We start from the raw sequence: 126,621 nt of genomic DNA, 5'->3' as shown, positions 1-126,621 counted from the left end.
ACGACCCAAAATCTTACCGTCCGATAACGTTACTGCCTTGCTTAGGTAAATTACTAGAACGTCTCATCGTACCTCGCCTGCTACCCGGTGGCCCTAAATTCCATAGCCACCAGTTCGGTTTCACCGCCGGGAAATCGACTGTGGACGCGGCGTTAGAAGTAAGAAAAATAGTTAATTTGTCGGAAACTAAATACGTGGTCGCTATTTCATTAGATATTTCCGGGGCCTTCGACCATGCCTGGTGGCCGATGGTGCTATTAAAACTAAAAAATCGAGGGTGTTACTGCAATATTTATTCTATAATACATTCTTACTTTTCTAACGGTCAAACTAAGCTTCGTCTAGGACATTGTACACATGTCAAAGATTTAACGTGCGGCTGGCCCTCAAGGATCGGTAATTTCGCCTAAATTATGGAACATCGGATTCGACGATTTGTTAAGTCTTCCACTTCCACCGCTTTGTATACTAGTTGGTTACGCCGATGACGGGTTTCTTATCGTTCAAGCAAACTCGCGTTCCGAAATTGAGTCTAAAGCCAACAGTAGTCTTAATTTAATATCTGACTGGGGTAAGCGTAATCGTCTGAAATTCGCCGCGCAAAAAACTTACCAAATTCTTTTAAAAGGTTCCCTTATATCTTCCCCTAGCATTAAACTTGACAATATTAACGTTAAACGCAAACAGTCGCTCTGTTATCTTGGTTTTTACTTAGAAAATAAATTTACATTTTTAGAACATATAATTCAAACCGGTGAGAAAGCGAAACGCAACTTTTACTCCTTTACCAAAATATCTACTTCGACATGGGGCCTTTCATTCAAAACCCTAAAATTAATTTACACTGCTACTTACCTTGGTAGCATTTGCTACGGGGCCCCCGTGTGGGCCGACAGAGCAACTATCGGCGCGGCTCGTCGCAAGTTGCTACAAAGCCAACGTCTTGCTCTTATATTCTTGTGCAAAGCTTACAGAACCACAAGCACCGAAGCCTTGCCCGTGTTAGCCGGAGTTTTACCCGTTGACCTTGAGATTCAGCGTCGTGCGACAATGTACTATCATAACAAAAACATTGACAACCCGTTCTTTTTAAGCGCTCGCGATAAAAATAAAATAGCAAGATTGTTTGAACCTTTAGAAAACTCTTTGCAAAGCCTAATCTCCGAATGGCAGACGCGTTGGGACTGTTCCACCAAAGGGCGACATCTTTATAATTTTTTCCCTAATATTCGTGAACGACTATCCAAACATTGGATGGATATTGATCACTGCGTTTCTCAATTCCTGACCGGTCATGGAAATTTTAAGGCCAAACTCTACGGATTTAATCTGGTAGCATCACCCATGTGCGAGTGCTCGACCGAAGGCAACATGTTTGAACAAACAGCTCATCATGTTCTCTGGGAGTGCAGTCTCTGGCAGGACGAAAGAACTACAATGCTAAACAACCTACTCTGCACATCTGGTGTCGCATACTACGGTGATCTCGTGGACAGCGCTAGGAACTTCCGTGCCTTCAAGCGTTTTTGTCACAATTACTATTGGCAACAGTCTAACACAATAAATTAATTTAGCTGTAGCATAGTAGTCACTATTAGTCTGGCGGTAGACAGCCAATCGGTCGCACGTCTGCATTCGTGCTCGTTCGATTACGGTTCTCAAACTTTAGTTATTTTTATTTAATATGCAGTTTATTTGCAAACGTTGTTCAAATGAGTGCATGGATGGCGTCAAATGCTCCGAATGTCAAGGTCAATTCGATTTCCCCTGCGCCGGCATTACCGAAGGTGGTTGGCGAAAACTAGGAGATCGCAAAAATACATGGAGGTGTAGTGGCTGCAAGGCAATGGCAGCTTCCAGCCCTCGCCTTTCGCCTGCCCGCGCCGCTACAAACCCTTTGGACATGGACATCATTATGATGGAGCTTAAGGCCCTAGCGGCACGTATGGACAACAGCCTACCTGCATTGCTTGAAAACGTCAAGGCTATTCAAGTGGAACTTGCCGACCTAAAAACCCTCAAAGCTGAGTGTACTACCCTTAAATCTAGTGTGGAATTCCTCAGCCACGCAGTGGATTCTCTCAGCAGCAAGTTGTCCGACGTGGAAAGCGAAATGGACTCGCTTAAAAAAACAAAAACGGACATATCTGCTCTCCAAGAACGCTGCTCCAAGCTCGAGGATCTTCGCAACGAGTCAGAACAAAAATTGAGGCAGAACAACATTGAAATTAAGGGTGTACCGATGACCAACTCTGAAAACCTTTTTACTATCATCGAGAAGATCGGTAACACAATTGGATGCACTATACCAAAGGAGCAAATAAACTATATCGCGCGCGTGCCAATGCGCAACAACGACAAGAATAAGAACATCATCTGCTCAGTACACAATCGCTACATAAAAAACAACTTCGTGGCCGCAGCAAAAAAAATTGAAAGCAGGCATAAATGCGACTATCTTAGGATTTCAATCGGACACCCATATTTATGTTAACGACCACTTAACTATGGAGAATAAAATTCTTCTAAATAAAACGAAGTCATTGGCTAAACAGAAAGATTTTTTATATGTCTGGGTGTCGGGGTGCAAAATCCTCATCAAAAAGAATGCAACATCACCGACATTCCACATCAAAACGGAAAAGGATCTGCAAAAGTTTATTCGTTAATGTCAATAACCTTTCACTTCTATTTTATTTTATATCGATGGTCAATGTCGCTTATCAACATTATATTTTGTAAAAATTTATACACTTTGAGAACCATTGGACATTGTTTAAACGATTTTCGGTTACGTACTTATTTAAAACTAACTTTGTATCTACCGAGTATTAATTTAAGGCTCCAATCTGCTTGGCCACGCTTTCTCGCTTTGTCTTCTATAGCTACTCAACGTAATAGTTACTATAATAGATCGTATTGCTATTGCTTTAATGCCCACTCTCGCGCAGCTTTGTTGGATCGTGACAGAAATATTTGTTACTACCTACTTTATTTGAATTGCACGTATAATGTTAAAATCATAATTTGTTCTAACACATTTTTACGCAATATGGTACACATTAATCTAATTAACTTTTTATTTAACAATGTCACCGATTAGTGCATATTATCAAAACGTTAGGGGGCTGCGCACGAAAACCTCCTTGTTTTATCGTAATGTTTGTATTAACTCATATGACATAATTTGTTTGACGGAGACTTGGCTTATTGAAGATATTAAGGACTGTGAACTATTCGATGATAGGTACATAGTATTTAGACGTGACAGGGACTACGCTTGTACCAATCAAAGTATGGGAGGTGGTGTTCTTATCGCAGTGCGTCGCGAACTAGCTTGTGATATCCGTTGTGAGTGGTTTTCTAGTGCCGAAGACTTGTGGATCTCGCTATATTTTAATAACAAAAACGAGAACCTTTCGTTTAAAGTTCATGTCTGTGTTGTGTATATTTGCAACCAAAACTATGGTAATTCGCAGTCAGCCCAGCTTTATAACTTTTCGAAAAATCTTTTCGACATTGTTAGTGCGTGTTCCTTAGACAAGTTTCTAGTGCTCGGTGATTTTAATTTACCGAATATTGAGTGGAAGGCTTCGGACGACGGGATTTCTCTTTCACCAGATAATATACAAGGTAATGTACAAAATTATTTATTTGATAACATGGCGATATGCAATTTTTTACAATACAACTCTTTCCTGAATTCGTCTAATAGACTTTTGGACCTAGTTTTCTGCAATAATGTAGTGCAAGTAAATGACTGCACAGACCCCTTGGTACTCGAGGACCCACACCACAGGGCTATTACGTTACAAGTACACTTTGCTGAAGTACCATTTTTGCCTACTAAATCTTACGTTAAATATGTTTATTACTCCGCCGACTTTTCTTCGATAAACGATAGAATTGGCCAAATTGATTGGCGACATGAATTTAATTCGAGGTCATTCGAAGGTGCCGTCTCCTTTTTCTATGACACCATTTATAACTTTCGGGACTCTTACGTACCTACTAAAATTGTAACCCCTGGTCAAAGATATCCTCCTTGGTACAGGAAACCGTTAATAAAAATACTAAAGGAGAAGTTAAAATTTCATAAAAAATTTAAAAAGTACGGAAACATTTCTGACTATAATTCATTTATTTTACTACGACAGCGCGCTAAAGATATCGAACGCGACATGTACAACAATTACATTACGAGTATTGAAGACAACATATTAAAAACTCCAAAGTCCTTTTGGTCGTATGTAAAATCTAAAAAAATAAATAATTAAGGCTCGACCGAGATCTCGGTCTCGGTCTCGGTCTCGGCATTCTCGGCTACAAATCCAACCGAGAAACTTGTCTCGGTTCTCGGCTAATTATAGCCGAGATTCTCGGTCATGACCGAGATTGTAACATTGTTCGGATCGGCATTCAAATTTTACCGCGCGTGGCAACGCGCCGCAGCGCGTAGTCGATTGGTGTAAGTGCGTGAGAGAGCTGAATTGTGATTGGTTGAAGTCCCGGCTGGCGAACTGCGGCAGCATTCAGTCCTTTAATGACCAGGAAGATGATAATGAAATTGGAAATCACGCAGAGACGATGAAGAGCAAGCTACTGGATGCACTTAATCAGCGGTTTTCATTTGTTAAAAGTTGTTTGCCACTAGTTACTGCAACACTGATCGATCCACGGTTTAAAACTAAATATCTAACTGAAAGCGAAGTTAACTCAGCCAAACTTCATATTATCGAGACTCTCACTCTCAATGAAAATGTAGGATCAGATTCTCGTGAGACGACATGGGCATCTTCAACTAACACGTCAAACATGGCTGCAACAAGTCAATCCAACTTATGGGCAGCTCATGATTCGATAGAGTTGGAAGACGAGCCAATGACCAATGACGAATACAGTTCAAGCTCTGTGATCGAAATAGCGCTAGAAAGCTTTCTTAGAGAGCCAAGACTGCAAAGAAATGCTAATATTTTGGAGTATTGGTTTTCGTCGCCTTATAAGGTGCTTAAGCCCGCAGCAAATAATTTTTTATCTGCGCCGCCTACTAGCGTAGCAAGTGAACAACTTTATAGCAAAGCTGGACAATTGTATGACGAGAGACGACATTCTTTGAAGGGCGAAAATGCCGAAAAATTGCTTTTTTTATGTTATAATATAATGTTATTTAACTTTGATTATTAAAACAATTAATTTTGTTAAACAATTAGTAGTGTATTAAAAAGCAAACAGTATAAAAAAAAAATTTCACGCTTTTTCTATTCTCGTTCTCGGCTCTCGGTCTCGGCCGAGATATTATTTTATTCTCGGTCTCGGTCTCGGTCTCGGCCGAGAACGAAAAACCCATCTCGGTCGAGCCTTATAAATAATGCATATCCAGCATTATTTAAATTAGGAGACATAAGTACCAGTGACGGCGAGGATATCTCAAACATGTTTAGCAATTACTTTCACTCAAATTTTCTATCTCGGCCCAGCACTAGTAATTGTTTAAATCACCCACGCTCCTCGATCTCGAATGACACTTCGATATGTGTGTCTGACATCCATACTATTGATGTGCGTGAATCGGAAGTATGTAAACTATTGAAAGGGATTGATTTAAACAAATCTGCGGGACCAGATCACATTCCACCGATCCTAATTCGCAAATGCGCTGAATCCCTGACCCCTCCGCTCACGTTACTCTATAGAAGATCACTCACCGAGGGAGTCGTGCCGTCTATCTGGAAATCGGCCTTCATAACGCCTGTACACAAAAAAGGGCCGAAGGACGTAGTTAGTAATTATAGGCCTGTATCCAAGTTGTGTCTTTTTGCAAAGCTGCTTGAAAGAATAATTTATAATCAGCTGTATCCTATCCTAAGTCCATTTATCACTACGTGTCAGCACGGATTTATGCGTGGGCGGTCCACTGCTACCAATCTCATACTCTGTAGCGACTATTTGTCTGAGTGTATGTCTGAGCGCACGCAGGTCGATATAATCTACACTAATTTTACGAAATGTTTTGACCGTCTGGATCATCACACATTGCTGCGCAAATTGTCTGCGATAGGAATTAGGGGTAACCTCTTTAGATGGTTTTCCTCTTACGTTGACAATAGATGTCAATCTGTTGTTCTTAATGGTTACACTTCTAGGCCTATGTTCATACCATCAGGCGTACCTCAGGGCTCGTTATTGGGACCCTTGTTATTTAATATTTTTATCAACGATATTATCGAATGTTTCAAATATTCAAAGGTACTCCTATTTGCTGACGACTTGAAAATTTTAAGCCAAATCACAACCATTGAAGATGCTATTCGCCTCCAGGAGGATCTTAATAGACTCCTTGACTACTGCCGTCGTAACCAACTAGATCTAAATATCACCAAATGTTACGTATGTAGCTTTACTCGTAAGACCACCCTCATTTACTACGACTACAAAATTACAGATATATCCTTAACTAGAGTTACCAAGATAAAAGACTTGGGCGTTACGTTTGATTCAAAACTTTTATTTGATTGTCATATAGACGATATCATTAAAAAAGCCGCTCAAGCTTTGGGATTCTTAATACGCGTCTCGGCTAATTTCAGACACATTAAAACTCTTAAAATCCTTTACTGTAGTTTTGTGCGCAGCCATCTCGAGTACTGCTCGTCTGTTTGGAACCCAGTTTATGACATATATATTAACCGTATTGAAAACATACAGAAGAAATTTCTTAGATACGTGCAATTCAGATCTGGAACGTACTTGAACAACTATTTCGATCGCTGCAAAAAATTCCATCTACTGCCTTTATCTGCTAGACGGAAAGTATCAGACCTGGCTCTTCTTATTAATTTAGCCAACAGCTCAGCGGATTGCGCTGATCTCACCAGCAAAATCCAGCTTCGCGTTTCAGCAGCCTCGAGAAGAAAGCGTGACCTACTGCATATTCAACACTATAGTACTAATTATCGCCAAAATTCTTATATGATCAGGGCTAGTAGAATGTTTAATGAAATATCTCGAATAATTGATGTGGACCTATTCTTTACCAATGTAACAACTTTTAAGAAAGAATTTAATAATTTCTATTTTAATTGTAACCTGCGCAATTCTATTACTTAATACGTTATTACAATAATTCTTGTTCTGTTTTTCTAATTTTTTTCTAAAATTCTAAATAATTGTGACCATTGTCTATCGCTGCTTTGTTTTTATTAGCATTTTTCTATCTGTGGAAACTTTTAATTGGCCTTCTTGTATTGTATATTTAGATTCTATGTGTATGTTAGCTGTAAGTTTTCCAAAAATCAATAAAATAAAATAAAATAAAATTATTATTAACGTTAAATTCCCGTGGTGCTTCTCCCCTTCAGTTCTTTGACTTTCGGTCACTGCAACTTTGTGCTGTCTCCCGCTTTATATTGGGGAGGGAATCTGGAATTCTTCCTACTCCTCCTATTTTCTTCTGATTAATTTCGTTGCGGGTCCCAAGACAGCTTTAGCATGTCCCTCGGGCTCCCTGAGATCATATCAAAGGGTTTTCGTGGTTGGATGCCGCTGTCGATCCTGGCGACACAGGAGATACAGTGGTGGGAATGTGTGGTGGGCCAAAGCCCGTTAAAAAAAAAAAAAAAAAAAAATTAAAGTGGAAAAAATCGTTAAAGTCCAGTGTCCCCCCCTTCTACCAGCTAAACGGCTTCTTCAGGAAATGTGAAAAAATTCACGGTAGTAGGAAATATCCTGAATTTAAAAGGAAAGCTATCACGGCAGAAGACTTCATATAAGTTATTGAGTAATTATAATAATAATAATATCTATGGACGCTTCACACCACATCAGCTTGGCCCTGTCACCTGTGGTAAGTACCTGAAGGACTTGTGTTATAGGTACAATTATAGTCAATCAACTAAAAAAAGTGTATTCTGAGAAATGTAAAGGCACTTTTCGTTCAAATTCCTTTGAACGTGACTGAGATGATGTTGTTAGTAGTCAGTAGTAGAATACGTTATAAATGGGGATTGTCCATTTTTTTTTAATTTTGTTCATTACAAAAACATTTCGAGGAATAAGGTCAGTGATCGTTTATCTGTATATAAACGAAAAAAATACCCATTAGTTACTTATATTTTTAAACAAATATGTTTAACCTTTGTTTGACCTTCAATGGCGTTAAATTAGCAATAAATTCGACCAACATTACGTTTCGAACTTTTGGTAAGCTTCTCGTATCAGCTTTCACATAATGAGAACTTGTATTTGACGAACCAGCCATTATAAATAAGATTGAAAGGAAATTTAAAACATACTACAGAGGTCAATTGCGGCCGATGATGACGTCAGAGCGAAACTTTAAAAATTTATTGAGAAAAAACTAGCCAACGAATTTCAAAATTATTTAATTTATATTCTTAAAATACCCTATTTTAATGAAAAAAAAAAAAAAAAAAAGTACATGTGATTTTTTTTGGACAATGCCCATTACCAATTAAGAATCCTTACCAGACGCCTAACTATGGGCACTGCAAGCTCAACAAACACCTGAACAAAATGGGTATTTGTAGCATAACGACTTGCAGATTCTGTGAGGAGGAGGATGAAACACCTATTCACCTTCTCCTCGACTGTCCTACTCTACTACAGAACAGGAACAGGCACCTTGGTCGCCACCAATACTCATCCACAGAGGAAATTCGTGGCACCAACATCAAACATATCGTTCAATTTATGAGCAGTATTGGGTTGGGGATGATACTCTAGTGCGAAGGAGTCACAATAGATCCTCATGGATCGCAGTGACGTCAGGGCTACAGCGACTTGCCTTCTTTAATAAAAAAACACGTTATAAATCTTCGATCACTAATATACAAGATACACAGTCCGCGGCAAAAAACGACCTCACTAAAAGAGCACCAAACGCAACATTCTGGTGGACTTTCGATTTAGTAGTGCTCGAACGCTCCGCTGGGAAGCATGTCCCAGTGCTCGTTCAACAATTGTAAAAATCAAATGTTTAAAACACAAAAACAGGATAGAATTTCATATTTCCGGTAAGTATTAATTTTATCCTAATGTATTTCATACAAATTGTATCGTAAATATTGGTATTTTGTTAAGAAATCAACAAAAAACAGTTTTAAAATTAAGTCGTAAATAAATCAACATGAGTTATAAACCATCTCAATTGCGAATACTCATATAGGTTACTAAAGGTATTTATCGTAGTTTATCATGCCCACTTGAAATGTTCGGGTAACACACTGTGTTTCTGTTCCATTTGGTGGTGTCGCTATTAATTATTATTTATTTTATTGAGGAATATTTTTTTTCTAGGTTTCCTCGAGATCCAGTTAGATGTGGAGATTGGATATCAGTTATAGCACGGCAAATATGCGAAGAATTTTTCAAGCCGACTTTAGCGAGCGTTGTATGTTCTAAGCATTTATATTCAATGTATACACGTATATTTTGGTTAATTATAACATTAAACATATTAGAACAACATAATATTACAAGTAAAAAATAATTACTCCACACTTTATACATTAAACTTCGGAAAAAAAATGGACTATTAAAATTATTACAATCAACAAAAAAATGTTGAGCAGTTCGACTCCACTCATACTTTACTTCACCCTGTTCCAGCGGCGAAGTGTGGCCGTAAAATTGAAGTTCTTTTTGGGCACTGTAATAATTTAAACTTTAAATATATACGCGGATGGTTGAATTTAGTTTGAAGCGTGCGTCGTTCGTAAAAATTTATTGCTTTGTAAACACGCATACGTACATTGTTTTATAAAAAGATCTTTAATAACTATGATTAAGGTTGATTTTAGATAAATGTATACTTTTTTAAACTCTATTACTCGGCGACAGATTTTCGAGAGGTTTTCTATGGGACTGTGTATCTTGTATATTATTAGTGATCGAAGTTATAAATACACGTACATTCATTGACCACACAAAAATTATCAAAAACTAGCGGTACTACGGAACCCTATATTGCGCGTGGCCCGATACGAACTTGGCCGATTTGTTTTAAGTATAAAGTAATATAAACTATCATTTTTCATTATATTTCCTGCAGGCCTAGACAAGTGGCAAGCGATAATCGTAAACGCTAACAAAATGTATGCGATTTGACATCTAATCCATACTTCCATACTAATATTATAAATGTGTCTGTCTGTCTGTTACCTCTTCACGCTCGAACCGCTGAACCGATTTTGCTGAAATTTGGCATGGAGATACTTTGAGTCCCGAGAAAGGACATAGGATACTTTTTATCCCGGAAAAATGTACGGTTCTCCCGCGATAATCGAATTTTGGCGCAACGGAGTTGCGGGCGACATCTAGTTAAGACATGACAGTGGTCGACTTCTTCGTGGCGATATGATCCGTGGTAGGATTAACAATTCTTTAATCATCATCATCATCATAATATTAATACGCGAACGAAAAACTTTGTAACCCTTTTTACGAAAAATGGGGAAACGTAGGTGCATGAAATTTTGCACAGTTATAGTTTATATGGTGAAGGAGTGCATCGAACTAATATTATTTTGAAATTATGCTTTTATCATACATTTTTTTACCAAATAAAACATTACACACACTACAACACACACGCATGAGAAATGACAGATTTTTGAGTGACAAGCCTATACATACGAATTATACTCTTTTATTTATGGTTGAAGTCTGTTGACAACAAGTTGACAAATTGAAAATAGATTATATTTTTTTATTGAATCTAAGATACTATTAGACAATGCTTACACGGCCAGTCTGAGATCAGCTGAGTCCCAAAGACAAGTCAACAAGTCAAAGTCAATATTTTTTACAAAATTTAGGTAGTAGTCCTAATGTCGTTGAAACTAAGGTCGAATCTCGACCATTGGGCGATATCTAGTATTTATTAACCGACATCTAAAAAGGAGGAGGTTTCTCAAATCGACCATATATTATGTTTCACAAAATAACAACATTTTACATTGATGTATAGAAACTATGTATCACCAGCTACTTCGGGTGCACCACAAACCGCAGTTTATCAGGCCATTGAAGTTTGCACAAACATGTACGATTTCCTTATTTTCTAAGGAAAATATATCAAAATCATTTAACACAAGCTGTTGTGCCCTGAACTTTGCTAAGCGGGGAGTGGAGCACCACGATCCATGGGGTGTTAGCAGAATAAGGTGGTCAATGGTGCACAGAGTGCGAGTGAGCTGGAACAGGGTTCTGACTTCTGAAGCTGATAGGGTAGAGATTTGAGATGAGCTGCTATTATACGGGTGTAACAAAACTAAGCGATAATACTTCAGGGTGTGTAACTGTGTACTGTGTATATTATGTGTGATGTGTCCCTACACCCTTGTGTGGAGTTCACTGTAAAAGTAGCAGCGCTGAAAGAGAAAATTATTTTTGTGATTTGTGGGCAAATTCCTGAGGCTGGGGCGTATACGAAAGTTAAAAAAAAGTTACTCTTTCAGAGCTGCTACTTTCACAATAAACTTTATACACGAGGCACGTACACTCCCTAAACTCTAAACTATTATCACTTCGTTACACCCTGTATTCTTCACGGTAAGTGGCGGAATCTCATCTTGCAGTACCGGACATTTTTGACAATTGCCAGATACCCTTTAACTTTCTTAGGACCTCTTTCACCACTTCCTGATAAAGTGCCGGATAGGCTATCCACAACTTTTATGACAGATTCTCCATACTCTATCTGTCAAGTTAAGTGGTGGATAGCCTATCCGGCACTTATCAGGAAGTGGTGTAACAGGCCCTTAAAGACTTTAAACTCTGAGGGTGTCTAGCAGTGGAAAGCAACTGACAAAAATGTCCAGCACTGGAAGACGAGATTCCTCCACATACTGCGAACAATATAAGCTATGAAATTGAGCTTCCTGGAAGGTCAAGTAGACCTTGAGAACTGGAATCTGGATACCTCCTAAAGTAACCCGACCGAAATTCCATAGTTGCTGGTCGTTCTTACTCTCTGAGGTCAATACAGGTAAACTTTTAGTTTTCCGAAACTGAGGAATGTGTGGCTCTTGGTCCATACGAAAAAACAGAAAAATTCTCAAAGCGGCCGGTGCGCTTGGAAGCAGTCTCTTCCAGGCAACCAATAGTTTCATAAGCTTGTACAACCATCTAGACCTGTATTTGGTATAACTGATTACAATTACATATTTGAATATGTTTTATTTCAATAATATACAGTTTATACAATCAAATAAAAACAAATTACTCACAAAGGAGCCTCTTCACAATGGTCTATGCTGGCCCACTACAAGCCATCGCCATTGTGTAGACGGGGTAGTAGTGTATGATGGCGGACGATGGCCAGTGTATTGCCAGACAGTAAAGAGACATTGTGTTTTACACCAAGTGATCGTGGTCTACAGTTAAAATTGGCCTGCAGTAGGCCATTGTGGGCCATTGTGTACTGGAGGCTTAATTTATTAAACTTAAACATCGAAGCTATAATCCTTGATGCCCTCGGCGTCCATCTGCTCCTTGACCCAGGGGTGCATGCGGGGGATGTTCACGTACACCCCGGGGATGTCCTGCTCCCCGCACCCCATGCCGTAAGCCACCAGGCCGTATATGGCGTACCTGTGGCCCTCGCCGCATCCCTGAAAACAATCAAATTCTTTATTTAAACACAATTTAAACAAGCGAACAGAAACAAAAAGAAAATAAACGTGTGATACACTTTATAATAATTATGTCTTCTGATGCCGTGCTAAGTAGGTATGTGTAACGTCACAAATACGTTAATAGCAGTCAGACAAAGGGTGAAAATTAAACAAAAAACAATTTCAAATTCAAAAGTGAAGTCAGAAATCAAAATGGGCTATGGTATGAAGCTTCGCAATTGAAGTCGACGCCGCCGGTCACCGTCCACCGACCCATTGTCAAGATTTCGCTGACATAGGATTATTATCAAATACAAATTGCCTAAATATGCAATGGATACCCCAGATTGCCAGTGACATTTTAAAGCAACTCCTTGACTCTTGATTTAGCCTAAAGGGGGGGACAGACGTGCGAGTAAGTACGCGGACTTATGGCTCGACGATCTTAATCGCCTGTGTGTCAGCAAAGAACCGCAAGCCGCAAGCCGCAAGCCGCAAGCCGCGAGCCGCGAGCCGCGAGCCGCGAGCCTGGGGGTATGATAATCCAGTATGAGCGATTCTCGTGTGTCACCGACGCGAGCCGAGTAAATTCGCGAATTTAAAACCCGCGTACTTTAAGTTCGTACGTCTGTCAGGCACTTAACAAAAACGGTCCAGTAGCTTTAAAGAAATAAACTTGGACGTACATGCTTGAACTAGATAAATGATTGGTGCGAGCGCGCGCGCGAGACCAATCATTCATCTAAGGGTAAGTATATGTTAAAAATTGATTTTTTTGCCTACCTTTACGGGACAAACTAGAGGCGATCCGCCGTCACCGACGCACGTGTCCAAGTCCCCCTTGCTGGCGGCGCACGTCAGGGAGTCATGGAGGGTGAAGTCCTCGTTCTCCAGTTCCCTCTGGTATGTCTTCTCGCACTCGCCATCCTCGACCAACTTCAGAGTAACCTGGAAATGTTGGAAGTTAAAGTAAAGTATGAAATTTCAGCTACGGAGTCTACCAAGTCTGGTAATGTAATATGGTATGAAATAAATGAATTATGAATTTAAAAAAAAACAATATCTTTAGGGAATTCTGCAAAGAGCGAGCTACATTTAAGGGTTATACTTGGAGCAAAGTCTTAAGACAGACTATCGTAATATTATTTGTTTGTGTGTGCATCCTCATGGGTTTCGTAATTAAATAAATATCGTAGTCTCGAGAGAGACTGTCACAAATGAGTTTAGGTCGAACTCTTTTGCGATAGTCTCAAGACAGACAACTTAAATGTAACAATAGATGCTCTAACCTTCTTCAGAATAGTGAAGTATTCTTGGTCTCGTTGGGTGTCCCCGCCCCAGCCCATGCTGTAGCACTCCGTGCCCGGGGCCGGCATGTCGGTGCCGAGGCACGCGACGCCTACGTGGGGCGCCAGGGTGAAGGGCTCGCTGAGGAACAACAGCGCTACGTCGTTGTATGAATCCGCTAAAACAGGAATGAAAGCTTCCGTTATACGTAGCTATCAGCTAATAACTTGTTTCCAACGCGGGAATCGAACCCATGACCTCCGAGTCAAGAGCCGCTTTATAACCACTACTTAGACGTTATAGGTACAGTAGAAATGCAGGATCAACGAAATAGGAAAGCAAGGATAAGCAATAAGCATGATACTTAGGGTATAGAATACAGATGCTGGATAATATGACGCTATCATGTGTTCTTTGCTTGGGCTTAGCTTTCTCCTTCTCTTCTGCCCTTGCCCACATTTTTCTAGTTAGTACCAATTTGTGAGTAATAAATAGTTATATATCTATCTATGTGATTGATGTATAAATTGCCGGTCCCAACTTCCAAGACAGTTTTAATAACAATAATAATAATAAACCATTTATTTCAGACTAAGTCCATAATTTGTTAGTAGATACTACAATACTTAAAAAAACTAGGTTAGTAGACATAATAATAAAATTCAATCAAGATTCAATCAATTTAAATATCTGTTTGGTCTGTTTGCGGCACTAGGTACATGCACATGTATACGTACCCAATGGTGCACAATGGGACAATCAAATTTGTCACTAATTTTCCTAAGTTTTAGCATGTCTCTCGGGCAATTCATCGCGATCATGCAATGAAAAATGTATCAAGACTTACATGTATTGTAATCTTTGTGGATAACAATTTTCTTCACAAATCTGTCTTGGTGTGGGAGGTTTTCTTTTTTGTTATCAGTGTCCCATTCGCCGGCTCTGCATTTAATCTGGAATATACAACATGTTGCTTATATTAGGGCCTGATTAACATCGGTAATCGTACGCGCCACATTTTAGAATTCGTTGTATGAATAATGAATGATGTGAAACCTCGCACATTTGTCCGCACCGTACGCGCCGCATTTCGTGTACTATGCGGTGTGAATTTCAGACATCTAACTTAGCCATCGAAACAAGCGAATGCTAACAAGTAACAAGCACTGTTAGAATATAATTTCGCTTGGTTGTCTTTTCAGTACCTATTTACTATTTACCTCTTCTGGTTTCCTGTTTTCGACTTTGTGTGCAGCTGTTATGACTACGGATGGGTGGATGATGCTTCCACCCCCTATGTAATCCGTGTTCACCCATTCGGTCTCGTCAGTCCTGCTAAAAGTTGAATATAATTTCTAATTATACTTTTATGTAAGTACCCTTATAATCTTATGCAAACTTAAGAATCCTATTTTACATCTTTGAAAACACAGAAGTATCAAAAGATTTTCGAGGTAATAAAATTTAATTACGATTTGTGAGTCAAATTACATTAAATAAATAATAAATAAATAAATAAATTTTTTATTAAGTAATCAATTTCGTTAAGTACATTTTTTTACAATGAAAGGGACACAATATGTATTTATGCAAAGTATTCTGATAGGGAAAACATTGGCAGCCGTACTAGTATGAACTGTGTCACAGCTGCCTTTGTTTACAGCACAAGGTATCTCAGTTTGTAGTAAGCACACAAAGAGTTTTACCACATTACAACGTCGCAAAGCGTCGCGTTTTTAAATGACCCCTTTCCAAAGATATAGGAAGCCAACAGCTGACAGGCAGGAAAAATTGAAACGCCCTGCAAGGTTGCAATGTTAACTCACCCTCAGGGACCTATCAGACAGAGAGCGGTCACGCGGTCAAGCGTTCAAGCGGTCTGCAGCTTTGCGTACTCTTGTGTTGTGTTTTGTTATATTATTTAGGGTTCCGTACACAAAGGGTAAAAACGGGACCCTATTACTGAGACTTCAATATCTGTCCGTCTGTCTGTCCGTCTGTCTCCAGGGTGTAACTCAAGAACCGCTATAGCTAGACTTCTGAAATTTTCACAGATTGTGTATTTCAGATTTCTGTAACCGCTAAGTATAACAACAAATACTAAAAAGAAAATAAAGTTAATATTTAAGGGGGGCTCCCATACAATAAACGTTATTTTTTTGGTCTTTTTTACTCGTAACCCGTAATGGCAACATAATATAAACACTTGAAATTTTCACAAAATCCTCAATTATAATTACTTTGATATTAAATAATAAAATTAATATAAAATAAATAATTAAGGGGGCTCCCATACAAAAAACACATTTTTTTCCCTATTTGCGCTCTAACGGTACGGAACCCTTCGTGCGCGAGTCCGACTCGCACTTGGCCGATTATAGTATAGATATACTTAAACACGGGGCGTTCTGACCGAGTCAAAATTCCTCCTGTGTGACTGACCAGTGACCGCTCAAACGCAGAACGCTTGAAGTGCTTGAACGCGCGACCGCTGTCTGATGAAGGAGTGAGCACACTGAGACGGGGCGCAGCGGATTTCCGCTTCCATACAAATTGTATGGAGGCGGATTTTTACGATGAGCCCCGGCACGCTGAGCCCCGGCACGGCCCGTCTCAGTGTGCTCACTCCTTAAGTGATAGGTCCCTCAGCATCTCTAGAAGTTGTTTTTCAGCAGTCACGTTCTTGCCAGCTTTATACACTTACTTGAGTAGAGCCACCATCCAGGGGAAGTCTCCGAAGCCGGCGAAGATGTCCTTATCCTTGCCGTTGTACTTCATGGCACAGTCGCCAGGGTCGCTGATGCCGCAAAACTTCGGCGGCTCATACTTTTCCATTACGTCCCTTCCACAGTGACCTTCGGTGCCTGAAACCAAGAAACAATAAGACCTTTGTATCCATTGTAGATATTTACGCACGCGGCGTTTTACGACTCTGGGCGACCGCCCAGGGCACCGGGAAAAAGGGGCGCTGAAGGCAAACAAAAGGGGTGCCATTTTTTTAAGCACTACCAGCACCCTGGGCGCACAAAAAATCTCGCCCAGGGCGCTGGTAGTGTTAAAACCGGCACTGTATTTACATACTTAGTATTCCCCGCTAGCACCTGTGATCTTCTGTACCCTCTCGAGTGCGAAGCATAGTTACCAATTACCATATTTACCAATAAGGTAAAGGTAATCCTGTCTGCAGTCAGGATGACTAGAGTCAATCTAATTTTGTTTACGGTGTAAGGTATTTTTATGTGAAATTAGAAGAGAATTATAGCCAGAGTATTTCTTTAGGGTGGGTTGCACCAACTAACTTTAGCTATACCTGTAACTTTAACTATAACTACAATGCAAAATGTTAAATCTTTGGTTAAAGTCAAAAATGGATGCCATATTTAACCATAACCTTGAGCTCAACAAGGCTTTAAATGAACGTGGCTGTTTAAAATACCAAAAGGTATTTCTTAAAACTTAAAGGCTGTAAAGCGTTACAAAATATATAATTTATTCATTTTCACAAGTTGCTGTTACAAGCCATTTTCCTAGACTATACTAAATTTCATGAAAATCGTTGGAGCCGATTCCGAGATTCCAATTATATATATATATATATATATATATATATATACAGTGTGTAACAAAAATAAGTGATAATACTTTAGGGTGTGTACGTGTTCCTTGTAGAGAGTTTACTGTGAAAGTAGCAGCGCTGAAAGACGAAAATTTTTTTTCACTTTTGTATGGGCAAGCGCCCGAGCGTCACGAGTTTCCCCATACAAAAGTGAAAAAAAAAATAGTTTTTCAGCGCTGCTACTTTCACAGTGAACTCTCTACAAGGAACACGTACACACCCTAAAGTATTATCACTTATTTTTGTTACACCCTGTATATATATATATATATATATATATATATATATATATATATATATATATATATATATATATATATATATATATATATATATATATATATATATATATATATATATATATATATATATATATATCTTTAAACGAGCAATTCTTGTATATATATATTGTTACGGTACATGGTATACGGACACGTGGTGCGCAAGTACATACTCGAACCTTCTAGAAAGGTCTAATGTTTGTTTACGTGTTTACCCTTTATTTGTTAGCGTGTTTGAATTTAGACCTTATGACTGAGTCCATAAGGTCTAAATTAAATTCAACTTACTGCACTTATCGCAAGGACGGCAGTTTTATTGTGGTACATGCCCGAGCCTCCTAGAAATTTCCCACGGTTGTTTACTTGTTTACGTGAATCGGGAAATTTCTGGAATTCGTCTCGCCATATAAAAAGAGCCGCAGGCAGGCCCGGCAAGTGAGTTCGTTTCGAGCTTTCATCAAGGCGATTTCGGAGTGATCAATAGTGAGTGAACCAGTGAAACCTGCGACTTGGCTACGACCTAGGACAGTGATAGTGCTTAGTGATTGGACCTAGTGATTTGTGTTTGGACTTCTTAGTGCTAAGTGTTGTGACCTAGTGTTTAGTGCAGTGTTAACGAGCAATTATTGTATATATATATATATATATATATATATATATATATATATATATATATATATATATATATATATATATATATATATATATATATATATATACAATAATTGCTCGTTTAAAGATATAAGATTTAGTGATAGCTTCAATATTTACAAATTGTTTTCATCAATCAAAATATAATCCTTCAATTCCTTCAAATCCCTTTTTTTTCACTTGACACTATTGTCAATCTGGACGTCTTTCTGGTTAGCTCTTTTCATGTACTTTTTTCTCAAATTAAACCTCGACTTTTTCCTCTCTTTGACTACATTTGACTATTATGACGTCTTTGACTTGAATTTTATGAATGTTTCTACCATGACTTTTTGAGATATTTAATTTTATAATGTTTTGAATTCTATATTTACTATTACTATTTACTTCCCTTACCACCTTACTTTGGTTTTGTTCTTAGGTTCCTTTACGCTTCTCACTTTTTTTTTACTTTGTATCTCGAACAATAGTTTAAATATTGTTTTAGTGTATTTTTATACCTTCCCTCGCAAGGACCATGTTTAATACTCAAAAGTCCTTTTTGAGTTGACGAAGAAGACCATGACCATACTTTACTTCTCAGAGGTTCGGGACCATGTTAATTTCTTTACTCAGAGGTCCGGGACCATATTAATTCCTTTACTCAGAGGTCCGGGACCATAATATTATTAATTTCTTTAAGGCCTTGCAAGACCATATTAAGTACTCAGAGGCCCTGCATGCGTCCTCGAAGATTTTAAAGATGAAGGACCATGTTACCTTCTCGAAGGTCCTTTTGGATCATGTTCTTCTGGTTGAGTCTCAAAGGCCCGGGACCATATAACATATTTAATTCTCAGAGGTCCGGGACCATATTAATTTCTTCTTCTTGAGTTGACTGTATACATTTTCCATTTACTTTTTTGCTCGAAGGACCATGTTTAAAATACCAAAAGGTATTTCTTAAAACTTAAAGGCTGTAAAGCGTTACAAATATAATTTATTCATTTTCACAAGTTGCTGTTACAAAGCATTTTTCTAGACAACAATATGACACATTTCTATTGACAACAGTTGGCGTTGGAGTATTATTTTTAAATCTAAAGAGGTATCATAATTCGACTGAACAGTGGCGAAAAAAGGAACTAACACTGTCATCATACAAAAACGCCATTTTTGACAGCTCTCTTTACCAGCAGCGCCCCCGCCCCCGTTCATTTCAAGCCTTATCGAACCAGCTGTCATCTGTAAATTCTGTGGTCAAAGTTAAGGTTAAAGTTAAAGTTAGCCTTAACTTTAACTTTAACCACGCCTCGGTGCAAGTTGCAACCCACCCGAAGTATTGCAAAAATATTAACTTCTAAATCATATTATTCAGAATTAGGTACAGTACTTATAGGCTATTTTCCTCATGACACATAATACTTATATAATAATTATGCTAAAATAATAATTGGAAGGAAAGAGGTGTCAAAATATTATATACTTACCTACTTACATTATGTTATAACACGATTTTATAACATAGTTGTATACAGCAAATTATAACTTTGCAATAATCCACATCCATCCACAATAAGCTTTTTTATAACGCGCGACGTTGTCTATAGATATATACAGAATATCCATTGCCTAGTTCGGATCTGAAGTTTTTCGAGAGGTTTTTAATTTTTGTCTATTTTCGTATCCATTCGGCCTGCCCTGCCTGCCCTGCCCCGGGACTGATGCCGAAAACGCTATGTGATAATAGACTATGTTGCCTTGGCTATTTCGTTTTTCAGATCACATAGCAGACATATGGAAAACTAACTAATACATATTTCCGAGTGAAGAAGACACCAATTACATTCCTTTACTTTTCTTTGCTTACTCGATAACTAGTTTCTACACCGAGAACCATTTTAATTTTTTAATGTGGTAAAGCGCTCCACTGCAGATTGGGAATCTCCTATCAGCAGTATGGAGTTAGTCCATAATTGTTGTCACGGTATGTCGGGGGACCGCCAACAGTGTCTTTTGCATTTTGTATCGCCATGTCACTGATTGTCTCGATTCAGTTCGCTGTGAACTGACCCTTAAACTATAATGATAAGTGAAATCAAACATCTACATTAGCGGTCCCCCGACACACCTTGACAACAATTATGGACTAAAATATCACTTTACACTTAGGAATTATTTAAACTTAAAGTCAGTAAAATATGTTATTTCATTACTTTTTAAAGTTGTTTGGCGGGGGTTTTTTTAAATTTCTTAATTTAATTTTATTTCATGCTTTTTAAACTAGTGTTGGTTATAATGCAGAGTAATTCCTATCAACAGGATCATAATATTATATCCCAATGAATCCCATCTAGGAATGTTATTTTTGGATGAGGCCGTCAATATGAGTCCAAACATGAAACCTCCACTTTGGGTTCATATGGAGCTCGGCTTTTATAGAATCCAGGTGATGCTGCAGCAGCAGCATGCAAAAATTTATGGGTTATTTACGTCTTACTAGTTGTCGCAATTAAAATGAGCCCAAACACGAAACCATTGCTCTAAGTTGGTGAGGAGTTGGGTATCCTATTGATTACCAGGTGATGCTGCAGCACCAGGTCAACATTCCATTAATGTGTAAATATTCATAAATGTCACGAACTAGAATGCAATAAATTATAAAGCCCACCAAACTACTGCAAGTTGCTAATCGGCCCTTCACGAACCAGATGAACCGCGATTTTTCAGCACAGAGCAGGCTGATGATGATGAACTATAGCTAAGAACACTCTCAATTAAGTCAGCTTTCAAACAAAAAAAAACTAGATCAAAGTCGGTCCACCCGTTTGGATGCTACGATGCCACAGACAGACAGACAGACAGACCGACAGACACGTCAAACTTATAACACCCCTCTTTTTTGTCGGGGGTTAACTAAATTGTAACGTAACAATTTCTTTAGACCTTTGTACGTTTTTGACTACCAACTATGAGAGAGCAGAGACACATAGTATTTTACTCTAATTTGATATTAACGGCCGTTCCCAATATTTGATCTATCTCTGGTTTTGCCCTACTAGAGATAGGAATAGCTCACAATTGACATAAAATACATGTTTCTAATGTATAATGTGAGCTATTCCTATCTCTAGTAGGGCAAAACCAGAGATAGATCAAATATTGGGAACGGCCGTTAATCGACTTCTGTAGGCAAGGATTTCCAAGTTTCATCTTCTCGTGGGGTAGTTCTTGGTTACCACCAAGAACTACCCCACGAGAAGATGAAACTTGATCATGAAGAACAGTTCGAAAAGTGTTTATTTGTATCTAACAAAAAAATAAACATTATTTAATTTCATTTCTATGCCTCAAGTATCAAAAAGCACAAAACATCGGTTTCGAATTGCTTTTTAAGCTAAAAGCAATAATGATCCCCACAAGGTGTTTAATTTAGTCTTGTCTAAATTACACAGTTACTTCAATCTTTTATCTTATCTTATATCTTTAAACGAACAATTGTTCTTGTATATATGTAACTATATATAATACAAGTGGAATCTCGGAATCGGCTCCAACGATTTTCATGAAATTTAGTATATAGGGGGTTTCGAGGGCGATAAATGGATCTAGCTAGGAATCATTTTTAGAAAATTTCATTTTATTCGTGTTTTATCAAATACCGAGCAAAGCTCGGTCAAAATATAGCTAGTAATAATAATAAGAGCTGTATTCTTACCGTCGGATAGACATCGTGGCTGTTCTCATCCTGGCTTCAGACTGATGTCGACAGTCTGAGCGGGCATGAGGAAACCTATGGATGAACTAATCTTCAGGGCTTTATCCTATGCCCATATATGTATATTCAATAATATTATATTATAATAATTAGTCACTCGACCGCAACATTTTAACCGCCGGGGTGATGCTATGTTATTGGGTTGTTTCTGAGGAAAAATGTAGCCTGAAAATACTCTTAATGTGATCAATTTCATGACTCGGGTCAATTCAGACCGCAACGTGACGAGGCGAGGCGCGACGCGACGCGACCTAAATTTGTATGGATTTGACAGATGTCGTCAGCGTGCGTAAGACGTCTTGCGAATCTGTCAAATCCATACTAATTTAGAAATGCATCTACGCGTCGCGTTGCGGTCTGAATTGACCCTTAAAGTGTGCTGGCAACTGCAAAATTATGAAATAATTCTGCAGTTGCCAATAAAAAATTATCTATGTTAACGTTAACACAAATTAACTAATTATAAGTTAGTTACATAACTTAGTTTAACTTTTATGGGCTTACACGGAGATAAACTTTTATGTAGCTGCTTACTGTTACTTTTTAGAGTTCCGTACCCAAAGGGAAAAACTGGACCCTATTACTGAGACTGCGATGTCTGTCCGTCTGTCTGTCTGTCTGTCTGTCTGTCTATCTGTCTGTCTCGAGGCTGTATCTCAAGAACCGCTATAGCTAGACTTCTGAAATTTTCACAGATTGTGTATTTCTGTTGCCGCTATAACAATAAAATATAAAGACAAAATAAAATTAATATTTAAGGGGGCTCCCATACAAAAAACGTGATTTTTTTGGCATTATTGATAACGAGCACGTAATCAATAACGCCAACATAATATAGGCACTTGGAATATTCACAAAATACTTAATTATATTTGTAGTTTAATAATTATAATAATATTAAAATAAATATTAAAGGGGGACTGCCAGTGCCATGTATGGTAGTTTGGGTGTGAAGAGGTAAAAGGCAGACTCACTTTCGCGTTTAGAATATTAGTAGAATATGGATTGTAGGTAAATGTGGCAGTTGAACATTTTACCATCTTTATTTTTAATCCTTGATATTTCTTCTTCAATGGGGATTGTCCATTTTTTTATTTTATTTTGCTTATTACAAAAACATTTCGAGGAATAAGGTCAGTGATCGTTTTTCTGTATATAAACGAAAAAATGCCCATTAGTTAGCCCAAATATGCTTAACCTTTGTTTGACCTTCAATGGCGTTAAATTAGCAATAAATTCGACCAACACTACGTTTCGAACTTTTGGTAAGCTTCTCGTACTGATACGAGAAGCTTCAAGTTCTCATTATGTGAAAGCTGAATGAATACTTGCATTTGACGAACCAGCCATTATAAATAAAATTGAAAGGAAATTTAAAACATACTGCAGAGGTCAATTGGCCGCCGATGATGACGTCAGAGCGAAACTTTAAAAATTTATTGAGAAAAAACTAGCCAATGAATTTCAAAATTATTTAATTTATATTCTTAAAATACCCTTTTAAAATATAAAAAGTACATGTGATTTTTTTTTGACAATGCCCATTGCGTGAGACGTCATGCGAGTTAGTCAAATCCATACTTGAGAAATGCATCTACGCGTCGCGTTGCGATTATTCCTCTTTAATCGAACCTACTACAAAGGTCATACATAAAAATGGTATTGATCAGTAATGGTTACGGCGGCGTGGGAGGCGGCAGCTGGCGTCACAATTACCCAGGCACACGGATTAATCACCAACTCATTCACACTATTTGGATACAGTCGACTTGGAATCGAAAATTTCAAGTCATCGACTACGTACGCAACGGTACAACGAGGGTTGCGATCATGACGTTTACCTTCAAATTAAACGCAAAAATTGTACCGTATATATTATAAGAGTTACCTTCGTCTCATAGCCTAGTGGGACGGATGCCCGACACGACTGTCGAGTGGCGAGAGGTCAGGCGCAAGATCAACTATTTACATGCCCATCCAAAGCATGGATCGTCTTTCTCGTCAAATAATTGTATGAGCAGCATGCATTGTCCTAACTTCACTTTCAAACAACATTTTCCCAACGCGGGAATCGGTTCCACGATCTCTCCTATTCCACGCTACGTTCCAAAGAGCTGGACCATAGATTCGTTATCCGATGTGAGGTGTGGTTAAGTAGGCACATTTTTAACCAAAACATTAACATTCTACAGTCTACATTAACAGTTTCTTAAAAATTAAAAATAAAAGCGACTCCACTCCACCCCTGTTCCCCGTTACTCGAGCGGTTATTTCGATCAATGTAAGCGGCAATTATAACGCCGTGACCCCGTGCCACCACCACCACCCACATCATCATCACTATCGCCTCGTCATCATCATCAGTCATCACAATCACATCACCACTATGTCTGCATCATCATCGTCATCATCAGTGCCACCATCATCATGCCTTACAGTGCATTGCCTTAGTTTAAGCTACTCTTAATTGCTTTGCTGAATCTTCAAGAGAAAAGTCCTGCCTGCAGTTGAACTGACTAGGTATTAGATAATCTATAATTTATATGGCAGAGAAGAAAGGGTTGTTTGAAAGTAAATATTGGTAAAAGATGGCCGTTTCTTACGACGTTTCTTCAAGCCGGGCTAGTTCCTGAATCGGTGGTAGGCATCATTGTCGACTCGCCGTTCAAAAAGTTTATTGCAACTTGTAAGATACCAGTTTAAAAAAAACATGAATTCTGAATTTAGACTACTGCGTTGCTTGAAAAAGATATTGCTCAATTGGTTTTATGGCTCTTAACTTTATTTTAAATCTTGTTAGATTGACTCCTTCTGATATTTTAAAACAACTTTGCCAAAATTGCTACACAAACCTGATACTTGCAGCTGTACTTAAAACAAAACTAACAATTTTCCTTCTCGCGCAGCTGGGTACAAAAAACTGTATAAATGTAAAATTTAAACTGTAAAAAAATGTCTCTTCCAGTGTTGTCACAGTAAACTCAATATAAGAGATCCCACCCCGATTCCCGAAGAGGTGTCACTTTGTTTGACTGCACCCTGTATTGTCGTAATAATAGGCATAGTTTACTGATTTCATTAAGTTTTCTCACTTTACCGACCACAGGATATTTTAATTCTAGTTTTCAAGCTTATCAAATTAACAAAATATGTTTTTTATTAGCCAACGTCATAATATACTTACGCTACCAATTACGATACTATTTAAATTCCTAAATCAACCTTTAGCAACCGTGCACAAGTCCGTCTTTATGCAATATTATGTGGATTTTTTATTTCATACGGAACCCTCAAGCAGAATATCCAATAATAACGATAATTCCTAGTCAATCGTGGAGGCTCGAGGTAGCTAATGACTCTTCATTAAGTATTAACCGCGCGCTGTTACAGCGTGTGTCATAAGAGGCTGACTGAAAAAGGCGGGGTCGGCCGACCAATAGCGGCCCGCGGCATTACCTAACGGTTACGCCATCGACCAATCACGGGCCGTGGAAAGTTATATAAGTTTTCCTTTTTTTTTCAGTATACGCCCGCGACCGTTTTGAAAACGCCGCGTTGTTGATCGGAGTGTGAAAAGTGATTTTCTTATTTCTCTTTCTTGAGTTTTTTAGTACTCGTTTGCTAAGTCTTGAAATTAACCGAAAATATTTCCAAAACTCTCTTGTTGTGTTTGCTTACTCGATGCAAAAGACGCGATAGAGGTTTTTAGACTTTTGTATGTTTTGAATGCAATTGGAGATTACGTATTTTGAGATCAATATTTTACTCCAGGGCAAAATAGATTATATTAAATAATTTAAATTATTATGTAGATACCTTAAATTATTTAAAAAAAATCATCAAGGTGCGTCCACACGAGTTTCGTAGCGCGCTACGAATTTCTTAGGGGGAAACTGGGATGTTTGATTACAGCTGTTGAAAATTGGACGTGCACAGTGCAAAAATATTAAGAATAATAACATTTTTAATATCCCTACCTAAGGTACATTATAATAATATGATGTATAACGGTCTAGGCGTCGCATTAAAAGGCCATCAATTTATCAACACAATCATGTACAAAACAAATAGTAGAGGAATAATAGAATGAAAGATTACATATTACATATTTTTCCCTCAGTTTCTGCACCATTGGTCAAGAAATTTTGAACTTAGATTGAAAAATACATAATTTACAAAAATAAATTTGAAATTTTGCTTATGAATAAAGAGACAATAAGAGTGTTGTAAGACCACTTCCATGGATCCGACTGTTCTGTACGAGGGTGTGACGTGCGGCGCGCAGCACAGCGGTGCGCTCGCAGCGCTGCGTCTGCTGCGGAGCTACAACCACTTCGTCGTCCCGCCGGGTATGTACGAGGGTGAGACGTGCGGCGCGCAGCACAGCGGTGCGCTCGCAGCGCTGCGTCTGCTGCGGAGCTACAACCACTTCGTCGTCCCGCCGGGTATGTACGAGGGTGAGACGTGCGGCGCGCAGCACAGCGGTGCGCTCGCAGCGCTGCGTCTGCTGCGGAGCTACAACCACTTCGTCGTCCCGCCGGGTATGTACGAGGGTGAGACGTGCGGCGCGCAGCACAGCGGTGCGCTCGCAGCGCTGCGTCTGCTGCGGAGCTACAACCACTTCGTCGTCCCGCCGGGTATGTACGAGGGTGAGACGTGCGGCGCGCAGCACAGCGGTGCGCTCGCAGCGCTGCGTCTGCTGAGGAGCTACAACCACTTCGTCGTCCCGCCGGGTATGTACGAGGGTGTGACGTGCGGCGCGCAGCACAGCGGTGCGCTCGCAGCGCTGCGTCTGCTGCGGAGCTACAACCACTTCGTCGTCCCGCCGGGTATGTACGAGGGTGAGACGTGCGGCGCGCAGCACAGCGGTGCGCTCGCAGCGCTGCGTCTGCTGCGGAGCTACAACCACTTCGTCGTCCCGCCGGGTATGTACGAGGGTGAGACGTGCGGCGCGCAGCACAGCGGTGCGCTCGCAGCGCTGCGTCTGCTGCGGAGCTACAACCACTTCGTCGTCCCGCCGGGTATGTACGAGGGTGTGACGTGCGGCGTGCGGCGCGCAGCACAGCGGTGCGCTCGCAGCGCTGCGTCTGCTGCGGAGCTACAACCACTTCGTCGTCCCGCCGGGTATGTACGAGGGTGAGACGTGCGGCGCGCAGCACAGCGGTGCGCTCGCAGCGCTGCGTCTGCTGCGGAGCTACAACCACTTCGTCGTCCCGCCGGGTATGTACGAGGGTGAGACGTGCGGCGCGCAGCACAGCGGTGCGCTCGCAGCGCTGCGTCTGCTGCGGAGCTACAACCACTTCGTCGTCCCGCCGGGTATGTACGAGGGTGAGACGTGCGGCGCGCAGCACAGCGGTGCGCTCGCAGCGCTGCGTCTGCTGCGGAGCTACAACCACTTCGTCGTCCCGCCGGGTATGTACGAGGGTGTGACGTGCGGCGTGCGGCGCGCAGCACAGCGGTGCGCTCGCAGCGCTGCGTCTGCTGCGGAGCTACAACCACTTAGTCGTCCCGCCGGCAAAACGCCGGCAATCGGCAAAACAAAAAAGCCGATTAACAACAGCGTTATTCAAGCTACCCTCTTTGATTTCCGTTCGATCCGTCATCTGGCCTAGCCGGTCCAGTCGAGAGGAAGAATGCAGGCTCTCCAACATCAAACTTTATAGGAGTTACTGATGATGATTAATGTTGTAAAGTACTGACGGTGCTATAGAAGATTCTTAATTAATAGGTTGGGGAAAAAGTCTTTTAGCATTATAGTATGTATGAATTTGTCATAAAATCTCAAGGGCTATACAAATTGTATCTGGCTGATTTTGGTATAATTAAAAAGTTTTAATTTTAATGATAGGCAAACCTGAAGCGGCACAAATATGAGAACCTCAGCGGAGATCTCATATTTGAACCGTTTGGGGTAGAAACCCTAGGCGCATGGGGTCCGGGGGCACATAAGCTTTTTAGACAGATATCTAAGAAGCTTATTGAAGCCACCCGAGACCCCAGAGCTGGGAGCTACCTGGCACAGCGGATAGCAATTGCTATCCAACGTGACAATGCTGTCAGCCGTATAGTCCTGACCTTGCTTCTTCAGATTTCCACCTGTTTCGGTCGATGCAGAATTCCTTAGGCAGTGTCAGGTTGACATCACAAGAGGACTGCCAAAACCACTTGTCGCAGTTTTTTCATCAGAAGCCCCAAAATTTTTATAACAATGGGATCATATTTCTACCAACAAGATGTCAAAAGTTATACCTATAAACAAAATGGCAATATAGTCAATTATTGTAGAAAAACTTTATAAAAAAATATTTTTAATTTTTATATAAAATGCGAAGAAACTTTTCCCCCAAACAATATACTTATATATTGTATTTAACTAAGGTATCTACTATCAGAGAAGTCGATTCCTAGGCAGATGGCCCCGTGGGCGGAGACCTACATAGTTTGACCTACCGTACGTATTTTATATTCTCGTTTTGCTCGACAGTCGTTAGTTAATTCTACTTGCGGTGCATAGAATAACAAAGAAAGACCGATCTGATGTCCCGGAACGTCTAAATCATTTCATGAACAGCAATAAAATAGTATCAAAAAGCAAGCCAAAGAGGACTTTACCTATGAAAACACCTTCCTGGCTTACTTTTTAAAATGAAATAAAAATGCCACCTCATCCTCAAAAACGATGCGTTAAACAAACTTTACGTAGGCGTAACTATTCTCACCAGCCGGGAAGGGTTGTTTCACGTGTTCAGTTCTCAGGGAAACAATTATATCGGCTAATGCTGATATAATAGCACCTGTAAGTTGTCTGTGGCTCGTTATACTAATGTTTCGTCTTTTGTTTATGGTCATTTAATAGTGGCATTTCGTGATTCTTCTTTATGTACTTTCTATAAGTATATGAAAAGAAGGCCTTCGTTTGGATTCTTTAAAGTACTCAAAAGATAATATTTAACCCATCAACTCCCAAGCGGCACCCGGTTGCCGCATAAAAATTGAATACTATTGTGTCTGCAATTCCCACGATCAAGGTGATCATGCACGTTTCAGCAGAGTGGTTAAAAAGTTGTATTTTATTAGCTCTATGCTTAGTGTGTCGAAGAAGCTTGCGAGTTGTGACTTGCAAGTTTCTCGTTGTTTACTTGTTAGTGTTTGCTGCAAACACTGGAGAGGTTACATTTTTCAATTTCAAAGAATCTGTTTTATTGGCTTCATACTTATCAGAGCCATAAAGTTAATATACCTAGCGGAATAGAGCAACAATCTCGAGCTGTCAAATGAAACCGAAATTGGTTTCATCTGTGTGTAAAAATATGTGTACGTATGTACACTTACACAAGCATGATTGAACATGATTTCTATGAGATTAAATTGTCAACGTGTGGCACGTGCCGACTGGACGTCAAAAAAAGAGTGCTGCTGTCATGTATCACACGTCTCTTTTTACTACGCAATGTTACTGATAGTCACATCCCTCTTGCTCAGCCTTTGTTTCTCTATTCCGCTAGGTATATTTACTTTATGATCAGAGCAGAAGAAACTCAACAATTTTTTATGTACTTACCGGAATTATTTCAGATGAATATATTCGATCACATATTTTAAGCAAATATTGGCTATTAATGTATCGTAATAAGCAAATATTGTCGCGTTAAGTCGGTTTGCCCAAACGTTTAGAGGGTCGCGCGACACGCGGCCGATCACACAACCACACTCATTTATTTATAACGGTACATTCGCCATAAAATAGATTAAAACAGGTAAACAAAACTTCCACGTTTAAAAAAAACTTTGCCCAAGCAATAAATTGTTTAAACTGTTTTTAAAACCAGCTCAGAAAATGAAAAAACTCTACATGGTAGAGTCAGCTTTTATATTGAATTGAATCAAAGAAAATTTAAGGAAATTTTATAAACTGTAGAATTCCGTCCCGTTTTGAGTTGGCGTGGCAGCCCCAAAAAAACTTTGACTAATACATGTATCTTAAACGCAATGCAATTAGTTATTAGACAATGCAATATCGTCTACCGTCGCTCGGGAAATACGATCGACCGAAAAATTTCGAAAACTTTTATGCGCATTATCACTTTGGGAGCACTGTACCTGCTATGGCAAATAAACCCATAGGCCATATATCTAGTTATTTGAGAAAAACGACAACGAAAGTTCTTGCTTCTTTTAAAAAAAATAACGCACTTGTGTTCGTATGTGTACTGAACATGCACCTGGCGTTACGTGTCATTACTGCCCTGACGTGGCCCTCTGATCGGGGCGTCGAGGGCGCAGGGCGCAGGGATTACACCTTGTTATTTGTACATCATTTGACGCACTGATTGCTGTGCAAGTTACTAAGTTACCTGAGCAAACATACAACGATACTAATATTAATCTTACAGTTCAAATAGAATAAATAGCTCCCACACCGGTTTCGGTGACGGTGGCCGGTTTCACTGAAACCAGGCCAGCTAAGCAGGAGTAATTTTATAGTGCCCAAGTGTGTGCGCAGTACACAATAGCACTCTCTATTCCTTTACTCTCATAACCCAGTAGGACGGAAGACCCACACGACCGGCGAGAGATCAGGCGCAGGACCGACTTTTTACATGCCCATCCGACGCATGGATCATCTTACTCGTACTTGTCCAACAATCAGGTGATCAGCCTGCATTGTCCTAACCAAACTTGGAAATAACATGTCTCCAACGCGGGAATCGAACCCACGACCTCAGAGTCAAGAGCCGCGCTCTATACCACTAGATCACGGAGACGTAAGTTATATTATATAGTTCATATAGATGACTTATAGGGATACTGGCGTTCATGAACCATTTTATAGACGAGGCCTGGCCCTAAGGGCCTACACCTACCGAGTAGAGCGGCGAGGCAGTGCTTTCGAAACATTTGACTGGCCGAGAGGACTGTCTGGCCCTCAGAACAGGAAAATAAAGTCTGGCCACTCTACTCGGTGGGTGTAACAAGGCCCTAAGATGCAATGGCCATGTGAGGTCGAACCTTTCTAACCCCCACCGTGCGGCCCGTGCCATCAGATTTCCTATGCCAAAAGGGTTTATGATATATTTTTTTACGAAATAAGGGGGCAAACGAGCAAACGGGTCACCTGATGGAAAGCAACTTCCGTCGCCCATGGACACTCGCAGCATCAGAAGAGCTGTAGGTGCGTTGCCGGCCTTTTAAGAGGGAATAGGTTAATAGGTATGGGGAGGGTAGGGATGGGAAGGGAAGGGAATAGTGGAGGGTAGGGAAGGGAATAGGGTAGGGGATTGGGCCTCCGGTAAACTCACTCACTCGGCGAAACACAGCGCAAGCGCTGTTTCACGCCGGTTTTCTGCGAGCCCGTGGTATTTCTCCGGTATGGTGATATGGTGCCTCTCGGTACCAGACAGACATAAATAATTGATAAGTACTATACGGCAAATACTTGGGGATTTGTCCGAGGACCAGCTCCCAGAAAAAACTGTCACTTTTTTATCGCCAACATAGTTACGTATTTCCTTACAGTAAGTAAAAGCCTTAAAAGGCTTTCTTAAAAGAAAATCAACCTTTTTTTTTAATTAAAACAGATGTTATGTTTGTAGATGGTCGCAGCATGCTGCCGCTGCTGTCAGCGCTGCCGCCGCCGTGTCTCCCGCCCTACTGCCAGCACCTACCAGGATGTACGCCCAGTAAGTAGTTTTAACTGAAAAGCCAAGCCATTTTCTATTAACTATACTATCTGTACTCCAAACTCCAAATGCCAAACTTCCAAACATGAGAAATTTGTACTTTACTGCGCCAGGAGGAGGGTATGACTTTTGAGCAGCTGCTGCAGCCTCAGCGACTTGATGTATTCTATTTTAGCTTGACAGGTTTCGTTATTTAACATTCGTGTTTACTATGATAGTAACATTTTACACAGTACACTGCTAATATAATATCGACGATGCGCTTGCAAACTTCGGAAGAGCAGTTTGTCAATATAGCTCTTGCATAGCGCTTAATAAAATTATATTACGGGCTTTGAGCGCGGCGACCGAATCCAGAAATTCCGTTACAAATATAAACCTAAGCAACCCATTCCGACCGGCACAGCTGTATAAGTTGATAAAAAATGTTATGCGATAGCTTTGCCGCGGCAGTCTCCGCGTGCTACACGAGTATCAACTTTTTAAAGCACCGTTGCCTTCTACTTGATTCGTTTAACATACTTTCATGTTTCCAGCATCACCAACAGTGCCGCTGCCGATAGACAGCGAGGGTCGAAGACGGGGGGAGAAGAGACCGATACCGGCTGAGCTGAAAGACGAGAAGTACTTTGAGAGACGGCGCAGGAACAACCAGGCCGCCAAGAAGTCCAGGGACGCTCGCCGGATGAGAGAAGACCAGGTAGACGTAGGCACAACTAGGGCTTATTCCACCTTACTAGGTTGACGTTCTAATTAGGATCCTAAAAAGAAGACTAATAATTAATTAGAAGCTTCTGATTCCACCAATCAGAAGCCACACTTCTTCCCATTTAGTACGCTAATTAGGATCGTAACTGTCTAAACGCTATTATACTTGACTAAATTTAGTTACTGAATCAATTTAGACGTCTAAATTTAGTAAGGTGGAATAAGCTCTTATGTAGATCAAGCTGCTACGTTTGCTCTTAGACAGACGAGAAGACCAGGTAGACCCAAGTAGACCACTGTTATTTGCTAGCTGTCTAAAATTAAGTTTTCTCTAAGACAGAACAAACGATGAACTGCGGGGCTAAAATGGTCACATTTAGCAATTCCTCTCAATCAATTCAGCAAATGAATTGTCAAAACTGTCAAACTGACAAATGTCAAATTAGTTCGAATTAGTAAATATGAATTGCAAGCAGACTTGCATTTTGCGATTTTTAAAAAAATGAATCTTAACATGATTCATAATATGATTCTTCAAAGCGACCATTTTAGCCCCGCTGAACTTATTGAAAAGTTTGTTTGAAGCACTAATATGCCATATTAAATACTTACTACAGTTTAATTGAACAATTTTATGTTGGTTCTTCTCCTCTACTCTACTTCCTCGATAAATGGATAGTCCATTTATCGAGGAAGGCTTTAGACTTTACTTTTAAAACATCTAATCACGCCGCGACCAGTGGACCGTGCAAATATTCAGAGGAAAATGTGGAAAAAAGGAAGAAAGTGTTTTGAACGCGCTAATCTCACGATAACTACTGGAATGATTTTTTGGTTATTTGGCATAGATGATAGATGTAATTTCCACTTTAATTTTCAGATCGCCTGGCGCGCATGTCTCCTAGAACAGGAGAACGCGTCCCTGCGAGCCCACATCAACGTGTTGAGGCAAGAGGTCATGGCGTTACGTGCGCTGCTGGCCACCAGAGACGAGGCCGCCGTACCCACTTCCACCACCACTGACTAACCACGCAAGACATACAAAGTGTATGGGTTCCTGCGATATAAACTACAGCACAACAAAGATAACAACATATTATAATTGCGAAAGCTTGGGAAAAATGGCGAAAGTGGGTCTGTCCGCCTGTTAGGGGGTGTCCACTGTCCACAAATTAGGTGAGGTGTTTTTTTACCCCCACTTCGTGAGATTTTATTCAACCCCCCTCTCCCCCACCACAAATCTCACGTGAAACTTTTCAAAATGTAGGTTTCTTACGTAAACGTTTGGTTTGACAGTCAGTAGATTTTCTTTCGAACGAATTTGTGAATGATCTTAATCGTTTAACGATTACGCTTAATAAACGTATAACGATAAATCGGACCAAAATAGTACTATTTTGGTGAGAAAAAAATTACGTGAGATTTGCCTAGCCCCCCCCCCCCCCCCCCCCTCGGTACGCCCATGACCTCACGTAACTTGTGGACACCCTCTTACCTCTTTACGCTTATACAGCTAAACAGATTATTATAAAATGTTATAAAGAGATACTTTGAGTCCCGAGAAAGGACATAGGATACTTTTTATCCCGAAAAAGTGTACGGTTTCCACGCGATAATCGAATTCTTGCACAACAGTTTCGGGCATCAACTGATTTCGTATTTAAATTGAATGCTTGAAACTTGCAAGTTATGTAATACTATTAAGTTTTTATAATAATCAGTAAGCTCATCCTCGTAATTTATTCGAAATAATTTAATAATTTAATGATCTGGTGTACTTCCATACGCACAGAAAATCTAATTTAGTCAAGTACCTACCAGCTACCTAGTCAAACAGCTAAGCATTTCATATTTTCTTCAAGTGTACTTGCTAGTTTGTACCATCGAAGAAATTAATTCGTGAACAGATGAACCTACGTCATTTGGTCGGATTATGTCAATAGTCAATTAGTGCTTCGTGCTCGAGACGATACCATTTTAACGATCTGCGTGTAAACACAGTATGCCGAATTTCCGCGGCGGATGAATCGGCTTGATTCCGCCTGCAATGTATTTTAAATTACCACACACACCATGCCGAAATTCCGTCGCGTTATATTGTATGCGTTTGACATTGCTGACGTAATCACTAATCATGCCGAATTTCCGCGGCGGACCGCGGTAATTGGGCATAGTGTGTTTAGACACTAATAATAACTCGTCTGTCAAGCGCCCAAAATGGGCGTCTTACTCTGCTAAGTACTCACATACGGTTTTACTCGATAGTTTTACTCCAAATCGAGCAATAACCACCGTGTGGACCGCAAAAACTGACAGCTCGAAGGCTCGCTTCGAGCCGGCTCGATGGAATTAAATATGTCAAATATGTCCTTCGATTCGGAGTAAAACTATCGAGCAAAACCGTATGTGAGTACTTAGCATTACACTATTCAAAAGTATTTTCGAAAATGGTTTGACAGTTCGTGACAGATGAAAGGATATTATGGTATCGTCTCATAGCACGAAGCTTCGTAACGATAGACGCATGTGCGGCCGCGGCAATACATTTTTAGTCGTGTTATTTTGTCGGCTGGGTTTGACATAACGCGACCAACTTACGTAGGCCCGCCAACTGCCTATGAATCTGCAACTTCTCTGATAGGTAGTACCAATGATATTCTATGATTGGGTAGTACTTTGTACTTATCTATTTGAAATCTATCTATTTGAAACCGTCCAAAATGTTATGATAAACCGTCCACTTGTAGATTAAGGTGATGCACAGTAAATGCAAATTTAAGGCCAACCTTATCTGCTGTGTTTAGGGTGGGTTGCACCAGAGGCGTAGTTATAGTTAAGGTTAAGGTTATAGTCAAATATAGCGTCCATTTAATTTTACTAGGGATTTGACAGTTCATTTGACATTTTGTTATGGTTAAAGTTAAAGTTATAGTTATAAAGTAAGTTGGTGCAACCCACCCTTAGTAGTGTAAAATGACCAAATTAAATACTTACTACAACAGAACCTATATCTTACTGCTCCTTACTGTAATATTAATTAGTTAAAATGATGATTTAAATAATTTAATATTATGTACTAGTTAATACAAACAGTGTCACAGTATAGCAATATGACATATCCCTATACTGTGACAGTGTGTTAGTATAAACTCCGTTATCCTTGAAACCATCAAATGAGCCCGTCAAAATTAATAACTTATTCTATGAGAACAATCATGCTGGGAACTCAAAAAAAATGCCGTCTTCATACCCATACGGATGCCCGGATCGGCAATTTGTAAGAATATGAAGACGGATTTTTTTAACCGACTTCCAAAAAACGAAGAGGTTATATGTTCGGCTGTGGATATTTTTTTTTGTATGTTCAACGATTACGTACTCCGCCGTTTGTGAACCGATTTTCGAAATGTTTGTTTTGTTGTACCTATTAGGTTTCACTCCAATTTGGTCCCATTTTTACAAAAGGGGTGATTAGTTCCCAGCATTGTTGTCATAGAAAAAGTTGTTCATTTTGACGAGCACATTTGATGGTTTCAAGGATAACGGTGTTTACACTAACATCTTGTATAAAATACTACCTTAGTCCTTACCCGTAGGTACTATTCATACTCAATACGTTTACACAGGATTTTCTTAAATTTTTTTCTGTTTTCATATCAGAGCAGCTGATCCTACATTAAGTAACTACATTCGTATTTTCGATTTTATCTGGTGTGGCCTGTGGCCTGTGACTTTTGAGGTACCTAGCTAGTAGCAATATTATGTTAATAATGTAATTATCTATGTTTTAGTTAGTTATGTTATCGATCAAAAAATATTTTTGTTCTAATAAAAATGCAGTTTTATTATTGTCCCTTAATTTTTCATTTTTATCTTTACAAAATTAAATAACATAGACATTGTTGTCTATAAGCTGTTACCTGGAATATTCCTCCAATACACACTGTTAGCAAAAAGTATTATCTAGTATTAGTAACCAAACCTTGAGTAAAGCCCAGGAAAATTTATCTTTTGACCTAGGAATAATTCGCATAGAGCTGAAAATTTGTAGAGACCAAAGAGGATTTATGGAGGAACTATTAGTAGAGACGTTAAATACACCATCGCGCATCGTACTAGTCGTACTAAGGTAGGGTTGCACCAGAGGCGTGGTTAAAGTTAAAGTTATGGTCAAAGTTATGGTTATAGTTAAGCCTAATTTAACTTTAACCTTAACTTTGACCACAGAATTTGACAGAAGATGTTGCCGGTCCGACAATTCTTTATAAGAACGTGGGCCCCGCCTGCTGCTGGTAAAGGAGAACTGTCAAAAATGGCATTTTTGTATGATGACAGCGTTAGTTCCTCTTTTCGCCACGTGCATTTAAAGCCTTGTTGAGCTCTATGGTTATGGTTAAATATGGCGAATGATGGCGTCCATTTTTAACTTTAACCAAAGATTTGACATTTTGCATTGTAGTTAAAGTTACAGTTATAGTTAAAGTCTGGTCTAATGCTATAATCCACCTTTATAATCTTATATCTTTAAACGAGCAATTCTTGTAAATATATAAAATATATACAATTGGAATCTCGGAATCGGCTCCAACGATTTTCATGAAATTTAGTATATAGGGCAGGGGTTCCCAAACTGTGCGCCGCGGCGCCCTGGTGCGCCGTGGAAAGGCAAGAGGGGCGCCGTGAGTCGATCCTCCATTGTTATCCGAAACCACAAATATTATGAAATTAAATTTTATTAATTATGTAAAGCGGGTAGATGATTAAATATTTGTTAATTACTATTTACCTGCTTAACCAAACTATATTTAAATCATTAAAGGTATTAATTTATGTACCTTTTTCTAATAGCTAGGTAAAGTAGGGCGCCGTGACAAAATATTTTACGCAATGATATTGCACTTATAGGTAGATGTTACATTCATATACTATTTTCCAGCTTAAATCTCTTTCGAACAAGTTTCAAATTCAAAATTGCAAACATTGACAAATTTGACAGATAAGTGAAACAAAAGATATGAAAAACGTGAAAAACCATTTACATAAAAGAGACAGTTCTATTTTTAAACGTCGAATCGTATCGCTGTCTCTTTCTTCGCCTGAGCTATGACGATTCGTTTTTTTCCAGATTGTTTGAAAAAATAATTGAAAATGTAAATAATCGAGGTATTTATTGCAATCTAGACATGTGGTAAGAGATTCCATATGTTTAGTTTACTTTCGAGTCATAATTGGTACATTTTCGATACTCGCACGACGTCATTTTCAATTTATTTAGGTAAGACAAGACGTGGCACGTTCGTGACTGCGCTCGATGCAGACTAAACAACAGACGGCCCAATTGAGCCGTATTTGAATTTTCACAACGCGCGCGGTAGTTTTTCTGGAGAGCTTCCTGACGTCAGTATAGGCGAAATTGGATTGGCTCTGAAACAACTTAAAGGAGGAAAGGCTCCGGGGAGGGACGGAATTACGATCGAACTTCTCAGAGCGGGAGGCGAACCCGTCTTGAGAGAGCTTCGTAAAGTCTTTAATTTTGTCCTTCAACGGGGAGTTTCCCCCGAAGAGTGGCTTAAAAGCGAGGTGGTTCTCTTTTTTAAGAAGGGCGATAACACCCTTCTTAAAAATTATAGACCCATCTCGCTTTTGAGTCACATATCGACGGGTGCAAAGTAAAAAAAGTCATCTGCAATTTTGAGTTTTTCGTTTTTTTGTAGAAACTAGCTTAAAATATTATGTTCTACAACATACCAAAAACAAAAATTCAAATATCACCTTATTTTTGGTACTTTTGTCACGTAAAAGAAGACATCTACTCTTGTTTTGTGAAATTGCACGATGTAAATGCGGATAACTACTGCTGGTCGTCTATACGCGGGACGCGCGGGGGTCATGTTATGCGGCATAAGCGGCTATCTGCCATATAGCTTTTTCTACGTTGTGATTGTGATTTAGATGTCTCAATTTACTTTTGCAAATTAGTATTGTTTATTATGTTTATGAGTACCTATTTATGTTAATTCTTATTGTTAGCTATATTAATTGACTTCTAATTTGTTACTGTTATTTTTTACTGTTTTTTCATGTTCAGAAAGTCCAAAACGACTTTTTAAAGAAGTTGAAAGTTTCCAGAACATAAGTGATAGATTTATCGAGCAAAATACTGTGTTGCCCGATGAAATTATTGAACATCTTATAGAAAACCTTGATGTGTCACCGATGAAGACAAATGAATATAAGTTAACTTTGTAAGATAAGTCCCCATGATCTGAATACTCTAGGCCAGTCACACCAGTTCACTCTCAGTCTGAAATATAAAATGATTTTGAAAATTTGTCGATCTCAGCAAATTAACAAATACGCCAACACCCTCAGAATACAGTTCATCACTTCAAGTCCGCCGCGTCCATTATCAGTATTAGATCAAAATATTATATATTCTTTTTTATTAAACAGATACTTTGATCTCATATAATCTATGACCTGCTTGAGTTTATTAATGGCCTGTTTGAGGGCCATCTAGTATATTGTCCCTCTCAAACTTTAAATCTTCTATAGACAACACCATTGATACTTCTTCGGCAGTGGAGGCATCAAGTGAATGTTCTACGCCTTCCTCGTTAAACGGTAGAAAAAGACGTCAGTTAAATATTGACCTAAAGAAAAGGCGATTGAGAAATAAAGACACGTGTATTGATACGAGACGTAAATTACGACAAAATTTAGGTAAACAATTACATCAGTCCAGAAATGGTAAATTGCAACCAGCGTAACATCATATCCCGGCATTTGCAAGTTCTCGCGAAGTTTTTCTATTAACTTATCTTTGACCGGTTTTGGGATCTCTGTGATCACGAGAAGCAATTGAGAAATCGTTGTTTTGTGTTCTGAAGAATCGTATGCACCCCTCCGATGGTGTAAAACGTCCGGCGATGCTTATGATGTTATAATGAACCCATCATGCTTACAAGTGCCAAGTACAAAGACTTAATAAGCCTCTGCCTAAATTATAATAATTTACAACATAGTTCCTGTACTGATAATGATACTGAATAATTTTTAAATTAGTTTAAAATAATTAAAGTATTGACACAGAATTTCATTTTTGTTGTGAGAAAATACGATTTTTACGAAAGTAAATGAATGATTCCTAAGTATATCCATACTAATATTATAAATGGGAAAGTATGTTTATTTATTTATTTGTTTGTTTGTCCTTCCTTCACGCTCTAACGAAGAAACAAATCGTATTGTTTTTTGGCATAAACTTAATTGAAAGGATGAAAAGTAACATAGGCTACTTTTGGTCTTGGAAAAACATCATGTTTCTAAGGGAGCTTACGGGAATATTTGCAATTTACGCGATTTTTAAATTCCACGCGAGCGAAGTCGCGAGCAAAAGCTAGTATTTCATATTTTAACTTCCTTCTAAATCGTGTACCTTGCACCGAATCGACAACGTAGAAAAAGATATCTACGCAATTATGTTCTGAACTTGGTGTGTTTAAGATGTAAAACGTTTAACTACATATTTTAACAATATAACTTACTTTTAATAATAATTTTAATAATATAAAGTGTTACACTTTACGTAGTTACTGATAATCGTACTAGTAATCGGTAAAAATACTTTAATAAATATAATTTTTAATTCCCACGTAGAAACGACCAAGTGGTAGTTAACTCAGTTGTCATATTTTCAAGCGCAATGTAGATGCAGACAACTACAATATCTCGTAAATTAAACATAATTAGAAGAAATTAAATATACATGTGGATTCATTAATAAATAATGAAACAATGATGAAAATTTCAATAAATTTGATCGGAAATTGACAAAATGGGAGCATTTTTTCCTATTATGCGCTCTCCTGAAAAGTTGCTGTTTTGTAGATGACTCTTTTTACTTTGCACCCGTCGATATATAAGTTGTTTTCTAGGATCATTACGAATCGCCTATCCAATAAACTTGACGAATGCCAGCCACCGGAGCAGGCTGGGTTTCGCAGAGGCTTTAGCACCATAGACCATATTCACACCTTAAGGCAAGTTGTACAAAAGTCACATGAGTACAGGCAGCCATTGTGCCTTGCCTTTGTGAACTATGAGAAGGCTTTTGACTCCGTTGAGACCTGGGCTGTTCTGGAAGCCCTGCAACGATGTCAAGTCGATTGGCGTTACGTCGAAAATTAAAAAAAATAAATAAAATAAAAAATATCCACAGCCGAATATATAACCTCCTCGTTTTTTGGAAGTCGGTTAAAAAAAGCTTTATTTTTAAATATTCCTTTCTATTTCTGTTTGAATAATAGCTTTCGAGCTTCTTCGTTCAGTGAGTGAGAGGGCCTCACTCACCGAACCCTACATCCCTCATCCCCTCACCCATCCCCTCACCCCTTAAAGTGGCAACGCATCTCTAGCACCCCTGGTGCTGCAGACGTCGCATAGGCATTATGGTTACCATTTTACATCAGTTAGACCATACTCTTGTTTACCAGCTTAGTTATTTGTATAAAAAACATCATGAATCATCGGGAATCCCTCAAGAGTGAAGGTGGAAAAATGAAGGTAATACGCTAAGAACAAAAGACGACTTACCAGCATCAGCTGAGGCTTTACTAAAAACAATATTTTGTCGCTGCAAACAGAATTAGAAAGGAATACCTACATATTTAAAATAAAGTTTTTTTAAATTTTTACTTATCCTGAGCGTGTAGTTCGAAAACGGATGAATGCATACCAGAAAAACTAATGCTGATCAAACAAAACAATTGATTAACTGACCATGTCCTTAAAAAAAAACTTAAACATCATACAAAACGAGACGACCTTTATAACCGAATCCACACCAAAAATATGGCTCGTACATCGGATATATTATTTGTAAAACTAAAATTTAAATTGTTTATCAAAAATACTAATTTGCACTCTAAATTGGACAATCTTACAACGCAATATCTAAAAACGATATCGAAAGGTGCACCACAATAAAATCAATTTGTATTATCAAAACAAGTCTACAAATTGACAAATCGTGCAACTAAAATATTTTTAAACTAACTCTATTTTCTTTTTGTTTCTTTGTTTTACTCAAAAACATGTTAGTGCCTCCTCATCTAACGCCGCACTCACTCCTTTGCGCTCGCTCTTTACTCTTTAGTGACTACAGATATATCTTGATCTATTTCTGTGTTAGCGACAAAGATTTTTGGTAATTATGATGGTGAAAGATTTCATCATTCCAAAACTATATAATTCATAGTTTCTTGATAAAAATTAAGAAAAATTATCAAAATTCACTACTGTATTGTAATTGTATAGGTTAATAAATTTATTAATGATTCTTAAATAATTAATAGCAATGTTGGCCCAATACGACTTGATTGGGTTAGGTTAGATGGCTAACGGCCGTTCCCAATATTTTATCTATCTCTGGTTTTGCCCTACTAGAGATAGGAATAGCTCACATTAGGCATTAGAGACATATATTTTATGTCAATTCAATGTTAGCTGCGATCGGTTGTATGTCAAACCAGAGATAGATTGAATATTGGGAACGGCCGTAAGGCGGGAGCGTAGCACAGCATAGCTACCGCCTTAGCCATCGTGGTTATTTTTTGTGAACCACCCAGAAGTAGGAGCCCCGCTAAGCGGGGCTCCGTCGACTCATAATTGAAGCCAGTTGTTTTTTCTTTTTTTTTTTCTTTAGTAGCTTGTCAACCCCTAGAGTGCAATTCCTAAGCCGGAGGCTTAATTATTTTGCAATATATCGGTAAGGAACCCTTTGTGCGCGAATCCGACTCGCTCTTTGCCGATTGTTTATTATTATTGTTTATAAACTGAGTTACCATTCATTGTGCCAAAGTTTAGTCCATGTTAAGTTAGCACTTGATGATTTTTATGTGTTCTTAATTATATGAACATAACAGATTAAATTGGGTTTTATTTAGAATAAATGATGTTCCTAAAAGTAATTTAGGTGATGGTTTTCCTTTAAAAAGGTTGTAGTATGTTTGTTGAACTAAGGAATTGTTAGATATACTATTTTAATAATAGTTATTCGTTCAGTAAAACAGGTTCGCAAATTTCTTTAAATAGTATGCTGAATTTAGGGTGCATAATTAGTGTGCAAGTCAGTATTTTTGGTGAAACTTTCAAATATTTTGATCGAGAAAAGGGAATACACAGATATTGATTTAAATACATGCCTAGAAAATCTAGAAGTGTTTATCCTTACACCATCTAGTTAAGATAATAATATGGTTAAGATTGTTATAATTAAAATTAAAAAATATAAATGAAAATCCCTCATGATAGGGAAAATATTATTAAGACACAAGGGCTTTTTCTTTCACTATGTTTCATTTTTAATTTAGATAATTTGTAAAACATATAACTCCCATTATACGGTGTAATAAATATGAAATACCTACAAAATATTCCTCCCTGGATATTTCTATCCTTTTGGCTTCTTCCACCAGTTCCACTTCCACGGTCCACCTACCGTGAACGGTGAACCGTCTACAGCGCTTATTCCACTTGTCCTATTTAGAAGTCCTAGCTAGGATCCTACATAGGAGACTAATTAGTTCGCTTCTTATTCCACTTGTCCTAATTTAGTGACTAAATCAGTTGTCATTTTGGTCAGACGTCTTCTTAATGGCTCCAGTTCTATAAAAGCAACAAAAATTGGACTTCTCATAGGCTTTGCTGTTGGCTCAATGAAAATAAAAATAAATAAAAGGCGAAAAAGATGGTTGAAAGAATTTTTGCTCCACGTAAAATTATGAATTATGAACTTTCTGAACTACTTGGAACCAGCAGACTTAAGAAATTACCTACGAAGGGATTCCAGATCTTATTATATAATATAAATTGACTTTAATACAGATTTAGCAGTTCCCACTACAGATAAAAGGTTGAAACCATCTGGCAACACTGATTTACGGCCGTTCCCAATATTTGATCTATCTCTGGTTTTGCCCTACTAGAGATAGAAATAGCTCACAATAATTGACATAAAATATATGTCTCTAATGTCTAATGTGAGCCTACATATAACTAATCTGTGATGTGAGCTATTCCTATCTCTAGTAGGGCAAAACTAGAGATAGATCAAATATAATTGGGAACGGCCGTTAGTCAGGCAGGAGCCACATTTTTTTCCGATTTAGGATCCTAGCTTTCTAAATGTTATTCCACTTGACTAAATTTTTTAGGATCCTAGCTAGGACTTCCTAAATAGGACAAGTGGAATAAAGCGCTTATTCCACTTATCCTAAGTAGGACGTCCTAGCTAGGATAAGTGGAATAAGCGCTTAAGAGCTCGGGAAGTCTACGGCACGTCGAACCGATATAGTCTGTGGTAATTTTATTATCTGGAAAGTGGAATTTTACTTTTTTTAGTCTGGTAAGAATTCTAGAATATTTCATGGAGTCGAAAAAAATCGCTCTTTCGGAAAGTTGCGTCATCCACATGGTTGTGTCTTGAGTGTATAAAAATTTTATTAACGCGAAGTTCTAGGAGATATTCAAACAAAATGTTGTCCGCAACGCGGGTGTTAAGCCGAAAGGCTCTAGAGTGCTCCGGAATCGGATCTGATGTGTATACTCAAAGAAATTTTTCCACAATCCTCAGAAGTGTAAGTACCAAATTTATAACAAAATCATGTTAAATCTTTCTTTACTGTAATAAAACTTAGATGAATATTATTTTAAAAGCCTGTTTCTTTGATTTTCTTTCACACTCTGTCGTATCTAAATATAAAATTCTAGAATAAAAGAGATCTTCATCACATGGTCTATTCTGACTTTTCTTCAACAATTTCAGACTGCGGCACCGACAGTACCTATTTATCAAAAAAATGGACTGCAATATAGAAATAAGTGAGTAAATTAGCATATTTTATGAATTTTAAAAATATAACCTAAAAACTGACCTTTGGAGTATTTTATGACTGCAATCGGTTTTTGTTTTTAGGTTACTTTTCCTTTATCTGAAGAAAAGTTTCATTTTTCAATGGAAAACATATCTCTTTATCATTATAATATAGGATAGTCACTAAACTAACATATTTGATAATTGTTCTTATTTCACTGTTATTTTAGTTTTCTTTGCTAATAATAAATGTTTATAATTATGACCATTACGCAGCTAAATATGCGGAAATATAATTGCTTTGCATAAATTTTATCATTTTTTTTATACCAAAATATTACACAACAATTCTTCCTATTTCATGAAACGAACTAGGTACTTATGTAAATAAAAGTAGCATTCAATAGCATAACAGCCAATATTTACTTAATTTATTTAAACTATTCAAATGTTAAATATTTTCGTATGAAAAATGGATTTTGGTATTACGTATGTATGAGAATTTCGATGGTACCCGGCCTCTTAAGTCTTAACACATAAAATTTTGTAAAAAAATAATTTAACATTAATATTATGGTTTTAGATCTGATGGAGTCCGTGGAGCCGTTATTGGTATTGATTTGGGCACAACCAACTCCTGTGTGGCTGTCATGGAGGGAAAGACACCTAAAGTCAGTATTTTTAGTCATGAAAACATTAAATCTAGATCCATAAACTTATCTAGAGAAATGGATAATATGAAATAATGCCAAATTGTTGTAATGCAAATCTTAGTTTATATTGTGAAATAGTCAATGTTGCTATTTCCTTATACTAGTGACATAAACTTAATATTTGTATTGTATCAGATATTCTAATTTTATAGTAGAATATCTAAAATAATTTTATTATGGGTGTATGATTGTGCCAGATATATCTTCAGTTTCCTGAATTCAGATAGATATTCAATTATTTTTAGGTTGTTGAAAACAGTGAAGGTGCAAGAACCACGCCATCTCACGTGGCATTCACCAAGGAGGGTGAGCGACTCGTGGGTATGCCGGCAAAGCGACAGGCTGTTACCAACAGTGGAAACACATTCTATGCCACCAAACGATTGATTGGACGCAGATTTGAAGACCCTGAAGTTCAGAAGGATATGAAGAACCTGTCATACAAAGTTGTGAAGGCATCCAATGGTGATGCTTGGGTGCAAGGTTAGCTATAAAATATTATGGTGATTAAGATAGAAATGCCCAACAGTAACATTGTCACAGACTGTTTTTTTTTTTCGAAAATGAACATAACATGCCCATAAACTTTAAAGTATTCCTTTGTGGCAAATATGCAGCGTCGATCTGCGCACGCGTCTTTACGCGTCCGCATTTGCAGCGCTGCCAGAGCAACTCATGGCACCAGCTGGCCTTGGTGAATACCACTGGTCCTCCTAGATACCATGATACATTTTTATACATTTACCAGGGCTTCCCAAACTTATTTGTACTGTGACGCCTTTGGGACTTAGCTATTTCTTTACGACGCCCCTCAACCCAGCCTCCAAAAATACTTTCCAATTTTAGAACCAGCCTACATAGGTTATCATATAAACACTATTTGGATATTTATATTTTTGTTAGGAAATAATGACCAAATCAAAACTTAAGCATAAAAATTAAAATACCTAGATATGAAAGATAAAAAACCCAGCAAGGCTGGCGAATGTGAAGGCATGCGCTTGCTTTTCTGAGCATAGCTTCTGAAACCGGGGATTTAGACTGCCCGGGAATCCCGGGATGTATGATTGACATAATGCGCGCGGCGCTCACTAGATTTGGTTGACATACGACGCACAGTTTGGGAAGCCCTGAGCTATACAACATAATAATGATAATGTTATATTGTATCATAAAACCAATGAGACTAACAGTGTTGTAATGTTGTATTTCTTATTAGGAAGTGATGGCAAAGTGTACTCACCGAGTCAAATTGGTGCCTTTGTTCTGATGAAGATGAAGGAAACAGCTGAGGCTTACCTTAACACGAGTATCAAGAATGCAGTAGTCACCGTGCCGGCTTACTTCAACGACTCACAGAGACAGGCTACAAAAGACGCAGGTAACTTTTATTTTGGTGTTATGATATTGTCAGTGAAAATTGCAAAATCTATTAAAAGAAAAAAATCAAGATGGTTGATGGCTCCCTATGATGAGTAGTGGCCTAAGCCTAATTAGTCAATGTCTTAAAGGATCACTACCTCTTTAACTTGAATATAGTAAATAGAGTAACTTGTACAGCAGCGTCGATCTGCGCGCGCGTATATACGCGTCCGCATTTGCAGCACTGCCAGAGCAACTCATGGCACCAGCGGGCCTTGGTCACTACCACTGGTCCTCCTAGATACCATGATACATGTTTATATTTTTAAAAACTTTCTTTGATATAAGAAACCAAAAATACTGAGTATAATAATTATGTATTTGTTAATAAAGTTCATGATTTATTTTACAAACAATTTTGTATAGAAAGTAACAAAGTAGCAAATTTTCAGGTCAGATTGCTGGTTTGAACGTGCTCCGAGTCATCAATGAGCCGACTGCTGCTGCCCTCGCCTACGGCATGGACAAGACTGATGACAAGATGTAAGTATTACTAGACTAGGGTGACATGCTTAGTCTAGTATCACTTTGGTCCGACCCAGACTTGCGCCAGTCCGTGAGTCAACGTCATTCAGACAAAAATGATGGACTGAACAAGTGCCAGACTGATCTTATAATCCTAGGCTCAGAATTATTAATCTCTTTTCCGAATACAGTGTACTAGTTAAACTTATAATAAGTACATAATATTATTTTTCTAATACTACAAGTAGGCGCTATACCGGAAAGCGGAAATAGTCAATGCCGACGACTAGTGCGTAATATGACATAGCTTACTGTGAAAGGCGACTTAATAAAAATTGCTAGATAGTACATTTCATTTCTTAGCATTGAGGCCGCGCAAAACGAAAGGGGGCGTCCACAAATTACGTGAGGTGTTAAGGGGGGGGGGGCAGTCAAATCTTATCTAATCTCACGTTGGGGGTCTCAGCGAATCTCTCGTAATTTTTACCTCATTGTTACAAGAAAAATTATACTATTTTGGTCCATTTCATCCAGATTCTATGTGTGCTTAAGATTTAATCGTAATACGATTAAGATCATTCACTAATTTGATCGAACGAAACTACTTTGACGTTATACATCTACTGACTGTCAAACAATCCAACGTGTTTACTGAAACCCACATTTTGAAAAATCTCACGTGAGATGGGGGGTGGGGGTGGGGGTTTAATAAAATCTCACGAAATCTCACCAGGGGGTGAGGGAAGGTAATTTGTGGACGCCCCTAAATTTCCTTTATTCTAATTTTTATCAGTACCAAATTCCATCAAAATTAATGCAGTACATACAGACTTATAGCGCTTATTTAGGCCATGCAATTTTGAAAATAAAAAAATTACTAACAATCAGATCTACACAAAAAAATGAATGGCACTGTAATGCACAAACCAAGGCCAGTCACTATTGGCTGGTTGTGGCGTCTTGTAGACTGGTGCCAGAGAAAATTGGAGACATATTCCCCTGTTGCGTCCATACACTTCAGGGTTATATTCTTACAGACATTTTAATTATTGTTATGAAATAATTTACTCTGAATGCATGCCAAATTTCAGCCCGATCCGTCCAGTGGTTTGGGCTGTACGTTGATAGATCACTGTCAATCAGTCAGTCACCTTTGAGTTTTATATATATATATATAGATTATAGTACGGTATATTAATATATATTATAGCTAAGTCTGTGACGGGCTCTAGCGAGATAACAAAATTAAAGTTAATTTTCATTGACATACCATATAGTATAGTATTATACATGTAAAACATGTAAATGGTGTCTAGATTTTATACAGCCTTCTATAAATTAAAAAACACTGTATGTTTTCGAAATAAATAAAAATAAAATAAAATAGATATTTATACTTTCACAATGTAAAATTAAGAAATTGAAACTCTGAAAAAAACTGTCACTAGCAGTATTTATGGACCAATACGACCTGCAAACCTTCAAGTAGAGAGCGTATTACCTCTTAAAAGGCCGGCAACGCACCTGCAGCTCTTATAATGTGAGAGTGGCGACGGGCGATGGCAGTTGCTTTCCATCAGCTAACCAATTTGCCCCCTTATTTTATTAAAAAAAATCACATGATATTATGTGTTCCACAGCATCGCCGTGTACGATCTCGGCGGCGGCACCTTCGATATCTCCGTGCTGGAGATCCAGAAGGGAGTGTTCGAGGTGAAGTCCACGAACGGGGACACGCTGCTCGGCGGGGAGGACTTCGACAACGTGATCGTCAACTTCCTGGTCGACGAGTTCAAGAGAGATGTGAGTTTACTGACCTTGGTTTTTTTTTTGGTTTGAAGCATATACTTACTATTATGTTCTCCTATCTCTACTTGTCCTTACTCGCGCACAGCGCACCTGTGAGAACAAGCTAGTAAGTGTCTAAACACACTAGGCCGAAAATACGCGGCTGAAGTTCGGCATGATTACCCCTGCAATGTATTTTAAATTACCGATGGGCAATGACACACCATGCCGAAATTACGTCGCGATATATTGTATGCATAGCACATTGCTGACGTAATCATGCCGAACTTCGGCCGCGTATTTTCGGCCTAGTGTTTAGACACTTAGGCCCGATTCGACCAAACTTGTAGTTACACGAGTATAACTATCATGAGAATAATTTTACTCCTTTAATTTACTCGAGGATATTATCGTTTGCATTTTACCAAGTTACTCGAAAGAGTATATGAAATAAAATGTCAATTACAGTTCACAATGACACCGACCGTGACAGTTGACACCCTATTTCTATTTACTATTTATTGCACACATACATTTTTAACACGAAATATACACAGAAGAAAAACGACACAACAGGAACTGCTTATCTCTAACAGAAATTTCTTCCAGCAGTCCTACGGAAAGAAATGTGATGGGAAATATTAGATAGGACGTGCACTGAATAAATTTTAGAAATCTACATAGTAATACACATACAATAAAAATTATAATTATATAATACAAATACATGACATAAATACATATATTATAATATACAAAATAATAAATATATTATATAATATAAAAAAAATATACTTACAAATACATACTTGAAATAAACAAATACAAATACATACTATATATAAGAGTTTTAGGATTCATTGCTGAGTGCTGAGGTAGCTTTTAGTCGCTTTTTAAAGACAGCGAAGGAAGGGCTGTCACGAATGGTGTGGGGAAGGGAATTCCATAATCTAACTGCATGAACAGTAAAGGAATAGGAGAAGAAATTGGAGCGATGGGAGGGGAGGGAAAGATTCGTCCTCACGTTGGACCTGCACGGGATGTCAAGAGATCGAGCAAAATTGAAGCGATCTATAATGTAGGAGGGAGATATAGGATTGTAAAGGAGAGACAGGATATGGGAATTTCGCCGGAGCCGGATCGGGAGCCATTTTAATTTCGATCGAAAAGCTGATACATGGTCGTACTTTTTTAGCCCAAATACGAAACGGATGCAGAGATTCTGCAACCGTTCCAGTCTTGATAACAGCTCTTCAGTAACGTCCAAGTAGCAGGAGTCCGCGTAATCAAGGATAGGGAAAATAAGGGCTTGAACTAGAAGGATTTTTGTATTCAAGGGCAAGAAATTTTGGAGGGTCTTAAGCTTGTGCAGTGAATGATACACCTTTTTGCTGACATCATTGACCTGAGCGTTCCAAGATAAATTATTATCTATAATTATACCAAGGTTTGTCACTGTGTTCGTATAATCAATCGGAGTACCATTAAACATGATCTTGGGGACGTTGTGCAAGCGCTGGGTCATATACTTACTACCGATGATAATGGCCTGTGACTTTTTAGGATTTACCAAGAGACCAAAAGAGTTAGCCCAATCAGCAATCCGCTGTAGATCAGCGTTAACATCGCTGACTGCGCAACTAATGCTTTCAACGTGCGATTGACGATAAATCTGCAAGTCGTCTGCATAGAGATGGAAGTTACATAATAATATGACTAAGGTTACTGTGTTAATAAAAATTGAGAATAAAAGAGGAGAGAGAACGCCACCTTGTGGGACCCCCGCATCGAGATCACACCAGTCTGAGGTAACCTCATCAGAGCGAACCCGCTGCGAACGTCCCCGAAGATATGAATCGAACCATTCTACCGCTGCGGAGGAAACGTTTAGGGAACGAAGGATGGAAAGGAAGATATCAAAATCAACTGAGTTAAAAGCACTACTAAAGTCAAGAAGGACCAGAATGGAAACACATTTTTCCTCCATAGCTAGCCGCAGATCGTCTGTGACTTTTAGCAGAGCAGTGACAGTGCTATGGCCAGGGCGAAATCCGGATTGGAAGGGAGAGAGCAATTTGTTACTGGATAGGAAGAAGGAGAGCTGCTTGTGGACGATGTGTTCTAGGACTTTGGAGAGATAGGGTAGTATGGAGATAGGTCTGTATTGAGACAAGGAAGAAGGATTGGAGGTTTTTGGTAAAGGAATAACATTTGCACGTTTCCATGCTGAAGGAAAGGAACTCGTTGACAAAGAAAAATTGAAAATGTGAGTTAGGATTGGCAAGAGTTCAGGAAGTGCAAGGGAAATCATACGTGGACTGAGATCATCATCGCCAGCAGTAGACGTAATAGCTCTTATATGTTTCAAAACGTCGTCCTCGGTGACTGGTTTAAACGAAAAAGGAGTGTAGGAAGGTAGAGGAATCGAGGAGAGATGGGAAATCGTGCTTGCTTTGGTAGCTTGGTCGACTGAAGTTGGTGGACTGGAAAAAATAGCGTTAAGCGCATTTAAATCTTTAGTATTAGTGGGAAAAACAGAAGACTTTCCTATCCCAATCGTAGAAAGAAACTTCCAGAGTTGGGAGGGGTTACTGTGGCTGATAGTGGAGTGAATGTGGCGTCTTTTGGCATCCCTACACAGACGACTGCAATGATTCCGCAGGGACTTATACTTTTCCAGGTTTGCTTCCGTTGGTCGTTTTCTATAGCAGCACAGAGCTCGGTTACGCTTAGCCATCATTGAAATAATGTCTTGTGATAACCAAGGAGCCGGTGCGTGCTTTATCTTAACTCTTTTGAGCGGAGCGTGGATGTTAAATATTTTGGTCAAGTTATCCGTTAGCAACGACACCTTTAAATCAATATTCGTGGCCGAGTAGACATGAGACCAGTCCGTATTAGATATATCATGCTTAAGAGCCTCCAACTTCACTGCCCTATAACTACGAAGGTAAAGGAATTTTGGTTTTCGACGAGGAGGATTGATTTTAAAGGAGAGGAAAACTAGGTCGTGATACGAAATATTCGAGGGAAACTGGCCATGGAATGCAACGAGTTCAGGAGACGACGTGATAAGGAGATCTAGGAGGGAGGGGGCGCAATTGGGAGCATGATGAGTTGCCAAAAGAGGGAGAATGCAGAGGTTAAGGGAGGAGAGTAAGGTTCGGAGTTTGGAGGCACGCGAATCTTGTTTCAAGAGACATGTGTTGAAGTCACCTGCAATTAATGTATAGTCATAGTTTGGGCTGTGTGTGGCTAAAAGCGATTCTAAACTGTTAAAATAATCAATTCGCATTGATGGAATATAGGCCACACAAAGCAGGACACTCTTGTGATGCAAGGTGACTTCAACACACAAATACTCAATAGAGCCAGTGTATCGGCTAGGTGAAGCAGTGATCAACTTGCTGTCAATGTCACCACGCAAATACATAGCCACCCCACCACCACTTTTGCCCACGCGATCATTTCTGATTAGCTTATAACCCGGTAGAGCATAAGCAGTTGACGATAGTGATGGCTTGAGCCACGACTCTGAGACCAGAATAGCATCTACCGGGGAATCGCCAAACATTTCAATCATATCAGGGTAGTGGCGCGGTATGCTCTGAGCATTTATGTGGACGACGTTAAAGTTTTTCGGAAAACGGGAAAAGGAACTAATTATTTGTTCATGAGCAGAAAACGTGACCGATCCCCCATCACCACTATCAATACTGAGAAAGCTGTCGGACGAAGAGCATGAAACGAAGTCATCATGAATAACATTACCATAATCAAATGAATCCATAAACTACCAATAATTATAATAAACTATTAAATAAAATATTATATTATATAATACTCAAAATTATAAATTAATATAAGTACTTATTTAATTAATATAATAAGCAAGATTTGACTACTAAATAAGTTATTTCTATATAAAATATAAAACCCATCCTTGCTCACCATAGTAATGATAGAAGAAATTAGCACACATATAATATAACACCAAAAGCAAAAAAAAAATAATAATAATAAAATAATTTTATGTACAGCGAAATAACAAGCAAAAAAAAATGTATAAATAAATTACAAAGCTAGTGTTGCACCCTGTTGTGCAACTATTCTCAGTTTAATATTTACTCCAGCAAAATAGCCCGTGTAAAATATATTTACTCCCGTGTAATTAACTCATTATTGGATTAGAAGTTGGAAAAACGCAAAACCAGCTTACTCTTAGATTAGGAGACAGTTATACTCGAGTAAAATTTTACTCCAGTTTGGTCGAATCCGCCCTTAGATCATTTTTATGCGCAAAAGAAACCAGTATACTGTATAATAATATAGTAAAATCTTAATCTCCAAATGCTCTACGAAAGACAATTTATGAAGGTTTTTTCATTTTATTTGTGTTATATATTTAATGTGAGAGCATTATTATTTTAGAATCTTTGATTTAAGGGATTTACTATTAATTAAAAAATTAAAATTATCTTGTGCAGCAGCGTCGATCTGCGCGCGCGTCTATACGCGTCCGCATTTGCAGCGCTGCCAGAGCAACTCATGGCACCAGCGGGCCTTGGTGAATACCACTGGTCCTCCTAGATACCATGATACATTTTATTTTATAACAGTTTTTCGCTTTAAGAGATATTTACCTGTATATTATTTTTACATAATTCCTATCTATTTTTATTTATACAGCAAGGACTCGACATCCGCAAGGACGCTATGGCCATGCAGAGGTTGAAGGAGGCAGCGGAGAAGGCCAAGATCGAGTTGTCTGGTTCACTCCAAACTGACATCAACCTGCCTTACCTCACCATGGACTCCTCTGGACCTAAACACATGAACCTCAAGGTACGAACGGCTTACCATGCCAACAGTAGAAGTGAGAAAGTATAGAAACACTGACTTTTAAGGAGAAACTTACAGATAAGTCACATGATTAATTATTATGTAAAAAAAACCTTACTATTATCTATAGTGGCTATGCAGAGGGAGACTGTGTTAGATTATTTGCCTTCTATAGTTTGTGCGTTTTATGATGATATGCGTGACACATTATAATTGACAATAGTAGGGAAGTTACCTAAGAAAAATTAATCGATAATTTAAAAATATCGAATCACTTTGTAAAGGAATTGCAATCGAAATTATCGATTTCGTACTGACATTACAGTGGTGCCGGCGCTTTAAGATGGTCGCCCTTTTTTATCGATTTGATTTCGATTCAACAGAGTCAATCTCTATTGACAAGTTCCGTTTCATGCATCTGACATTTTTCAAATGTTTTCCCAACGATAATTTTATACTCCTATTTCACAGTTAATATTTATAATTTTATATTAAGTTAGCATTTAGCAACATTTCATTTTTATTCATTTATAATTATAGGAAACATTTGTTTTGTAGATGGAATATAATTTATTACATTTAGATTTTTTTTGTTTTCTTGTAAAAAACCTGTAGCAAGGAATATGAAAACTGTCACCCATATCATCTTATAACGCACAAACTATAGTTTGTACCACAGATGTCATACATTCATGTTACACATGCTACAAGTTTATCCAGAAAGCACTGTCCCATAATGTTTGATATTCAACAATATCTTGTTGGCTATCATTTGATCAGTGCAATATAATTACAAAATTAAAACCCCCTCTCTATTAACAATAAAAGAGATGGTCAAGAATTTTGTAACACAACAACTCTAGTTAATAATTTAAACTTTTTAATTCTATATTAAATTAAGGCATTATCAAAAATACTAGTTTTACTTTGTATTTGTACTTTATGATAATAGTATTGAAGCACTGACTAGTTGCATATTTAAAAGTATGTCTATAACTTTTAGATGACCCGTTCGAAACTGGAATCGTTGGTCGGTGATCTCATCAAGAGGACGGTGGCTCCGTGCCAGAAGGCGCTCCAGGACGCGGAGGTGCAGAGGACCGACGTCGGAGAGGTGCTGCTAGTCGGTGGCATGACCAGAATGCCCAAGGTGAGTTATTGGATATTTACCCCAACCAATTGCTTATGTAGTTATTTTGCATGTGTGACAAAAATCAAAATTACTAATAGTGTTGATCCTGCGCTGGAAATCGGAATCCAGTGATACTATTGTAATACTTTAAATTAATACAAAAGTTATGCTAGAGCTAGCTATAGTACCAATTTCAATTATCGCTTTTAAACTTAAAAAAATATATCTTTAGGCAAAGTTACACATAGTTTAACGCCCGAGTTTGTTGGGCTTTATGTAGATCTGAAAATGTCCTACCATGTATAAATAAGCATTTGCCCTACAGGTACAATAGGGATGATGACAAGGTCAAAGATTAGCGAATTTTGTCAATAAAATAAAGAACTCACGGTAAAAAATAAGTGTTCCCAAAATTTCAGCTCGATAGCATTTGTATTTTTTTTGTTATGCGCCTTCAAAGTTGGATAATCAAGTCAATTTTTTTTACAATTAAATTTCTTAATATTTGTATACCATTCGATAACTTATGCTATTTAAAGCAACTTTTGTTAATATTTAATATACCTATCAAACAAAGTTCTCTCCCGATGCATACAAACTACGAAAGAGTGACGTCAGTCTTTTGTAGCACATTGTATGGAGCGTTTCAGGCAGGTCTATTTTATGTTCAGTTTGAATTGTCATATCTTGGTGAATTTTTAAGCTATGAGAGTCATTCTTTCAGCGATGTTTCTATTTTTTAAGGGTCTTTCAATTATTACCAATAAGAAAAAAAAATAGTCATCAAGCCTATTTACAAACTAGTCCAAAAGATGTATATGAAATTTACCAGACATTATGAACATAACATGATCGTTTTGGCCACCAGGTACAATCGACAGTGCAAGAGATATTCGGCCGCGCGCCGTCCAAGGCGGTTAACCCTGATGAAGCTGTGGCAGTCGGCGCGGCGGTCCAGGGCGGAGTACTCGCGGGCGACGTGACGGACATCCTGCTGCTCGACGTGACACCCCTGTCCCTGGGTATCGAGACACTGGGCGGAGTGTTCACCAAGCTTATCACCAGGAATACCACCATACCGACCAAGAAGAGCCAGGTGTTCTCGACAGGTAAGAGGTTTCTTCTGACATCAACAACAACAACAACAAAATATATATACCTTATCGTGCACAAAATAAAACTTAAAAATATAAACAACAATAATTATAATATAATAACAACACAACTGAAAATATTAATAACACAACCAACATCTGCATTTTTTTTTTAATGAAATAAAACGGGCAAACGAGCAAACGGGTCACCTGATGGAAAGCAACTTCCGTCGCCCATGGACACTCGCAGCATCAGAAGAGCTGCAGGTGCGTTGCCGGCCTTTTAAGAGGGAATAGGGTCATAGGGGAGGGTAGGGATGGGAAGGGAATTGGAGAGGGAAGGGAATAGGGTAGGGGATTGGGCCTCCGGTAAACTCACTCACTCGGCGAAACACAGCACAAGCGCTGTTTCACGCCGGTTTTCTGTGAGAACGTGGTATTTCTCCGGTCGAGCCGGCCCATTCGTGCCGAAGCATGGCTCTCCCACGTATCGATCTTCTTTATGCTGCATGTGATCTTCTTTATATCTTTACCTATAAAAAGAGCCAGATGTTCTCTACAGGTATATAACTAGATGTCACTCTCAAGTCTCAATTATGAACATAGAGAGTAGCCTTTGCCGTGGTTTTCTTTTGATCAAAATCGATTTTACGTACAGTGCCGGCCGCCGGGGAAATGTAGCTTATATATCCTTTCACATAGTCTTGTCTGTGCCAAATTGACTCGAAATCGGTCCAGCACCCGTAGCATGGTTACAGTAGGAATACGAAAGAACATATAGACAAACAACGGAGATATACTGAAGGTGCCGTTCCGATCTAGCCGCGGTAAACATTGGAACGGCACCTTCAGTTTATCTCCGCTGTTTGTCTATATTTTCGTATTTCTACTGTAACCATGCTACGGGTGCTATAATTTCGAAGGAAATCTTTCCATTTATTATTATGAGTATAGACTATTCACGTTAGAATGTCTGACTATAATTAGTTACATGACTCAAAAGCAATATGTATTATGCATTTATAACCTATGAATGTAGACAATGTGTATTATGCATACACCTGTACATGTTTTATTATATTGTAAAAGCGAATCTTCAGATGCATAATAGTCAAATTTTAAGGTTGCGTCATGAAAGAGACTGTCGAAATAATAATAATATTACGTCACGCCGTCACGATTTCGGACAGAAGTTTCACTTCTGGCATGTGTCACACACACTCTTTTTCTCTATTTGTATCTTATGATCTCAGTTCTCCATTACCATGCTCTATTGCAGCTGCCGACGGCCAGACGCAAGTGGAGATCAAAGTGCACCAGGGTGAGCGCGAGATGGCTGCGGACAACAAGCTGCTCGGGCAGTTCTCGCTGGTCGGCATCCCGCCAGCGCCGCGCGGCGTGCCACAGATTGAGGTCACCTTCGACATCGACGCCAACGGCATCGTCCACGTGTCTGCACGAGACAAGGGAACTGGAAAGGAGCAGCAGAGTGAGTATATTTTGCTTATGTTTCCAAAAAAAAATGTTCGCCTCCGTGGTCTAGTGGTACAGAGCGCGGCTCGGAGGTCGTGGGTTCGATCCCCGCGTTGGAAACATGTTATTTCCAAGTTTGGTTAGGACAATGCAGGCTGATCACCTGATTGTCTGACAAGTAAAGATGATTCATGCGTCGGATGGGCATGTAAAAAGTCGGTCCTGCGCATGATCTCTCGCCAGTCGTGTCGGTCTTCCGTCCCACTGGGTTATGAAAGTAAAGGAATAGAGAGTGCTCTTGTGTACTGCGCACACACTTGGGCACTATAAAATTACTCCTGCGTAGCTGGCCTGGTTTCAATGAAACCGGCCACCGTCACCGAAATCGGTGTGGGAGCTATTATTATTATTATGTTTCAAAATGGTATTCTTACAAAATAATAAGAGAATAAGAAATACACTTCGTTCTGTTTGGTATAAAGTCTAAAATCAATTGTATGTATTTTAACTGTTTTTGCTCCTTTAAATTACTACATACGCAACCCAAAATTATCGTGCATAAGTAAAAAAAGCAAGTAGCGATGGTTCACGACCATACTTAAGTGTTAAAATATGCAGCGTCGATCTGCGCACGCGTCAATGCGCGTCCCGCATTTGCAGCGCTGCCACGGCAACTCGTGACACCAGCGGGCCTTGGTCACTACCACTGGTCCTCCTAGATACCATGATACATTTTATGCTTTTATTTGCTATTAATTTACCTCACTTTGTAATTTATTTTAACTATAACCGGTCTTTGACTATCACCATATAAGTCAAGACTCAAGTCAGAATATCGTAAATTAACTTTGGTTTAACGCTATTTGCATATTCTTACACTTAACATCCCCACGCTTCGAAATGTATCGCGTTTTATTGCATCTCTTTTCTTAATAATCAGTAAGTGCTTTTATACGCCGTCGACGTGGAAAAGGCGTTGCATCGTTGATAGCAATTGCTCACTATCTTTGATGGGGTTTATTTCTGACGTCACATTTCCTATCAAGTATTGAATATCAATATTACCTCTTAATTTTATTTGCAGTCGTGATCCAATCATCCGGTGGACTATCGAAGGACGAGATTGAGAACATGGTAAAGGCGGCGGAGCAGTTCGCGGCGGCTGACAAGGGGCGGCGCGAGCGCGTCGAGGCCGCCAACCAGGCCGAGGGCGTCCTCCACGACACAGAGACCAAGATGGACGAGTACAAGCAGCATCTGCCGCAGGATGAGGTATGTATACTATTTGAAGACGTTAGGCTGCGTTGTTCACCAGAGATGTGTTGCGAGGAATGTGTTTTTGAGAACCAATAGAATCGCTTCATTGACATGACTTTGCCATGACATCGCTGAGTGCGGCGATGCTATTGGATCTTAAAACACATTCCTCGCAACACATCTCTGGTGGAAACGCAGCCTTAGTGGCAGAAAGAATAGACGCTGAATCAAATCAAAATGAAAATATTTTTTATTCAGAGTAACTTTTTTACAAAACCATTTCCGAACGTCGATACTATTAAAGGTGCCTGCCACCGGTAATAAACTTTCCAAACATGATCACGATCAAATGGTAGTTGTTGCGCTTTGTATTTTCACAGAGAACACATTAATGCTCTGACACATTTTTATTTGCAACAATAAGGTTTTTGTACTTTTTATGTGATTTAAAAATTATGTGACTGTCCTTGTTTTAACATGTTAATTATATGGTTCCTCAACTCACGTCTTCATTTGTTACCAAGTCACGTCTTAACCGTTGAAATGGACTTCAAGTTTCAAATGCGGTAAAGTTACTACGCGATAATTCGACACACCGGAGTTGGGCTTCTAGGCTGTATACGGTATACCCAGTTCCTTCTATCGTGGTTCAGGAACTGGCCATTATTCAAAGTATCTCCATGTTAAATTTTATCTAAATCGATGGGAGCAGTTTCAGGTGGAAAGGTCATGAGTATGGAGCAGGTTTCTCAAATGCCATGCCAATCTCGCAAATGGACTTTCATCTAAATCGTTGTTTTTTTAACCGTCTACTATTTATACACTAATGTGCATCCCGACTAAACCGTCGTGCTAGCAAACGTTATCACGCCGGTAAAGATGGATGCGAGAGTGACGGCGTCGCGTTATCACCCCTTATATTGTCACGTTGTTTAAGGGACGATTTACGATCGCCTACATATTTTGATAAAATATATAATATCTGTTAACATGACAGTTGTGTACATTTAGACGCGTTACAAAAGCGATATCGTTGCGGTTGTTGTACACTTCGTTTCGATTCGTTTAAAATATAAAAAAGCTTATCAATATTATGCTGTTTTAAATGCCATATATTGTGACTGCAGTATCAAGCATTTTCGTATACCATCGAGAAAGTTGATTCCTATGCAATTGACAGACCAACGTTATTTGATCGAAAATGTCAATTCAATGTTAATTGTGATCTGTCAGCTGGGTTTGACGTAACGCAACCAAACTATCCCCGATTTGCATACTAATCAACTTCTCTGATAGTACATTAGAAGATATACTCTAGTATTTTACACAACGCAAATAAGTTGCCAAGTCGCAATCATTAGTGGCATGAAAAAACATTTATTTATTTGAGTATCACGTCGCACATACTCATCAAACTAATCTATTCCAGTGTGACAAGCTCCGCGAGGAATGCAACAAGCTGCGCGAGCTGCTGGCGCAGAAGGACACTGCGGAGCCCGAGGCCATCCGCACCGCCACCGGCACGCTGCAGCAGGCCAGCCTCAAGCTGTTCGAGCAGGCGTACAAGAAGGTACAGTAAAACCTTTTTGTTAAATTAGTTTTTGTTAGCAAGCCAGCCTCAACTCTTCAAGCAGGCATACAAAAGATAAAGTAATATTTTGGTAACTAAGAATGTTCGTCTTTGTGTAGATATTGATAGATGATGTGAACACAACTGTCCATAAAACTAGATTACAATCGGTTCATCCATTTAGTTGTTGGTTGCTACTTGCTACAATGCCATGGACAAAAAGATACACACACAGAGAGGAGACCTGTCAAACAAATCCTGCTTTTTTTTTAGTTGGTGGTTACAAGTTAAAATGTTGTTGCATTGTAGGTCTAGTTAAAGTAAGCGTAAAAACATAGGGTATATGGATAGCATAGTTAGTAATTAATGTAATTTTGTGCCGTAATTACTTTACTTAAGTTGTGGAGACGGCAGCTGTGTTAAAATGCACATATTTGAGCCACTTATTCTCTCGTAGCTTACGTGGTCAAGCACTTGTGCTATATCACACAATTCTATATATTCGGCTTGCAGCCTGTAGCTGTATGCCTGTATTGAATTGGACAGTACAATATAAAAGAAAAGACAATTATATTATTTATGAAAATGTTATATACCGTAATAACGCCAAATGTGTTGTTTAACAACGCAAAGTACCTACAGACTGTCATTCCTTTAAATGTTCGATACAACAAACTCAAACAACAGCTAAATAAAATAAATCTATGCCTTTCGTTTATTTTCAAGCATTATGGAAAAACGTGATCATGCCTCTCATTACGCATAATTTCAAGTCATGAATATATTGTCACAATTTCTTTTCTTATTCGTAGATGGCAGCGGAACGCGACGGCCAATCCCAGCAGACTCAAACCCAGGGCGAGGGAGAAGACAAGAAGGAGGAGAAGAAGAACTAAACAAATGCACACACTATTTTGTCCGTCTACTTGTAAATATGCTCCGAGTAATGTGGTCTTGCTAAGTGACTCGATACAGCTAAAAGGTACTCTTCCTAAGTATATAAACCTATATAAATAAGGTATGTAGCTTATCAGGGTTAATTTAAACCAACAATTAGTACCGAAAGTTAAACTTTAAAGCTAAATCAATGAGTATTTTGTTGCCATGGTGCGATAAGCCATTTTGTTGTACCACGCAAAGTTACTCGCTGATATAGAGTTAACTTAAACAATTTGGACTTACCCTATATCCATTCTTATTCTGATTACCCCTAAACTTAATATTACTATAAATTATAATAAAGTAATATATAGTCAATGATCATGTTGTCTTTTAGCGATTCTACATTAAAACCGTGTGGAAACTGCCTAAACGCCTATCGCCTATGTCATAGAAATGAATTGTTATCACTTAAGTATTACCGGTTTCTACACGGTAATCTTTCCATTCTGATTTTAATCTCAACACGATAAGCTGTGAAGACGTAGCTGTTAGATTTTTTCACAAACCAAAATTAATTTCATAACATTGAATAGAAATATATTGTACTTAAAACACAATAAAAATGTTTATATTCGTAATCAACTTACAAATTATATACAAATATTTCAGGCAACTTTTTATTACCCGACTAAAAAAATAGACCTATATATTTTTATTCAATGTTATCATAGAATAGTAATAATTGTTATTTAGTATAAAGGACTGGTATATCCTTAGCTAAGTTGTTTTAAAACTTATGTTGTAATATATTTTTACTGTATGTGTATGATGGGTCCCGGACAGTTTTGCTGGCGTTGGTTGGTGGCTGAATGCATTTATGTTTATTTTATTGTAATTTGTAATAGATGCAACACAGTTGGGAATATTATTCTTATTTCATTTATTTATAAATATTGTTATTTTATTTTAAAAAACTCCAACACCTTCAAATGAAGAGATTAAGTATAAGCCAGACAAAGTTAATAATTATTTAATTTAAATTTCATTTATTGTATAATAAAAAATACAATTTACACATTATAATATTTAAACTGTGTGTATCTAGGTAGTTGCAAAAGTGCCCGGGACATGGATGAAAGTTTGCTAACATGTATTTGTTGGTACAATATAGTGAATATATTTTAGGTCTTAAAATGTATGCACTATACATTAATATATATTTTAGGTTTGGTTGCGAATTGTAAAATTGAATGTGAAATAGATTAGTTAAATAAATATGTTAAAAAAACTTAAGTATTTTTAATTTATGAACACAATCTGCTTAGAACTTAGATGAAATAAAGCTGATTGCCACTTCTATTTTCGCTGAGAAATTATAAAGTTATGCGCGGCCTATACCTAGTATAGTTTATAAATAAAATAGAGAATAGTTTAAAACAAAATAATATATTGAACTAAACATTTACTGCTGTGGGATATATGTGTGGCGGCCAAAGGAAGATCTTCCGACCGAGTGGGAATATGCGTGGCCACCACAAAGGAAGATCTTCCGACCGAGCGAGGTGTTATGCTCGGTCAGGCCGAAGCCCACGTATCGCCATCTCAGCTATCGTATACAGGATGTAACAAAAATAAGTGATAATACTTTAGGGTGTGTACGTCTTCCTCTTATAGAGTTCACTGTGAAAGTAGCAGCGCTGAAAGACCAAATTTTTTTTTCACTTTTGTATGGGGAAACTCGTGACGCTCGGGCCCTTCCCCATACAAAAGTGAAAAATTTTTTTCGTCTTTCAGCGCTGCTACTTTCACAGTGAACTCTCTAGAAGGAACACGTACACACCCTAAAGTATTATCACTTATTTTTGTTACACACTGTATATACTGACGCGCTCAGAAAACTTCCATAGCGCGATGCAGAAATGTTAGGCGAATTGTGGGTACCGCCACACTGCTAAGTTTTACATTTTCGAAGTTACTTTGAACAAATATTAGCTTGACCAACAAAGATAAAAAATAAATGCCAAATTCTCAGGAACCAATCATAGCCAAGTATTTCTTAGTATTGCTGCATTAAAAAAGAGCAACTTCTGCTTTTTCTTTTTTAAGAACAGAAAATTCAATTTATCTTTTCCAAAAGCAAAGGTTTGCCATTGGGATCGTCGTATCTGTCATTCGTGTGACAGTTATACAGAAACATTACGGCGTACGTCAAAAAGGTGCAGCAAAGAAAAGTCGTTAACAAGCCCGCCAATATCGGGGCGGAGAAGTACGGGCAGCAACTCACGGCTGGTCCGAATTTCTTGTTTCGTGTCGCACTGCGCCTCTTCTCACTCACTGGTTGGCTTTTGAAGGGTTGAGCCTGCAATAATATGGCAAATATTTTTGAAGCTGGCAACTTTTTTATTTGTAAAACTAAAGTTGGGTCACTATAGTGCGTTTCATCAAATAGTTCCTTTGCCGTCATGTTGGCACTAATGCAAATTAGTGTTGCCTGATTATCTATACTGTGCTACCTCAAATATATTATAGGGAGATAATAATATATTATCACAAATACTTTTAATAATTCCCTAATTTTATATAATTTTAACTTTCGCCCGCGGCTTATCCTGCTTTACGTCTATCCCTCGGGGACCGTTCTTTTTCCCGGGATGAAAGGTACCCTATGTCCTTCTCTATACCAGAGACAACGTGTACGTATGAAAGTTTCATGATGATCCGCTTAGTACTTTATGCGTAACAAACTTAAGGCGTAACAAACAAAGTCACTCTGTGACGTGGGAGAGCCATGCTTCGGCATGAATGGGCCGGCTCGACCGGAGAAATACCACGTCCTCACAGAAAACCGGCGTGAAACAGCGCTTGCGCTGTGTTTCGCCGAGTGAGTGAGTTTACCGGAGGCCCAATCCCCTACCCTATTCCCTTTTCTACCCTCCCTTATTCCGTTCCCTTTCCATCCCTGCCTTCCCCTATTACCCTATTCCCTCTTAAAAGGCCGGCAACGCACCTGCAGCTCTTCTGATGCTGCGAGTGTCCATGGACGACGGAAGTTGCTTTCCATCAGGTGACCCGTTTGCTCGTTTGCCCCCTTATTTAATAAAAAAAAAAAAACTTTCGCATTTACTAGCTAAAAGTCGAGCTTTGTGAGGGCTTTTCGTTACACCTTGACTGACTGATGATAACACATTTACATGTAAATAAAAATTACTATGTTTTAAAGCACAAATCAATAGGCGTGATAGTTTTTCCGTAAAGTGTACCACAAAATGTACCTGGTTGTGGGATATACTAGGGCTCGCTTTGCTCGCCCTGATAATAATAATATAAGTACTATCTTTTACCCGCGACTTCGTTCGCATGACGCATGTATTTAGTTTTCGTCACTAGAAGTGCGTTTAATCAAATAGTTCCTTTGCCATCATGTTGGCATAAGGCATTCCTGTCTGTTGATAACGTAAACACGATAGACACGCTCTGCGAGTATTCATAAGTTTTGCTGTATTTCAGGGTGATTAAACTAATGCTGGTAACCCTATTTCACTAAGCTGAAATGGCGGCAACCTGAGTTATTCACATTTATTAATAATAATAATAATATCTATGGACGCTTCACACCACGTCAGTCTGGCCCCGTGCTAAGTACCTGAAGGACTTGTGTTACGGGTACCAGACAACGGATATATATTTAATACTTTTATACCATACATATATTTAAGATTTTTATTATATTATACACATCCATGACCAGGATTTTGAAAACTTTTCGCGTCGGCGGGATTCGAACCCGCGACCCCCGGCTTGAGCTACCAATAGCCCACCAACTGAGCCACAGAGGTCGTCATTTATTGGGCCCCCGTTACGTTTTTCACGTTCACAAAACACTTTCACTTTTAACACCATCATTCCATCACCACCCTTTAATGTTTTCGGCATGATTTTCTCACGAAATTACAGTAAAACTTATGAATACTCGCAGAGCATGTCTGCCGTGTTTACGTTATTGACAGACAGTAATGCCAACATGACGGCAAAGGAACTATTCGATGAAACGCACTCATGGTGTAGCGAGGCGACATGTTTTTTTATATCCCTACTTTGGTTAAGAATTATAAGGTTTTACTGTGGTTAAGGTATTACTGTGGTTATGAAATATATGCAATAATTTTTATAATAACTGTGTGTTATGCCGCGGCTGCACATGCGTCTATCGTCCGAAGCTTCGTGCTATGAGCCGATACCATTGGACGATACACGCAGATCGTCCAATGATATCGTTTTAAGCTCGAAGCACTACACAGGTGCGACCCGGGCATTAGTGAAAAAAGTGCAAGTTCGAGTATAATGAAAAGAAAAATTCAACCTTAATCCGAGAGATAACGACAGCGGTTCCATTTTTGATGTCAACGACCTCTAGCGGCTGCGCGCACGCATACGAGGAGTTCCAAGATACTGCTGCGCCCACTTTCTTCCAACCAACTTCATTGTCGAGATCGTATAGTGTTACGTTATCTAAAATTTATAGATTAACTCATAGACTTAATATATACTTATGGATTAACTAGATGACGCCCGCAAGTCCGTGGCGCCAAAACTCGTTTATGGCGCGGGAACCGTACATTTTTCCGGGACACGTTAAGAGGAGTCCACGCCGCCGTTTTTCCATACAAACGCTGTCCCCTGTTTCCTCCCTGGATAATGCCGGTAGAGTTATGATTTTTTTCCTGAATATCTATGGCCACTATTAGCATGTCCCTTTGTTTTCTTTTTTTTCATAATCTTATTATTAAAAAAGATAAGAACGCCCAAAAACCTAAAAAATGGCAAGATTTCCCTTTATGTTCAAACACCCAGAAAACAAAACTGGCTAAAATATACAAAAAAAATAAAACATAGGAACACACCTGAAGCCTTGCTTTAATATCTTAATGAAAAAAGTACTTAAATCGGTTAAGTTTTGGAGAAGGAATCAGCGGACAACGAATCGAAGATTTTCTGTTCTTTTATTAGAACTTTTGTCGTGTTGTCTCTATCGCGCTCTGCGGTGGGAAACTTGAGATTGGTGAGACAGCAATACATTTTCAAATACCTATTTTCAATTTCACTCGCCCCTGGTGTATCCTCTTAAAGTATCTTTATACCAAATTTCAGCTAAAAAGGTTCAGCGCTTGGGGCGTCATGAGGTAACAGGCAGACAGACAGACACACTTTCGCATTTATAATATTAGTATGGATGTAACTTGTTTTATTAGAAAAAGTTAAGGACTTTAGGTCTTAGGAGGTATATCGCAATTTCCAACTAACTACTTAACAACATCGTCAGTGGCGTCACTATAGGGTGGCAACTGGCAGGGCTGGCAAAATGCCACGGGCCCCCGACCTAAATGGGCCCCGGCCCAAAATGCCGTGAGGTCAGAAATTTTTTATACATTGTTTTATTATTAACGTGACGATTTTTACTGATAGGGCCCCATCAATTTGGCACGGGACCCAGATGTTATAGTTTCGCCACTGAACATCACTTATAACTACATATTTCAATTAATGCCCATCTTTATTTTATTAAAAATTGTTACCAAAAATCCAGCTATCTTCTCCCAAATAAAAGTTAAACTCAATCACGTAGTCGAGGTAGCCCACGCGTATGGACAGACTGTTCGGTCCCTCTATTTCGTCAGTAATCTGTGGCACTTCACCGTACAGGAATTTTCGCTGTTCCGCTTGTGGCGTGTAGAAACCTTAACATAATATATGTATGTCAGTATGTGTGAACTAAGGCAAGATGGAGAGAGAAAGACCGTTAGAGAGAAGGGGCAAGGAACTATATAAAAGTCGAGAGTACCAAGTACTGGAATTATAGCTCCCACACCGGTTTCGGTGACGGTGGCCGGTTTAATTGAAACCAGGCCAGCTACGTAGGAGTCATTTTATAGTGCCCAAGTGTGTGCGCAGTACACAAGAGCACTCTCTATTCCTGTACTCTCATAACCCAGTGGGACGGAAGACCGACACGACCGGCGAGAGATCAGGCGCAGGACCGACTTTTTACATGGACATCAGACGCATGGATCATCTTACTTGTCAGACAATCAGTTGATCAGCCTGCATTGTCCTAACCAAACTTGGAAATAACATGTTTCTAACGCGGGAATCGAACCCACGACCTCCGAGTCAAGAGCCGCGCTCTATACCACTAGACCACGGAGGCTGGAGGCACTACTGGAATTAATCGCTTTAAGACGAATTAGTAATTGCAATACTAGCCCAAAAACTAATAGGTTATAGGAAAAACCTCTAAATGAATCAGGAGTTTTTGCAGTAGAGCTTACCAGCTAAACGAAACATGGAGCGAGAACTTTGCAAGACAAGCTCTTGGTCGTGACGAATTTTCGGAACATTCAACAAATGCAAATTAATTGGATTCGCTTTGCCCGTGTAGACTGATAATACAGGTCCAGGGTTAATATTGCCTACAGTTAAATAAATTTCTTGCATGATGCGATCATGATTTCTGAGCGTATTTATTCGATTTTCCCTCTCGTTTTGAAACTGGATGTAAAAATGTTTCAGATTACTATAGAACATTTTTTGTTTTATGCTATTGCTGAAACTCGTGCCACTCAGGTAAAAAGTATTATCAATGGTCGGTGGAAATATATCCGTTAGTGTTTCAAAGTGCGATGATGCTGAAGGCAAAAACTTTACATTCCCGTCTTTTATTCCTTGACTTAAATAGAAATATGGAGTTCCACTTTCATCTTTTAGGCTGACGTCCTCCATGCTCAGAGTCGGTTCAATAAAGATTAGTACAACATTTCCCTTCTCTTTAACTTCAGTCATTATTGTTGTGAAGTCAGTTGGTAACATTTTCTTGAAGGGGCTATCATCTATATTTACAGACAACACTTTCCTTTGATCAGATAAAAACACAGGCACTCCTTGGTGTTCAGCAGATATGAAATATCCACATAGCGTTATCATTACATACCAAAGTAAACAATATTTCTTATTGATCATAATGTTTGGAGTGATGATAAAAATTCGCACCCATGTAAATGACATAGGTAAATGCCAAATGGTAAATGGTCTGTAGTCTGTACTCTGTCCAAGCAGTCGAAGTTTTCAAAAATGCATTGCTTCTTCGGATTCCCAGAAAGAAAGAAGTTGGAAAGAAGATGTACCTAGCTGATAGAAAAAGAGTTTTGGTACAAAATACTCTGCAAATTCTTAGACTTTGACATGGCTTTGTTAATTATTTCCGGATAATTTATAAAAACATTTTTAAGAAATTTATTTTTCCCGCCTTTTTAACCGCCATCCAAAAAGGATTATTTATCACGTTGTTACCGCTACATGTCATTACTTGTGCCGTAAGTCGTAACACTGGTTTAAAAATATACATTTTCAACAGTGGCAGCACTGTCAAAGTCAACCATAGACAACCGTCAAAGTAAAATCCATAGTGATTATATTCTCTTTGGTAAAATCATATGATCATTTTTCACATGACCCATGGTCAATCGTCATCGCCCATTTTCTATCTTTTTATAAAATTGGGCTAAACATTTTTAGTCCTAAAACGTCCACTAGATTTAGTGTAAAAATGGCGTTTTGCCGTTTAGTGTTCCCGTTATTAGTGTTAAGTGTTTTGGGCGGTACTTTTGCCCAGGTACCAGTGTACATTTGGGGTGATGTAGATGGAACATCAACAAAATCGAATCCCCTATCAACGCTATCGGAGGCGGAATTCAAAGGAGTTTTGAAGCGAGAGCTCGTCGATGACGCGTTCACGGTAATCTTTATCGACGAAACGCTATCCGTAGAGGATTTCTCGAGGAGGCCCGACGGCGAAAATTCCTTCCCATACTTGCAAGCTAACATCGGCAAAGCGCTATATTTACCCTCAGTGGACAACTCGCTGACCGTCCTTAACGGCCTGGCCGATCCCGAGAAGGTCGACCACGTCAAGTTGACTGAAAACGGTCTGTCCGCCGAAATCGAACCCGACAGCGGCAAATTCCTGTTTATCGTGCTCAAAGACGCTCGCGAGGGTGAGTCCAGGGTGGAACTGCTAAAGCGTCATGACGATTTTATGGAAAAAATGGTTGGGGAGCTTCAGGAGCGCTACTCCAAGGTTTTGGCGATCTACACCGCTGAATACCCGTCCTGGGTGATTCCCGAAGCTCACTCCCGTGCCCGTCGCCAGGCCGAGATGAGGCAAAGCGAGAACACCACCGACTTCATGATGAACGGGCTGAGGCTGTACGCCAAGGCCATCCGAGTGAGCGATGGAAGTGAAACAAACGCACTGACGGGCTTCGCCACGAGCAAAACTACTTTTGGTGAATCATCAATGGCAACCGAGATGAATTTTGATAACAATGTTTTGACTCTCAACTTCACAAAGTATATGGGCTATTGGTATTTTGGTAAGTGCATTCAAAGCTACCAGCATTACTGTCAAATGTTTATTTTTGTTTTTATGTATTACTAGCTGACCCGGCAAACATTGTATTGCCATATAAATTATTTGTAGTATCAATATAAAAAGTAGATAAAAACCTTAATTCTCAGGCCTAACGAACGTACATACAAATTTTAATTAAAATCGGTTGAGCCATTTTGGAGGAGCACAAACATTGTGACATGAGAATTTTATATATTAGGTGGAAAGTTTATAGCAAGCAGCAATTTTTATAGGCACAAAATTTCATCAAAGTTGGTCCAGCCTTTACAGAGGGTTTGGAAAAAAATCACCTCAATATGAGAATTTGATGGCTTTTAGATACGCTAAACGATATTTACCTTTATTACTTCTTGTATATAATTAGCATATTAATATATTAAACAGATTTTTTTTATTTATATTGTTTTAATTGTAATTTCAGACACTGTGACAATTACACAAACATCTCCCCGTCAATTCACCCATGAGCTGCTGCCCAAATCAGAAGTATACGCCATAATGGACTTCTCATACAGATGCGGACAGAGTGTCTCATTCACCAACATCAATGAAACTGAATCTATTACGTTGACTTTTGAAGACCTGAAGGTAAATAGTTGTTAAAATTTTACTTCCTGATATATTATAATACAGATTGTACTAATTTGTACTATTTAGTCATAATTTACCTAGTTTAAAATGTGAAAATGTAACAAATGTTTTTCGCTATAGTTTTGAAGCCTATTGAAAGTAAATAGCAAATGCTCGCATATGAGATAAAGGCAAGCTGTGAACTTCCTTCCTTTTATTAGAAACAGCAATTATTGAAGAAAAGTTTTAATTATATAATTTTTATTGTTTATCAGGTCCAACCATTCTTCAAGGAGAGCAATGCCTCAGACCCGCTGGTGTTTGGGGAGTCCCTCAACTGCATCGGCTTCTTCTCTGTCCCCATCTGGGCTGGTCTGTTCGTTACTTTCATCCTTCTGTCCATCACCTTCTACGGAATAATGATGATGATGGACATCCGCACTATGGACCGTTTCGACGATCCCAAGGGCAAGACCATCACAATCAATGCTGGGGAATAAACGTAAATGTATTGTGGCCAGCCGTATTGCTTTTCGTATTTATTAATTTTTTTGAGACCATTTTGACCTAAAATAATGCTGTTCAAATAATATTTTAAAATATTAATGAAAATATTTATTGATTTTTGTGTGGCTATAATACTACAAGTACTAAATGCGGTACGCTGGCCTCGCATTTAAATTATGGAAACATGAAGCACCAAATAAGGTACTAAACATTATAGCTCAAGATTAGAAATTATAATATATTCCAGAACAGTATTTATTAAAAGGGCACTAATTATACAGCCGTTTTTGAGATGGCGACATTTTTTAAAAATTACCCAAGCTTCCTTGTATTAAATAACTCCTAGAAACCGATAATGTGCCTGTTCAGATGTATAGATGTTGTAAAAATGTGTGATTTGTGATAGATAATAATGAACTTAGATGTAGACTAATGATAGACAGAGTTCTAAGTTCACAGACTATAAAGAAAAGTTGGGTAAGTCAAAGTGTTTATGTATCAACGATTAAAAGTTCCGAGCTTCGATGAAATGAAAGCGTAGTTAATAATTTTTACGAAATTAAATGCCCTCCATGCTAGTGCCAATCATAGTTCATTCCAGATTTCGAACTAATATTGTATTATGTATTGATAGATACTCCATATTTAAGTGACCTTCAAAAACTATCATTATGAGCATGTTAAAAACTTAATTTGAGCTTCTTGGATTTGTTGTCGAATATTTTTTTAATAAAAATTTCGTGCTCATATGATCTAGGTTAAGCTATTCTATTGTTTTTATTATTATTATATTTTTCTTTTGTGTAAATATTTCAATCAGTTGCAATGTTTTGTCAATAAATCGTGATACATTTTTTTGTTTTTATTTTTTATTTTCTAACGCGTGTTCCTATTTGTATGGTATATTTATAGAACTTGTAAACTGTTAAAATTATTTAAAAGGAATAAAGCTTAATAATGTTATTGTGTGTTGTTACTTTAGGGTGGGTTGTTATAGTCAAAGTTATGAGTTAAAGCTTAACTTTGACCACAGAATTTGACAGGATACTGTTATCAGTTGCTGGTCCGACAAGGCTTTAAAAGAACGTGGACGGGGGCGCTGCTGGTAAAGGAGAACTGTCAAAAATGGCGTTTTTGTATGATGACAGCGTTAGTTCCTTTTTTCGCCACGTACATTTAAAGGTATATATTAAGTCTATGATTTAAAGCCTTGTCGACCTTCTATGGTTAAATATAGCGTCCATTTTTTACTTAAACTAAAGATTTATATTAAAGTAAGTTGGTGCAACCCACCCTTAGACTTGGATTCAAAATTCAGTTTTATATAACAGTACCGTCCCTATCAAATAAAGTAATACTGTACCAATGTACATTATCGCAAAACGAAATAAAATATCATAGCCTCTTTGTACAAATCACATTTTATTATATACATTTCACGAACATCATAAATATATCAATATAGGAAACTGAACAAACTTAGGAATACGACATTCACATAGGCAAACTACCTACACAGACCACAGTACACACATCCATAGCCTTCTCCTTCGCACATTCACAACGAGAGCGAGATAGGACGAATACTTTGCTACAGAGTAACGACAGATAGAGGAAGCATTCAAAGTTTTCACTCGCTCGTTTAGGGCCAACGCTAAAACTCGCGCGGACTGTCACACGCTCGACATTGTTTCCGTTGACGTATTTTTGCCAAATAATAAATTAGTAAATAATCCATTGTAATCTTCTCGACACAACTGTACACGCTCGAGATAAAAATTATACTAGCAGCGCTAAATGAGGTAGGCGTACGCGACGCGTGCCCCCTCGCACGCGGCGGTCTTCCGACGCGTGCACCCGCGCCCGCGTCCGCCCGTGTTTTAGCGTTGGCGCTTATAACAAGCCAGGAAAAAAATATATAATTGAGTGCTTTTGCATATTGTTTTAAACTGAGATTTTTAAAAATTATTTTCAGTCATCAACTGGCTCTACTATATTCCATTGGTTTCAATAGTAGGTATAAATTAAATAAATAGTATTTTTAAGTAAATGAAAACATAAGTCAAATTGCAACTTGTAAGATTTGATGCTCATCGTCTAGTACTCTTAACAGTATTTAGTGTATTTCATCATTATATAAAAAAAAAACTGACAAATATGTAGTAAAATAGTATTGTGCGAGAATACTGTGATCATTTTTAAATAAATGTGGGTATTACTTTGTGCTTAACATTGATTATCTCGTATATAGAATATTAACCAAATAGGAGCGTAGCGTGCCTTGCCGAGGCCCCATATAAAATTTTTCTTTAGGGGTCCTAAGGTAAGGTTACCTATATTACCATTAAGAAATGGGGAGTTATTATTAATTTTTGTTCGTCGGGGCCCGTACAATTGATACGGCATATACGGCGGTAGCTACGTCCCTGAGTCCAAACACAAATTCAGCTTTGATCCAGTTCAAATTAAAAATAAACATCAATATAGTAATATGAAACATCAGATTTTAGGAGTTTTGACCAATTAGAACTCCTTTGGACAGTGGCTTGACATAAGCAGGAAAATGCATCAAAACTTTATCAGTGTTTTATTATATTAGTATAAATTGATTAGTGATTACTTAAGTGAGTCAAAGCTGTTTTGGTTCAAATAGAGCTCGAATCCATTTTCCATAGTAAAGTGTATTGTAATACAAGTCATTCTTATACATCAGCAAACTTTAAAACATTACTGGGTTCAATATTATTTAAAATTTGTTAAAAAAAAATCATTGTCTATGGATTGTACAAGATTTAAAAATATGGAATGCTCATTCCCACAATTTCACACAAGTCTAAGATCTAACAACATCATAATTTTAATAATTTATTTACATTACTCAGTATGTATCATATCCAAAAATATGTTATTCTGTAATCGAAACTATTTTAGTAAAGCATCTTACGAATGGCCAAGTCTGTTAGAAAACAATAAAGTTAACATTTCAAGGCGAGGCAAATAAAATGTTTAAAATATAAAAATCAATGGTACAACAAATACTTTCGAAGGTAACAAGTCATATTCCGATTACAGAATACAACACTGGTTTGTCAACTTTAACAACTCGTTCATAAAGAATTAAAAAAATACATTATTGCTATAATAAGCTACCACATACTCGTTTGAAATTGATACAACTTTTTGCTAAAAAATTACTAGTAGAAGTTGAAAGATTCTAAATCTTCATTAAACGATATTGTTTATCCCGGCACAGAAAATCTCTCAAATATAACAACAAAATTACATAAATGCTTTTGTATGTGACAACAAATATCTTCTCCATTTGACTTTTTAATTTAGGGTCAGCTCACATCGAGATGGGACGCGACGGTGTACTTCTACACTACACAAGATTCCCTTTTATGAGAAGCAGCATGCAGCCCTTTGTAGCTCGAAATTCAAAATCTATCAATGAAACTCATAAATTTTAAATTCCTTAAGCGCAGTGCTGAGTCACGTTTTAGTGTGGACTAACGCATCATCAAATAGACTACTGTTACATCACTGGGTAATTTTTTTTGTTACATTTGAGTGATCTCCCCACATCACTCGCTCACTGATGTTTCTCACTACACAGTCTTTGCCTACTAAATGTCAATACACGTCCCGGGCGGCAGTTACGAGGTCATCATGTCGTTGACTGACTGCGGGGAGCTGACGGAGGTGCCCTTCATCAGGTCGTTGATGTCCCGTCTGAACATCGATAGGTTCTGTGTGAATCTGAAAAAAGTTTAGCTGAGTTAAGTCTTGTCGCTATTATAAATTATACCTGTCGTGTTCACATTGTTGGCGAAAGACTTCGCGGCGGGATGAGCGCCGAGCCCGCCGTGAATTCGTCGCGGACGCGCATTGATGCCGCCGCAAATGGTTTGTGAACTCGCTGCAAACACATCGCTTAGGGTCAATTTATACTAGCACAGAGTCGAAGCGCATCGAAGCGTCTTACCAAAAACTAAAAATAACAAATTCAACCTTAACCCCAGAGCGTAACGCACGTATTACTTCTGCGATTTTAAAAAGACGTGCGCATTTTCGCGTCGTAAAGTTATGTTCAATTTTTGTGAGTCACTTCGATGCTTTGCGACTCTGCGCTAGTATAAATTTACCCTTAGCAAAGTGGAATGGAAATGACGCAACGTTCGATATTCCGGCATCATTTTCGCTCACCTGTCGCGGTTCCGTGTAAGCAGGTTCCTCTCCACGCCCGCCATGAGGCCGTCGAACCACAGAGCTAGCTGGTGCTGGCGGTCGGCGGGCTGCTGCGCGATCAGCTCCGCCCGCAGCCTCGCGAAGTGGTTCTCGTTGAGCAGCACCAGCCCGAGCAGCGGCCGCGACATCGACCACTGGTTGCAGCACTCCTCGAACATTATCACGTTCAATACCTGCGATAACATTGTAACTCAATTATAATTATATTAATCTGCCATCAATAGACTATACTGTTTTCGGCGAAACATGGCGGTAGCGGTCATTGACTCCCTGTCAAAAACTTGTCATTTTCTATACCATAAAGTTAATATACCTATACTCCACTCATCATTGACTCCCTGTCAAAAACTTGTCATTTTCCATATAAACCGTGATTGACAATGAAGTGTCAGATATTGTCAATCGTGGTTTTATATGGAAAATGACAAGTTTTTGACAGGAAGTCAATGACCGCTAGCGACAAGTTAGCCCGAGTGGAGTATAGCGGAATAGAGAAACAAAGGCCTGAGCAAGAGAGATGTCATGATGATGTAAAAAGAGACGTGTGATACATGACAGCAGCACTCTTTTTTTGACGTCCAGTCGGCACGTGCCGCATGTTGACAATTTAATCTCATAGCAATCACGTTTAATCATGCTTGTGTAAGTGTATACATACACATATTTTTACACACAGATGAAACCAATTTCGGTTACGTTTGACAGCTCGAGATTGTTGCTCTATTCCGCTAGGTATTTTAACTTTATGATATAAACTGCGATTGACAATAAAGTGTCAGATGTTGTCAATCGCGGCTTTGTATAGAAAATGACAAGTTTTTTGACAGGGAGTCAATGACCGTTACCGCCATGTTTGGCCGAGTACAGTAAGCAGGTCGAATAGGCTCTTTTGGTATTAAACGCGTTTTTCTTCTACTATAAGTATGCTATTGACGGAACTCCTTACTGTAACTATACTATTGACGGCAGCATACGTGTGCGTGCGCGTCACGCACTTCAACGCACGAATGAGGTGTAATAGATGGCGCGAGCGCAGATATTTTAAAGGAATCGTGGCGCATTGATACGAATATGTTCTATTCAGACATTCTTTTGTCGTAATTTTCCGGAAAAAAATTAACAAAATCAAATCGTGGTGATAGGACAGATCTCAGATTTCTGCATTTACAATGTTCTTCTAATATGGATGAATAAACACCGAAATACAATACTCACGGTAGCCAACAGCTGCTGCATGATCTCGGGCCGCCGCTGTAGAACCTCTATGAACATGTTATTGCTCTCCTCGGGTAGACGCGGATTGGATACTTTATTGCTTGCTGAAAAACATTGCCACATTAACTATAGATAGAGTTGCCAGCTCGTTGAACTGAAAAGCCGGACAAAGCAGCCAGCTTGGCCGGACATTTGTACAAAAAGGTCGTGCTATCACATACTCAGAATCTGAAATCTTAGTGTAGGAATATGTACGTAATTTTCTGTTTTATAAAAAAAATAACATACAATTTTACATTTTATTAGGTGTAAAACCTTATAAAATTAGTAGATTTTTATATGAAATTATTGATTCAAAGCTCTACAAAAGCCGGACCTCTTTAATTTTGGCCGGACACGCAATCAAAAAGCCTGACTGTGTCCGGCTTTATCCGGACACCTGGCAACCCTAACTATAGATATTATAATGAATACCTTCGATCGACTGCTTGCCAGTCTTGATTATATCAAACAGCAAAAATAATAGCGACATTTAGATTGATTGTTTGACATTGCATGGAAACCTTATTCTAACTGTATTATTAGCAGAATTTACCGGTCTTTGGATAATAGATATATATATATATATATATGATACGTTTTTACACACGTCCAAACCTTTATTTAAAGTATATGAGAAATAAAACAGATTGTTAGGTATAGTTTTTTAAGATTATAAAGCATATTTTTAAATGGATATACTATGATCATTTTTTATAGTTGATTGATAAAATGTAACTTACTTTTCTGTACTAATTGTTTAAATAGATATGTGACTATGTGATCTAGCGTCGCGCAGCATCCCGTACATACACTCGTGTCTGAAAATGACGGTAAATTATTTGTATATTTTATAACTCCTTTTACTAGTGAAGATTTTTACACGATTCTTACGTTCAAATATTCCAGACAAAGACAAGACATCATAGTGTTGGATTGCGTAGTTAACATTTAGTCTGCGATTGCCACGATCGAGGTATTAGTTTCGGGTGTTGCAATAATAATAATGTCTTATTATTATAACCAGGTAGCAAAGGAGTAACTTTAGTGTACAAATGGGTGCGCAGTACACAAGAGTTTCTTTTACTCTCATAACCCAGCAGGACGAATGACCGATACAACATGCGAGGATACACATTATTGTGTTGTAACTTATGGTGTATGTCCGTTACCCAAAGCAGTGAGTCCCTTGGAGACGGAGGCGAGGATATATAGCGTGGGTTCGGGCTGCAGCGAGGCGAGGAACGGCATATGGTCCTGCGCTAGCCGCTCCAGCAACACGTAGTACGTCTGGGATAGCTTCGGGTAGTCCTGGGGACGTTATATGTGTTAGTTTTAGGCGTCAAAATATGTATCCCTACTAATATTATAATGCGAAAGTGTGTATGTCTGTCAGTTACCTCTTTAACCGAATTAAGTTACAGTTATTATAATATACAGGGTGTAACAAAACCAAAGTGATTTAGGGTGTGTATGGGTCCACTATATAGTTTACTATATAGTGAAAGTAGCAGCGTTAAAAGAGTAACCTTTTTCTTGTATAGGCAAACTCATGACTTTGGGGTGTTCCTCATAGGAATAAAGAATACATATAACATAGTTACCAAGAGATCACTTTGTGGTATACTCAGCAACAGTTTGACAAACATATTGAGAGCGTTGTCTAGAGCCTCATCGCCGTATAACCTGAGAAAACAAAATAGATAACAGCATAAAATTAAACTATACTGTACTCGGCGAAACATGGCGGTAGCGGTCATTGACTGATTGATGAAGCCGCGATTGACAACATCTGACACTTCACTATTAATCGCGGTTTATATAGAAAATGACAAATTTTTGACAGGGAGTCAATGACCTCTACCGCCATGTTTCGCCGAATACAGTATAGTTAGTAGTATAAACCATAGCGATATTTGTTGCTACTTATATCAAGAAAAGAAGGATGATATATTTTTCACGCATGGAATAATTTTTATTGGATTACTGCAATTTTTTTGACGCTAGAGTGCAGCACAAGTGCAGACAGGATTTTTTTTTAATTTTCATTAAATTATAAGAATAAGAACGTTTATTTGCAAAAATATTATAAATCGTTGATAAAATACTTTTCTTACCTAAAGACGCCAAAATTGGCATAGTTCCCGCACAACGCCGCCTTCAGTATTGAGAAGCACAACGATATGCCTTTTAGTTTCATCGCGTACATCTGTTTCTTGCTAACTTCTATCGTTAGTATTCTACTGCCTGCAACAAACATTAATGCGATTATAGATACGCGCTTTCAATGTTTAAATTTTGACTGATATTTGTAGAGAAAATGGGCAGGTTTTTTTCATGTAACTTACTCGACTATGGATTTTAACGGAACGATTTTTAATTTTGTGTAAACTCGCTGACAGTATAAATGTTTACTAGCTGCGGCTATAGTTAGGTAGACCGTAGACACTAGACGCCCGGGCATATTTTATGGTCATTTCGACATCTGTAGATCAGAGATCTGCAGGCTTTTCAGTTGAAAGTTTTGAAGTTGTTAATTAAACTGAGAAAAAAGACTGAACATTTAGATTATTTGGTTTGGTGGCTAAGATACATAATTCAACAACATCAAAACCAGAATGTAGATATGACTTTATTCCTCGGATGAGAGATCCGATTTATGGGAATTTTACCCACCTCTAGCTACATACGCATTTCGGGGTTTTTTTTACAAAATAAAAACTCGTTTGCTCTTTAAACGAGCAAACGGGTAACCTAATGGAAAGCAATATCATTAGAAGAGCTGCAGGTGCGTTGCTGGCCTTAAAGGAAGGTCTTACCGTAAGCGCATATAATGTTGGACAGCTCCCGGAACAGCAATATGCCGTTGGGCGAGCTGACGTCGAAGTGCAGTCGCTGGTTGCGGTTCTGAGCCAGCTCCGCCGCCAGCTTCAGCACCGGCGTCGTCACCGCCGGCTCCGAGAACCACACCTCCACGCCGCGGACTAGCACCTTGAGGTATAGCGGGTAGCTGGAATATTTATTACGGTGAAATAAACATAGTGCCACCGAGAGTGTCGTACCACACGAGCCACTCAAATTCGTCGGTGTTACTAAAAAAAGCATGCATTTCATTATCTGTAAAACGTATAAGTATTGTATTCTTTTAAGGGGCCCATTCACGGCAGGCCGCCTTGCCGTCCGCCGGCTATGCAGGATAGTGAATGGTGTCGTTGCCGGCCGGCCATGCAGGCCTGCGACACCATTCACCATCCTGCATTGCACTCCGCCGTGCCGTCCGCCAGCTTATGCAGGATAGTGAATTTTTAAGTACCATAACAAATAGGTTATATTTTCAGAAGCTTTTTCCACAATGTTTTATTATTATGTTACCAGTCTTGCCAGTTACAATATAATATTACGGTAAGTATTTACAATTATACATGACATTGTTTACAATGATAATATAATATAGACGCTACCTATTAACTGTTAAGCATTTGTGTGTGTATCATCCCACAAATAATACCTATTGAATTATATGAATGCAGTTAAGTTCTTCATATCATTTAGATTTCAGAACAAAAATGCATTCATTATTCAAAGAAATTTTTTGGCATTGGATAGAAATCGATCACTGCGTTGCACAATTCCTAACCGGTCACGGCAATTTTAAAGCTAAACTTTATGGATTCAAGTTAGTTCCGTCTCCTTTTTGCGAGTGCTCGACTGAAGATAGACCGAAGAGAAACGACGAGACGAGAGACGAGAAACTGCTCATCACATACTCTGGGAATGTGATCTCTGGCATGAAGAAAGAACCGATATGCTAAACAGCCTCCAATGTGTTTCTAGAGTCGTATATTACGATGATCTCGTCGCAAACAATGTCCGTGCTTTCAAACTTTTTGTCATAAATACTTTTTTGGAAACAATCCAACACAAGCTTGTCAGTTTAAGTAAAGGTAATTTTTATTAAGTAGGCTTAATACAATTTAATTATTTTCCCGTGGTGCTTCCCCCTTTGTTCGGACATTAATTTCACTAAAATTTGGCTGTCTCCCGCTTTGCTTGGGGAGGGAAACTGGATTTCTCCTAGTCCTCTTACCTTTCTTCTGATTAATTTCGTTGCCCAAGACAGATTTAGCTTGTCCCTCGGGCATCCCTGACATCATATCAAAGGGTTTTCGTGGTTGGTTACCACTGTTGATCCTGGCGACACAGGAGTTGCAGTGGTGGGAATGTGTGGTGGGCCATTTGCCCGTTTAAAAAATTATTCAAAGAAAAAATATTTTTGAGTTAGTACACAAACATTTAATAGCGACCATATATAAAAAGGCAATGGCTCATCAACTCAGGACTCAGGAGACGTATTTATTATAATAAAAATTTAAAATTAAAAGCTAATTTAATTAGCTTTAATAACAAAAATCTTCCTGCACACCTTCGGAGCTCTCTAGCTCGGGCTTTATTATTAATAAAATATGGCTGATACAGAAAGAGTGAACTCACATCCAATCAAACAGCATCATATAGGTGGTTTTAGTGTTGAAGGCGAAGGCGAGTCCCCGCAGATCCCGCGCCAGGCCGATCAGCGTCTTCTTGGCGTCGTCGGTCGCGTACATCGGGTTCTCGGGCGTGCTTAACAAACCCACTATGTTCTCGAACGCCGCTGTAAAGGGAATATTATAATTAGATTTTAACTAGCTGACCCGGCAAACGCTGTTTTGCCATATAAATTATTTCTAGTATCAATATAAAAGTAGATAAAAACCTATTCTCGGGCCTAACGAATGTACCATCGAGGAAATTCTCTGATAGTACATACAAAATTTCTTTAAAATCGGTTGAGCCGTTGGAGGAGTTCGTGCACAAACACTGTTATTTTTTTATATTTTATAGGTCATCTTCTTTTGTACTAGCTTATGACCTTTTTTTCCCCTTGTATTCGATCTACAATCAATCGCCAGACTATGATTAGATGTTTTGAATGATTGAAGGGCGTTTAAGAGGATCTGAAGCCAGTGCTTCATACTCTAATCAGTGAAATAAGTGGTTTCTTTTCAATCTTTTGCGGGAGTCGAACAGTTCCTGGGCAAGGGGGTTTACATGATTGGTAAGGGGTATAGCGTGCTGATTTTTATTGCGTTCAATCTCAGTGGCTACAGTTGGTACATATAGGTACTCATGTACTTCGCTGGTTCTAGTAAACCATGGAGCTTTGGCTATGTTCCTTAAAATATTATTTTGCACTCTTTGGAGGCACATAATATTGCTTTTACAGGCAACTCCCTATATTGGAATTCCATATGTCCAAATAGGCTTTAATGTGGTGTTATAAATTAAGAGTTTGTTCTCTAGGGAAAGTGCTGATTTTCTTCCTAACAGCCAGTTCAGGTTGCGGAATTTAAGGTTGATTTGATCTCGCTTTGCTTTAATATGATTTTTCCACGAGGTTCGTCGGTCCAGATGAAAACCCAGGTACTTTACACGGTCTGTCTGAGGTAGAGCACTATTCTCTAGGTATACTGGGGGACAGTTACCTCTTCTTAGGGTAAAGGTGATGTGATTTGATTTGAGGGCGCTAGCTCGAATGCGCCACGTTTGGAATCATGAGGAGACTAAGTTTAGGACATGCTGAAGTTTTTCACTGGCTTTTCCATGGTCATAATCAACAGCCAGGTAAGCAATATCTTCAGCGTATGTCGCAACACTCACGTCGGCAACGGTGGGAATATCGGATGTGTAGAAGCTATACAACACAGGACCTAGAACAGAGCCTTGTGGGACTCCAGCTCTTATTGGGTACAGCGATGATCTAGCTTCTCCTTGTTTGACCTGAAATAGTCTATCGCTCAAGTAGGACTTTATAATGTGAAACAAGGAGTGCGGTAAGAGTCTTTTTACTTTTGCGAGTAATCCTTTGTGCCAGAATCGATCAAATGCCTGTTGCACGTCTAGAAAGGCCGCTGAGCAGTAATTCTTGTTTTCGAGACATTGTCTTATGACGTGATATACACGATGGACTTGTTCAGTTGTGGAGTGCCGTTTTCTGAATCCAAATTGGTGTTGGGGCATTATATCCTAATCGTCCATAAGCTCCATGAATCTTGTGAGGATTTTTTTTTCCCATAGCTTGGAGAGAACAGGAGCTTATGACCTTAATGTATATATTTTAATGTGTACATGAGCTTGCCAAAATATGGTATATTTGAATTTTGAACCATAATACAGAACACAGTCCCGGTGTGTACTATGTAGGATAGTACGATCAGAGAAATATCAATCGAGAAGAAATATCAATTAATTCTTGGTTAATTGGTCACGTCAAAGTTAGTTGTGCCTGGGTTTGATGTGACTGGACCAAATTGAGTAGGTCTGTCATCCGTCTATAAATAAATTTATTTGATAGTCATGACTTGTGCTTACACGCTGGACGCTCTTCTCGTTACCTGTGAGCGGCATCATGAACGCCAGGAAGCGCTGCTCATCCTCGCCCAGTTCCACCATCAGCAGCCGGCCCAGGGCGGTGTACAGCATCGACCGGCAGCGCATCTCCGCCGACCCGCCCGCACCGCTGCCCAGGAACGGGAAGTGTTCGGCCTGGGGAATGATACTCCGTTACAATCTGATATATAATAATCGGCCAAGTGCGAGTCGAACTCGCGCACGAAGGGTTCCGTACCGTTAGAGCAAAAATAGGCCAAAAATTGTGTTTTTTGTATGGGAGCCCCCCTTAAATTTTTATTTTATTTCAATATTATTAATAATTATTAAAGTACACATATAATTTAGGTTTTTGTGAAAATTTCAAGTGCCTACCTGTTGTCATCATTGATACCAAGCAAAAAATGTTTGAAAAATTACGTTTGTTGTATGGGAATTCCCTCCTTAAATATTTAATTAATTTTATTTTTAGTATTTGTTGTTGTAGCAGCAACAGAAATACATAATCTGTGAAAATTTCTACTCTCTAGTTATTACCGTTCTTGAGTGTCAGCAGTCAGCCTGGAGACAGATGGACAGACATCGAAGTCTCAGTAATAGGGTCCCATTTTTACCCTTTGGGTACGGAACCCTAAAAATTCTCGTGTCGCAGTGTTTGTGCGCGAACTCCTCCAAAACCGCTCAACCGATTTAAATGAAATTTTGTACGTACTATAAGAGAAGTTGATTTCTAGGCAGATGCGGGACCTAAGTAATTTGGTCGCGTTAAACCACTCCCTTCTGACCGATCACAATTAACATTGAATTGACATGATCCCACCATATGATGTTGGTCTCTCAACTGCCTAGGAATCAATTTCCTCGACGGTACATTCGTTAGGCCTGAGAATAAGTCTTTGTCAATTTTTTATATTGATGCTAAAAATAATTTATATGGCAAATCAAAGTTTGCCGGGTCAGCTAGTACTCTATAATGAATGATAAACCCCCCAAATATTAGCACTGTAGAAGGTTACACTAGAAAATAATAGTACTTCGGCTTAATACAACAGAGAGTTTTATTATCGGCATTCATAGTAACTTGGAAAGAAACAAATATATTTAAGCTACTACAAATAGGTTGACTGTCAAAGATGGGATAGTCTGAGCAAGCAATTTAAAGTGGCACAATTTTAAATTGTACGAATTTAAATTGGTTGCATTAGGGCAGACAAACGAGGCTTCGAATGAACAAATGAATGGCATGTGAAATTCTCCTGTGCCTGCTGCTGCTGCTACTGCTGAAAATCGTGTCAGTCGTCTGATTTACGATTTACGAAAGATAGGGAAAGCAAAGGTGCACTATACAAAAAAGTACTGTCTAGCTTAGCCTACATTCTATGATGACGTGAAAAAACAAGAGGTACTCACGGTATGATGCGTCAACATGAACTGTACTTCTTCCAGTTTGATCAGTTTGCGGACGCACGCGTAGCCGCCGCTGAGGTCGCTCAGCAGACCCAGCGTCTTGGAGATTATCGGCTCCGAACTACCCCAGTACTTCAGGTTTGTGATGCTGTGGGCAAAAAACTTTGTTAAATTACTTTGTTAACTGTATTATGCGGCAAACGAGTTCGCAGTGCAAGTCGTGATTGGGTTTACGTTGTATTATGCGGCAAACGAGTTCGCAGTGCAAGTCGTGATTGGGATAACTGACATCTGTCAAAATACGTGTAACAAGCTCCTCCGTAATTAATTGCTTTAAAAATAGAAATATTTTGTTTTGTGAACTGAAATTTACCCAGAAAATTATAACTAACCTGACAAGTGCTACACAGTGTTTTTTACCGAAAATAATCAGTGGAACTTCGAAAAACTGTAAGTAGTAGATCACATACAAAGTTTTGGCAATAAAGGACTTTTTAAATCACAATAAGCTGTAAGATTTAAGAAATAAGGAAGGAATATTTCATGGCAGTAACTACTGACCTTAAATTAAAGAAAAATTACACCAATTACCTGTTCATATAAACAAACCAATACAGGTATCATACATTCCGTTGCCAAAATAACAAACACAACGTTATAATAGAGAGTATTTTTAAATAAATTTAAAAAACAACTGAAATTATTAAATTAAAAACACAGAGTGCAATTATCAACAGCTGATAAATGACAAGTGACATCTGACGTATAGTAGTCATAGACAACTTTTTATTTTTTTACATTGCACATTCACACGGCACAGACAAAAAAATATAAAGTCAATAAAAATTTAAAAGTACATATTAATTATGAATAACATAACATACAGACGTAAGCTACGAAAAGCGAAATCTGATTGCGATGTGAGCAAGATATCAGAGGATACAAATTTATCTTCCTCCACAATTATTGACTTATCGACAAATAGTTTACCAATTACGGATAATAACAATGATCTCGACAACACAATACTAATAGAACTAAAAAATGCAAGTACAAGAACTAAAAGACGAACTTGACGTAGCAAATCAGGAAATATACAATTTAAACTCTGAAATCACCTCATTGAATAAAACACTATTGGAGAAAAATAAAAAGATTGAATTATTGCTGAAGATTGCTGGAGAACATAAAGATTATATACTAACGCCATCTAGAAGAAGAACAAAAACACCACAAAAATTAACACCTAAAATGACAAATAATATATTATATCCTACCACACCTGAGTTGCTAAATAACGAAGGTAATACAGTAGAAAAAAATATTAATGAAAAAAGAACCAAGGAATTAATAATAGAGGACACAAGTAGCAAGAAATCAATAGATGGGGAACAAAGCAAGAAAAATGACTTCACTAACAAGGAAACTCGCAATATTATAATACTAGGAGACGAACAAGTTCGAGGACTGTCTCAGAAAATGCGGACTACAAGATGTAACAATTGGAACGATACATACAAAATTACATCAATAATAAAACCTGGAGCAAACTGCGAACAAATATTGAGCAACTGCGACTCCAGTAATATAAAAAAAGAAGATATATTGATAATAGGATTAGGTACTAATGACAAAAATCCATATAACTTATGTGCCACGTTATGTAATACAATGCTTAAATTTAAGGACAATAAAATGTATTTAATTAACATTAAGTATAATAGGCATATCAATGTAAAGCTTATGAACTATCAACTAAAAAAACTGTGTGAAAATTACAAAAACTGTACATTTATTGATATATATAATTATAAATATTACAACATAGATCCACATAGAAAAGATAGTTACCTAAACACATTAACATTTAAACTAAACGTTGAAATAAATAGTACAGATTACGAAAAAATATACATAAATAATAAAGATCTAATTATCAATCATTTAGCGTCAAAAAAAGAAATTAACAAAACATTAAAAAAATATTCAATAAAAGGCACCATTCCATATTACTTTAATAAAATTACAAATAATAATAATCTTTTTCGTTAATAACACACAAAAATACACAATTCTACACCAAAATATAGCAGGTATATTGAATAAGTCTAGCCTATTTGAATTAACTTTAGATAGATTGGAAAAGGAAGAAAACTTAAACGTAAGTATTATATGTCTGACAGAAACATTTATTAAAAAGGGCTCAGAAGCAAACCTTAAACTAAAAAATTATAATGTAGCGTCACAATTTACTAGAATCAATAAAAAGAGAGGGGGTGTTTGCATACTAGTAAAGAATGATATAAACTTTATATCATTAAGTAACTTACAAAAGGACATTACACCAGTAGAACATGATTTTGAATATTGTGCGATCAAAATAGTGTCACTACAACTAACAATCATATGTATCTATAGGACACCACAGTCTGATATTAATATATTCTTTGCAAAACTACAAGATTTACTGATAAAATTAAAAATTAACCCAAACAAAAAGGTGATATTATGCGGAGATTGGAATATCAACGTTATAGATAATAATAAAATATCGCAACAACTCTTATCTTTACTCGCTAATTTTAATTTAAACAATCATATTAATAATCCTACAAGAAAAAAATCATGCATCGACCTTATCATAAGTAATTTAAAAGATGTAACTTCTAAAATCCACTTGTTAGGTTTATCGGATCATGAAACTGGACAAACATTGACACTTGAATCTGCACAAATTAATGACAAAAATTCACATCATAGAAAACAATATTACTTTGTTGAAAGAAGAGACTATTCAAAAAACAACATTATAAAATTTCATGAATGCCTTAGGTCACTCTCATTTAGTGAAGTGTATGCACAAAACGACACAAATACAGCATTTAATATATTTCACGAGGATCTGACTCTTTTTTACAATTTATGTTTCCCAATAGTTATGGTCAAAATAACACTAAAAAAGAAAAACAACCAGTGGATTACAAAAGGATTAAAAAAATCGTGTATTACAAAAAGAAAACTTTACATAAAATACCTAAATGAAAAAGCAAATAAAACAATTAACAAAAAACACTACGTAAAATATGCTAAGGTTTTAAAAAAATGTATAGCAACATCTAGGTCACATGGTAACACCAGATTTATAAATCAAGCGAAAAATAAAACTAGGGCAGCATGGCAAATCATTAATTCATTTGTAAGAAAACCTGATATAAAAGATGACATTGAATCAATTAAAATAAATAATCGAATATATAATAATGCATATGACATAGCTAACAAATTTAATGAACATTTCATATCAATTAACAAAAATAACAATTTATTAAAAAGAAATCAAATAAAATATTATGAAAAAATTAATAACAATATAAAAACTTTATTTTTGACACCTGTTACACCAGAAGAAATTATAAAAACAATAAAATCTCTTAATAATACCAACGCAACTGGTTTTGATGATATTAGAACAGACATATTAAAATCAATTGCAAATATCGTAAGTTTACCATTAGAGCATATAATAAACCTATCGCTTAGTGAAGGAATTTTCCCAAATATGCTTAAAAACGCAATTGTAAAACCGTTACATAAAAAAGGTAACAAAAACGATATTAATAATTATCGACCAGTTAGCTTAATATCTAACATTTCTAAAATATTTGAAAAAATCATGTATTCTAGACTAAACACATTTATAACAACGCAAAATATACTAAGCCCAAAACAATACGGATTTAGAAAAAATTCAAGTACAGGTTTGGCGTGTTTTTCACTAAATAAAATTATTACAGAGAAACTAAATCAAGGCGACAAAGTGATTGGATTGTTTCTAGACATGACTAAGGCCTTCGATTTAATATGTCATAAAACTTTGCTAGCCAAGCTTGAAAGGTACGGAATCAGAGGTAAGGCTTTAGAATGGATAGCAAGTTATCTTAAAGATCGGAAACAAACTGTACACATTACAAAAACACTAAAAAATAAAAAAAGAATCATAAAAGCTAAATATAAAAAGAATAATCCCTATGGTGTTCCGCAAGGTAGTAACTTAGGACCTTTACTATTTTTGTTTTATATTAATGACTTCCCTGACTATGTAGATGACGAAACTGTAATGTACGCAGATGATATAACAATAATTATAGCACATAAAAATAAAATGAGGTTAGAAGAAGATGTAAACTTATGTTTAAAAAAGATTATGGATTGGATGAAAGCTAATAATTTACTAATAAATACAAATAAGACTATGCTAATTAACTTTAAAATGAAACAAACTAATGAAATTAATCTTAATATTACAATTCAAGGAAACAATATTAATGTAGTTGACAACATATGCTCATGGAAATATCATACAGAACATATAAGCAACAAACTAGATAGGTTTACGTATGTGCTTAGAACACTATATCACAATGTAAACAATAAATCAGCTTTAATAGCCTATCATGGATGCGTCGAATCTATATTGAGATACGGCATAATTATGTGGGGCAATTCTGTAACTGCCAACCAAATCTTTATTAAACAAAAAGCTTGTATACGAGCAATGAGTGGTGCTTGGAGATTAGACAGCTGCAAGCCACTTTTTCAAAAGTATGGTATCCTACCGCTACCATGCCTTTATATATTCGAAATGTTAAAATTTGTAAAGAAACATTACCATCTATTTGAGAACAATTTATCGAGCCAAAGACAAATAAGGAAGGAGAAACTACTGGTCCCTACTCAGAAAAAGAATATATTCTCTAATAGTGCATACTGTATGGCAATAAAATTATATAATAAATTACCTGATGAATTTAAAGATAAAAATTGTATACTATTTAATAAATTGACATTTAAATTACTTATAAAAAAATGCTATTACACAATCAATGAATACTTTAATGATAAAGAAATGAATCGTAGTATCTAATGGAATTATTATAAAGTTATAAAATATGTATTTTGTAATGACTTATTAATAAATAAATTAAATAAATAAATGAAATTTATGTAATGATGACTATTATGATTACTATTATTATTAATAACTATTGACATTGACTTTGAAACCATAAATGCTAATTAATTTATTGACATATTAATATCTATATTAGAATATAATAATAATAATCATATCGAAATAAAATAAGATGATAATTCATGACATAAATATTGTTCATTATCTAAAATTTAAATTGTTTATGTAAAAAAAGCACAAATTGACATAATATTATTGTATTAAGTTCTTTATAATAATTATTTAAGTATTAGAAATAGTATACTTGAAAATATAATAAGATAAAAGGACAAATAATTATAAGTAGTATTAGTATAAGTAAATAAATTATAAATTAGAATGTATAAAATTTGCACGCCACCCAAAGGCAAAATAAGAGAGCTTAATCATATTACTTTAACATCATATTGTACCTTATTTCAGCAAATAAATGATTTCTATTCTATTCTATTCTACGTACACGCTCATTATATACGTATACGTGTGCGTGTACGTACTTCAGATTTGTGATGCTATGGACAAAAATCTTTGTTAAAATGTTTACTGAAGCCTTGTTCAGGCGAATGTCAAGTGTCAACATTTTAAATAATATGAGAATGCGATAAATTGTTTATTGCACATGAAATGTATTAGTGTGCCAAATTTCTTCAATGGAGTCTTCATCCAATCCATCCTCAAATCAATCCATCTTCAAATTCAAGTAAACTGCAAACTTTGTGGCAAAATATGTATGTGAAGTAAATTGTTGCGTAGGTCATCTGTCACAAAGGATCCTCAAGGCCCTTGAGAATCCATTGTGACTGAGTCAAGGGTAGCAGTGAAGTCAGAGCTCTTATGACTTCGGAGGAAAAACCAGGTGTACTCACATCTTCCTCATGATGACGCTGAGCAGCTGTATCTCGTCGCTGAGGCCGAGCACCTCGCTGAGGCGGCGGTACACCTTACTGTTCTTCTGCACTTGCTCACCCACGTAGATCTTACGGAACTGCTCGAAGAACGACATCATCGCCAACTCGAGCTTCTCGCAACCACCCTGCGAAGTGTTGTAGATTATAATAATTTTAAGTAGTGTTTGTAGTAAGGCGGTAAATTTGCAGACTGTGTACGCTTGAACGTGTACGTAATTTGACCAAGCGCGAAAGAGTAAAGTTCGTGAGCTGAGGCATGCGGCACACGAGCTCGCAGTTCATGGTGTCGTAGATTTGCGTACTAGGTGTACGTACACGCTCGTAATCTTGCGTATACGTGTGCAACGTGCGTAAACATTGGCAACGAGCGGTTATGTGTAAGTATACGCTCTTTATTAACGTGCATAAATGTACGAAACATTTCCTAAGCGTGTATGCGTATACGAGTACGTGCACGTACATTAGCCAAGAGACGCTCATTATGTGTGTACACGTGGTACGTACTTTGGCCAAGCGCGAATCATGAGCTGCAGCACACGGCACACGAGCTCGCAGTATATGTCTAGTTTTTGTGCGTACAATGTAAATGCGTATACGTGTGCGTGTACGTACGTAGGCCAAGCGCAAGTCGGCGAGGTTCATGAGCTGCAGCACGCGGTACACGAACTCGCCCGCTCCATGACGTCAATATGCGTACAATGTACGTGCGTATACGTGTGCATGTACGTACGTTGGCCAAGCGCGAGTCGGTGAGGTTCATGAGCTGCAGCACGCGGCAGACGAGCTCGCCGTCCATGGCGTCGTTGTCCTCGCTGGTGTTGAGCGCCGCGCGGCCGCCGACCGCCGCGCCGATCGTGTACACCAGCCACGCCAGCTGCCCTGCCGGGGAAAGCCGGGCGTTGTAATGAACAAACATATTTACTGATAAAATTTTTGAGGAAGGATTAGGCTAGCTATTCAAAGTCCGCAGTTTATATCTCGTCTGATGTCTTCAATATGTCAGCGAAAAAACAAGCAGATCTAGTTACTCACTATGTAAATAATATGTTTTATATTAAATGATAGCAAAATACAAACAAGCAATATATAACGTTAAACAGGAAAAAATACGATACCATACTATTTATGGTTAATTTAACCGATTCTCCTTTATCATACTAGGCCCTACATTATAACAAGAGTCATTTTACTGCCTCATGACCAGAACTGAAGACCATGTCACAGAAATACATAAATGTTCTACTTACCCTGTAGTATCAATATCTGTTGCGGATTAGTCTCGACGCTGTACGCGGCGGCGGCGCGGTCGAAGTGCGCGACCAACAGCTGACACGTCTTGGCGTACTCGCAGCGACCGATCACGGACACTTGTTCGAGTTGCTGCTGGACTGTTCCCACTTCATCCAACGGGTCTTCTAGACCTTCCCTATGACAAGAAGTTTTATTAATGAGACCTTTAAATTACAAGATAACAAGACTACAGAAAATTAGGCATAGCATCTTAGGACATTTTTAACAAAATTAATTATGACGTTGTATCGAATAATTTACTAGATTAGATTTTTTTTACGTCTTGGCTCGTGATATAGATAATTAATTAATTATAATTATTTACGTTTAATTTTACTATTGCACATAGAATTTCATACATTACACATTAAAGCTACTTGTTGCTATTCTTGCTATTTTCTGTGGAAAAAGAAATAGCAATAAGTATATTCGCGCGCGACTGTATAGTTATGTATATATGGATCAAAGGATTTTCCATTTCGTGATCCGAGACTACACTTTAGATTCTAAAGTATAGTTCTAATAAGTTTAAAAGAAACACAACCGAGGCTTACCTCACCAACACAGCGACAGAGTCCAACCTGGACGTGACGTACGCAGCGGTAACTCCCGGGGCGTACGTCTCCAGTAAATGCGGTTCCGCCGCTTTAACGTACGGTACGGACGCCACCATACGTTGCCATAACGACAGGAGATAGTGCACCGAGTTGGGTGCAAACTGCCACATCTGTTAAAGAAGATTTAATATGAAAGAAATAGTTTAGTACACAAAGCATAAAACTTGGAAAGGATTGATGAATTGTTATTATAATATGAAATCCTTTGGTAAATCTACTTATTCCAAATAATATTTACATAAATAACATTTATTACATTTACATAGAATAAATGTTTTGAAATTGTTAATCAGATTTGTTGTTTTTCTTTTATAATTTGCTCAATGTATCTTTAGACCCGACCTAATTTTATTTATTACTATGCTGCCTTGTCAATTCATTCATTCTAAAATATTTGTAAGCTTGGCTGAGGTTTACAAATATTCAACTAAGTTTGTATTATTAAAAAATATACTTGTTTTATTACTAGCTTGTATTATTAAAAAATATACTTTATTTGCAAGTTGTTACATACAAAATGATAAACTTATTTTTGCAACTGCAAGCTATACCCGGATTTTGCTATTTTAACAGTACATTACATTCCAGTTCGGTTCCTTACAATCTGTTATTTCGCACTGTTGTATTAAAATAGCTACATTTCTGTACACGTAAATAACTTTGAAGTTTACCTGTAAGCTTTGTACAGTGAACTTGGCGATCTGTTCAATGAGTCGGGGGTAGTTGTCCACCATGACGAGCTCGCCGAGCTGGTAGTTGGACTTGAGGCGGGCCAGCAGACGGCAGAACTCGTGGTAGTTGCTCGGGTCCGATAGGCCCTGCAATTGACATTCAGTAGCGGCGTTAGGGGGAGCGGATAAAAAAAATGTGGGAAGAATTGTGCTGTAGCTCCTGTTTGGACATCGTTGACGTCTAAAGAAAAAATAAAATACGTTTTTTTTAAATTAATTTAAATTACGGAATTTAATATGGAACTGTCCCTTCGGTAATCTTTTCGAAATTATAGAATGTAGCCAAGATATCCCCAACATTTTCTATTTTTTCTTCTTTTTCTGTACCTACTTCAAGTACAAAATAATAATTACTTCGCGATCTCTGCACGATTTCCATACCGTCTACATCCCTACAGTTCAGTGAACAGAATGATCGAAGATGTGCGTTTAGTCTGTGAAAAATCCGCGAACGACTTATAGCGCCCCATGCACACGTCTTATTGTGCGCCGCAGACTCACACAAATAGTGTGCACTTATCTGCGATCTCCCTTAGTGTTTGGTCGGAGTAACAAAAGCCATAAACAGTTTTAGGCTATTAAAACCAGAGTAATGGTTTGAAACAAGTAAATTTATACATTTCAAGTCCATACTATCTAATACCGAAAGTGATAGTACACACAACATACCTGAGTATCGTCCAATATCCTCATCACACCCGCAGTGAGTCTGTTCAGGAACTTGGCTCGCTCGCTGTTGCTGAACAGGGACCGGCGGACAGACGTCAGCTGCACGAGACAAGCTAAGGCCAGACCGCCCAGAGACCCCGACACGCTGTGGTACAGCTCGAAGAAGAGCTCCAGGGTACCGGCTTCGAGGAATGTACTCCGCCATGATGAGGGAATCTAAGAGATAATAAAAAAAAAAATAGTGGATAAGATTATAATAGTTCCATACAATAAAATGATTTGGATGAACGATGATAAAAATATATTTTTATTCCAGAAAAAATTACTATTACCGCACGCTATAATATAATTTTCAATGCAATCTTTCGTCACAAGAAGTATCTAGTAACAACATTACTTCGAAATATTTACCTGTACAGTACAAAGATCATCAGCTGACTCGTCTACGGTGGTGCCGATGAAGTCAAAAGTGAGGCAGTTGTGTGCCAGCCTCAAGAGAGCAGCGAGCAACGCCTGCTGCCTCTCGTCTGTCAGGTCCAGGGACTTGCCTCGGGCTGAGCTGAGCAGGGAACAGGCCAGGCGAAACATCTCGAAGAGTTGTGTGTCACTGAAATAACATTATAATTAGATGGTTTAAAAGTTAGTAGAGAAATTAACTAATATGCGAATACATCCAGTCAATGTTTGTGAGAATTATTCTCCCTCCCTCCCTCCCTCCATCTCTCTATTATAGCTCTATCTGTAGTATATCAACACAGACATACCGGAAGGACGAGGCGATCTTCCTGTGCTTGCCGAACGAGCGGCTGATGTCGACGTCCGACACCTGGTTCATCTCGACAACCAGCTGGGACAGCAGCTGCACTCCGATCGTGCACAACTCTGCTGGACCCTGAGATAAGTATGTGAATCACATTAATAATATAAGATAGTAAATTTTTTTTCTCCTTTTAATTTGAAGGTCGTGAGTTTGATTTCCGCGTTAGAAACATGTTATTTCCAAGTTTGGTTAGGACAATGCAGGCTGATCACCTGATTGTCTGACAAGTAAGGTGATCCATGCGTCAGATGGGCATGTAAAAAGTCGGTCCTGCACCTGATCTCTCGCCAGTCGTGTCGGTAGACCGTCCCACTGGGTTATGACTTAGGAGAGTAAAAGGAATAGAGAGTGCTCTTGTGCATTGCGTACACACCTGGGCACTACAACATTGCCACCGTCACTGAAACCAGTGTGAGAGTTATCATAAACTAGAAAGTTTGTAAGTGTGTATGTTTGTTACCACTTAAAACAATATTTGATACGAAACGCATAATATACAATGGAAAGATAAATTAGTACCTAGTAAAATAATATCAATATTCATTCTGCTTATTCTTTGACTGAGATGTCAGAGGTGCGCACATAAACATACAATTATAAAATTATATTTTTAAATTCACACATACCTGTAGGAAACTTGAGATATCATTCATGACATTGTGGAACACATATTCCTCTTTCACCATGTCGAACCAGCTCAGCTTTGTGATACTCGCGAAGAGAGAGACCAGTGCCTAAATATAATAACAATATAGCACAAATAATCGGCCAAGTGCGAGTCGGACTCGCGCTCTCAGGACTTTGTCAAAAATTCAAGTACCTACCTGTTGCCATTATTGATATAGAGCAAAGACAAAAAAAATCACGTTTGTTGTATGGGAGCCCCCCTTAAACATTAATTTTATATTGTTTTTGTTGTTATAGCGCCAACAGATATACACAATCTGTGAAAATTTCAACTCTTTAGTTATTACCGTTCTTGAGTTACAGTCTGGAGACAGACAATAATAAGGACCCGTTTTTACCCTTTTGGTATGGAACCCTAAATAAGAACATAATATTATACAGTTGAATTGCGAGATCTCCTCCTCTTTGGAAGTCTGTTAAAAGTTCTCTCTCATTACAATGTAATCTATTAATATTAAATTACATCTATATTTTGTTAACAATCAACCAAATTATTTGTTATTGTATTCTATTAATGTAAGTATGTTCTTTTTTTGGAGTTAAAAGAAAAAAAAAATTAAATATAAAACCTGAAATACTAATATAATTTTAATTAAACATAATATGTATTACTTTCATAAAATGCTGCCTAAAAATACAAGATTTACTCATTAAAATACAAATAGAAATAAGTACAAAAAAAGTAATAAAGATTTTGAAAATAATTATGTAATTGCCATTATATTGAGTGGGTACTCACCTGAACTACAAATGTAGCCAGTTTAGGTCTGGTCGCCAAATAGTTGAGCACATAGTTTCTGATGTCTAGTCTCTGCTGAACGGACAAGCTTGAATTTGACCTGTTACAACATGAGCAATAAGATTAAGCCTTTAAGAGTCAGCTCACTTTCAAATAAAAATTGTGATGAATATAAATAAGCCATTCTGAATGTAAGACTGGCCATAGACGGACCGCAAGTTGCAGTCCCGACCAACTGCTCTAGAGAAGTCATACATAACATACCTTACATGCCTTTAAATAGTTAATGGAATCAGGTGTTACATTGCGGAAATCCATAGCTTAAAATTTAGTTTGTTATTATTTTTTGCAATATTCCGCGAAAGGGAGTTACACACTTCTTCCACTCATACCTTCATTCATGCAAGGGAACGCATAAAATTTTAACACAAGTAGGCATAAAATATCATAGTCATCATAGTCACTCACTGGCTTATCAGCTTTGAAAGTGTTGTAGTGGCTAGCAGCTGTGAGTAGCTGGAAGCAGCCCTCTCCAGTAGCGCCTGACATTTGCTCAGTGTGTCTGGAGACTCCTGCAAGTTTGTTACAAATGTTTATAACATGAATACTCTCACACAGTAGTGACAGACAAAATGCACACAAATATCCTATAAATGCCCAAAACATCCAGGATCTTTATCATAGGTAATTCCTATCCATACTTTTAAAATTATAAAATATGTGAAAGTGTGTCTGTCTGTCTGTTACCTCTGCACACCCAAACCTCTAAGTCCTTAAGGTGGAATATTTGTGAGACTCCCTAGTGTGACATCACTTTGCTATTACGCATCTAAAAATTAGGTCCACCTTTTACACATTAATAGTTATATTTAATTCAAAAAGCTAATGGGTATATTTCATTGTATTAAGTGACAAGAATATTGTTTGCTTGCTTCAGTTGTGTATTCATTTCATTTCCGCTGGACTATGAAATCTGCTGCCCCCTAGGATGCTGCCATGCATAGGCCGCGGCCTCTACGGCCTGTTCATAAATCCAGGATTGGCTTACTTACCTAACAAATTATCAACAACAACAAATTAATAAAAAAAACAAAGAATCTCACCTGAAATAGTACAACAGCAATCTCCGCCTGATCCCTCAGGGCTGGATCTTGAGACTCGTACAACTGTTTACACAGTAGCTCAATTTGAATCACCTCCTGTGAATAATATAATAATTATTATAAGCTTAGTTGTTTTGTTTATCGTTGTTGCGCTTGCCAAATCCTCTATGTGTATTTAGTAACATTTTTAGGGGTAAAACTTGGGTAAAACAATAAACTATTTTATTTAATGATTGTTGGATTTATTAATAAATTAAAAATGCAGTATGGTGGCAAATCTTATTATGTATGAACTGAGACTTTTTAATTTATTGATAAGTTCATCAATCATTAAATAAAATAGTATATTGTCTACCCCTGAATACTTGACTAATTACTCATAGAGGTATGTATTGGCAAGCGCAACAGCATTATCCAAAGACATAATCCTAAGACGTAGGTTACACGTTCAGATTGATGGCTAAAAAGTACATAATAATAAGCGATTAGTCCGTCAATCAACTGGTTAGATGTTCCGTTTCGTGTCAATCTTACCAGACTGATGGGCTGAACTGATGAAAAACTGCACTGAGCCATATACAGCATATTGTAATTCACGTTGGAATTGGAAACTGACTTAAGAGATATAAGCGGACCTTGAGGCTACGGCATGCATGTGCTTTGTTTCTAAAAATTACAAAAGACCCTAAACTTCGTTAACATGTACTTTACTGTACCAGATGTGGATACTGTTACACTTCAAATTGTATACAATACAGCTTAGCCGGTCGCTCTACAGATATAATTTCCCAAAAACATTAACCAAATGTGGTCGTACAATACAGCTTAGCCGGTCGCTCTACAGATATAGTTTCCCAAAAACATTAACCAAATGTGGTTGCTGCGCTATGTCGTAGTAAACAATGTCATAAAAACCAATGTTTTGACAAGGCGGTCATAATATAGCATTCAGCCAGGACCTTTGATTTTGGTCAATTTAACAGGTATGTTGTTCTATACGATGTCGCCATAAACTGTTTTGACTGTATGTTACCCGGGCCATTTTTCTTTATTTACTACTCACTATATCTTATATCCTTAAACGAGCAATTCTTGTATATAAGTATATATTATAATTGGAATCTCGGAATCTGCTCCAACGATTTTCACGAAATTTAGTATATAGGGGGTTTCGGGGGCGATAAATCGATCTAGCTAGGAATCATTTTTAGAAAATGTGATTTTTTTCGTGTTTTATCGAATACTGAGCAAAGCTCGGTCAAATAGCTAGTTTTACTAAAAGCAGATTCAAAATGAAAATGGTTAAATGTATGCATGTCTTTGTATAGGCTCTATACAGCTGATTGGATTTTCTCTTAAGTTCAAAGTTATCATTTGATTTTTGGTAGTTTTTATATATAGACAGACAATCTAGTTCGAGTTCTGGTTATAAAGTTTTTTATAAAAATTATGTAACCATGAGTTCAGACCGACTAATTTATGTTTACTAAAAAAGGGTTACATTATATTTCCGACTAGACTAGATATATATTATATTACAAGAAACAATTAGAGTGCAAGATCTCAATAAAGAAAACAATCAATGGTGAACTCTGGTGTTACAGTAAGTACTTAATATTATAATATTGCTGTTCATAATGTTAAGTACCTAAAGTATTTATTATTTATACGGTTATTATTGATGATATTATAATATTACTTTAAGTTAAAACTTATTTCACAATACGATAGTTGGTTGCAGATTTCGACGATTGTCAGTAGACGAACCTACGACGGATTCAAGGTAACAATTCTGTCAAAATAAGTTGAATAACCAAAGTGCCGGCAAAACATACGAAAATAGTGGAGCATTATGTTATAAAATCATTTTAATATTAGTAAGATTCAAATATATTAGGAATTCAAGCAAAAATAATGAACGGAAACCACTTAAACCCGAGATGAAGATCATAATAACAGTTGTTGACAAGCTATTTATAACGCTCAAAACTTTACAAATAATATCACTTACACAAGACCTATATTTTTTAGGTTCTACAGACAATTTTTACTTGAAAATTCATTTAAAAACTCATGAAAATGTTATATTTTGATACTCACCTGTTCCTCGGCCATCTTTGTTATTTTCACGCATTTGAAGCACACAGTGTTGCCAGAGTATACTCAGCCCAGGTTGCCATTTGTAGGTTCAAATGTTGCCATCTGAAACCAAATGTTGCCATTAAAAAAAAAACACCTGTAAAAAAACGTTCTGTGCCTTTTAGTAATATAAAAATATTTATTTTATTGAGTACCTACTGTTTTATTGCTCTGCATTTTGGTTGATAAAAATTTAAATCGAAAAAAATCGTGTTTTAAAAAAATGATAATCCTTTTGGTTGATAAATAATTGATTCCACAAATTTTTTCACACACAATTCATAAAGAATTTATTTAAAACACTACGTATTAATTATCTGCTCTGTGGTCACAGTTTCTTCCATTTTTGTTTACATAAAATTACTTGTATCTCTAGCTTTACCAAAATAGACCTTTTGACGGTAGAAATATGGGTACAATTTGTGTGTCTATTATATAAGTATTGTTTTCATTTGGGAATAAAAATGCGTTCAAGATTTTGATTTTGTTCAATTCGATGAGTTCAGCTGTTCATCTGCGAAATATAATCGATATTTTTTTACCGATGATCGCGATGAGCGTGACAACTCGACAAGTCGAAAAGTTGCCAAAAAGTTGCCATTTGAGCTCGGTTGCCATTTGGTTGCCACGAAGGGTCAAATGTTGCCAAAATGGCAACCAAAGTTGCCAAATGGCAACGCTGAGCACAGCACAGATAAAGTAAAAATCTTATAAAGACAAAAAAATAAATTTTAGATGTTAAAAAAAAACATGAATAAATAACTCTATGAAAACACACAATAAGTGAACTTGGTTGGGAAATTCAAGGGAAAAAGGGAACACGCAAATATCTAAGAATTATGAAAATTTTGCTATGAGGGATTTTCATTTATATTTTTTAATTTTAATTTTAACAATCTTAACTAGATGGCGTAAGGATAGACACTTCTAGATTTTCTATTGGTTTCTCACCGATCTGAAATTATCTGCAGGTTGGCATCACTGACTACATATGGGTTGTGTTTCCAAAAAATATCAGTGTACTGTCAAGTGTGACATAAACAGAGACATGATACTCATGTCTCTGGACATCAATGAATAAGGAAACAGAACATAAATCAAAATATCTTAAACCTAAAGGTGGCTTTCGGATCTTTGCCGCGAGCGACCGCGACCGGTAAAAATTCAAATAAAATGCTACTTTATGGCATAGAATATAGGTATCATTTTCCACTGACATTTGCGTGGCGACCCACGCTGCCGCTGGCGGCGGCGTAAAAGGTAGTGGTAGAGTAAAATGAAACCTATAGCCTATGTCATAAAGTGGCATTTCGTTTGAACTTTCGTCGGTCGCGGTCGCTCGCGGCAAAGATCCGAAAGCCACCTTAAGCGATCATTGGCCTAAGCAATTAGACCAGTACACTGGTAATAGTTTAGGAACACGCTGACATAATAAAAACTTGTCAAACTGAAACTTGACAACTGAAAGAGTTTTGGCGGGCATGTCACTTTCAAACTTCTTCTACTTTTTATTACTGGTGTGGTTTTTATTATTTTTTCCCAAATTGTGTTATTTGGGTTTTTGATATTCATTATTGGTAAAATATTAGCCATAAAATATCCGTTATCTTGCACAAGTGCAGGCAAGATGTTGTCTTACCTGCACTTAAACATAAAAAAATTCTACAGATTGGGCGGACCCGGTCCAGAGAGAAGTTGGTTTTCGCAAATGTGATACCTGCCTCGTGTTCAGGTTATACAAAGGGGTACGAACCTTTGTGGCATATCTAGCCGCTGTCCATCTTGGTTTTTTCCGAGATTTTTTTGTATAAGTGTCTTCTATCCAAATATACCACTTTTATCGTGCTCGGAAAAAATCAAAAGGGCCGGCAGCTAGATGTGCCAGGCTCCATACAAAAATGTTCGAGCCCCTTTGACAGTTTTGATGGTTCGTCGTCCATCTACACTCCATAGAGTTCGACAAGGCTGTTTATGAACGTGGCGAGAAAAGGAACTAACGCTTCTATCATACAAAAACGTCATTTTTGACAGTTCTCCTTTACCAGCAGCGCACATTGACTGACATTGACACATTCAATTAAAGAATTGTCGAACTGTACAGGCATACACTACAAACGTTTATACGTGGGAGAGCCATGCTTCGGCACGAATGGGCCGACTCGACCGGATAAATACCACGTTCTCACAGAAAACCGGCGTGAAACAGCGCTTGCGCTATGTTTCGCCGAGTGAGTGAGTTTACCGGAGGCCCAATCCCCTAACCCCTACCCTATTCCCTTCCCTACCCTCAACTATTCCCTTCCCTTCCCTACGCTCCCCTATTACCCTATTTCCTCTTAAAAGGCCGGCAACGCACTTGCAGCTCTTCTGATGCTGCGAGTGTCCATGGGCGACGGAAGTTGCTTTCCATCAGGTGACCCGTTTGCTCGTTTGCCCCCTTATTTCATAAAAAAAAAAAACAAATAAATGTGAAACCGGAATGACATTTGAAAAATTTCGGAGTTTAAACTTTATGGAATTGCAATAAAGTTCCAAATGCCAAAAAGCTTCCTTTTCTTTAAATGATACCAATTCTGATTTCTGAAAGGAATATTTTCCCCACACTGTATTTGCAATAATTATTTGCATAGCTCTGGTCTAGCATTTCGAATTATGTTTCCATATAAATTTCGACGAGTTCCCTCGGTTACTCATGGTCCATGGATCCCATCATCAGGTCACGACTCTTATGAACATGGTATTATTATTATTAATCTTAAAGATTATGAAAATTACTAATAATAGAGCCATAATGTGATGATGCATGGTATAATACTAGTGATGATGGTGATGATGAATATAAATTGCACAGTAGCATATGCTTTCTGTTAGGGTTGCAGAGTCAATATGAGGAAGCGGAAGAGGAATCCTCTTCCGCTTCCTCATATTGAGGAAGTTCCGCAATTTTTTGGGTTCCTCAACCGTTACCGCATCCTCATAAAAATAAAAAAATCCTCTTCCGCTATCGCTTCCTCAAAATTTAAGAGGAATTTATGAGGAATTTCACTGCGCATGCACGTCGCGTATCCAATCATGGCAACGCACACGCCAGAGCGCGAGAATTGTATCATTCACTCATCTTTTTTGGGGTTCCGTACCCAAAGGGTAAAAACGGGACCCTATTATTGAGACTTCGATGTCTGTCCGTCTGTCTGTCTGTCTCCAGGCTGTATCTCAAGAACGTCTATAGCTAGCCTTCTGAAATTTTCACAGATTGTGTATTTTTGTTGCCGTTATAACAACAAATACTAAAAACAAAATTAAATTAATATTTAAGGGGGCTCCCATACAACTAACTTGATTTTTTTGGCCTTTTTTGCTCGTAATCAATAATAGCAACAGCGGGGCTAAAATGGTAACTTTTAGCAATTCCTCTCAATCAATTCAGCGACGATATTACGAGCAATATCGTCGGTGATTCATCTAATTTTGTAAAACAACGTCCTACGTCAATGGCAATTCAATTCTTTAGCAGATTCATAATTGAAACTGTATTGCCATTCTGAAAAACATAAAAACGAACATGACCGGTTTTTTTTCTACATTTATTTATGATTTTATGAATGATCCCCGAAATATTTGATATAATTGTTATATTTTAAGTATTAAACTGTACATTTATTGTATATTTGTTCATTAAAATCATTTTATAACTAAAAACAAAATGTTGTTTAATAATTTTACCATAATCTTCAAATATCGTTATATTTTCGTAACGTTACTGCCGCAAGGGCATCTATGCCCATATATCAATATGAAAATTTAACTGATACTTGAAATTATTAATTATATGGAAACATAATATGGTGATTTTGATTTAAAGAGAAGTATCCTAAGCATATGCTACCAAAAAGTAAGATTTTGCACCAAGGTATGCTATGGTTCCGAAGATACTAAGAGAACTCCGGATTCCTTATAGATAAAAGTTTGGGGGTTCCGGCGTTGTTTTACGAAGAAAGCATATTATTATGCTACTATGTAAATTATATTCATCATCATCATCATCATCACTACCATCACACCACAGACCAATTACACATAAGACTCTTGAATCCCATAAAAAACAGCGTGTCTGCAGTTTTTAGTTCTCATCTGAACGATAGATGGCGTTGAGTGTATCAAATTAGCCTAACAAATAAAAAATACAATAAATAAATGCACCACTAGACTATTTTTAAAACACGTTCACATACTGCAAAATTCTCAAAAAGATGTCGCTGATTAATTTTAATCGGAAATGACATTTATTAAAGCTTTCAAAACTCTTTTAGTTTTTGGCTCTTTCAAAATATCTATATTTTTTTATAAATATAGATATTAAAAAAAAAAAATTATTCCGTCGGCGGGATTCGAACCCGCGACTCCCGGCTTGAGCTACCAATGCGCTCATCCATCTGTTTTTCTGACATTATGTATTTCTATTGCCGCTATAATACTAAATACTAAAAACAAAATAAATTAAATATTTAAGGCGGGCTATATGTAGCTTCACTCTGCATCCTCTCTCTATCAGTTGTATCATGGGGAGTGCTCTGAGGAATTGTTCGGAATCATACCTCCTGCAACTTTTCGCCATCGCCCCACGCGAAAAATATACTTACCATCCTCATCACCTTGATGAGTCGCAGTCTTCCACCGTGCATTTTTCGCGTAACTTTCTGCCGCGCACTGTAAAATTCTGGAACGAACTGTCACCAGCAGTATTTACGGACCTATACGACCTGCAAACCTTCAAGAAGAGCGTATTCCCTCTTAAAAGGCCGGCAACGCACCTGCAGCTCTTCTGATGTAGCGAGTGTCCATGGGCGACGGTAGTTGCTTTCCATCAGGTGACTCACGACTCACAAAATTACGCTCGTTTGGCCTCACCCTAAGGGTTCCTTGTTGACTACGGAACCCTAAAATATGCGTCATGTCGATTTTTTTTAATGAGATAAGGGGGCAAACGGGCAAACGGGTCACGGCTCACGGTTCACTGAATAATTAAAATAATAAGGGTTCCTTGTTGACTACGGAACCCTAAAAAGTAGGTAAGCACAAATCTTGCGAAAAAACGTTGGTGCTCGAAGTTGGGCTTTGAGTGAGATTTCGTGCGTCTACTAACATGAACGGAAGGTGTCGCGTCGAACTGGCACCGTTGCATACCAAAAATTACCGTTAAAAATATCAGTATTAATAACGTTATTTTTATACATATATATCTAAAAATGTTACCCACAGACTTGTATGAATATTAACGAAATGTGTCGCGTCGAATAGGCAACGTCGCATACCAGAAAATAACGATATTTTTACCGGTAATAATAACGACATTTTTTAAAATATATTTAAATGTTATGTTACCTACTAGATATCGTTAAAAATATCGTTAAGCTACCCTTTTAAAAATAACGGTACGTAACGGTAATTTTTCTAGTAATCGATAACGTTATAAAGCCATGCTATATGCTGGCAACATTTTTTACTTTAGTCATGTTTGTATACAAACTTCAAAGTTTTGAAACCGACTATGTAATTTTAAATTTCTTTAGTTAAACAATTTCTATAATGTATTACGACGAATAGTTCTAAGATCAAAGATGACGTTTATAGTAACATTTGATGATTCTGCTATTTGACAGAAAAGCAATTCGGATTTATAGGCCTCTTGGATATCGTTGCTAAGCTACGGCAACGCCGCGGGTCGGTTGACGGCGGAAACTCACGGGCGCTTTTCTCATAAGATTCTCATACAAGTCACTGCACTTTTTTGGTAATTGTGTATATTTTTAGCACAATAAAATGTAATGAGCCAAATTATTATTGATTGTGGACTTCATAATATTTCCGCAGACTTTTTCCGCGGAAAATCAGTACTTATCGAAAGCTATAAGATTTACTTAAATATACACGATCATGAAATATTCTTTCAAATTCATTGAATATGATTTTTTACTTTGTATTTATTTATTAGTAAGATCATCTTCTTAGTTATTACTTATTACTAAAAACTACTGTTTACCTAATTAAACATTATAGAGAACAAACTAATTCCAAAGCAATCATGTTCATGAAGTCTTCGAAATCCATGATGATGGAGAACGAATCATCCGTGTAAAAGTAATACCACAGACCAGAGTAGGTAATCGACTGTACGACGTGAAAGTGGAGCTATGTATTGAATAATCTAAACAAATATATTTTCAGCAACTTTTCAACCATACATGCAAAATAAAAATGGAAAATGCAGATGTATTTCATTATCAAAGAAATATTTCTTTAATTTTTTTGTTTAATATGTAATATAATAAATTTACTAGATGACGCCCGTAACTCCGTTGTGCCATAACTCTTGCACAACGGAGTAACCGCGCGGGATTCGGGAACCGTACATTTTCCCGAGACAAAAAGTATCCTATGTCCAGTGGCGTAAATATAGGACTGGCAAAATGCCACCCAAAATGTGCAAAAATTTTTAAGTACATAATATTGTTTATTATAAACGTAACGATTTTTACTGATAGAGCCCCATCAATTTGCCACGGGCCCCGGATCTTATAGTTACGCCACTGTCTATGTCCTTTTTCGGGACTCTTAAGAATATATTATGGAGTTATCCATGCCAAATTTCAGCAAAATCTGTTCAGCAGTTTAGGCGTTAAGAGGTAACAGACAGACACACTTTCGCACTTATAATATTATTAGTAATTTAGTAATATCAGTAATTAGTATATTAGTATGATATTATTATAAATGCGAAAGTGAATATTGAAGGAATTAGTAATAAATATTGAACCGACAATAATTTTATTTATATCGTTTTTTCAATTGCAATAAGTATATTATTATACACTAGCTGTTGCCCGCGACTTCGTCCGCGTGGACTTCAGTTTATAGCGCGCGATGGTAGGCGCGATGTCAACAAAATTGGTGTCAAAAGCTTTTATAAAAGAACCCTGGTACCCCTTAAATCAATACAGCTGTGCAGTGTGCACACAATAAGTATTTCATTTTTTTATATTAAACTTTATATTTTATGCCAAATTTTAAAGCTTATTTAGCCCCCCAATTACACAACTTTAGGCTGCGTTTCCACTGAAGCGGAGCGGAGCTTAGCGGTGCCCGAATTGACCAATCGTGCTATTCCAGCGGAATGACAGCAAAGATTTCGAGTATTTTTGAGCATGGTGATTGGTCAATTCGACACCGCTAAGCTCCGCTCCGCTTCAGTGGAAACGCAGCCTTACCCATAAACTATTTATCATTGATAGGTTTAAGGTTACGTCACTGCACAGATAAAGTAGGTACTGAGTTATTTAATACCGTAGAATAGATATAACAATCGAAAAAAATCAAAACTTAAGTATAAGATGATACCACGTCTTATAGAAAGACTTTTGAGCAAGCGTCAGCGCGATGTAGAAGACGCACGGCGCCTATTATGAATTTTTGGAACTAACTTAATTTGAACAAATTTACGCATTTTCACCCCCTTACAACCCTTTTTTCCAGTAAAAAAGTAGCCTATGTCCTTTCTCAGGCTTTAGACTATCTATTTACAAAATTTCATTACAATCGGTTCGGTAGTTTTGGCGTTTGGCGTGAAAGCGAGACTGACAGACAGACAGACAGACAGAGATACTTTCGCATTTATAATATTAGTTTAGATTATGTGCATGTCGTAGGATGATTTGATAAATCCGTGTTTTCGCGAAATCCCTAGAATTTTCGCGAAAATTCGATTTATCAAATCATCCTACGATGTCGTAGGAATTTTCGCGAAAATTCTAGGGATTTCGCGAAAACACGGATTTATCAAATCATCCTACGACATGCACACTGCACAGCTGGTTTTGGGTATTTTGATTAATTAAGGGCCGCGCTACACCGGAATGGCAGCGGCGAGGCGAGCACTTTCAGCGCTGCCATTCCGGTGTAACGCGGCCCTAAGAGGGGTACCACTTACCAGGGTTTTAAAAAGTTTTTAAATTTGACACAAATTGTGTTGACACCGCGCGCTATAAACTAAAGTCCACGCGGACGAAGTCGCGAGCAACAGCTAGTTATGAATAAAAACAATATATAATAAAGTAGCTGTATGATAAGTTCTGTTACAATAATGAAGTAAAAAATAAAACGCCATCTGTTTTCATATATTAGAATTAAAATGTTGATTGCATTGATATATTTTCTGGATGGAATATAGGCCAACACGGTACACTCGAACTCCTTTATTTTAGAGCGCCTTCTGCTGTCAACTTGTCACATATATTAGAATTAATGCAGTAGGAGTTCTATAAGATAAGATAGATTGATTATTATTATACCAAGTGATAATATTATTAAGCATAATATTCTAACGTATTAAAAACTATAAACAAAAACATACTAACTAATAAGTATGATTAGTTCTATGTTACAATGAAGTAAAAAATAAAACGCCATCTGTTGAATCGTATTAGAACTAAAATGTTCATTGCATCGATATATTACTGGATTTTTTATAATATTATACATAAAATATATTTAAGATTTTTGAAATATTATTTTAATACACATCCAAGACCCAGGAACATTGAAAACTTTTTGTTCCGCCTGCGGGACTCGAACCCAGGACCCCCGGGATGAGCGCTGGCCACGCGCAATGCGAATACATTTTCATCGATATTTTCATGGAAATAAGATATTTTCCCACATCAAAATGTAGCCTATGTCCTTTCTCAGACTCTAGAATAACTGTGTACAAAATTTCATTGCAATCGGTTCAGTATCTAGTTTTGGCGTGAAAGCGAGACAGACAGATAGCCAGACAGACAGAGATACTTTCGCATTTATAATATTAGTATGGATAAAACAATGATATTAAAAATAGCTTGCACGTGATATTTTAGAAATATTCATGCGAGATTTAGATTTAAGCATGATCAATAATCGGCATGTTGGTTTCGATACGTTTCCCAATTCCGTCTCAGAAACGAATAAAACATTAATTCACGAATCCGAGATTGGGAGATTTGCACCCTACAACATAACAGTACCTCGTACCGCCCATATTTCCCTTATTCATAGCACTTTGTAACGTTTTCAACGTGTTTTCATTTTTAACTAGTAAACCGTATTTCACAGCTGATCGCACTGATGCCACGTGATGCCTGAATCTGCCACTCGCCGCGCCACCAGAGATATCCAAGAGGCCTATTGGACCATTTTTACGACTTTTCATAGAAAAATGTCAAACGAATGAATTGCTTTAAGAATCATTAAATGAATTGCACGTTAAGAGAAGTTTAAAAATGAATCGTAAATAATTCATTGGATGATTCAACTAAGCGACCATTTTAGCCCCGCAGTCACGCACTTTCACGTTGTCACGTTGAAATTTTCACAAAGTCCTTAATTGTATGTGTACTTTACATTGTATGATTAATAATCTTATATCTTTATAAGTATATATTTTATAATAATAATCTTATATCTTATATTGAAGGAATTAGTAATAAATATTGAACCGACAATAATTTTATTTATATCGTTTTTTCAATTGCAATATATCTTTATACGAGCAATTCTTGTATATATATTTATATATAATTGGAATCTCGGAATCGGCTCCAACGATTTTCGTGAAATTTGACAATGCAAAAACACGAATAAAATGATATTGATTCCTAGCTAGATCGATTTATCGCCCCCGAAAACCCCTATATACTAAATTTCACGAAAATCGTTGGAGCCGATTCCGAGATTCCAATTATATATAAATATATATACAAGAATTGCTCGTATAAAGATATATTGCAATTGAAAAAACGATATAAATAAAATTATTGTCGGTTCAATATTTATTACTAATTCCTTCAATATTCACTTTCGCATTTATAATATTATCATATATAATATACTAATATACTAATTACTGATATTACTAAATTACTAATAATATTATAAGTGCGAAAGTGTGTCTGTCTGTTACCTCTTATTATGAAAATATATTTGTTTAGATTATTCAATACATAGCTCCACTTTCACGTCGTACAGTCGATTACCTACTCTGGTCTGTGGTATTACTTTTACACGGATGATTCGTTCTCTATCATCATGGATTTCGAAGACTTCATGAACGTGATTGCTTTGGAATTAGTTTGTTCTCTATAATTTTTAATTAGGTAAACAACCTGTTTTTAGTAATAAGTAATAAGAGTAATAAGTAATAAGAAAATTTCATCAAACGAGCAATTCTTGTATATATATATATATATATATATATATATATATATATACAAGAATTGCTCGTTTAAAGATATAAGATAACGGTACGAAACCCTTCGTGCGCGAGTCCGACTCGCACTTGGCCGATTATTTTTGTGTGCGTGACGCGTGTGTTTGTTGTGACCGATTTTCGATGGAGATTCATAGTTTGGTCCACTGGAAAATGCCCTTTTAATTATTTTTTTGTGTAATGAATGAACCTAGTTATGTACAGACTGGACAAAGGCTTTTGGTTTGAGTCCGCTAGTATTTATAATTTCCTATCATCCCATTCCTAATCCGCATCCTCTAAATTTGCGCGTGACAATTCCTCTTCCTCCTCCTCTTCCTCATAATCACTTCCTCAACAACCCTACTTTCTGTTCTTAAAACAACGCCGAAACTTCCAAACGTGTAGGTATCTATAACGGAGTTAGGAGTTCTCTCAGTGCCTTCGGAACCATGGTATACCTTGATGCAAAATATTACTTTTTGGTAACAAATGCTCAGTATGCTCAGTATGCTCAGTAATAAAACCAAAATCGCCATATGTTTTCATATAAATTTTGAGGAGTTCCCTTGATTACTCATGGATTCCATCATTTTTATGAGCATGGTACCACTTTTATGAACATGGTACCAAATTCGAGTCAAACCCTATACCTACAACACAAAAAGAATTTTGAAAATCGGACCACAAACGGCTAAATAATCGTTGAACATACATTAAAAAATACATACAGCCCTGGTATGACCAGAACGTATTACCTCCTTTTTGGAAGTCGGTCAATAAGTCGGGTTTTCCTTCCTGACGCTATAACTCCAAAACGCACGAACCGTGCGTTCTGGAACCGTGGAATTGTGGAAATCGGCGATTTCCACGGTTTTGCATTCGTTGGAAAGGTCTCGTTCTCCATGAGGTCTATAGAAAAAAAATCAGAAAAAGCTTCAAGAGAAAAGCAGTAAAACAGGGAAAATCATTTTATGGCAAAATAACGTTTGCCGGGACAGCTAGTCGTTTTTATTATTCGTAGCCTAAACCTACATGTTCATAAGTCAATGATCTCAAGCAATTTTTAATTAGCCATTCTCAAAGAGTGCTCCGCGGAGCCCTGGGGCTTGGCACAGGCCTTTTAGGAGCTCTGCGAGCGGCACATTAATTGTTGGAACGAAGTTCCTTATCGCGCGTTCGGCGTAAATCTGAAGGCTAGACAGAACGATATTTGACCTTGATTTGACCTCGACACTTTTTTATTAGTACCTGCGTTTTTTTTTATTTTAATTTTCCCCCATACGTAATACAGCGGGGCTAAAATGGTCGCTTTGAAGAATCATGATATGAATCATAACATGATTCATTTTTCTAAAATCGCAAAATGCAACTCTGCTTGCAATTCATTTCTGTATTTTTGTACTGATTTGACATTTGTCAGTTTGACAGTTTTGACAATTCATTTGCAGAATTGATCGAGAGGAATTGCTAAATGCGACCATTTTAGCCCCGCAGGACAATTTTTACATTCTATTTTCCTTTTTACATTTTACGCTTTAGTACCTGCATGTTAGGGCCAGAGGGCGTTGATAGTAAGTATTCCTGTGCTTCAACTAGATGGCGTTTTTTTAAATAAACAGCAACGCGTTGTTCTTGTTAGTATTCCTGGGCGTCAATAGATGGCGTTTTTTTAAATATATTTTTTAAATGTGTAATATATACAGGTTTTTTGAACATAAGAAATATTCCATTAGGGTGTCCCTTGACACCTCTCAAGTTTTTTTTTAGAAATGTCATCAGATATAGTGCGTCAAGAAAGTCATGACAGGCGGGAAAATTCAATCACGGTTAAAAGGTGTATTTTTTTCCTTCTATTTTCACAGAGAACGCTTATTACATTTTAAATATTGTCACCTTGCACATTTTTATCTCGAATTAATAATGTTCTCTTATTTTTATTTCATTTAAAAATGTTCCCGCCTGTTATGACTTTCTTGACAGACTATACAAGCATGAAGATGAAAGATGAAACATTATCTTGAGGGTTCGTACTTCGTAAATATGGCACTTCTTAAAAGGGTTCCGCCGGCAAATATGTTTGAGAAGCACTGGACTAAGTACTCTAAACAGTAGTAACCAATGATATTCTATGTTACTAACGTAACTAGATTGGAAGTTTACGGTAGCAACGCGTTGCCACTTCGAAGATGCCTGCAGGCATATCTCACATACCTACATAATGACATAACGAATATATGACTTGACATTGTCTTTTGAACAAAAAAGTGGTTACGCATTTCTGAGAATCTTTTGTAAGACATTGCTACTCTAGTATTTTAGAAACTCATTGGTAGTAACATTTTATACAGTATGCAACGCAAATTGTAAATAAACATCTTGCCGGGAATCACCGGGTGCCGTTTTCCTCGTTTGACTACAACATTACTCATTCAACATTGATTCAACAACGGCCTGCTAAAATAGACACGGCGTATGACTAGAATATTGAAAACATAAAATAGTCAATATTTACTATAAGTACATAATATTCCATACTTTTATTCTAATATTTGAAATGTACGAATGTGTGTTTGTCACCTCTTCACGCCCAAACCGCTGAATAGGTTTTGCTGAAATTTTGTATGGAGGAAATTTGAGTCTCGGAAATGGATAATATAGCTTTGTATCCCGTAAAAATGTACGGTTCCCTCACTATATAACAACCTGCATTTATTGCACTTACACTTCAAAATTAAAATTGTTCTAACGCGAAAAACGAGATTCACAAACTAGTTATGCAAGTCTAGCCGTTTTGTTATGTTTTATCGGCAAGAGCGATGTCGTGACCTAGGCTTGGGTTTATTGACCTTAACATTAATTTTTACCTGACTTCGACAACAGGTCGAATACATCTAAAACGCCATCATAATATTTACTGTTAGACGAGCCAGCGACAGCTACACTTTCGCCATTTTAAGCTCAAAGTTTACTTAATTAAATGACCACCGACTATAGAGGTAAGAACTAACAGAAACTTATAGTTTCGGTCGCAGTTATACTTTAGGAGGTATCCAGTACTTAAGGCCTACCCTTCGACAAAGAGTAAATCTCAATTTTTATCTTATTTTCTTCGGGGTAACTGTGGAATCTCGTCTTCCCCTGCCGGACATTTTTGACAGTTGCTTACCACTGCCAGAAGTGTAAAGTAAACCTAACAGCTTTTCTGTCTGTTTAAACTCTGGCTGTCGCTGGTAAAGGGTTACTGTGATAGTGCTTTTAAGGCCGGTATAAATAGTCAGTACTCAAGATGCATCTCGGTCTCAAGACACGGTTCAGGCTCTGTGATTGGTTGGCTGTCAAAATTTGGACCAATCACAGAGCCGAACCGCGTCTTGAGACCGGGGCGCATCTTAAGTACTGACTATTTATACCGGCCTAAGAGTAGGTAGCTGTAGTGAGCAGGTGTGCTAGGCTATTCTAGGACCCGTAAGATCTAATTTTCTTCCTCATTCACCTATGTAGGTATTATAATTTTCCGTGATCCATTTTTCATAGCTCATCGCTTATTTCCCCTGGCGTGGCCAACCGCAAGCCACAAAAGGTCGTAGGTGTCAATCAGATGATCCAACATAGGTGTGAAAAGACAAAGTGCTGGTAACGTCAGCAAAAAAATCTATTAATAAGTAATTAATTTAAAAAAATCCTGGTGGTAGGACTGGCCTATCCATTTTGAAGCATTCAGTAACATTGCTATTATTTTTCATATCATACCTATCATATTTGATATTTTATTATTTGAGAGCTACGAATAATAAAAACTAGTAGTTTATTATTCGTAGTTTGAGAGCAAAGAAATGAAATTAACACGTGCTATTATACTGGAGTTCTAAATTGTGATCCCGACTCTCCAAAAGATGAAGCCACGTAAAAAGACTGATAGACTCCAAAATAAGAAAATACTATACAGATTTTCATGTAATTTGGTGTGGCAATAGTTAAGGTAGAGGGCCCTACCATTTGTCGCAGAAAATATGTGCTGTGCATCGTATTTATTTGCGAGCAAAATATTAGATATAGTAAATAAATATTAATTACTAGCTGTAGCCCGCGACCTCGTCCGCATTAGCATAGTAGATCACATCTCAAGTATTATTTATTGTACAAAATTTTCAATGTACAGAATTGACTTTCCTACGATTATATTAGATATAGATGTTCCGCGCGGCTTTGCTTGCGTAATTTAGGAATTTCACGCAACCGTACATTTTTCCGCAAAAAATACCCTTTGTCCCTTCACGTGGTCTATTCTTCATGTTTGCCAAATATGAAATAACATAAAATAGTCTTAGCGTGATAAAATATAGCCTATAGCCTTCCTCGAGAAATGGACTATCTAACACTGAAAGAATTTTTCAAATCGGACCGGTAGTTCCTGAGATTAGCGCGTTCAAATAAGCCCTTACATATAATTTCCCACGTTTTTTCCACATTTTCCTCTATTTCTTAGCTCCTATTAGTCTTAGCGAGATAAAATATAGCCTATAGCCTTTCTCGATAAATAGGCTATCTAACACTGAAATAATTTTTCAAATCGGACCAGTAGTTACTGAGATTAGCGCGTTCAAACAAGCAAACAAACAAACAAACAAACTCTGCAGAATTATAATATTATATAGTATATAGTATAGATGTACTTATTACAGATCTGTCGTTACACATTTAATAAAATAAAAACCCATAATTGTTTTCCTCGTTTATTACCATGTCCACCTTTATTATTCACCGATGCGCGCTCGCGCCGAACTATATAAATTCAGCGGGACCAAGATCGCCGTCACAAGGCTTTTACCAAGACGAAAGGTGTGTACTGTGCATCCTTTGACACAAGAAGACATTTAAAATATTTAATTTAAAATGTTATTTAGTCAATTAATAACAATGCTGATATATAATAAAAAATATTCTTTTTACAGATGAAGGTTTTTACGTTCCTGGTTTTGGGTGCATACGCTTGCTTGTGTGAGTATTCATCAATTTTATCTAAGAAATTGGGATCTAGGTTTTAGTTTTAGTTAGTTGAAGCATTATTTCTTCAAATCCCAAGCGGTCGAATTCGAGCGTGACAACAATAGATTTCCAGGAATCCATGATCGAGGGAATATTACAGTACTTAAGAATGAAAAATTTAACAGGTGCTGCTCAACCCGTGGAAAAGCTTCCGGTACTTATACCCTTGCCAGATGAGGTACAATATAGAGTGGGAAGCAAACCTTTGATTCTGGAATGCTACGCGAGTGGAAAAGTAGCAGGAGTTAAGTAAGTATAACCGGATAAAATGAGTAGCATTAAATAATTGATTATTAAGGGCTCAGGCAATATGCAGAGGTCAATACAATCTATTTGGCACATACATGTTTTTATTTTGTTTCTAGGTATTCCTGGAAACGGGACGGCAAGGAATTGAATTGGAAACCAACACGCGACAACGAAGGCACGCTTATCATCCGAGAACCGACCAAAGATGACGAAGGAAAATACCAGTGCTTCGCTGAATCAGACCTTGGAATAGCGAGCTCCAGGGTAATAGATGTGAAGCGAGCTTACATCGATTTGGAGAAGGTGGTTCCCCAAAAACACACACCGGTCGAAGGACGAGTCTACAAACTGGAATGCAACGTACCGAAGGCCTACCCGAAACCGACTATAATATGGGTACGCGAATCAGAGAATGGTGAACAGAAACCTGTGGCCAGCCAAAGATTAACGGTGTCTCCGGAAGGTACTCTTTACTTCTCAAACGTGACTAAAGAAGACACTGACGAGAAAATTAAATATGTCTGCCTGGGCGAGACTCCCGCTCTCGATGATCATGCTGTACTAGCAGAACATTATATCACGAATGTCGTCGAAGATAAAGAACCTAAGACCAACGATGTGATTGAACAGTATGTGAGCAAGGATGTGGTTGCTAAGATCGGTGACGTCACACTTTTGTACTGCATTTACGGAGGAGTGTAAGTAATAAAAATATATTGTGGTAATATCAGAATATCATAGGAATTGATTCTAAGGCTGGAAGATCTACGTAATTTGGTCAGATCGTGTTAAGTAAATGTTAGTCGTGATCTGTAGACTGGGACAGGCTGATGGTGAACCTACTTATCACGTAGGGCTAGTGAATAAATTTCTCTGATATCATTAAAGTAGTATACCTTATCGTTAAAGTTATGAAAAATCAGCAGAAAATAACGTTTCAACTATTTTCAGACCCCTAGCTCACCCTGACTGGTTCAAAGATGGCACCAACGTGAACAACAGCCCAGCTGACCGAGTCACCAGGTACAACAAGAGTGTGGGCAAACGGCTGCTCATCAAGGAAACCTGGTTAGAAGACGAAGGCTCCTACACCTGTTCTGTAGACAACGAGGTCGGAAAAGCACAGACCCATACTATGCACCTCTCTGTTGTCAGTAAGTAGAACGAAAGCTTTGAAATAGCCGAAATTTTACATTTATCAAATAGACACACACACACACACACATTAATCAAACGCCATTTATCGATTACACCTAAATATATTATTATATTGTATGATCAAAACCGTTAAAGACTTTAAATGCTGTGGGTACTGTCTGTACTCAGTAGAAATCATATTAAGGAAAAAATAACATGAATTAAATTACAGGTGCTCCAAAATTCACGAAGCAACCCGAAGCAATGGTCAACGTCAAGAAGGGACAAGACGTGACCATCCCTTGCCAGGTTTCCGGAATACCTCTCCCAGAGCTCGTCTGGACTTGGAACACCGCACCGCTGCCTCAAAACGACAGAATCCTCCTGCACCAATCAAACGAAGGCAATACAACAGTTGCTGATTTGACTATTAAAAACGTACAGGAGAACGACAAAGGTTACTACGGATGCAGGGGACTCAACGAAAATGGCGACGTATACGCTGAAACTTTGCTCTATGTGTCTTAAATTCTTGATAATGATTTTCAAATGAGTATATAAATAATATCAACTATAGTCTGTATTATTTAGCAATGAAGCCGTAACGATCAATAATATAATAATGAAATACATAAGTACAATTTTATTATGCCTTTTCCTTTAATAATAATAGTTACAGTACTCATTGTTAAGAGACAATCACATACATAATCATTGTTAAGACATAAAATATTTAACACCATAACTTAATGATAATTTTCCTCAGAGAAAAACATGGTCGATATTACAATCATAGGTCAGAGCTTAGTTACCGTACATAAAACTACACTACCTGCGTTAGCTAATCTTTGCAAGAGAGCAAAATATATGTATAATTATTATTAATTTGTTGAAACTTTTGCTTGAACAACAAAAACAGCCGATTTTGATTTAACCAGTACCACTATCACGACCTAGGAATCTGATGATACCTCTCATTTCTCAACAAGCTTAATAGTCAATACAAATCAGACTAGCCATTCAGGCTCAGAATGCGTGCTACAACAGCGTGCCGAGAAATAAACGTACTAGAAAACATAATCCTTTTTGCCGATGTCGGGTAAAATATAAACGAACATCCCTCTATTTGCTGAATAGTCTATTTAAATCCATAAAGTACTTATACTTAACCTACTAATAGAACAGAAGGAGGCGAAAGCACCTTTGTCTTATAATTTATTCAATCTTATAACTTATTCTTCGCTCCTATTAGTCTTAGCGTAATAAAATAAGATTAGAATCTTGAGGTCAAGTTCAATGCTTGACTTGAACTTGACTTGTTTATTGTTTATAGTAAGAAATGAAAAACAAAAATAAAACAAATACATTTCATTTGACCTATATAGAAATTGTTAACAATATGTAGTAGTCAAAATCTTATGTTGGCCTATAAAATTAGGAAGGTTATGAAGTCTATAAAGGTTACAATAGACGATACAAAAATCTTTTATTTTTCTTTACGTCCTATTTTATTATAATTTGTGCCAACGATATTATGTTATCATAATAAGTGTTTAGTACACTAATACCATACAGTATAAACAAGATGGGACCCAGATTGGAACCTTGAAGTACTCCTTTTAATTTCTTAATTTTTTGGCTTACCCAAGAACGTATTAGGTGGAAAACGAGCTCTACTAGATGAGAAGCTTGTTTTGTTTGATATCTTCAAATCACAATTTACATACCTTTAACAGCCCCTGAATTCTGATGCTCAATGTGACTTGTAGAATACAGGAACACATAGTACATACATAAGTACGTTTATGTCATTAAAATAAAACTGTCACGTTATAATATAAAATAGACTGAAAATCATACTTACCAATAATAAAAATACAGAATACTTTAATTAGCGAATGAAATCAAGGTATAAAAGGTATTTTTGTATTTACCTTTGTGGCTCAATTTGTCGAGTGTGTGGCAGCTCAAACGTTCGCGGGTTCGAATCCCGCCGACGCGACAACAGATGGCGTTTTATTTTTTACTGTATTATTGTAACAGAACTAATAATACCTACTTTAATATATATTGTTTTTATTCATACCTAGCTGTTGCCCGCGACTTCGTCCGCGTGGACTTGAGTTTATAGCGCGCGGTGTCAACAAATTTGTGTCAAATTTAAAAACTTTTTAAAACTCTGGTAACCCTCTTAGGGCCGCGCTACACCGGAATGGCAGCGCTGAAAATGCTCGCCTCGCCGCTGCCATTCCGGTGTAGCGCGGCCCTTTATTAATCAAAATACCCAAAAACAGCTGTGCAGTGTGCACATAATCTATACTAATATTATAAATGCGAAAGTGTCTCTGTCTGTCTGTCTGTCAGTCTCGCTTTCACGCCAAACACCAAAACTACCGAACCGATTGTAATGAAATTTTGTATACAGATAGTCTAAAGCCTGAGAAAGGACATAGGCTACATTTCGATGTGGGAAAATATCTTATTTCCATGAAAATATCGATGAAAATGAATTCGCATTGCGCGTGGCCAGCGCTCATCCCGGGGGTCCTGGGTTCGAGTCCCGCAGGCGGAACAAAAAGTTTTCAATGTTCCTGGGTCTTCGATGTGTATTAAAATAAAATTTCAAAAATCTTAAATATATTTTATGTATACTTAAAATTATAAAAAATCCAGAAATATATCGATAAAATGAACATTTGTGTTCTAATACGATTCAACAGATGGCGTTTTATTTTTTACTTCATAGAACTAATCATTTTTTACTGGAAAAAAGGGTTGTCAGGGGGTAAAAATGCGTAAATTTGTTCAAATTAGATTAGTTCCAAAAATTCATAATAGATGGCGCCGTGCGTCTTCTACATCGTGCTGACGCTTGCTCAAAAGTCTTTCTATAAAAGGTGGTATCATCTTACATTTAGGTTTGATTTTTTTCGATTGTTATATATATTCTACGGTATTAAATAACTCAGTACTTTATCTGTGCAGTGACGTAACCTTAAACCTATCAATGATAAATAGTTTATGGGTAAAGTTGCGTAATTGGGGGGCTAAATAAGCTTTAAAATTTGGCATAAAATATAAAGTTTAATATAAAAAAAATAAATACTTATTGTGTGCACACTGCACAGCTGTATTGATTTAAGGGGTAACAGGGTTTTTTTATAAAAGCTTTTGATACCAATTTTGTTGACATCGCGCTTTATAAACTTAAGTCCACGCGGACGAAGTCGCGGGCAACAGCTAGTAACTAATAAGTATGATTAGTTCTATGTTACAATAAAGTAACAAATAAAACGCCATCTGTTGAATCGTATTAGAACTAAAATGTTCATTGCATCGATATATTTCTGGATTTTTTATAATATTATACATAAAATATATTTAAATAAAAAATAAAACGCCATCTGTTTTCATATATTAGAATTAAAATGTTGATTGCATTGATATATTTTCTGGATGGAATATAGGCCAACACGGTACACTTGAACTCCTTTATTTTAGAACGCCTTCTATTGTCAACTTGTCACATATATTAGAATTGCTGATGGAGTTCTATAAGATAAGAAAGATTGATTATTATTATACCAAGTGATAATATTATTAAACATAATATTCTAACGTATTAAAAACTATAAACAAAAACAAAAACATAATAACTAATAAGTATGATTAGTTCTATGTTACAATGAAGTAAAAATAAAACGCCATCTGTTGAATCATATTAGAACTCAAATGTTCATTGCATCGATATATTTCTGGATTTTTATAATATTATACATAAAATATAGGTATTTAAGATTTTTAAAATTTTATTTTTATACACATATAAGACCCAGAAACATTGAAAACTTTTTGTTCCGCCTGCGGGACTCGAACCCAGGATCCCCGGGATGAGCGCTGGCCACGCGCAATGCGTATTCATTTTCATCGATATTTTCATGGAAATAAGATATTTTCCCACATCGAAATGTAGCCTATGTCCTTTCTCAGACTCTAGAATAACTGTGTACAAAATTTCATTGCAATCGGTTCAGTAGTTTTGGCGTGAAAGCGAGACAGACAGACAGACAGAGATACTTTCGCATTTATAATATTAGTATGGATGACAACCGCCATTTGCAAAATAGTAGTTCCAAGTACACTCACTACTGCTTTCACTTAGCAATCAGCGCCAATATGGCGACTTTCAAATTAGAACATTTTATTGATAGCGATCGCCTGTCCAGTGTATTATTATAGAGGTCAGTGGGTATGTCGGACTCCCTCCGCAGAGGTTTACCGACTAAAACCCCCCCAATCCCATGCCCTCGTCAACGCTACACGCGGAGGAGCTCCCGCTCCTCGCGGTAGAATGCGTAGCGGTCCCTCGCAGTGATGCCAGATTGGGGGGAATCCCCCCAAATTTGGGGGTTTTTTTAGTTGATGGGGGGAAAATTGGGGGGAACAATTTTTTGGGGGGATTGTTGGAGGAAAAAATCTGGGAACAGACGGCGAAATCTAAGTACTATGGTCCCGTTTTTACCCTTAGGTTACGACTTACGGAACCATAAAAATGATCAAGGAGCTCGCGAAGATGCTGATTCTGTAAAGATTGGACGCTATTGCCGAAATAGTGTACATTCATCGTATCCATTTGTGAAATTCCCATTCATAATGAACAAAAAATTTCTTTTATAATTTGTGGGGGGATTTTTCTTGAAATCCCGAATTTTGGGGGGATTTCGGGGAACACTTGGGGGGAAACCGAGTTGGCCGTCTGGCAACACTGGTCCCTCGCTACGCATTCTACCGCGTCTTACTTTTACTACCTACTTAGTACTTACTAGTTACTAGTATGAGTTATGACTTAATTATGAGTTATGAGTTATGACCCAAAATTAGTAGGCATCTATTCGCCATAGTTCGTTTTTTATTAAATTCTTGGAATAAAGGTAAACGTTTCATATGCAAATGATCCACGGTACTTTACATTATACACAGGCGGCTCCACGCGGTTTTACGTAAGTACAAATTATTATACAAATGCATTCTAAAAGCTATTGAAGTGACAATTTCTTTATCGGCATGATTCCTTTTTCGGAATGGTTAAAATGTTCAACTTACAAAAAAAACCATAGTCCTTCCTACGTAATTTTCACTTATTACCATTTTTGTTACCATTAGATAAAAATCGAAACATCATAATAATATTTCAGATTGACTTTTTTTTTTTAATGAAATAAGGGGGCAAACGAGCAAACGGGTCACCTGATGGAAAGCAACTTCCGTCGCCCATGGACACTCGCAGCATCAGAAGAGCTGCAGGTGCGTTGCCGGCCTTTTAAGAGGGAATAGGTTAATAGGTAAGGGGAGGGTAGGGATGGGAAGGGAAGGGAATAGGGGAGGGTAGGGAAGGGAATAGGGTAGGGGATTGGGCCTCCAATAAACTCACTCACTCGGCGAAACACAGCGCAAGCACTGTTTCACGCCGGTTTTCTGTGAGGGCGTGGTATTTCTCCGGTCGAGCCGGCCCATTCGTGCCGAAGCATGGCTCTCCCACGTCAAAACTATATAATAAGCGACTATATAAGCAAAACAGGTAAAAACACGTCGTGTAAATAATAATAAGTATTTTTACTAGTAAAAGATATTTCTGTTGATCATCATTAAGGGTGGCAAAAGAACTGGCTGTGTAGGAGTATTTCGACCCTATGTGTGTTCATTATATTATATTGTATTTGAATAGACAGATGAACAAATTATTTCTAAAATATGTATTAGATATGAGATGACATCATGTATATAGGGGTATTTTATTACACTCACTCCACTCGTATATAAGTTGGAACGCAGAAATGGTGTGACAAGTGAAAATTCTACCATAATCGCAGTTACAGTAAAAAAATATTAAAAATGACCAAATTAGCTTGTTTTCTTTTTTCAACGATGGTTAGTTTTTCTTTCGGTACGTATACATTTGTATATTTTTATTACCATCTATTATCATAAGAGGCCCATCCACTTGACGCATTTACAATGATAATAATTATCTATTATTAGTACATACGTCTAGTTTTGCTTAATTTGATGTTGCAACTGATCAATTCAACGATACGACTACCTAAAATGTTTTTAGCCGTTCTTGCTTCTTTTTACATAATAAAATTATTTTTGAAGTAAGTATATTCCCTCAAAAGAGGAATTGAGTGGTGCACTTTTTTTTGGAACGGGTAAAAAATACGTTATACTGGGGTTAGGACTCTGGGTACCTATGTAACTTGATCAAAGGGACAGTTATAGACCGCCGACGGCGTTGGAGAGGCAAATAATAATATCCTGTCTTTTTACTGAAGAAATTGTATGTCGGTCTGTGGTTTCGTTTTCAATTTTGCTGGGAGTCTTGGAGGGCATCCCGCTATTTTAAAGAAACTTGTTTACTAGAAGGCTACATTGACAGGCCAAAGCAACATAATGGTCAAGGCTCCAGCACAAAACTGAATTGCACTACGTTAATCTAGGCAAAATAGTATTTCTTATCAACTAACATAGGTTCACGGATAGATAAGACACTTAACTAATACGCTTATTGCATTACCAATTATAATATGCAGATCGTTGAGCGAATTAATAATACTGTAGTAAAATATCAAGACACACACAACCATAATGAAAAAAATATTATTATGAATAACATTGTAAGTACTTAGCCTAAAAAGTAATAATCTTGACTTACGACATAATATACGAGTAGGTACATTACACATAGGTACAAAAATATAGTAAGTAAAAATAATATTTTGTACTTATTTTTAAATTGACTGTTTTTAGCTCAACCAATAGAACAGGGACCAACGTTAAAGCCAACACCAAGTGAAATACTTTATCGTATTGGTGATAGAACAAAACCACTTGTTCTAGAGTGTGCTACGGAAAAAGGGGAATCCAATGTTCAGTAAGTAACAAAATATGCAATACATATTAGCTATTTTGCCGGTTGATAAAATATGGAAATATCAACAAACATGCTTTCAGATTTTCGTGGAATAAAAATGGCAAACCCCTGCAAATGAATCCAAACGTTATTCAACAAGAAAACGAAGGAACATTAGTCTTCCTTCAGCCGACGACCGACGATTCTGGCGACTACCAGTGCTTCGGTAAATCAGTGGCCGGGGTCGCTAGCACTAGAACAATATCAGTTAAGCCCACTTACATCAATGCTCCTGAAGTCAAAACTGTAACCCACAAGCCTATCGAGGGAAGACCTTTCAAATTGGAATGCACCATCCCAGATTCTTATCCGAAACCAGAAATTAAATGGATGTATCAATTCAAAACTGATCCAAGCATATCCCATTCGGTATTGGATAAACGCATAACTCAATCTCCTGATGGCACTCTGTGGTTTTCAAGCGTCACCAAGGAAGACACCCATGAAAACTTCAAATACGTTTGCCTTGCTAAGACTCCAGCATCGGATGATGATATTGTGCTTGCGGAGCACATCATCGAAGACGTTGTTCCCGATAACAGTCCACGTGATGCAGAATTAGAGGAACAGTATGTTACAGGAGATATCGTGGCTAAAAAGGGCGATGTTACGATGATCTACTGTATTTATGGTGGAACGTAAGTAGTTTTTCAGCCTTCCAATCTCAAGACTGGTTTAGAGGTTTTGGCATCGGAGGCCCTATTCTCAAGTCTCAAATGTCGTTTTGCGTTTTTTCGACAGCATGTGTGCACGCAAGTGGGAGTTTTCACTCGAAGCGATATTAAACAGTAACGTGCTATTATATGTTGATAAGTTTTTCTATTGCTTTGACTCATAAAATTTAAATCCTAAGTAACTATTAACTGCAGGGCCGACTCTTATAATTCTACTAACAATTTCTATTCCAGTGCACTTGCGCTTCTTAAGATAATATTCTTTCCAGACCTCTCACTCCTCCCGACTGGTACAAAGATGGTAAGAATATGAACGGTGAACCCAAAGACCGTGTGACGAGGTACAACAGGAGTGCTGGCAAGCGTCTCCTCATCAGGGACACGTGGCTCGAAGACGAGGGCGATTACACGTGCATCGTCGACAACGAAATCGGACAACCGAAGAAGCATAACATGCATCTTACAGTGATCAGTAAGTATAGAAACTACAGCACCACGACTCCATATTACTACGGGAATTGTCGTTTTTTAAATGTAATAAAGTAATTAATGTGATGCTGGCACTTCACATGGCTATTTGTATTTGCCATTGGCTATTTGTTGTATTTGGCAACATTATTGACGAATACGCAAACAAGCAAATAAAGGCAAATACGATCGTCCACACATGGCCGTCAAATAGCAAACTTACCTACGAATAATAAAAACTAAGGAAAAGTAACTCCGTCAAAAAACATGCTCCACAATACTTGTCAATAAAGTGTACCTTAGGTACACATTTCAATACATTTGCAATATTAAGGTGACCTTGAGCGGTACTGGGCTGACGTTATATGACAGATCAAAACTGTCAAAAGGAAGCAAATTTAAAACGGTAATAGCAGAGTAGACAGAATTATAAAGTATACCGACTTAGAACTAAGGTTCAAATTTTTAAATTTGACGTATTATGACAAAAGTCGTCGCTAGGGTCGTTACCTACAAATTTAGTTGTTGTTTATATTTTGGCACATGCAAAGAAAACTGTCAGAATTCAATTTCAAAATCTTCATTTTAAAAACAAATTAAGTATATCAGCCAGCGCGCCAGCCCTTATAACTTATCCTGGCGAAACCCGAAAGAAATGACAGGTTTTAATACACGTCCGTCTCTTAGCAGTCGAAGTACTGCTAGTTATGTCTATTGTGGTAATAGTATAGGGGTTACAATTCCTTAGTTTTTATTATTCGTAGAAACTTACAAACATTCGTTTTTTTTTTAAATCAGGTTTGTGATTACCAATACAATGGACGTGATTCAAGGGGCAGCTGGATTTTATTATTTATCTGCATGTAACTATTACGCGCTACGTATAAAAATGACTGAAAATTTGCTGAAAATCACCTGAAAGGACTATGCGAAGAAACGTCCCCACCAACCAAGTTGGTTGGTGGGGACGTTTCTTCGGGGACGGCGTTAGTTGAACCAACAGAGCAGAAACAGGTGTCATTCGAAAGATCTACTAGAATAGAGATTTTTTTTTACTATGGCGACATCTGTCAAATACGTGGGGTTAAAGTGCAATTCCATCAAACTACCCAGGTTCAGGGCCAGGGGGGGGGGGGGGGGCAAATTACCCAGGTTCTGGGCCAAGGGCGGGGCAAATCAGATTTTTTTATAAGATAGGTGTTTATAAAGATAAAAAAAATTATAATTTTTAGTTGTAAAAATATTGTATTGCAAAGAAATGGCAAAAATTCGTTTTCTTAATTATAGATTTTTATAGATAAAGGTACTAGATAATATACTAAGTAGGGACGTCAACATGATCCAGGGGGGGCAGCTTGATTATCTGAACATGTCCTCCAAAAAAAACTTAAACATCATACAAAACGAGACGACCTTAATAACCGAATTCACACCAAAAATATATACCTATGTATAGCCATGTGAAGTGCCAGCATGAAAATGAGTGATTTGGTCTGTTTGTCTGTCCGCTATACTTCTTAACGCCGGCTGAGCCGATTTAGATACATTTTGGTATGAAGTGACTTTGAGAGACATATGATTTAGGATAGATTTTATCCCGGAAAAATGTACGGCTCCCGTGCGATAAATCAATTTTGATCATCTAGGGTTCAATATAAGTATATTTTTTTCAGGTGCACCAGAATTTGTCAAAAAACCTGAACCCATCATGGTGCAAAAGGCAGGTCGAGATATCACAATGCCATGTGAAGTTGCCGGAGTCCCGAATGCGAAGGTTTCGTGGACTTTCAACGCTCAACCTCTGCAACAAAATGACAGGATCTTATTTAAGCAAAACGAAAATATTGGCAACATGACTGTTGCTGATTTAATTATTAAAAATGTGAATGTTAACGATCGTGGCTATTATGGATGTAAAGGCGCTAACGATAATGGTAGTGTATACGCTGAAACGCTACTAAATGTCTCATAAATATATAGATTGGCTTTTTTATGTTGACATTTGCTATACATAAGTACTTACTTAATATAAATTTTGATTGTCCTTGATGAGTAGAATAATTATAGATAAAATATATTATAATAGTAATTAATAATATTATGTTTTTATTACTTACTAACCTAAATACCCGATGCACTTTACAAACATAAAATTTTATTCATAGGTAAGTAATATTATCGACTTGTTGTGGAATTTAAATGTTTAGAGATGTAGGTAAGTGTTGATGTAAATATTTTTATTAGTAAGTGGTGGTTCCACTAATTACTAATAAAAATGTTTTTTTTACATAACATTTAACACATTTTACGTAACATAACTTTGTCTGACATAAGAAAGTAGGTGAAACAATGGGGGCGCTAAGAACAAAGTTATCAAAGTGGGCAGTAGACAAAATAAGTTTGGGAACTAGTCTAGTATAGGCTCAGAACAGGAAAATAAGTAGGTAAAGGCTTTTGGCACTCTCCAGTCTCCACTGACACGGGGGGTGTACTTTGCCACATATAAAGGTAGTCAGTCTTCTTCATAATAATATTCATCAACATTTTATAATGTAGTTATGTCTAAAGTCAAGTCAGTGTCTACTGTCTAAGCAAAAGACAAAGGAGTCAAGTCGGTCAATTCAGTAAAGTGGTAGACGCTTTACTGAAACTTTCGACGTCCTGGAGGGAACACATAAAAGCACGTTTCTGGAAGTTGCAGCATTTGCCAACACTTGTGCACGATAATGAATAGCTAATGGTTAATATTCTACCAATGTTACACATTAAAAATAAAAACCCAGTTAACACAATTTTCGACAAATAATACAAAAACACAACATCGCTCTTTTACATTCCCGGCAAAACTCCTTTTAATCTAAGCCGGCGCGCGGCGCCAGACATGGGCTTAAGAGCTCACCTGACTCTAAAAATCAAACATCGTCCTTCTCTCTTCACACTCACGCCCGTCATGTCATATGCCAGGTGAAAAAGGACGGCGCGGTATCATCGCCGAGTTAGTTTTACTCATAGATAGATATATCTCATAGATATACTGTCGTATATTATGTCTATGGTTTTACTTGAATAAAAGAGGAACT

At 37.6% G+C, this 126,621-nt stretch overlaps 8 protein-coding genes across 8 annotated transcripts; 5 read left to right on the top strand and 3 right to left on the bottom strand.

Moving 5' to 3' along the window:
- Window positions 1-12,426: 12,426 nt before the first annotated feature.
- Window positions 12,427-16,781, bottom strand: LOC121740270 (phenoloxidase-activating factor 2-like). Its single transcript, XM_042132925.1, has 6 exons — window positions 16,627-16,781; window positions 15,143-15,257; window positions 14,770-14,875; window positions 13,925-14,100; window positions 13,419-13,583; window positions 12,427-12,632 (listed from the first exon to the last, which is right to left on the bottom strand). The coding sequence occupies exons 1-6, from the start codon at window positions 16,755-16,757 to the stop codon at window positions 12,465-12,467; spliced, it is 861 nt and encodes a 286-aa protein (XP_041988859.1). The 5' UTR covers window positions 16,758-16,781; the 3' UTR covers window positions 12,427-12,464.
- A 9,686-nt stretch (window positions 16,782-26,467) lies between these two features.
- On the top strand, window positions 26,468-33,698 carry LOC121725376 (nuclear factor interleukin-3-regulated protein-like). The gene is made up of 4 exons (XM_042112267.1): window positions 26,468-26,576; window positions 31,821-31,907; window positions 32,456-32,607; window positions 33,496-33,698. The coding sequence occupies exons 1-4, from the start codon at window positions 26,468-26,470 to the stop codon at window positions 33,640-33,642; spliced, it is 495 nt and encodes a 164-aa protein (XP_041968201.1). The 3' UTR covers window positions 33,643-33,698.
- Window positions 33,699-44,039: 10,341 nt separating this feature from the next.
- Window positions 44,040-62,420, top strand: LOC121740189 (heat shock 70 kDa protein cognate 5). The gene is made up of 14 exons (XM_042132810.1): window positions 44,040-44,254; window positions 44,443-44,498; window positions 45,074-45,161; window positions 45,449-45,686; window positions 46,423-46,584; window positions 47,018-47,108; window positions 48,731-48,893; window positions 53,568-53,723; window positions 54,724-54,870; window positions 55,721-55,961; window positions 57,226-57,435; window positions 58,504-58,691; window positions 60,106-60,246; window positions 61,059-62,420. Exons 1-14 carry the CDS (start codon window positions 44,153-44,155, stop codon window positions 61,140-61,142), a joined length of 2,067 nt encoding a protein of 688 aa, XP_041988744.1. The 5' UTR covers window positions 44,040-44,152; the 3' UTR covers window positions 61,143-62,420.
- A 621-nt stretch (window positions 62,421-63,041) lies between these two features.
- LOC121725277 lies at window positions 63,042-68,175 on the bottom strand. Its single transcript, XM_042112141.1, has 4 exons — window positions 67,455-68,175; window positions 66,702-66,863; window positions 65,489-65,637; window positions 63,042-63,487 (listed from the first exon to the last, which is right to left on the bottom strand). Exons 1-4 carry the CDS (start codon window positions 68,140-68,142, stop codon window positions 63,245-63,247), a joined length of 1,242 nt encoding a protein of 413 aa, XP_041968075.1. The 5' UTR covers window positions 68,143-68,175; the 3' UTR covers window positions 63,042-63,244.
- Window positions 68,176-68,615: 440 nt separating this feature from the next.
- On the top strand, window positions 68,616-71,523 carry LOC121740191 (V-type proton ATPase subunit S1). The gene is made up of 3 exons (XM_042132812.1): window positions 68,616-69,554; window positions 70,014-70,180; window positions 70,438-71,523. The coding sequence occupies exons 1-3, from the start codon at window positions 68,729-68,731 to the stop codon at window positions 70,660-70,662; spliced, it is 1,218 nt and encodes a 405-aa protein (XP_041988746.1). The 5' UTR covers window positions 68,616-68,728; the 3' UTR covers window positions 70,663-71,523.
- A 1,529-nt stretch (window positions 71,524-73,052) lies between these two features.
- LOC121740190 (exportin-7) lies at window positions 73,053-98,799 on the bottom strand. Its single transcript, XM_042132811.1, has 24 exons — window positions 98,680-98,799; window positions 96,580-96,675; window positions 95,945-96,048; window positions 95,477-95,576; window positions 94,677-94,784; window positions 93,995-94,122; window positions 93,642-93,837; window positions 93,231-93,446; window positions 92,502-92,648; window positions 91,768-91,940; window positions 91,171-91,349; window positions 90,654-90,802; window positions 89,882-90,048; window positions 84,008-84,152; window positions 82,603-82,753; window positions 80,663-80,822; window positions 78,991-79,181; window positions 78,289-78,418; window positions 77,776-77,857; window positions 77,344-77,482; window positions 76,915-76,992; window positions 76,133-76,236; window positions 74,876-75,090; window positions 73,053-74,428 (listed from the first exon to the last, which is right to left on the bottom strand). Exons 1-24 carry the CDS (start codon window positions 98,692-98,694, stop codon window positions 74,326-74,328), a joined length of 3,276 nt encoding a protein of 1,091 aa, XP_041988745.1. The 5' UTR covers window positions 98,695-98,799; the 3' UTR covers window positions 73,053-74,325.
- A 14,953-nt stretch (window positions 98,800-113,752) lies between these two features.
- On the top strand, window positions 113,753-116,075 carry LOC121725323 (hemolin-like). Its single transcript, XM_042112216.1, has 6 exons — window positions 113,753-113,836; window positions 113,950-113,995; window positions 114,169-114,292; window positions 114,409-114,990; window positions 115,244-115,446; window positions 115,662-116,075. The coding sequence occupies exons 1-6, from the start codon at window positions 113,762-113,764 to the stop codon at window positions 115,955-115,957; spliced, it is 1,326 nt and encodes a 441-aa protein (XP_041968150.1). The 5' UTR covers window positions 113,753-113,761; the 3' UTR covers window positions 115,958-116,075.
- Window positions 116,076-121,260: 5,185 nt separating this feature from the next.
- LOC121725462 (hemolin-like) lies at window positions 121,261-125,637 on the top strand. Its single transcript, XM_042112464.1, has 5 exons — window positions 121,261-121,373; window positions 122,237-122,360; window positions 122,441-123,037; window positions 123,343-123,545; window positions 125,215-125,637. The coding sequence occupies exons 1-5, from the start codon at window positions 121,322-121,324 to the stop codon at window positions 125,511-125,513; spliced, it is 1,275 nt and encodes a 424-aa protein (XP_041968398.1). The 5' UTR covers window positions 121,261-121,321; the 3' UTR covers window positions 125,514-125,637.
- Window positions 125,638-126,621: the final 984 nt, after the last annotated feature.

This window comes from Aricia agestis, chromosome 3 (genome assembly GCF_905147365.1).
Source record: "Aricia agestis chromosome 3, ilAriAges1.1, whole genome shotgun sequence".
NCBI lineage: Eukaryota > Metazoa > Arthropoda > Insecta > Lepidoptera > Lycaenidae > Aricia > Aricia agestis.
This window is presented reverse-complemented; position numbering and strand designations above follow the sequence as displayed.

Coding starts and splice junctions, on each gene's coding strand:
- LOC121725376 (XM_042112267.1), top strand. CDS start 26,468: ATGGATCCGACTGTTCTGTACGAGGGTGTGACGTGCGGCGCGCAGCAC. Junction 26,577..31,820: donor CCACTTCGTCGTCCCGCCGG/GTATGTACGAGG, acceptor TTATGTTTGTAG/ATGGTCGCAGCATGCTGCCG. Junction 31,908..32,455: donor CCTACCAGGATGTACGCCCA/GTAAGTAGTTTT, acceptor CATCACCAACAG/TGCCGCTGCCGATAGACAGC.
- LOC121740191 (XM_042132812.1), top strand. CDS start 68,729: ATGGCGTTTTGCCGTTTAGTGTTCCCGTTATTAGTGTTAAGTGTTTTG. Junction 69,555..70,013: donor TATGGGCTATTGGTATTTTG/GTAAGTGCATTC, acceptor TTGTAATTTCAG/ACACTGTGACAATTACACAA. Junction 70,181..70,437: donor TGACTTTTGAAGACCTGAAG/GTAAATAGTTGT, acceptor ATTGTTTATCAG/GTCCAACCATTCTTCAAGGA.
- LOC121740190 (XM_042132811.1), bottom strand. Junction 76,993..77,343: donor CAAGGGACTCACTGCTTTGG/GTAACGGACATA, acceptor CGTCATTTTCAG/ACACGAGTGTATGTACGGGA. Junction 76,237..76,914: donor TAAACAATTAGTACAGAAAA/GTAAGTTACATT, acceptor AATGTTTTTCAG/CAAGCAATAAAGTATCCAAT.
- LOC121740270 (XM_042132925.1), bottom strand. CDS start 16,757: ATGGAAAAGTATGAGCCGCCGAAGTTTTGCGGCATCAGCGACCCTGGC. Junction 15,258..16,626: donor TGGATGGTGGCTCTACTCAA/GTAAGTGTATAA, acceptor TTCAACTTTTAG/CAGGACTGACGAGACCGAAT. Junction 14,876..15,142: donor AAAACAGGAAACCAGAAGAG/GTAAATAGTAAA, acceptor TGTATATTCCAG/ATTAAATGCAGAGCCGGCGA.
- LOC121725323 (XM_042112216.1), top strand. CDS start 113,762: ATGCGCGCTCGCGCCGAACTATATAAATTCAGCGGGACCAAGATCGCC. Junction 113,837..113,949: donor GGCTTTTACCAAGACGAAAG/GTGTGTACTGTG, acceptor TTCTTTTTACAG/ATGAAGGTTTTTACGTTCCT. Junction 114,991..115,243: donor TACTGCATTTACGGAGGAGT/GTAAGTAATAAA, acceptor AACTATTTTCAG/ACCCCTAGCTCACCCTGACT.
- LOC121740189 (XM_042132810.1), top strand. CDS start 44,153: ATGTTGTCCGCAACGCGGGTGTTAAGCCGAAAGGCTCTAGAGTGCTCC. Junction 45,687..46,422: donor TGGTGATGCTTGGGTGCAAG/GTTAGCTATAAA, acceptor ATTTCTTATTAG/GAAGTGATGGCAAAGTGTAC. Junction 55,962..57,225: donor GAGCCAGGTGTTCTCGACAG/GTAAGAGGTTTC, acceptor GCTCTATTGCAG/CTGCCGACGGCCAGACGCAA.
- LOC121725462 (XM_042112464.1), top strand. CDS start 121,322: ATGACCAAATTAGCTTGTTTTCTTTTTTCAACGATGGTTAGTTTTTCT. Junction 121,374..122,236: donor GATGGTTAGTTTTTCTTTCG/GTACGTATACAT, acceptor GACTGTTTTTAG/CTCAACCAATAGAACAGGGA. Junction 123,038..123,342: donor TACTGTATTTATGGTGGAAC/GTAAGTAGTTTT, acceptor TATTCTTTCCAG/ACCTCTCACTCCTCCCGACT.
- LOC121725277 (XM_042112141.1), bottom strand. CDS start 68,142: ATGATCAATAAGAAATATTGTTTACTTTGGTATGTAATGATAACGCTA. Junction 66,864..67,454: donor CTCCATGTTTCGTTTAGCTG/GTAAGCTCTACT, acceptor TATTATGTTAAG/GTTTCTACACGCCACAAGCG. Junction 63,488..65,488: donor TCGTTATCTCTCGGATTAAG/GTTGAATTTTTC, acceptor ATATTATTGCAG/GCTCAACCCTTCAAAAGCCA.